Genomic DNA, 139221 nt, shown 5'->3' on the forward strand with positions numbered 1-139221 from the left:
AGCTTGAGGCATTAGATAAAGAGGTGAAATCAACTTATGGATCCATAATTCGGCCCAAAAAAAAAAAAACCAAAAAGAAAGAGCTAAATGTCTACACAAGAACAAAGTATATATTGCCCAGAAGTAAAGAATCTGCACTAAAAGCTGGTGAGTTTTCAGTTCAATCAAGTGCCCAGTTTTTCTCCAACCATCTCAGCCATGCATTCAGTACTGTACTAACTACTAGCCATAATAAAGACAAAGATTAGATTAGCCTTTTGAAATGCAAAATGTTCCCATCTATCAGCAAACCATGACTTTCATTGCCAACTGCAAATAAAAAGCCAGAACAGGCAAAGATCACTTTACAAAAAAAAACAACAAAAAACTGAAGCCCATACTTCTCAAAGTTCTAGGGAGACTTAACACAATATTGCCCCGAAATTCTGATATACTAATCAACCGCACTCAGAGGGGAGCTTATGAGGTGTCAGTAAAAAAAAAAAAAAATGTTGTGGCATCAGAGAGAAGACATCATCAGCAGGCAAGATGAAATTATCTCAGAGTCATCACGCACCACAAATTTTTAGGCGCCCTTGACCTTCACCTAACACATCACTTGGCTACACCCCCTAGTGCTACCTCTAACCATAAGGGCTGGGACACACTGGGCGATTTGGGGAGATTTAGTCGCCTGGCGACTAATCGCCGCGACTTTTCTCCCCGAATGCCTCCCCTCGCTCTGCGCCTGGCTAAAATGAAAAATCGCCTGCGCTAATCACACGCGGCGATTCGTTTTCCGAAGTCGCCCGAAGTTGCCTCGCGAGGAAACTTCGGGCGACTTCGGAAAACGAATCGCCGCGTGTGATTAGCGCAGGCGATTTTTCATTTTAGACAGGCGCAGAGCGAGGGGAGGCATTTGGGGAAGATTGGTCATGGAAAGTCGCGGCGATTAGTCGCCAGGCGACTAAATCTCCCCAAATCGCCCAGTGTGTCCCAGCCCTAACAACAGTTTAGGGTAAGGACACACGGGGAGATTCATGGAGATTTTGTCACCTGGCTACTAATCTCCTTGTCTTTTGAGCAACTATCTCCCTGAACTGCCTCAGCGTTTTTCCCCATAGGCTACAATGAAAAGTAGCCTGCGCTAATGCACACAGGGCGATGCGTTTTCAATAGTTGCCTGAAATTGCCTCACTGAGGCAACTTTGGGCAACTTTTGAAAACACATCACTGTGTGTGCATTAGCGCAGGCGACTTTTCATTGTAGCCTATGGGGAAAAACGCTGAGGCAGTTCAGGGAGATAGTTGCTCAAAAGACAAGGAGATTAGTAGCCAGGCGACAAAATCTCCCTGAATCTCCTCGTGTGTCCTTACCCTTAGGGAAAGAAAATAACAAATTAACCACAACATAAAATGCCAGGAGTGCCCTGAATATAAATTTTGCACAAAGCGGGATGTCAATACTTATAATAAAGTCAATTAGTACACAACAATCTACAACATTTTCAGTAGTGCAGCTGAGTGTGGTATATTTCAAAACAGGGTTTGAAACATAACCCGGGGTTGCGAGGGCACTTTGGGCAATAGTACCGTGTATCTCGTCTGATACCCCTTTTGCGGCACACCTTGCAGGCTTTTTGGGCTCTTGGTTTTCCAGGAGTTGGTGGAAGCGTGTCTATAAAATGCTTCCCCACCAATCGGGCCACGTTGTCACTGGCACGCATCTCAGGCACTGCCTCCTCTAGACCACCAAACAACAGGGCAGGGATTATCTGCAACTGGTACTTATAATAAGACAATTTGGGGCCTGGTACTGCTGCCTTATAGACAACATACGAATTTCGAAGGGCCATTTGAATAAGGTATATGCCAACTTTCTTGTACCAGGCCTTTGTTTTTCGGGTGGCATCGTAATAATGTTGGAGTTGATCTGTTCTGTCAACACCACCCATGTACTTACTGTACTCCTTGCTACAGAGAGGCTTAGATTTTGGGGGCCTACCAGCTCTCTGTTCTTCAATTACTGACGTGTCGTGGATGGTCGTCAGCATGAAAACATTTTTTCTATCCAAAAATTTGATGGCAAGGAGCTCATCATTTCTTAGGGAATACATTTCTCCACGGCTCAGTTTTTTGTCGAGGAGTTCCCTGGGCAATCCTTTACGGTTACGATTTATGGTGCCACAGGCTGGGGTATCTAAACAATGAAGGGTCTTGAATAGGAGGATGCTGGTGTAAAAGTTATCCACGTATAAGTGGTAACCTCGGCCTAATAGTGGAGTGATGAGCTCCCACACAATTTTGCCACTGACAGTCAGGTCAAGGGGACAACCAGGGGGGTCTAATTGTGAGTCCTTTCCTTCGTAAATCAAAAAGCGGTTGGTGTACCCCGAGCTGCTTTCGCAAAGTTTATAAAATTTAATCCATAGCGGGCACGCTTGCTTGGGATGTACTGACGGAAGTGTAGGCGCCCTTTGAAGAGGAGAAGGGACTCGTCAATACAAATGTTTTGGGAGGGGGTGTATACTGTTGCGAAGCGCTCAGACAGGCTGTCTATTAGGGGCCTCAATTTATGCAGCCTGTCATGGGAAGGATCATTAGGGGGTACAGCCCTAGAATTATCATTGAAATGCAGAAACCGGAGCAGTAGCTGATACCGGTTTCTAGGCATTGTGGCAGAAAAGATTGGAATGGCTAGCCCAGTAGTGGTATCCCAGTAGGACTCCAGGGAATTTACTTTTATAAGCCCCATAGCTAGAGTAAGTCCCACAAACCTCTTCATTTCAGCAATATCAGTGGGATGCCACGCCTGAGCTCGAGCATATCTGGGGAGGGGATTTTGGGCAAGATATTGCTCGGCATACACATTTGTGTACTGGACCATATCCTGTAGGATGGCCTCAGTCAAAAATAAATGGAAAAAATGTATTGGCTCAAAATTACTGGTGTCCACCTTAACGCCAGAGACTGCAGTAAATGGGGGAATTTCGGGGGTAAAATTACCAGGAGGCCCCCACGCAGGCTCTCCTCCAGTTGCAGCATCAGCCCTACCACCCTCTTCCTGATCCTCAACCTCAACCTCCTCTTCTACATCCTGCTCCAACTCCATGGGCTCCTCAAGAGCAGTAACCGTGCTACTACTACCTGGTGACTCATTAGTAGAAGAGTCACTTTCTGATTCAGGGGGCACATATTCAGAATCAGAGTCACTAAACTCCTCTGAGCTGGAGGCCATGCATAGGGCAGCAGCCTCTTCAACAGTAAAAAACCTTTTTGCCATGTTGCCAACAAAAATGATCCCCTAATCCAAAGAACAATCAGGAACAGGGACAAACAGAAAATCAAGTAAGTGTTTTCACTGCCAGAAAAAGTTAGCTGGATCACAATATGCAACAGGCAAGGCAGAGACTTGAGAAAAAAAAACTGAGGCTAAGATAAACAAAACTGCTCAAGAAAAAAAAGAACTGGATATAAGATAAACAAAACTGATTATAAGATAAACAAATCAAAGGAAAAAAAAAAAAAAAAAAAACAACTATAAGTCCAACCCCCTGAACTCTGAAACTCCCTGAAACTTTCTAGAACAAAAAACCTATGAATGAACACTAATCACACAGTAAATCAAGAAAACACAAAACTGATCAGCTATACAAAACTAAAAATGACAGTAAAGCAAAAACAAGGTTGAATCAATAAACCGCAATGTAGAAATGAGCAATGCAATAAGAGAACTGAAAATCGAAAAAGTAAATGCAAAGCACCAACACAAACCAGCTAGAACAATAATCCAACAGTAAAACACCACTGAAATGCAATAATACCACTGAAAATCAATAAAGAACAATAAGCAAAAGCAACACAAAACTGAAAATGCAAATTACCAGCAAAACAAGCTGGAACAATAAATCAACAGCAAAGCAACACTGAAATGCAATAAAACCACTGAAAATCAATAAAGAACAATAAGCAAAAGCAACACAAAACTGAAAATGCAAATTACCAGCAAAACAAGCTAGAGCAATAAATCAAAAGCAACGCAACACTGAAATGCAATAAAAATCAATGAAAATCAATAAAGAACAGTATTTGGCAGCAACACAAAAGACAAAAAAAGCAATAAAAATCACTAAAAATGAAATAAGCCAATAAAAGAAAAGACAAAAATAAAACAAGCAATAAAATATAATAAACAGAAATACAAATATGGGGGTGGTGGGGGTGGTGTGGGGGGGGGTGTGTGGGGTGTGGGGGGGTGTGGGGGGGTGGGGGGGGGTTTTGTGTGTGGGGGGGTAAGGTTTGAGTGTGTCTCAAAGTAAGTGAAGGTAAGTGGGGAAAAAAGTAAAAACTAAAATAAGAAAGACAAATTAGATTAGTGTGCAAGTGTAAGTGTGTAAGTGAGTGTGAAAATGCGTAACCTGGGGCAGGCACAGAAGATCTCACAGGCAAGGATCACAGGAGGACCGCAGCTGGCAGCAGGAGGGCTCCAAATGACATCCACAACCAAGCAGAGAAGAGGAGGAGGCACTGGGGGAGATCTTATATACCCCAGCAGCTGGTGACATAGGTGGGGGTCACATGTTAGAAGAATCCAGCCCCCATTGTTCATTGCCTAAGGGGATTGGCTGAGGTCAAACCAGGAAGGGAAGAGGAGCAGAAGAGGCAGTGTCCACCGACCCCCATCTCCAGCTGATGTTTCTGCTATTTGGGGTCGCAGAGGGGGTCATCGGGCACCTGACAGGTACATTTGCCCCCACTGCTCTTTGCCTAGGGGTGGCTGCTGATCTACAGCTTTGTGCAGCCAGCAGCAGCCACCGCAGAACATGAGGCGCCTACTGATGACCCCCACGGCCTTGCTGACGTTACCTGTGGTTTTGGGGTCGCCGTGGGGGTCATCAGGCACCTGCCTAAATAATCAGACCCCACTGCTCGTTGCCTAGAGGTGGTGGCTGCTGATCTGCGGCTTTCCGCAGCCAGCAGCAGCCACCATTGACCACGTGGCGCCCACCGATGACCCCCACGGCCTTGCTAGCATTACTTATAGATTTGGGGTCGCCGTGGGGGTCATCAGGCGCCTGCCTAAATAATCAGACCCCACTGCTCGTTGCCTAGGGTCGGTGGCTGCTGATCTGCGGCGTTCCGCAGCCAGCAGCAGCCACCGCAAGTGATGTGGAGCCGACCGATGACCCCCACAGCTTTGGCGATGTTCCTCCTGTTTTGGGGTCGCCGTGGGGGTCATCGGGCACCTAGCAGGACGATCCGGCCCCACTGCTCGTTGCCTAGGGGTGTCGGCTGCTGTTCTGTGGCGTTCCGGCCACAGCAGCAGCCCCTGTATGGCCGGAAGCGCTCCCGCCGGAGAAAACGTACAATGTACGTTGTCGGCGGTTAGAGCCCTGACCCGCCAGCACGTACGGCGTACGTGCTTGGCAGGTAAAGGGTTAAAGGGCATGTAAAGTCAAAAAAAATAAAATCCCATTTTTACTTTCTTTAATGAAAAAGCAACCTATCTCCAATATACTTTAATTAAAAAATGTGTACCGTTTTTATAATAAACCTGACTGTATGCAGTGAAATTCTCCCTTCATTTACTGCTGTGGATAGGAATTGTCAGATGGTCCCTAACTGCTGAGCAGGGAAACAATCATACTTATGAACAGCAGGGGGAGCCCCGCCTTACTTCCCAGCCATGCAGAACTCAAGCAGCTTTGTTTATGACGACCCCTAAGCAGCCCAGACCACACTGAGCATGTGCACAGTCTTAGTCTTGCAAAGATGTTTAACAAAGTTACAAGATGGTGAACCCCAGTAACCAACTTTGAAAGCATAAATTATATGTTTGCATGCATAAATTATTTGCTTGCGGGGCAGTAAGTTCATGTTTATACTTAGTATACAAATTACAGCATTTCTAGACTTATTCTATTTTAGACTTTACATGCCCTTTAAGCTGAAGCTTGTAAAGCATGGGCTGCACTGACATTCCTGGAAACAAGTGTTCTGTAACTAAGAAACAAGCTTTTTTTGTCCATTTTTCCTCTAGTGCTTGCGTCAGAGGATTTAATAAATGAGGCCTAGAGACAGTGTAGCTGTGCAATTGTTTTTCCCATGCAAATGGAAAATACCATTGTAGCTACAGTCACGTCATTCATTCCTCTTCCATAGTGGGGGATTTAAAACATTGGAGATTTCTCTGGAGATTTGCCAGTGATATGCCATGTAAAACCACCAAAAACATCCCATTCAGGGCACAGTGGGACTGAGAGTACTGGTAGGTAGCCTCTCTCCTTTTCACACCAGTGATGGGAATGTACATTGTGTCATTTAAGAGCCTCATTTATAAGTGCTCTGGACAGAATAAATCGGGAACGCCCCACTGCTGAACTTCAGGTACAGGTATGGGATCCGTTATAAATACCTAATCTATAAGTGCTCTGGAAAGAGTACCTTAATAAAATTGAGAATGCCCCACCACTGAACCTCAGGTATTCTGGAAAAAATAACAACCTTCCTATATTTTTATGGTTTTTCCCTATAAATGACATTGACATCAAGCAACATTTTTACCGACCAGGCCGGTAAAATACTGGCCAGGTGGAAACCCTTGGTACAGGTATGGGATCCATTATCCAGAAACCTGTTATCTAGAAAGCTCTGAATTACAGAAAGTCTGTCTCCCACAGATTCCATTATAGTCAAATAATACAAATTTTTCAAGATTATTGCCTTTTTCTCTGTTTTAATAAAACAATTCCTTGATCAAGACTAAGCTATAATTGATCCTTATTGGCAGCAAACCCAGTTTATTGGGGTTATTTAATGTTTGCATGATTTTCTAGTAGACTTATATGTATGAATATTTAAATTATGGAGACATCCATTATCCGGAAAACCCCAGGTCTTGAGCATTCTGGATATTAGTGTCCTCACTTATGAACTGGGATACTAATGTTGGCATAGGAGGAGGCCATCCCAAAAACCACTATCCCTTTATCCATATTCATTTAAGAGAATACCAGGAACATGGCTTCTGGGTTTAGAGCACTGTCTGGCAATGGCCAATGTAGATAGAATAGCAGTTTCTTTAGCATGTAAGCAGTGCAGTTCCTTACACTGTAAGCGGAGTCATTGTGCTATTGCCCAAGGTTCCCAGTACTGCTAAACCCTTTCCAGCAGTACATTCCAATTAATGGAAACTGACATTTTTGAGGGCTGTTTTGCTAAATGCATGAACCACCAGTTGTGATCATTCATTCCGCACATCTCTCTATATATTCTTAATAAAAAGTATTAACATGGAAGCTGAACCAATGAAGGCATGATACACCTAGATATGATGAGCACCCGATAAACTGTGCATTAAGAACACCTGTCATTCATTCATTTTATGTGTGTGTGTATATATGTGTGTATATATATATATATATATATATATATATATACTGTGCTAAGCAACCGCACTCTGTACACCGGACTTCTTGTTATTGTTTGCGGGTGCAGGGTCAATTGTTTTCATATGCAGAAGTAGTATACAGACCCGCACACCAATATTTCTTTCCAAAATGTTTATTTAGTGCATTAATCCGACGTTTCGGCCCACATTAGGGCCTTTTTCAAGGATAAAAAAAGGCCCTAATGTGGGCCGAAACGTCGGATTAATGCACTAAATAAACATTTTGGAAAGAAATATTGGTGTGCGGGTCTGTATACTACTTCTGTATATATATATATATATATATATATATATATATATATACACATATATATACACATATATATATATATAAATATATATATATCTATATATAAATAATTCCTATACTGTATCTATCTTTACTTGGATCGTTGACTTACAGATACAAAGAGAGACATGTGCAGAGACTACGGGGTATATTTATCAAAGAGTGAAGTTGATAGTGAAGTTCCGCCACTAGAGTGAAATTCCGCCACTCTCCATTCATTTCTATGGGATTTTTATAGGCGTATTTATCAAAGGGTGAACTTTCACATTCACCAATTGATAAATACGCCTTTCAAAATCCCATAGAAATGAATTGAGAGCTGCGGTATTTTGCTCTAGTGGCGGAACTTCACTCTTTGATAAATTTACCCCTATATCTGAGAAGACACAGTGAAGAATCCCCTTGCTGTTCTATAGCCCTGGAAAAATATCATCTGTATTGGGGTAACAATATTTTTACATTTTATGCAGAACAGTATGTGAACTGTTTTCCTAGAACTTTTAAATTGTAACAGCAGATCCCCTATGTAAACAAGCTGTTATTAGTCATTTCTAGCACCAGCCATGTCAGTCTTTGACTTTAGGATCATTTGAGAGAAACAAATTCATATGAAGTTTAAATATTTACTACTTTTACCCCAGGGACCCCTGTGGCTCCTTCAGCACAACATACAGACTGTCTTTCTTGAAACAGCCCCCACTGTCTTGATTAAAGCCCTTGGATACATGAAACAGTGAGCAGCATGCTTACTAACAAATAATGGGAGCCCGGAGCTCTTATAAAGAAACCCAATGCTCTGTTGGAGACCAGCAACAAAGGAATATATAAATATTTAATTTAATATAAATATTTACATTCTCTTAGATACCAGCCGACAGAAGATAGACACAGCACTGAGGAACCAGTAGCTCAGTTATATAACTATTGGCAGTTGGGCTGAACCGACACTTAAATATTTAATACTAAAATGCTAATCACTAGAGATGCCCTAAAGATATGGCTGATCTGTCATGCACTGGAAGGTGTTGGATTCAGGAAAAGAGGTTATAGAAGCAGGTTGCTTTGACACTATAACATAGAAAGAAGTGTTTCACTGGGCAAGGGGTTCACTCATGCTCTTCTGAGACACTTGATTGTGGTGATACCAGATTGTGACTAACTCCAGGGAGCAGAGAGAAGCGAAATCACTAAAGAGAGAGAGAGTCAAAATGGGGTAATCAAAGTTATAATCAAGACCAAGCAAAGGGACAGGGCAAGCAACCGATATTAGAGAACTACACAAACAGAAATAGGTCAAAACCAGGTAGAACAGCACCAAACAGCTATGCAGAAAATGCTTTATACACAGTGGGGCCGATTCATTAACTTCGAGTGAAGGATTCGAAGGTAAAAAGCTTCGAATTTCGAAGTTTTTTTGGGCTACTTCGACCATCGAATGGGCTACTTCGACCTTCGACTACGACTATCGAAGGATTCAAAGTAAAAATCGTTCGACTATTCGACCATTCGATAGTCGAAGTACTGTCTCTTTAAAAAAAAATTCGACCCCCTAGTTCGGCAGCTAAAAGCTACCAAAGTCAATGTTAGCTTATGGGGAAGGTCCCCATAGGCTTTCCTAAGTTTTTTTGATCGAAGGATATTCCTTCGATCGTTGGATTAAAATCCTTCGATTCGAAGGATTTAATCGTTCGATCGAAGGAATAATTTGCGCTAAATCCTTCGACTTCGATATTCGAAGTCGAAGGATTTCAATTCCTAGTCGAATATCGAGGGTTAATTAACCCTCGATATTCGACCCTTGATGAATCGGCCCCAGTATGTGTATGTATATATATATATATATATATATATATATATATATATATATATATATATATATATATATATATATATACACATAATATACCAAAGTTTGGAGCACACCAGGGGTTTTCATATTTAAAAACAGGCCTGTTTAAAAATATGATGAATAAAATGTTGGTTTTTTGAAAAACCCTGGTGTGCTCCAAACTTTGGTATGTTGTTAGGGCGTATGGTGATTGAGCGTATTATGGAAGCACCCGAGTCCTTAACAGTAAGGGGCCGATTCACTAAGGGTCGAATATCGAGGGTTAATTAACCCTCGATATTCGACTAGGAACTAAAATCCTTCGACTTCGAATATTGAAGTCGAAGGATTTAGTGCAGATAGTACGATCGAAGGATTATTCCTTCGATCGAACGATTAAATCCTTTATTTAAATCCAACGATCGAAGGAATATCCTTCGATCAAAAAAAGTTAGGCAAGCCTATGGGGACCTTCCCCATAGGCTAACATTGACTTCGGTAGCTTTTAGATGCCGAACTAGGGGGTCAAAGTTTTTTTTAAAGAGACAGTACTTCGACTATCGAATGGTCGAATAGTCGAACGATTTTTAGTTAGAATCCTTCGATTCGAAGTCGTAATCGAAGGTCGAAGTAGCCCATTCGATGGTCGAAGTAGCCCCAAAAAAACTTCGTAATTCAAAGTTTTTTTACTTCGAATCCTTCACTCAAAGTTAGTGAATCGGCCCCCAAATGGTATGTGGGAGGCCTATGGACTATAATATATATATATACAGTATAGAGAAATAGACAAATACAAGAGGTCCTCTGCACTCAACCCATCATCAACATATTAAGGATAACTTTCCCTTGATTGTTATATATATATATATATATATATATACATATATATATATATATATATATACACTTTTAAAGGACATTTAGTGCAAAAACTTCATTGAGTGTGCACCATTAATTGCTTGTGCAACAAAGATCTCTGAAGCTGACCACTGAAAGGCTGCCTCTTCAGATATATTCATTTTTATGTGTTCTTATAATCCCACTTGGTGTTGGGTAAATACTAAAAAGAGCTGAAATAGAATTAGGCACAGGCATCAAACCTAAATCTCCCTTGTATTACCAAATGGCCCATTCTATTCCTTGGGCCCATTTTCACCTTACTCAAAAACACCAAAATCTCTCATTTCTGCCCCCCACCAGCAATCTGGTTGGTAGGGTTCAAATTATCCTAGCAACCATAAATTGATTTGAATAAGGTCTATAAATAGGAGAGGGTAGAAAGATGGGCAAGAAAAAGTAGCAACTATTAAGTCCTCAGTTCTGGTGCATGGCATCAATTCCGCTACATACCATTCTGCTTCAGACATAAAAATACACTTCATGGTTTGGTTCTCCTTTAAATACCTGTCTAGCTAACCATGAAGGAAGTATTCTCTTGCAAAATATTTTATAGGCGGCCCTGTATCCTCCAGGAAAGGGATTAAAAGCTTATGTATAACCAAATATTTAACACCATAGTTGTACTATTACAAATATTAAATGGCACCAGCACGATCTGCCTAATAAGTTAGAGCAATTTAAACCACTTGTGCACATGAACAATGCAGTGTCTGGCCAGTTAGGACATACTACAAGATGCCTTCAGAACATGTTATAAACATCCGTTACCCACATAACAACTAAAGAACTAAAGCCTAACTAAAGAAGTAGCTAGAAATGTTGTACATTATGTTTTGTGCTTCTGTACCAGCCCAAGGCAACCACAGCCCTTTAGCCGTAAAGATCTGTGTCTCCAAAGATGCCCCAGTAGCTCCCATCTTCTTTTCTGCTGATTCACTGCACATGCTCTGTGCTGCTGTCACTTACTGAGCTTAGGGACCCACTCACAATATACAGTACACATAGAATAGAAATGTCACAATATAAGGCTGATTAGTAATTAATACAGATAATTACTACATGGCAGCACAGAAACCAGTGCAATTAACATCAGAATTTAATAATCAGCCCTGTAGCATCAGCTTATATTACAGGGGAAGCTCATTTTCTGCTGGATAATTAGTGACGAGCCCTAAGCTTAGCTTCTCAACAGCTGCTCAGAGCCCACTGAGCATGTGAGTGTCACAGACACTTTCCAAGATGGTGACCCCCTGTGACAAGTTTGAAGTCCTGGATCATTGCTGCTATTGACAAGCTGAAACTATAGGCTGGGGCAATAAGTGTAATATATAAAATATGGCATTTTTAGCCACATTCATTTTTAGGGTTTAGTTCTCCTTTAAGAATGACCCCCTGTCGATGCAAACCAGCTTGGTGACAATGGTTGTATTTTTAGTATTGTATTTTTGTACACCAGGGATGGCCATCCTGTCCCCTCGCACATAACTAGGGTTACCATCTAGCCAGTATTTTACCGGCCTGGCCAGTAAAAATGATGGCTGATCCCAATGTTATTAATGGGGAAAAAAGATAAATATATAGAAAGGCCGGTATTTTTCTCCGGAAAAGGTTGGCAACCCTTCGCATAACTTCTGCCCTGAACTGAAGAATATTTTGACCTTACAGAGTGATTTGCTAATAATATAGACGTGTGCAGAGACACAATGGCTTTATTAAATCTAATAATAGATGACTACAGAAGTGCATGAAGAGCATGCTAAAAAAGAAATACAAACAATAAAGAGGTTTCAGAGCCAAAGGGGATCAGATCAGAGATTGGACAGCTTTCCGTAACCCTGTGTTCAGGCAAATGTCTCCATTGTTTCTAAAGGTCCCCAGATCTGATAGAAGGTATTGAGATAAAGCTCGGCCTATGGCCTGTTTAAAATAAGTGCAACTGGGTCACAAGGCATTTCATTTCATAATTCATCATCCTTTAAAACTAACGTATGGAAACAATGGCTAAGCATTATCTTGTACAAATAAAGGAAGGAAAGTTCAGCAGAAAGGAGTCACCTCTTGATCAATGGCAAGGAGTGGGGCATAGGCAGGAAAGCTCATTATAATGACCGGGAGCTGGCTGACTTTTCCCTGCCTGATACGTAGGGGATTATTTATCAAGGTCCAAATTTATCTCAATATCGGCTGCTACAAACTCTTGCTTATTTATTATTACTTTTTCCCGAAAATTTGCTTTGCGGGAAAAGCTCAGATTTTCATGATTTTTTCGTGAATTTCACCCGAAGGCTCCGAAAACATAGTGAAATTGCCCGAAACCCCAGACACAACCAAAAATCAATGGGACTAATCTTATTGACTTTTATGCAAAGTCGACAGGTTTGAGATGCCATGTTTTTAAATTCGGGCTTTTTAGCCCTCGGGGTTTAATAAATTCCTATAAATTCGTGATTTTTTTTTAAAGTCTGATTTTATAAAAAAAAATCACGGATTTCGGGTATTCGGAGCTTAGTAAATAACCCCCCGTGTGTCAGCAATGCATTATTTCAGTCTGATCACAACCCATTACCTCCTTTTTATTTGCTTGTGGTTTGCCTTCATCCATTCACAAACAGGACCACCATCAAAAATTGCAGGGCCCCACACAACAAAATTTTCTGGGCCCCTGGTTCCCACCCACTCCAGTCCAGCCCCCTAGCCCCACCTCAGATCCCACCCACCCCACACCACAGTAAAAAGGCCACACAGACAGCAATAAAAACGGTAATCCTCCTTCCCAAACAAGTTATAAACTGTCATTTGTGGTCAGGACCCCATTTTAAGAAAAAAAAAAAAATTGGCGGTCAGGGTTCCACCATAAAAGTTTTTAAAAAAACATTTGTGGTCAGGGCCCCCCTACAAGATAAAAAAATAATTGGTAGCCAGGGCCCCCCCATATAAGTTAATAAAAACATTGGCGGCAGGGCCCACCATAAAAGTGGTCAGGGCCCCCCTACAATTTAAAAAAAATAATTGGTGACCATGGGCTTATACAGTATTAAAATAATACAAACACATTGGTGTTCAGTGTAACTTACCTTAGGCCCTTTCGTGGTTTCAGGACTTCAACTTTAGGGCTTTTCGCGGTTTTGACTCCGTTCGCGGATTTGGGCTTTGGGTCTTCGGCGATTCGGGGCTTTTTGTGGCTTTGGGTCTTCAGCTCTACGGGACTTCAGATCTTCATGACTTCAGGACTTATTATGGAAATAAACCTTCAGGAAAAACCCAGGTCCAGGCCCGGACTGGCAATCTGTGGGTTCTGGCAAATGCCAGAGGGGCTGCTATAAGGTGCCATACAAAGTCAATATTTAGTGGGCTGGTGTGGGGCTGTTTGGGCCTCTGTGTACCTGAAATGCCAGGGCCTATTTTAATTCTCAGTCCGGACTTGCCCAGGTCCCAAGCATTCTGGATAACAGGTTCCATATCTGTATATGTAGGACGTTCTAAACCATGTTGGATATTTGAGGTATAACTTTTTAACCCCTTTGGTTAGACTCTCAGTTCTCAATGATTATGCCCCATATCCCAAAAATGCAGAATGGGTCCCTACAATTCTTCAGAGCAGAGCTTTTCTACCGGAAGCCCAGGGACTGGATGGGGCCTTCCAGGGAATTATCATGGCGCCATGATTTTGAAACTTTTCCTTCTGTGAAAAATGATCGCTCGGACCTTCATTAACAATGAACTTGACGTGGTGTTGGGATGACTGGCAATGAGGAATTGTCAATGGAATCCAGGACAGAATGTGAAACATCAGCTCTGAGGTTGTCATCATCATCATTGGTGACATTGGTGACCAGTACAACACATGCACCCTGCTATGGTGAATTCCTGAATGACAGGACTTGGGAGACGTGAAGAGCTCCATCTGCAAAACTGAAAGTCTATATGTGGCACCCATGAATATAAAGTTCCATTATTAATAAATAATATATAGACACGTTGGGAATCTGATTTACTTATTTGATACATTATAAAGATGTACAGTGTTTTATAAGGGAGGTTCACAGGGAGATACACATTTATGTTGGGGGGGGGATGTGCAAGACATTTGATATAGGCCAAGCCAAATATTTACTTTCTTCGATGTTAAGCTGACCCCGGCTGCAACTTATTGGCCCAAGTGTATGGGAGCTCAAGCCTGCCTGCACAACTGACATCTGTTATCTATTAGGCAGGTGAAAACTTCTGTCAGATGAGCATCACATTGTCATGTTGACATGGTTGATGTGGCCCTCAGGCTGCTGATTGGATCTGCCTGATTCGACTCTGTGTAAAGGTGGCCAAAATCGTCAGAGAACCACTTATTTGGTGACCTACCCAAACAAACAAATCTCCATGTGTGGCCTGCCCCTGTCACTTCTACAAATGGTTTGTGCTACCCTAAGCCCTAGGGCTGCCTTCAGTTATCATGGGGCCCAATACTAAGTTAGCCACTTCCCAATTACAGTATGTTAAATTCCATCTAGGTACCCTCTCGCTGACTACAGTACTCACTTTGCATAGTTCTGAAAAAATATTCTTTCCTGCAGGTGTGGTCTGAAATTAAATTTGATTCCATGTTTTCTAAAAGCTACTGCATTTTGTTATCTGCCATTTGAGGCCCAGAGAAGCTCCTTGTTCTGTCCTTAGGGCAGAGACACACAGTCAGATTCAGGGAGATTAATCACCCGGCGACAAGTCTCCTTTTCGTCAGGGCAACTTATCTCACCGAACTGCCTTCCTGCAGGCTAGAATGTAAATCGCCGGCGGGATGGCAATCAGATCGCTTCGTTTTCCTACGTCGCCCGAAGTTTCGGGAAGGCAGTTTGGGGAGATTAGTCACCCCGAAAAGAGTTTGGTGCCGGCAACAAATCTCCCCAAATCTGATCGTGTGTCTCTGCCCTAGAGCAATAGCACATGGGGAGAGATTTGTCAGCCACTGTAAAAATGCAATACAACAAATCTCCTGAAAATGCCATCCCCTTCACTAATCTTAAAATCACAGAAAGTCAATGACTTCCGTAAACTTGCACTTGATGCTGCTTAGTCCTTCCTGCCTTCTGAATCAGGTGCTGCTGTGCCTATTGACGCAGGTGCAACTGCCACCTCTGAACCAGGCAGTAGCTCCATGGTTCCCTCAGCACCCTGTGTCAAAAGCAGCAGCACACTTGCACCCAAACAATTAAGCGCAGACATCACTTGCACGCTATACACTATAAAAACAGTGCCCAGTTTAAGATGAAGTGTAACAGTGTCCATTTTTGCGGATTGAAATCGAGGAAGACACAGTGCATTTGCACCATGAGAATCGCCCGGTGTTGCACCGGCAATATCACTAGGATTCTGTGAAAAAAGGCTGCATTGTGGGAAGAAAACATGGAGATTGCACTCAAAATTGCACTTTCTACACTGCGTTAAGGTAAGTGTCTGCATCCTAATATATTTCATCCAGACTTCATCATTATTAAACTATCTTTGTATAAGAACCAAAAATGACAAACACAAAACAACACAAATGTACAGACACAACTAAATTCACAAACTCTATACCGCTCCCACACAAGATACTGGCTGCTTACATGACACGTGAACTTGTGATCAGTAGCCACAACTCCCAGACAAACTCACATGGCACAGCACAACCTCACAATCACACACCCACATTCACACACTCACAATCACACACTCACATTTACACACCCACAGGCCTGCCAACATTATACCATCACAACACACAAGCCCTAACAAAAAAATCACCTTTCACACACACACAATGACCAGAAAACTGACATTTTTACTGCAGGCATTTATCATAGTGACACATTTAGAACACACAGTGATATATAGAACACAATGCATTAGTGATATGCAGGGATCAGATAACCACAAAATCATTTTCTCTGGCACTTTCAGATGGAAATGACACACACATTCAGAAAGAAGTATTTGTGTATAAGCACAGGTGCAACAATAAGCACAGCCAGTCCAGGTCCCAGGTTTATAGGCGAATAGTACAGGTATAGGACCTGTTATCCAGAATTCTTGGGACCTGGGGATTTTACAAATAATTGGTATTTCTGTAATTTGGATCTCCATACCTTAAGTCTACTAAAAATAATGTAAATAATTAATAAACCCAATAAGATTGTTTTTCCACCAATATTGATTCATGGAGCTTAGTTACCACCTTATACAAGGCACTTTTTTATCATTACAGATAAAAAGGAAATCATTTTTAAATGAATTATTCTGGATAACTGATCCCATGCCTGTATAGGGTGCCTATTGTGGGATCAAATTCATATACAGGTATGGGACCTGCTATCCAGAATACTCAGGACCTGGGGTTTTCTGGATAAGGGATCTTTCTGTACTTTGGATCTTCATACCTTTAAACTACTAGAAAATCATGTAAACATTAAATACACCCAATAGACTGGTTTGGCTTCCAGTAAGAATTAATTATATCTTAGTTTGTATCAAGTACAAGTGTGCAAAACAGTTTATCTTGTGTAAAGCTTTGCAGATTGGAAGGAATGGGCCTTCTCAGGGTCAGGGCACAAAGGCAGATTCGTCGCCCGGTGACAAATCTCCTCTTCTTCGGGCAACTAATCTCACTGAACTGCCTCCCCTGCCTTCAAGCCAGCTAAAATGTAAATCACCGGCATGATGGCACTTGGAGCGATTCATTTTCCGAAGTCGACCGAAGTTGCCTGATGAGGAAGCTTTGGGCGGCTACGGAAAACGAATCGCACCGAGTGACATCCCGCCATAGAAATTAGCCGCAAATTCACGCCCGACGATTAAATTCACCGATCACTATTACTAACGCCATAATCCCTCCCAGAATATTAGGCTGCTCAACTCACTAGGGGGCAAATTCACTAACCTCCGAAAATTTGCCAGCGCTGACTTTGCGCACACTTCGCCAGGGCGAAAATTCGCCTGGACAATGCTAATTCACTAAGATCCGAAGTTGCGCACAGGGTACCGAATGCTGGCGAAATTCCACCAGTGAAATTCCGCCAGCTACCATTAGTAAATCGGCGAAGTGCCGAAATGACGTCACGCTGGCGAATTTTCACCATCGTTAGCCACTTCGCGCTTTAGTGAATTTGCCCCTAAGCCTCTTGTATGACTGGCCTCCATCTATTGTTCTGTTTCAGAACTGAAGAAAGCAGAGCCGGGCCATGCTGGGCAGGCGCCCTAGGCAGGCCTGGCAGTCGCAGTGCCTATTTAGTGTGCGCATGCGCAAATTTGCGATTGCGTGCGCAGAAGCGCACAAAGCGCGACAGAGGAGGTACCTGCCTGGCGCCCTCCCAGCTTTGCGCCCTAGGCACGTGCCTACTCTGCCTACCCCTGGAAGAAAGCAAAACGGGGCTATGGCTCATTTTCTCTTCCCCATCTACCCATGCACCAATGATCAGTTTCATCAGGAGCACATTAATGTGCCAGTATGATTATTCGGAAAACAAAGTCCTGTATCTGAAGGTAATCATGTCAGGATCTCATCTCTCCTAATTACCCTGAGCTGCACATTATAACCAGAGCAGAGTGGAAGAGAAAGGTGCACGATGTGGTCTTGCCAATCAGTCAATTTCAGGTCCCTATCTTACCAGCTTAAAGGGGTTGTTCACCTTCCAACACTTTATTAAATTCTGTTGATTTCAGATTGTTCACCAGAAATAAAACTTTTTTAAACTATTTTCTATTTGCAACCGTTTTTCTAATAATGAATCCAAAAGTTTAATTTTTCACATTCTGAAGCAGCTCTGTGAGGGAAGGGGTCGCTGACCCTGTAAACTGTTCTAAACTGATACATGGGGGGGCACATTCGTTAAGGGTCGAATCAGTGTCGGACTGGCCCACCAGGATACCAGGAAATCTCCCGGTGGGCCCAGGTATCAGAGGGCCCTCCGGCTTCTACACATTGGGCCTATTTCATGGCCATTCCCTATTTCTATGAGAACAAAAAGGCTAAATAGATGGAACAGTAGATTAAAGTATGTAAAGAAAAGAGACTAGGAGAATAGAGGTTGAGTGAGGAGAGGAAAAAAAATAGTACTGAGAGTGGCCCCTGGTGTCCCAGTCCGACACTGGGTCGAATTTCGAATTCATGTGAGTTTTTTGGAATTCCCATAAACTCCCATGAACTCGAAATTCGACCAGTCGAAACTTCGAAAACTGAATTTGTAAACTCGGGTGAATAGGATCGACCCAAAAACTCGAATTCTATTTGAATTTTAAAATCTCGAATTCTCTGAATAAAACTCGAATGTCAGGAAGGCTGCAAACAACTCCAAATTGATCCCTGGACATCTCCCATTGACTTAAACAGCAATTTGGCAGGTTTTAGGTGGCGAATAGTCAATTTTGAGTTCTTCAAGGGCCAGTGTATGATAGATCTTGAAAATTGAATTCGAATTTTTTGAAAAACTTGAATAATTCCCTAGTCCAATTTAACAGTTTTGGCCATAAAAAAACCTCAAGAATTCAAATGAAAATTTTCAATTCAATCCTTGATAAATCTGCCCCTGACATTTCTTATCTTTGTCCCTGCTGAGCAGATTCCCTGAGTTTCATTACAGGCAGCTGTTAGAATTGATACAATAGTTCAACAATTGACTCCAAATAGGTTCTAGGAGGTCCCCCATAGGCTAAAACAGCAATTTGGCAGGTTTTAGATGGCGAATGGTCGAAGTCGAATTTTTAAAGAGACAGTACATGATAAATTTCGATATTCGAATTTTCAAAATTTGGACTATTCCCTAGTCGAAGTACACACAAAAAACAGCTCGGAATTCAAATTTTTTTCATTCGAAAATTCACCTCGACCTTACATAGTAAGTAAGTAAGTAAGGTTGAAAAAAAGACACATGTCCATCGAGTTCAACTTTTTTTTTTTTAATTAACTACCTATCTGCCAGTTGATCCAGAGGAAGGCAAAAAAAAACCCATCTGAAGACTCTCCAATTTGCCTTAGAGGGGGAAAAATTCCTCCCTGACTCCAAAATGGCAATCGGACTAGTCCCTGGATCACCTTGTACTATGAGCTATCTCCCATAACCCTGTATTCCCTCACTTGCTAAACACCATCCAACCCCTTCTTAAAGCTATCTAATGTATCAGTCTGTACCACTGATTCAGGGAGACAATTCCACATCTTGATAAATCTGCCCCAAGTTCTGGCGAATATCAACGGCATTCTCTTGTTTATCACACACAAGCAGAAATAGAAATCGTAGAACATTCCCCCTGCAATCTGATCTCATATAAACAAGGTCAGTAACATTGCCTCCAGAGATGCTATGGTCTAACAATATCAGGATTCCCCTAAATAAAATCTCTGAAAATATCCCTAAAGCCGGCAGGCAAACACCTGAAATGTACAGCTTTACCCTAAGCAGGTGTGTAATATAGTTTACATTTGAAAACAATAATATTGTTTGTACAATATCATGTACTGTCTCTTTAAAAATTCGACCATTCGCCATCTAAAACCTGCCGTTTTGCTGTTTTAGCCTATAGGGAACCTTCTAGAACCTATTTGGAGTCAATTGGTGGACTTTGAAAAATCAAAGTATTTTTTTGAATAACTTCGAATCGAATTCAAATGAATGTGCTGTTACTTTGATTCGTATTTGATTGAAAACGGACCTATTTGGGTACAAAAAACCTTCGATCTAATTTCAGTTGGTCTTTTTGAATTCGAATTTCGAAGTTTTTCAAATTTGAAATTCAACCCTGGATAAATCTGCCCCACAGTGATCTGACCCCCGGCATCCGGCAGAGAACATCGGCTGTCAGATGCCCCTGTCTACCTCTCTCTGAGCTCACTTCCACTAACACTTCTGCAAAAGGGGGCGGTCTGTGATGTAAAAGGGGGCGGAACAACGTATGTGACGCAAAAGGGAGTGCAGCAACATTTCACGCGATGGGCACAAGACTGAAAATTGAAATTTATTTTAATACGAATTTTCATTTCGAGCTTTGATAAATCTGCCCCATAGTGATTGCATTTAGGGATGCGTGAATAAATTCGGCAGACCCTCCTACCAGCTGTCTATCACTAAAAATAAAATAGAGCAGACCCTTTCTCAGCTCTGAATATTGATTGCTGTAAAGGTTTAACAGTTTGAAATGGGTCCACTTATCAAATATAAAAACCAGTCCCTAACCTACAACAGAGCTTGTGTTGCAACTGTATTTGTAAATGTCAGCTTTGGGCTAGCGGTTATTTGTGTCAAAACCTTTATATAATCATAAGCCAGTCTTGGGAACAGGTGGCAGATATATAAGATTTTTATGAACAGCTGGCAGATATAGTTTGGTAGAGCCACACTCGTGCTCCTAGTAAAGTGTGTTGCCTTTATCTAGCATTGTGTTCTGCACCTGTTCAACAAAAATCCCTGATGGAAGGGAACTATTTTGAGGCTACAACTGTGCAACCTTTCCATAAACTGCCCTGAAATCTCACACTTATCCTTGTTTGTTTCCATTATAATGTATTGAAAAAGTGAAAAACAGTTTTGTTTTTTAACCACTTAATTTTCTTCCTGATTCTTGTCTCAGTTGGCAACAAGCGGCCATTCTACAAAAACAGGTTTGTGTATGAGCTCTGTCCCAAGGATGTTACAACTGGAGTTCACAGCTGCAACCACAACTAAAGCCCTACGACAAAGGGTTAAACATGCTGTGGGCTCAAGCTCGTAACAGCATTACAAAGATAAAACAATCATCAATAAAGCCATCTAGCAATGATTTGAGTAAAAGGAAGTAAAAATGACCCTCTCTCCATAGGATGGACCTTTGCTAATTGAAATGGTGTTGTGCAACTAAACCTCACTTCCTCGCTAAATAACAGAATTGGATAAAAAAAACAGCAACAGGCTTTATTCTCTTAAAGAGCAAAACAGGCTTTTTCCATGAGGTTTATCACATAGATGTCAGGTAACATTACAGCATTTCAGAGGTAGCACTTTGTGATATTCTTGTGGAGATAGTGTACCACATAGATGGCTCCTCAGGATCTCTGTACCGTGACCTGTATCCCCACACGTTGGATCAGGGAAATCACTAAACCTAAATCCCTATTAGTCTGTGATCCCAATGCTACAGGCCAGTCTTGAGGGGAGAGCTACCCCCTTGCTATCCCTCCTAGTTGGAGCTTTTTTTCTTTCCAAAATGTTGGGAGGTATGTTATGCTAATAAGCAAACGTAGATACATGGGCCTATGCCCAGCAACTAGGGAACAAGGAAGTGTAGGCATTTAAAGCCATAGAAGAGCTGTTAGTTGGTAGTCCACATGGTACTAAAACACAGCCAATCACAGCCCTTATTTGGCACACAGCTACAAAAGGCTTGGGACTATTGCATTATGGGGTGAATTCCAGGTTTATCCATATGCACTATACTAGGTACTGGCACAGTGTGAAGCAGTCCATGACCCAGCTGGCAGGCAGGTGGTTTTTTTGGTGGGGTGTGGGCTCAAGGCAGATTTTCAGTGATGGGGTTTTGCTAGTTATTGTGAATAATAGAGGTAGTCCCTTGACTGGACACCTGTCTCATGGCTTTAGTTAACACTTACATCAGTGTCAGACTCCTCCAGTCATTTCCAGATTTTAATGACACACAGGAAACCCATGACTGGCTGAGTATCTGCATTTTACAGTACACAAAGTCATAATAAAGAAATCAGTGAAAATGGGAGAAAGCTTTGTATAGGGTAGCTGCGGTTTGATATTTTTGAAGGCTGAGCCAGAGTTACGAACAATGATCACCGGAGCAGTGGGCCACCAGTTGTAGTGCTCAGCAGCGGGCCACCAAAAGATCAATTAGCTTGACATGAAGATCTTTTTTGAACTGAGCTGAGATCATATCACATGGTGTCACATGAAGAGTGTCTGCTGAGAACTGATTCAACTGAGCAACAAGGTTTTTAGCTGATGGCATTTTCCTTCATTAATCAACAACAGAATGAGTCACAATCGGGGATAGGGGAGTGTGCCTATCAAGAAAGCCAGCATTCAGTCTCTGCTTATAAAGATAGATAATAGAGTGACTAGGAAAAGGTGGAAAAAGGGCACTCTAGCCTTTAATTTCTCCCCAGGGACTGAGATAGGCTCAAGGAAGGGAGAATCAGTGCTTTGTTTAAAGACTTTAGTAGTCAGGGACTCCACTCCCCAGTCCAGACATTGGAGTTCACCTTCCACAGGAAAGCTGTCCTGTGGAAAAGCTATTTAAAGTTAATTGGAATGGGAGATGTGTCTCTCAACAGGGCACAGCAGGTTGGAGATATGGCAGTGCAAAGAACTCCCAGAGGAGCTGGGGGGGGCTGACTGTGTCTGCCTGAAGCAGAAAGTGATCGGGACCGTGAGTTGGTCAAGCTTGTGAGTCTGGCAACGTGAGTGAAGGAAGCCAGAAAGCTGAAATCTTACAGGAAAGAGTCCTGTGATTACAGGGGTGAGCCAAATTATTTGTTTGTTGTGCTGGTTGTCCACAAGGGGCCCAGTCTAATCAGAAAATGCTTCAAAGTGTGAAGTTAGTGCCCAGTGGGCAAGGCTTTTATTTTTTGTTTACAATGATCACCCCTGTGCATAATTGACTGTGTTTGTTTAAAAGTGGGAACATAAACCAATGTTTCTTTGAAGAGCAGTGTGTCACTAATTTCTCCTCTTTGTCATATGCTGCCTGCCCACCATTGACTAATCCCCCCAAAAGTTACATGTGCAAGCGGCCAGTTTGCCACAATAGATATAGATAGATAGATGATAGATAGAGAGAGAGAGATAGATAGATGATAGATAGAGAGAGATAGATGATAGATTGATGATAGATAGATATATAAATAGATAGACAGATGGAAGTTTTTTGCTGCCCTAGGCTGAATCGGGAGATTAAATCTCCTCCACATTGTTTCTTTCTTATCCAGTTTCTTACCATGATTCATTGCTTGAGTCCTAAAGTAGTGATAGAAATTTCAGGACCATGATAAAATGACACAGATGTGCCAGATCCTTCTATAACTCTTCCAAGTGTGTCAATATTTTATTTTCTACATCTAGATAACCCAAAAAGTCTTCTCCCATAAAGTTGTAGCACTACATTTTGGATTTGGTTAAGATCACTATAGGGTAGGCAGGGCAGCTGGGACTTGCTCAGGGAAGCTGGGTCTCTGTAGCACCCCCGAATAAGGACAGAATCAGTAGATGAATGGATGCCAATAGAGTAGCCAGGGTGCACTTATATATATTCCTTACAAACCTACAAGATCTCAGGATAATAGAAAGAGCAAGGTCATAACCAAAACGGTTATTATATACAGCATTATGGTATGGCATATGCCTTGGCAGTAGGCTTGGGCGAATTTGACCTGTTTCGTCAAAATTTCGCTGCGGCGAAATGTAGCAGACGCCCATTAAAGTCTATGGGCGTCATTTCCATGGTGAAACAAGGCAAAAAAAATTCACCCATCCCTACTTGGCAGTAGTGCTACATTTGAGTGGATCCCGATATAAAAATAAACTACAGGTATGGGATCCATTATGCAGAAACCTCTTATCCAGAAATTTCTGAATTACGGAAAGTTTATCGCCTATAGACTCCATTATAATACAATAATCCAAATTTTAAAAAATGTATTTCCTTTTTCTCTGTAATAATAAAACAGTACCTTGTACTTGATCCAAAACTAAGATATAATTAATCTTTACTGGAGGCGAAACCATCGTCTTGGGTTTATTTATTCTAGTAAACTTAAGGTATGAAGATCTAAATTATAGCAAGATCCGTTATCTGGAAATCCCCAGGTCCTGAGCATTCTGGATAACAGCTCCCATACCTGTATCAGAATGATTAAAGGTGGCCATACACGGGCCGATAAAAGCTGCCGACAGACCGAGTCGGCAGCTTATTGGCCCGTGTATGGGGGCCCCCGACGGGCTTCCCCGATCGAGATCTGGCCGAAAGTCGGCCAGATCTCGATCGGATGGGGTTAAAAATCCCGTCGGATCGCGGCCGCATCTGTTCGTTGATGCGGTCCCGCGGTCCGTTTGCGAATGTGAAGGATCCGATCATTGGGCCCTAGGGCCCACGATCGGATCAGCCCGATATTGCCCACCTTGAGGTGGGCATATCGGAGGGAGATCCGCTCGTTTGGCGACATCGCCAAACTAGCGGATCTATCCGTGTATGGCCACCTTAAGAGAGACAATAATATTCCAAGACATTTTGCAAACACACAGATATATATAACAGATAACCAATCTGAAGGAATATTCTTATTTCTGAGTGTTGCTTATGCCTGCTCTTTGGGCAGGCTCTCTTAAACTCTTGCATTAGTTATTAGTTGTTTATTCAAAAATAACTATCTACATTACTGCAAAAATTCAGTCTAAGGTAGAATTGCCTTTTAAAAGGTCACTGGAAATACATTACCAAAGAGAAGTCTCAATCAGAGGCAGCACGTGAGGAGCTTTAGCAATAAGATAAGCAGGCTAGCAATTTCCTGGAATAGACACCAAAGTACAATGTCACAATTGCAGTGTGCAGCCCAGATTGGAACAGTTTTATCTCAAATGACTTCCATAATAAAAAGGGAGATTGTGTTCCGACAATAGCAAAGTGTTTTCCAACCCTGTCTGTACTTAAGAGAATGGATCTGAAGGAATTTCACTGAAATAAAAGAAAACAGCTGAATTGCATTCTACACTATCAGAGAGGGACGAATTCATCATTTTACTCCTTTGTGTTTCCATGGTGATAATTCCTTAGTTACACAGGGTAATCGGTTACATGGAACAGGTCAGATACTGAAGCAACTGCAGAGCTGGTGACATAGACAAATCAACTCCCAGCCACTATTATATTCTAGAATCAGTGGCGTTACTAGTACTAATACTGGATCCCACAGCAAATTATTTTTCAGGCTCCCAAAATGTCTAGAGGTTGACCAGTTTTAACAATATTTATTGAAATTGTATATGAATTATGTGCTCATGTGGCCCCTATACCTCCTGGGCCCCCATGCAGCCACAGGGTCTGCTTCCTCTGTAGTTACATCCCTGTCTAGAACTGAATAAAATCAACAGTTTTTAGTTTTAAACTGTAGTGGAGGGAGGGTTAGCTATGTTAGTTCTAGAACAAGGCCAGTAGTAATAACCATAAAATGATGGCCTAAATATAATAGTGTGAAATAATGTGTCAATATTCCTTGCGAAGCTGCAAAAGATAAGAATCACTGCTGGAGGTGCTAGATAGTAGAAGGTCTGCAAGTTAGCCTTTTACTGGTGGATTGAGAATTTAAAACCATTTAACTGATGGACACCTGCCTAAAATACACCTTGGAAGGTATGCCTGGTCAACCCAGTCACAAACTACCAGTACAGGACCAAGAAGTATTATCTCAAGGATATAGTACCTGAGCTGGTGCCCTATCTGCCCACTCTTCGTCCTTCTCTCTTCCTACCTACTGATCACACTCCCTTCTGCTGCACTAAAAGCATGTGTCTCACCTTCTTGCCACAGTTATGGCCCTGTAACCTGTTTCAGGAATAGCGATATTGGCTATTTTTTTTACAAACGGAGTCCCAAACCCAGAACTAGCTCCAAGATATTGCTCTTAACGTGAGAAGACCAAGGAGAGAGTTCTGGACAGGCAAGGGAACTGAACTTTATAACTGGAACAGAGAACAAGGAGTGTGGTCAAGGGACGGGCCGGTTCGATACCAATCAGGAGAACCAGTACAGATTCAAGAGACGAAAGGGTAGTTGAGGTCACAGGCCGAGTCAAACACACCAATATCACAGTCAAAGCAGGATCCGAAAGAGTAATCAGTACACGGGCAAAAGTGCGTTTGAACCAGTGTCTTTTGAGAAGTGGCTGGATAGCCACGAAACACATCAAGCTAATGGTTCTTTGATGCTCAGATAATCCAGTGCTCCATGCTTCATTGGATGGTGTTGGACTATATGCATTCCGGGCAGCTTTCCATGTGATGCACATGAAGGAGGAGGTATACCGGTGTGCTCCCAGGTAATTATCTCTTGCAATTCTTGGGCAAAGGTAAGGACAGACTGTGGACTAGACAAGGATGGGTTCAGGCAGGGCCAGGAACTGATCAGAACATTTAGAAATGATTAAGTGTTTGGAACACGAAACGCGTCAGGCTGTTTTGACACAATACACTTTTTCACTTTTGGAACATCTGCCTGGTGGAAGTTTTTGCCCTTGAGTGCCTGCTTCTATTCGAGATTTCGGTTTATCCGCCCCTTGTGCTGAGGGCCCAGGGCGGTGCACCTGGGCCACTTCCTTGATGTGGTGAGTAACCATTGTACTACTAAGAGACCCTACTATATAGAAGATTTTGTTATTTAGAAATAACACCCAGGAACTATGAAAATAGACCATATGTTGGGCAAGGAAAATTGGACGAGGCCCTTTAAATACTGTATTTGAAATTTGCGGCAAGCGAGATGATGTCAAATGCAACGCTTGCACCAAAACCCGGAAGATTGTACTGCAATGAGCCAGGCCCCCCTTGCGAGCGCCGAAGCCTGCGTCCATCTTCGAAATCCCGAACAGCCGAAATGCCGAACAGCGAAGGACCCAAAGCCACGAAAATAGCTGAAGCCAAACTCCCGAAGCGGCAAAAAGACACGAAGTCACAAAAACAGCCGGAATTGAAGTCCTGAAGCGGTGAAAAGATCCAAAGTCACGAAAGGAGGCGAAGTTGAAGTCCTGAAGCCACGAGTTCAATTCTAATAAACACCAATTTGTGTTTTTTTTTAATCCCCTGGCCACCAATGTATTATTTTAATATTCTATAGGCCCCTGCCACCAATGTTTTTATAAAAAATAATTTTTGGGGGCCGCTATTTTTTTAACTTTATTATTTTATTTTATTAACATGTATTTATATAGCGCCAACATATTGCGTAGCACTGTAAAGTAACTGTGATTATACAACTACATCACATGAATTACATACATAGAATATATGGAGTAACAAACATCACAATCAATACAGGTACAAAGAGGTGAGGAAGGCCCTATGCATAGGCATACAGTCTAAAGGGAAGGGAGTAATACACAAGGTGTGGGAGTGGGCAAGATCGAAGTAAGTGGGTGAGAAATGTGGTGTTGTATGTGGTGTTGCGTTTGGTAGTTAAGCAGAGTGAGGGTAGGCTTCTCGAAAGAAATGCGTTTTCAGAGATTTTTTGAAAGCAGAAAGGTTGGGAGAAAGTCGGACAGATCGTGGGAGAGAGTTCCAGAGGAGGGATGCAGCCCTTCCAAAGTCTTGAATGCGAGCATGTGAGGAGGTAATGAGAGAAGAGTTGAGTAGCAGGTCAGTAGAGGAGCGTAGTAAGCGAGTGGGTGAGTATATAGAGATGAGTTCAGAGATGTAGGGTGGAGCAGAGTTGTGAAGTGCTTTGAAAGTCAGTGTCATTAATTTGAATTTGATTCTGAAAGGTAACGGAAGCCAGTGCAGGGATTGACAGAATGGCGAGGCAGAGGATGAGCGGTTGCTGAGGTGTATGAGCCTCGCAGCAGTGTTCATTATGGACTGGAGAGGTGACAGTCTCTGGAGGGGGAGGCCGATTAAAAGAGAGTTACAGTAGTCTAGACGCGATATGATGAGAGAGTGAATAAGAATTTTGGCAGCGTCTTGGGTGATAAATGATCGTATTTTGGATATGTTCCTTAGGTGGAAGTGACATGATTTAATAAGTGACTGGATATGAGGAGTGAATGACAGGGCAGAATCTAGGATAACCCCAAGGCACCGGGCCTGGGGAGAGGGGGTGATAGTGGAATTGTTAACTATGATGGATACTTCGGGGATGCTACTGGTGTTTCTTGGAGGAAAGAGAACCATTTCAGTTTTAGAGAGGTTTAATTTAAGGTAGCGTTGCGACATCCAGGTAGAGATAGCGGACAGGCAGGAGGAGACGCGAGTTAGGAGTTCTGGGTTGAGATCAGGAGATGAGAGATAGATCTGAGTATCGTCAGCATAGAGGTGGTAGTGGAAACCATACGAATTTATTAATTTGCCATGGGAGGAAGTATAGAGGGAGAATAGTAATGGTCCCAGGACAGAGCCTTGAGGAACTCCAACAGAAAGAGGTAGGGGAGAAGATGATACTCCATTGTAGGAGACACTGAAGGAACGATTGGTGATGTAAGAAGAGAACCAGGACAGGGCTGTGTCACGAAGGCCAAGCGACTGGAGGGACTGGAGGAGGAGAGGGTGATCTACAGTGTCAAATGCGGCTGAGAGGTCAAGCAGTACTAGTAGTGAGAAATGATTGTTGGCTTTAGAGGTTAAAAGGTCATTAGTTAGTCGAGTCAGGGCAGTTTCTGTGGAGTGTTGTGGCTTAAAACCAGATTGTAGGGGGTCCAGCAGGTTATTGTCAGAGAGGAATGAGGTAAGTCGGTTGTAGACTAGGCGCTCAAGTAGTTTAGAGATGAAAGGTAGCAGAGAGATAGGTCGGAGGTTGTCAAGATTGGAGGGATCAAGAGAGGGTTTTTTCAGAATGGGGGTGACAAGAGCATGTTTTAGTTGAGAAGGAAACAGTCCAGTTGAGAGCGAAAGATTAAATAGGTGAGTTAAGGCTTTGATTAGACAAGGATTGGTATTGCGGAGAAGTTTCGAGGGAATTGGATCAAGCGGGCAGGTGGTAAGGTGAGAAGAGGCCAGAAGCTTTGAGACTTCCTCATCAGTGACAGGGATGAAGGAGCACAGGAGAGACTGGGCAGTGTGGAGGGAGGGTGGTGGAAGTCTAGGGGGGTTGAGTAGTGTAATGTCCCTTCTGATAGTGTCAATTTTGTTTTTGAAGTGCTCGGCAATATCTTGAGCAGAGACAGATGTGCATGGAGGGGGTGGAGAAGGGGAAAGGAGAGTGTTAAAGGTGGAGAAAAGCTGTGCTGGTTTTTTAGAAAGGGAGTTAATGAGTGAAGTAAAGTATGTTTGTTTGGCTTGGAAGAGGCTGGTGTTAAAGGAGCGCAGGGCGGATTTGTAGCTCCAAAAGTCTGATTCTGAACGGGATTTGCGCCAGCGACGCTCAAGTGCACGTGAGTGTCTTTGGAGCGCTTTTGTATGAGCAGTATGCCAAGGTTGAAGTGGTTTGGGTCGAGAACGTTTAGTTTTTATAGGAGCAAGCTCATTTAGGGCAGTGGTGAGAGTACTATAGTAGACAGAGGTAGCCACATTAGGACATGAGATGGCTGAGATATTAGAGTGAAGAGAGTCAAAGGAAGAAGAGAGATGTGACACGTCTACAGCTTGCAAGTCACGGTAAGTACGTGTTTGGGGAATAGCAGGGGGTGAGGAGGGAGTTAGTGATAGTTGAAATGTGAGCATATTGTGATCAGAGAGGGGAAATGGGGAGTTAGTAAAATTGGAGGTTGAACAGAGTCTGGTAAATATGAGATCCAGAGCATTACCATTGGAGTGAGAGGGGGAGTCTGAGCACAAAGATAAGCCTAGGGAGGAGGTTAGTGAAAGAAGTTTAGAGACAGAAGAGTTGTTGATGTTGTTAACGGGTATATTAAAGTCACCTAATATGATGGATGGGATGTTAGATGAAAGAAAGTAAGGAAGCCAGGCTGCAAAGTTGTCCAGAAATTGTGCAGTTGGTCCTGGTGGTCGATATATAACAGCAATGCAGAGTGAAACAGGAGAAAAGAGCCTAATGCAGTGAGCCTCAAATGAGGAGAATGATAAAGAGGGAACAGGTGGAAGAACTTTAAAAGTACAGCGGGGAGAGAGAAGCAAACCCACCCCACCTCCAGGTCTGTTACCAGGTCTAGGAGTATGAGTAAGGTGTAGGCCCCATAGGACAGGGCAGCAGGTGAGGCGGTGTCAGTAGGAGAGAGCCAGGTTTCAGTAAGCGCAAGTAGGTTAAAGGAATTTGCAATGAAATGGTCGTGTATAGCGGTGAGTTTGTTGCAAACAGATCTGGCATTCCAGAGAGCACATGAAAGATTAACTGGGTTTTTGGGTATAGGAGTAAGTGTTCTGTACTGATTGAATTTGTAAGGGGGCCAATGTTGTTTTAAAAAATATTCTTTGCATCCAGATACCATACTCCAAACTTTGATGTAGAGTGGGGCTGCACCTTGTGAAACCTTATGACACTGTGATATTTTATTGTATTTAGTCAATCATATCCACAACCTTGCATACTTCAGTTTCTCAACTGTATAATTTTTTTTTTTGTTTTTCCTATGTGTTTTTTTTTTCTGTTTTCTTATGTTTCCTATTTTGTCCTACTTATTATTTGTGTAAAATTCATAAAACTACTTAAATGAAGAGTTATAAAAAAAAAATATTCTTTGGGGCCCCTATTTTTTTTAACTTGTAAGGGGGGCCCTGGCACCAATGGCCCCGAAAATTATTTTTGTACGGGGCCCCATGATTTCTAATGGCGGCCCTGTCCAGAATGCATGAGACCTGGGGTTTTCCGGATAATGGATCTTTCCGTAATTTGGATCTTCATACCTTAAGTCTAGTAGAAAGTTATGTAAAAATTAAATAAACCCAATAGGCTGCCTTTGCTTCCAATAAAGATTAACTATACTTTAGTTTGTTTCAAGTACAAGGTATTGCTTTATTATTACAGAGAGCAAGGAAATCAATTTTAAAATTTTGGATTATGCGAATTAAATGGAGTCTATGGGAGAGGAACTTTCTGGAATTTGGAGCTATCTTGACAAAGAGTTTCCGAATAACAGATCTAGTGGTGTAACTAGATGTTACTGGGCCCCACAGCAAATTATTTTTCAGGCCCCCAAAATGTCTAGAGATTGACATATTTTACCAACATTTATTGAAATTGTATACGAATTAGGGCCTCATGGGGCCCCTATACCACCTGGGCCCCCCTGCAGCCGCAGGGTCTGCTTCCTCTGTAGTTACGCCCCTGAACAGATCCCATACCTTCCAGTATTGGCTCATTTCAGACCATTTCCGGTTATGCACAATTTGCCTGCCCAATTCCCAAATGATCCTTATATGTTGGGGTCTGTGATTCTGGAAAAAATGGGATTGTATAATAAGCAGTGCATAGTTTTGTAGCTATAGGCACAGGATCTATTATTTATAATCCTTGGAATCTGGGGTTTTCCAGATAAAAGTCGTCAACAATATGAAGCACCATAAGTCAAGGCTGCTTGGAAATAAATAGATTTCTTTTCTCATCAAGCGCAAGGTGCTGTCACTGTTTTACAGAGAGAAGGAAATCTGTCAAAAAGTAAAAATTCTTTGTTTGAACTGAAACTATGGGGAATTGACTGATATTTCTGTTTTCTTACAGTTTATTTGATAAGAGAAATTACAGACATATTTCTGGTGATAGCTAACAGGCTTGGGAAATACAGTAGAACCCCCAGCAGACTCAGTGCAAACATGTATTTTCAGTGACAAGTTTATTGGTACGAAGTTAAGGTAAATGCCATGCAGTGGTCCTATGAACCTCCAGTCCTATTTTTAATTGGCTGGCACATTCTTGCATGGTTGCATTGCTTGGAAATAGTTTCACCTGAAGCAACAGTGAATTCAGCTCATGGGGTAAATTTATCAAAGAGTGAAGTTCCGCCACTCGAGTGAAATTCCGCAGCTCACAATTAATTTCTATGGGATTTTGAAAGGCATATTTACCAATGGGTGAAAGTGAAAGTTCACCATTTGATAAATATGCCTTTAAAAATCCCATAGAAATGAATGGAAAGTGGCGGAATTTCACTCTAGTGGTGAACTATAAACTTCACTATTTGATAAATATACCCCCATATTTGCTTCAAAAGTGGAGAACGGCTCTTTGCAGCCCCAGGTGCAAGTTGTACCCTCTGCCAGGGCAAAATTATATAGATCAATAAAAGCAGCAGGTATTAGCTCGAAATTTGAATTATTTTAATTCAAATTTTCACTTTGACCTTTGATAAATCTGCCCCATTATGTTATTGTGGGAGCAGTCGCAGTTAAATAAAAAAAGTACATGATGGAAGTGTGACTGATCTGGCCAAATCTGCCTAAAAAAATTAATTCATCAATACACATTCAGGGTGAGAGAATGTGCACTGATGTTTGAATCTGGGTCACACTAGCTTTATACTTGTGTTTTTCTATAGGACATTCTTTGGTATTGTTGCACAATGAGAAAGGATCATTCTCCTTGGATACTGCAGTTTCAGTTGTTTGCATAAAAAAAAAGAAAAGAAAGTCTTCAGCTGCCATTAAGGATTAACAATAAGGATTTTATGCAAAAGTTTATTTGAAGATTCATTTACCAAATGTCTTATTTTTCATTTGTTTTTAGTTCAAGCCCCCCTTCGCTGTCAAAACATTTGCAGAGTCCCTTTAACACAAAACAATGATACAAATATATAGGACCTGTTATCCAGTATGCTCGGGATCTGAGGTTTTCCAGATAAGGGATCTGTCCGTAAGTTGGATCTTCATACCTTAAGTCTACTAGAAAATCATGTAAACATTTAATAAACCCAATAAGCTGGTATTGCTTCCAATAAGTATAAATTACATCTTAAGGTGGCCATACACGGGTCGATAAAAGCTGCCGACAGACCGAGTCGGCAGCTTATTGGCCCGTGTATGGGGCCCCCCGACGGGCTTCCCCGATCGAGATCTGGCCGAAAGTCGGACAGATCTCGATCGGATGGGTTGGATTGCAACCGCATCTGTTCATTGATGCGGTCCTGCGATCCGACCCTCATTCCTATTCGTTAGGATCCAATCGTTGGGCCCTGGGGCCCACAATCGGATCAGCCCGATATTGCCCACCTCAAGGTGGGCATATCGGCGCGAGATCCGCTCGTTTGGCGACATCGCCAAACGAGCAGATCACTCCGTGTATGGCCACCTTTAGTTTGGATCAAGTACAAGGTACTGTTTATTAAATATTTATTAAATATTTGGATTATTCGATTATAATGGAGTCTATGGGAGACAACCCTTGTGTAATTCGGCGCTTTCTGGATAACGGATTTTCGGATAATGGATCCCATACCTGTAATAAAATGAAAATAGTCCTCCTGACATAGTTGCGGTAGTGTGTAAGTCAACTAATAAACAACAACCTGAATGATCTTCAAGATGTCCCTTCCCACCCATTGCTTTCATACACTGCCCTCCTCCCCATGGAGAGGGCAGCCCCAATGTCTGAGACCCCTGAAATTAATGCATGGGGTAAGACCGTCTGTTTGCAGTAACCCTCTGTAGGAGGTTGGCATGTGAATTCCTAGCAAGAAAGTGAGCCACACGCTGAAAGCCCTGATTTAATCATTGTCACCATCTAGTGGTGCTTTTGTATCTCAGTCCCAAATTCCTTAGTCCGGTCTTTTTCTCCACTAGTCAACTCGCTGTTCCCTCCCATTGAAGACACTTAGGGGCATATTTATCAAGGGTCAAATTTCGAATTGAAAAAACTTCGAATTTTGAATTCAAAAAGACCAACCAAAATTAAGTCAAAGTTTTTTTTTTTTGGTTGAATAGGTCAGTTTTTCAATCGAATAGGTCTGTATTCGGCCGAATTTGAATCGTACAAATCGAAGGAATAGCGCATTCGATCTAAGTCCACCAATTGACTCCAAATAGGTTCTAGGAGGTCCCCATTGGCTAAAACAGCAAACCGGCAGGTTTTAGATAGCGAATGGTCAAAGTTAGTGATGGGCGAATTCGCTGGGGAAACTTATTTTGATGTCGACGAAGGTTCCTACGCCAGCGTCCATTTAGATGCCGGCTACAATAAACGGATGCACATTGACTGTAATGGGCGCTGGCGCCAACTTTGACGCTGGCGAATTGACAGTCGTGCCGCGTCGGATCAACGCTGCAACTTCACCCAAAATTTCTATCTCTTACCTTATTTCCGTCGCATGCTTTTTGTTGCAGCGCGTCGGATCACGCTGAAAACATCCGTGAAGTCCTACCCTTATACACCAGCTCTGAGCAGGGAATATATGAGTCTATAACTTACAGCTGGGATTCCAAATAGGCCAAACGTTCTAATGAATCTGTTTAATACCATATGGAAAAAAGCAGGTGACTATATTATTCCCATCAACTGTTGGCTCTTGGATGCCATTTACTTATACTGTGACGTTAGCTGTGGCCCAAATTACCCTAGCAACCATGCACTGGTTTGATTAAGGGTGGTGTCAGACGGGGAGATTAGTTATCTCTGGCGGGATGGCATAAAAAATCGAAGTCGCACCAAGTTGCCTCACGAGAAATTCGCATGCCATCCCAGCGGCGATTGTATTCTTGCCGATGGGAAGGCATTTTGAGGATATTAGCCGCCTGCAGAAGATTTGTCACTGGGCAACCAATCCCCCACGTCTGCCACCACCCTAAGAGACTGGAATATAAAATGGGATGAGGAAAGAGGAGTATTACAATGCAGCAACAACAATATATTTGTAGCCTTACAGAGCATGTTTTTTAGATGGGTGAGTCCCATTTGAAAGCTGGAAAGCATAAGAAGAAGGTAAATAATTACAAAACTATAAATATTAACATAGTAAGTTAGGTAGAAAAAAAACACACCTTCAAGTTCAACCTTTTTTAGTCTGTATATAACCTGCCTAACTGCCAGTTGATCCAGAGGAAGGCAAAAAAAAAAAAAAAAACACATTTGAAGTCACTCCAATTTGCCTCAGAGGAGGGAAAAAAAATTCCTTCCTGACTCCAAAATGGCAATGGGACCAGTCCCTGAATCAACTTGTACTATGAGCTATCTACCATATCCCTGTATTCCCTCACTTGCTAAACACCATCCAACCCCTTCTTAAATCTATCTAATGTATCAGCCTGTACCACTGATTCAGGGAGACAATTCCACATCTTCACAGCTCTCACTGTAACAAACCCCTTCCCAATATTTAGGCGGAACCTCTTTTCTTCTAATCGGAATGGGTGACCTTGTGTCAGCTGGAAAGACCTACTGGTAAATAAAGCATTAGAGAGATTATTATATGATCCCCTTATATATTTAAACATAGTTATCATATCTCCCCTTAAGCGCCTCTTCTCCAGCGTGAACATCCCCAATTTGGCCAGTCTTTCCTCATAGCTAAGATTTTCAATACCTTTTACCAACTTAATTGCCCTTCTCTGTACCCTCTCTAATACAATAATGTCCTGTTTGAGTGATGGAGACCAAAACTGTACGGCATATTCTAGATGGGGCCTTACAAGTGCTCTGTACAGTGGAACAATGACCCCCTCCTCCCGTGACTCTCTGCCCCATTTAATACAGCTCAAGACCTTATTTGCCCTTGATGCTGCTGACTGGCATTGCTTGCTACAGACAAGTTTATCATCTACAAGGACTCCAAGGTCCTTTTTCATAATGGATTTGCCTAGTGCAGTCCCATTAAGGGTATAAGTGGATATTCTTACATCCCAGGTGCATGACTTTACATTTATCAACATTGAATCTCATCTATAAAAAAAAAAAAAAAGTAAGGCCAATGGAAAAGTTGCTAAGAATGATTCATTCTATAAGATACTAAAAGTTAATTTAAAGGTGAACTAATACATGCACAAAAACGAATCGCTGGCTCTAATCTCTAATTGGACCAAATATCTATAATCTGTAAGCTTGCTAAATAGGTTGTTAAATGCTTATATACTTCAAATAAATCGAGCATAACGCTCATAGACGAAAAAACATTAACAAACACAGCTAGCGACCACTAGGTAATTCTCACCGAGTGGAACAGGATGGCCTGGGTGTCCAAACCCCAGGCCCTTCACTTGAAAAATCGTTCTATTGCAAAAAGGTAAATTCAGCGTTGCTTGTCACTCACCACGTTTGTCATATGGCCCGGGTGCCGTGCCCCGAACCGGTAGTTTAGGCGAAACCAATCTTCAGAAATAAATCACACGCACTCCTGCAGCCGTGACAAGTTGAGGTAAAATTTGTAGCTTTATTCCATCAAGTTAAAAGTAGCGTCCTAACGCGTTTCGTATCAAAGGATACGTAATCATAGGCACAGTGCCTATGATTACGTATCCTTTGATACGAAACGCGTTAGGACCTATGATTACGTATCCTTTGATACGAAACGCGTTAGGACGCTACTTTTAACTTGATGGAATAAAGCTACAAATTTTACCTCAACTTGTCACGGCTGCAGGAGGGCGTGTGATTTATTTCTAAAGGTGAACCCTTTAAAAGAGCAGAGGAATAACATTTATTATTGTTTTCAGAGCTTTTTAATATAGGAAAATAAATGCTGGTGCTTTTTACATTGGCCTGAGAAGAAACTGTTCAATTATTTTTCTGTATCACTTGTAGAAAGCAGAAAACAAAACAATACCTCCCCCCCCCCCGCATTTGGTTTCGACTACAAACTCATTATCACGCAGACACAAAGCTTTGCTTGTGACCAAACTTGTATGGTCACAAGTTTTGTTAATAAGTATAAACAAGAACCACAAACTTGTGATTCTATTTCTGACTCCCTCCGAGGTTCTATTGGGCTTTAGTCCGCACAGGGGATTATACAGGTTACCCGCCGTGCGTAACGAGATTGTGACGAAACGTTCCGAAAAGAGCCGAAGAGCGCCACCGGAAAGAACCGAAGTCTGTTGCCGGAAAGAACCGAAGAGAGGGACTTTTACAAAACACTGAAGCACGGCGGGCACAGTTAGTAGGAATGATTGCTTGTTTGCACTTTAGTCAAGGCTCCCATTATTATTACTCTGACGCGAAATCACGTGCAGACGCCCGCTTGCAGAACCCTCCGCTGCTGTAGAGGTCGCTGTGGCTCCGCTGCTTTCCTTACCCCGCAAGGCGCTCAGCTCGCCGACCCGTGTCCTCTTCTATTTCCCAGCTGCTCCCTATTGTGGAGGGTGTGACGTGCGAGGAATGTCAGCTGACAGAGTCACGTGATGGGGTCTGTGTGCTAGAGGATGGCGGAGGTTTGATGAACACACTGGTCGAATAGGAATAGCAGAGCTTCTCATCGTTACCAAGGGACCGAGCGGGTTCACGGGAGGTACAAGAGCGACACTGTGTATGTGTTACAGACTAGTCATCCGATATTTCATTGGCCTTCGAGCTGTCCTTCATTTAGATATAGGGAATCATTGCCTTTGCCTGGGGACTGTATGACACATTCTGTATGAGGCTAATGCCTGCCCTAGCCCTCCCCCTCATATCCCTTGGCCCCCTTCATAGCCCTAGTCCTCGCCTCCATAGCCCTGGGCCCCATCCATAGCCCTGGCCCCCTCCTTAGCCCTGGCCCCCTCCATAGCATAGTAAATATAATAAGACACTTTTTTAGTAGTGTGTGCCACTGGGCAATCCTAAATAGAAAATAGCCATTTTAAGTACTAAGATTCACGATTCACACAAACAAACCATACATGTTGGGTCACATGAGCCAATTAACAGACAGAGTTGTGTCTTTTGCTTCCACACTTCTTCCTGTTACAGTTAGAGCTGCAGTATTTCTGGTCAGGTGACCTCTGAGGCAGCACACAGACCAAAATGATAATGGGGGCTCAAGGGAAAAACTGTAAAAGGGCAATATTTATTTAAATATATATTCCAATTTTGGAAGATTCTTTAATATAATGTAAACAGTCTTTTGCTTAAAGGGATTCTGCCATGATTTTTATGGAGTAGTTTTTAGTTTAAATTACACTGTTTACACTGCAAATAATTCACTCTACAATATAAAATTTCATTCCTGAACCAGCAAGTGTATTTTTTTAGTTGTAATATTGGTGTGTAGGTGCATCTCAGGTCATTTTGCCTGGTCATGTGCTTTCAGAAAGATCCAGCACTAGGATGGAACTGCTTTCTGGTAGGCTGTTGTTTCTCCTACTCAATGTAACTGAATGTGTCACAGTGGGACCTGGATTTTACTATTGAGTGCTGTTCTTAGATCTACCAGGCAGCTGTTATCTTGTGTCAGGGAGCTGCTATCTGGTTACCTTCCCATTGTTTGGCTGATGGGCTGCTGGGGGGAAAGGAAGGAGGGCCAACTTGCAGAAAAGAGTGAAGTTTATCAGAGCAAAAGTCACATGACTGGGGGAACCCGGGCAACTGACAATATGTCTAGCCCCATGTCAGATTTCATAATGAAATATAAAAAAAACTTCGCTCTTTTTCAGTGCAGAAGTCAGCTGGAGTAACACTATTAACTGATGTATATAGGGACACTGTCATGGAAAACATGTTTTTCCATGACAGTGTCCCTATACGTTTTCATTTTATGGGTATAGTTTTCCTTTAGTTGCTGCCATTGGCTGCATTTTCTAAATTGTATTTTTTGTGTTGTATCTACACTCGAGCTTTGTTCCATGGCTAAGACTGCTTTTTTTTTTTGTCACATCTGGGGTGCCCGACGGGTGGCTTTTCAGCTGTTGTTGAACTATCTGCTCCATCGTTCCCCAGTTGCAGTAAATTGGGAGGAGTATCTTGTTGGAAATACCCCATAAGTATGTAGTTGGGGCTTCTGGGGTTTGCTTTTCACTTCCAGCAAAACCTTCTGTCTCTTAATGGAACCATGAATGAAATATCATGCTTCAAGGGGAACTATCGCGCAAACGAAAATTTGATATAAGCTTCATCATACTGAATTATGAAATGTTCTAAATACAATCAATTAAATATTCTGCATCATTTCGGAAATAATCAAGTTTACATTCACTATCCCTTTCTTAGCATCTGTTTCTCTTCATTCTGTCTTTATTCGGGAGTTGGGTGTCCGATAATCATTGACAGTTAGATCCAATATATCTTATAGCAGATGAATTAGAGCTCACACAAATAACTGATTCCAGTATAAACAAAATAACTGCCTTTTGCACAAATTCTGCATGTAGAGAGACATGATGTCTGGTGATTTTAATCGAGTGAGCTCTAATACATCTTCTGGGCAAAAGGAGCCCCCTATAAGATATATTGGATCATTCATCTGACACCCAACTGCTGCATGAAGACAGAATGAAGAGAAACAGATGCTGAGAGAGGGATAGTGAAGATAAACTTGATTATTTCAGAAACGCTACAGAATTTGTGATTGATTGTATTTAGAAAGTTTCTTATTTCTGTATGCTGAAGCTTATATTACATTTTCATTTTGGTGATCGTTTCACTTTTAATACAGGAAGCCTCATACATACTTCAAAGCATTGTGCAAGATAACAGAACATATTCTGAGAGACTATAATTATTGGCTGTGATTATTACAAATTAATTCATTAAAATCAGGCATATAGATTTTGTTGAATGGAAAGTAGGAAGCGTTAGTCCACCTGTCTTTTTTTTATTTTTTTTACTGTGTCCTGTGGTATGTTAGCATTTGTGACTTTATCGGTTAGTCACTCAGGGTTGGACAGGTGCTATCACAAATTAGGGACGGCATTAAAGGCACCAATATCCGTTCAAACCTATTTACAAATATGCCGTACTTGTAAATAAAGATGGTTTGAATTCATGAATGACGAGGAAAGTGGCAGCTGTGGAACATGCACTAGTATACCTCCAAACAATTTTGATAGCTCAGCCTGCAGTCCCAGATTGTTACTGAAATGTCCCGACTTTCTCTTTGATCTCCTGCACGGAACAGCCAGAAAAAGATACAAGGTTTCTAAAATTTAATTGGCTAATGGCAGACAGCCCAGGTATGTGGCAGGTGCACTTAGATACTTTTGTAACAAATGAAGATAAACAAAGCGACAATTGCATTTATTTAAGATAAGCAGGTCTCTTGGGGAAACTGTGACTTGCATCTTAAAGGGAAATTCACCTTCATTAGCAAAACTGTAATAACACAGAAAAAACACATAAATGTGTTCAAACTTTCATAACCTCACAAATTTTGTAAAATGAATATGGTAATTAGAGGGTGTGACTACTAAATGGGCGTGGCCAAAGAAATGACTCGCCGCAAATCTTTTTCTGCCTTTTTCTATTTTCGAAATGTTAGGAGGTATGTGCATCTCTCAAAATAGCACTTGAAGTACAGCTATGGGACATGTTATCCAGAATGCTTGGGACCTATGCTTTTCTAGATAATGGATCTTTCCAGAATTTGAGTCTTTATACCTTAAGTCTACAAGAAAATCATGTAAACATTAAATAAACCTAAAAAGCTGATTTTGCTTCCAATAAAAATTCATTGTATCTTGGGTTGGATCAAGTACAAGTTACTATTTTATTATTACAGAGAAAAAGGAAATTGTTTAAAAAAGTTTGGAATTTCATTATAATGGAGTCTATGGTGGAGTCCTGCATCCAGTCGGGTACCAGCGAGTTACCTGCAGGTGCGGGTCACAGGTTGCGGGTCTCATCTAAATTTCTTATGTTATATTGTCTATTTTACTCATTTTAAAATTTTACAAAACTTGTTTCTGTCCCACCCACTTTTGGTGTCACATCCGGTTCGCAGCAACATCACTTCCTCTTTGGTGGTGGGAGGGTTGCGGGTCCAGGTCGGGTAGCGAATCAAAGTGGGTAAATATGCGTATTGCGGTATAGGTCACGGGGTCGGGTCTGGGTCTTAGAAATTGGTTCAGGACTCTAGTCTATGAGAGAAGACCCTTCCGTAATTCAGAGCTTTCTGGATAACATGTTTCTGGATAATGGATCCCATACCTGTACTTTGAAAGTACTTGCTCTGTGCCTGCCTTTTAATCTGAGATTTCCCCACCGCAATGAAGTAAACTTATTTGATTCCCAACTCCTGATCTGATAAGGGGAAGTAGACATTTGGTTTCAGGAACTAAGCTTACTTTGTCATACCGTGAATGCAAGTCACAACTTCCTGTGGGCACTGTTAGTCTATGGTAAAACATAGCTAAAACTAGACAAGAATAAATGTCTTTATGTATTTGTGTGTGTGAGTATATATGTACATTATGGGGCAGGTTTATCAAGTGTCGAAGTGAATTCGAGGGAAGTAAAAAAGTTCGAAATTCAAAGTAATTTTTTGGATACTTAGACCATTGAATAGGATACTATGACTTTGATTCGAAGTAAAATAGTTTGAATATTCGACCATTCGATAATCGAAGTACTGTCTCTTTAAAAAAAACTTCGACTTCAATACTTCGCCATATTAAACCTGCTGGAGTGCTATGTTAGCCTATGGGGACCATTTAGAGCATCTTCAAGTTTTTTGAAGTCGAAGAAAAATCGTTTGATCGATGGATGAAATACTTCGAATAGTTTTTAAAGCTTCGACTTCGATATTCTAAATCGAAGTATTCCAATTCGATGGTTGAATTTCGAAGCTTTTTCTACATAGAAATTCGACCCTTGATAAATTTGCCCCCCGTGTGTGTGTACAGTGATTAAAGTACCCCCTCTTGTAAAATATATAGTGAATAAAGTACCCCCTCTTGTAAAATATAAGGATATTATAAGTTACCGAGGAGTTTCATGACCATATAAAAGCACGAGGCCGAAGGCCGAGTGTTTTTATACAGGTCATGGAACTCCGAGGTAACTTCTAATATCCTTATATTTTGCAACTGGGGGTACTTTATTTATTATAATACACAAGTTTTAGGGAGTCGTGACAGAAATGACATCAGAACTCACTGTTTATAACTGATGACATCAGAACTCACCGTTTATATGGATATAATTTACAAGATATTCATGGCTTTTGTGTATTTTTATATATATATATATATATATATATATATATATATATATATATATATATATATATATATATATATATATATATATATATATATATATATATATATATATATATATTCCTTGAAACAAAGGTCTCCAGGAAGACCAAAATGTTGGAATAATAAATAAACGTTATCTCTTTTTCACCATATTTTAAAGTTCTGTGAGTTCCTTGCAGAAGCTCATAATAAGGGTGGGATCAGACGTGACCAAGATACACACAAAATATACAATTGGGTTGGCATCTCTGATATCACAGTAGGAGATATAAATTTTGTCTATATTTCTCATAATTGCAGTTTGCCTGTAGTCCTTCAGAATAAAATAAAACAAAAAAACCTTTCTACTAATGGGCTACTTGGTTAAAACGCTAACTAGGTATGGATATTAAGGGGGTTATTTATTGAAGTCCAAATGCCAAAAACCCCAAAAAATTGAGATTTATTATACCCAAAGATGGAAAAATTCAGAATCCGAATAGCAGGCATCTCAGACCTACCGAGGTTGTATATAAGTCAATGGGAGAGAGGTCCCTATTCTACATTTTTTTGTGGTCTTCCTAACTTTTTGGGGAAAAATCCAATAAAATCTGTCTTTTTGGGAAAAAACCCCAAAAAAATCAAACTATTTGGGGATTCTAGTTTGGCCTGACTTTTTTTGATTAAAATAATCAGAAAAATTTGTCCCTAACTGTCTTTTCAGGCTCTCTCCTATCCATCTTCCTGTCTGAGGCTCAAAGCAATACCACTGCTAGGGCAAGTGCCCCCTAGCAACCAGATCCAAAACTGTCAATCTGCAAAACAGAAGACTAAATCAGGTTCCGTCTACTGAATGAATGACCTTGAAATAACCTTATCTGGATGCATGATTTGCTCTTGGCCTCCCTCATGTCCTTTTATTCTTTTTAATTAGCTAATGCAGGGTTCCAATGTGGAAAGTTTGATGCAGACTTCTTTTCAGATCTGACCATTTATCAGCTGACTGGTTTTGTAGCTCACATAGCACAGACATCCTCTCCCATAGACTCAATTTTATACAAATAATCCAAATTTTTAAAAACGATTTCCTTTTTCTCTGTAATAATAAAACAGTAGCTTGTACTTGATCCCAACTAAGATATAATTAATCCTTATTGGAAGCAAAACCAGCCTGTTGGGTTTATTTAAATGAATTTCTAGTAGACTTAAGGCATAAAGAGCCAAATTACAGAAAGATCCGTTATCCGGAAAACTCCAGGTCCGGAGCATTCTGGATAACAGGTCCCATACCTGTACAGGTGCAACCAATAGAAATGCAGATTTTCAATGGTAATAAGCTACAGATGTTTGTTTGCATTACTTAAATCCATGAAAACACAATACTGTATTTTAAGGGCAGATTTATCAAAGGTCAAATTTTGAACTGATGTGAATTTTATTTTACTCTAATAAATTTGAATGTATTCACAACTCAAATGGGAGGTTACTTCTGAAAAAAATTTGTCTAAAATATGATCGAATTTGAACGACCTTAAATTCATATTCAAATCGAATTTTCCTCCGAAAAACTTGAATATCAGGAAGGCTATTAACATCTTCAACGGACCTCTGCCTTTGACTTGTAAATGAATTCGGCAGGTTTTAGGTGGTAATGTATCGAATTAGAACTGTTTCCATGGTTGACGTGTGATAAATCTCACATTTGTATTTACATTTGAGTTGGTGGTTTTCAATTCGAATTTGTGAGTTTTGACACCAAAAAAAAATTAGAAAACTTGAATTTAACATTGAAAACTTAATAAATCTGCACCTTACTGCCAACCTTTATGGCTTTGCAGTTATAAATCATGGAAGAAGAGGGATCGTTTGGATTCAAATCCCCAAGTTTTTTTTTTGTTTTTTTTTTTTAATGTGGCAGAGTAATTGCAGGTATCTACAAAGACCATAAATTAGCACTCGCTATTCATGAATCACACATTTTGCATGAGTTCAGTGGTGGGGATTACATGGCTTTTGGTGTGTATCCTTAACCGCATTAAAGGGGTTGTTCCCCTTTAAGTGAACGTTTAGTATGTTATAGAATGGCCAATTCTAAGCAACTTTTCAGTTGGTCTTTATTATTTAGTTTTTATAGTTTTTTAGTTATTTGCCTTCTTCTGACTCTTTCCAGCTTTCAAATGGGGGTCACTGACCCCCATCTAAAAACAGACGCTCTCTAAAGCTACAATTTTTTTTGTTATTGGTACGTTTTATTACTCATCTTTCTATTTAGGCCTCTCCTATTCATATTCCAGTCTCTTATTCAAATCAGTGCATGGTTGCTAGGGTCATTTGGACCCTAGCAACCAGACTGCTGAAATTACAAACTGGAGAGCTGCTGAATAAAAAGCTAAATAACTCAACAAATAATAAAAAATGAAAACCAATAGCAAATTGTATCTGAATATCTCTCTCATCATCATACTAAAAGTTAACCCAAAGGTGAACAACCTCTTTAACATCTGATTTACTTGTCACAGGTCACCTGCATCATAGATTATACTGGAAGACCCAAACAGGCAATTTGTAGTTTCTGGTGGAAACTGCCAGAGCCAATTGTGAATCTGTGTCTGGACCTGCCTGGCTTGTATTGCACTCACACTTCATCTGAGCAGGTTGATCATGTGCATTAGTGAGTGATACACTTTGTTAGGAGCTTTTGTGGGTGCAGATACCTTTGTGAATAGTGTTAAAGGAGAAGTAAAGCTTAACTAAAGAAGTAGCTAGAAATGTGGTACATTTTGTTTTGTACTTCTGTACCAGCCCAAGGCAACCACAGTCCTTTAGCAGTAAAGATCTGTGTCTCCAAAGATGCCCCAGTAGCTCTCCATCTTCTTTCCTGCTGATTCACTGCACATGCTCTGTGCTGCTGTCACTTACTGAGCTTAGGGACCCACTCACAATATACAGTACACATAGAATAGAAATGTCACAATATAAGGCTGATTAGTAATTAATACACATAATTACTACATGACAGCACAGAAACCAGTGCAATTAGCATCAGAATTTAATAATCAGCCCTGTAGCATCAGCTTATATTACAGACCAACCTCATTTTCTGCTGGATAATTAGTGACGAGCCCTAAGCTTAGCTTCTCAACAGCCAATCAGAGCCCACTGAGCATGTGAGTGTCACAGACACTTTCCAAGATGGTGACCCCCTGTGACAAGTTTGAAGTCCTGGATCATTGCTGCTATTGACAAGCTGAAACTTTAGGCTGGCACAGTATATAAAATATGCAATTTTTAACCATAACATTTTTAGGGTTTATTTCTCTTTTTGAAGTACTGTTGTATGTTCATGTTTGTAACACTGTCTTATATTGGAACAGTGTTCTGTATTGGTTGGGAACCTTTAGTCTGAAACATGGATCGCAGTCACTGATTATTGATCATAACATCTGCCTTGTTTTTTACCCCCCTGAAGAAATCTGTATCCTTTTAATTGCGAGAAGCTTCACCTCCCAGCAGAATTTGAGGCTGAACACTAGGAACGCTGATGCAGAATCAGAGAGGAATACCGTTCTTTCCTACATGCCTACACTGCCTTCAACAAACTATTGGCTGCATGTCAGCAAAACACTTACATAATACATTTCTGTCTCCTATTTATATGGTGACTGAGGGGGTTGCAAAAGTATTGCTTTCAGTGCTATCTCTCGTCTGTGTGCTGGTTGGCTCCTGCTTGGAATACAGTTTTAAAGGCAAAGTTCACCTTTAAGTTAAAGGGATACTGTCATGAGGAAAACATTTTTTTTCAAAATGAATCAGTTAATAGTGCTGCTCCAGCAGAATTCTGCACTGAAATCCATTTCTCAAAAGAGCAAACTGATTTTTTTTATATTCAATTTTGAAATATGACATGGGGCTAGGCATTTTGTCAATTTTCCAGCTGCCCCAAGTTATTTGACTTGTGCTCTGATAAACTTCAATCACTCTTTACTGCTGTACTGCAATTTGGAGTGATATCACCCCTTCCTTTCCCCCCCAGCAGCCAAACAAAAGAACAATGGGAAGGTAACCAGATAACAGCTCCCTAACACAAGATAACAGCTGCCTGGTAGATCTAAGAACAACACTCAATAGTAAAATCCAGGTCCCACTGAGACACATTCAGTTACATTGAAAAGGAAAAACAAGAGCCTGCCAGAAAGCATTTCTCTCCTAAAGTGCAGGCATAAGTCACATGACCAGGGGCAGCTGGGAAATTGACAAAATGTCTAGCCCCATGTCAGATTTGAAAATTGAATATAAAAAAATCTGTTTGCTCTTTTGAGAAATGGATTTCGGTGCAGAATTCTGCTGGAGTAGCACTATTAACTGATGCGTTTGGAAAAAAAAATGTTTTCCGATGACAGGATCCCTTTAATTTTTAGTATGTTCTAGAATGGCCAATTTTAAGTAACTTTTCAGTTGGTCTTCATTACTTCTATTTTATCGTTTTTTATTATTTGTCTTTGACTGTTTCAAGCTTTCAAATGGGAGTCACTGACCCCATCTAAAAACAAATGCTCTGTAAGGCAAATGTATAATTATTGCTACTTTTTATTACTTGTATTTCTATTCAGACCTCTCCTATTCATATTCCAGTCTCTTATTCATATTGATGCATGGTTGCTAGGGGAATTTGGACCCTAGCAACTAGATTGCTGAAATTGCTAACTGGAGAGCTGCTGAATAAAAAGCTAATTAACTGAAAAACCACAAATAATAAAACATTAAAACCAATTGTCTCAGAATATCACTCTCTACATCATACTAACAGTTAGTTTAAAGGTGAACAACCACCTTTAAAGTTGCTACAAATATAAAGCAGTGCCATCTACATTCTTCTGTTGCCTAGGGGTTGCCTGACATAGCTACCATACCATTGTTTTCATAAAAAACACCAGAATTTTTTTTAATAATGTTACATTGTGGGGCAGATTTATTAATGTGGTTGTTCACCTTTGAGAAAACTTTTAGTATGATGTAGAGAGTGATATTCTGAGACAATTTGTAATTGGTTTTAATTTTTTATTATTTGTGGTTTTTGAGTTATTTAGCTTTTTATTCAGCAGCTCTTCAATTTGCATTTTAAGCAATCTGGTTGCTAGGGTCCAAATTACCCTAGCAACCATGCATTGATTTGAATAAGAGACTGGAATATGAATAGGAGAGAGTCTGAATAGAACGAGTCATAAAAATTACCAATAACAATGCATTTGTAGCCTTACAGAGCCTTTGTTTTATAGAAGGGGTCAGCGACGCCCATTTGAAAGCTGCAAAGAGTCATAAGTAAAAGGCAAATAACCATAAAAATTGAATGATGAAAACCAATTAAAAAGTTGCTTAGAATGGGCCATTTTATAACATACCAAAAGTTACCCTAAAGGTAAACCACCCCTTTAAGGGTTGAATTTTTTTTTTTTTTGGTGAAAACTCTCAATTTGAATTGTGAATTATCTAAACTCGATTTGAATTTCGAGATTTATCAAACCTATACCCTGGGAATAATTGGGAAAGTGACCAGTTTGAAGATGGTATTAGCCTTCCTAACGTTTGTTTTTTTTTCAGAGAAAAAACTCGATTCGAGTTTAGTTGAATTCGATTTGCATTTTTGGGTTGGTAATATTAGTTTGAGTTTTAGATGTTCTTTTTTTATTAATAAATACCCTCTCAATCAAATTTCGAGTATATTTGAATTTATTAGACTCAATAAACTGTAGGAGAGTGAAATGATCTCTGCTGCATTGTTATAATCTTTTTCTTCTGCTTAAAGGACCAGTAGAGACATTTAACTTTACAACGTCTTTATTAAGTAATTACTGAGCGATTCTCCTCTTGCGCTCCTCTTCAGAAACGGTGACAGGGCGATGATCCATCGTGCTGCGCTCGATTTCTCCTACCTGGCTATCTGCTATAGAAGGCACGAAGGAGAAATCGAGCGCCGCACAATGGATAGTCGCCCTATCGCCGTTTCTGAAGAGGAGCGCAAGTGGAGAATCGGTCAGTTGTTTCTTAATAAAGATTTTGTGAATTTAAAGTAAAATGTGTCTTGGTGTTTTTTTTCCCGTTATGTAGAAACAAATTTTGAATTTTTTTATTTTATGTTACTGGTCTTTTAAACCTTGCTTAGTGATTCCCCCTTTTCCCCCTATTCGTGCCAGGCATTATCGTTATGCAACCAATGACAATTCTGCATAAATCACTTTCATCAATGACATCAAAACTGACAGGAATATGTTTTTTTCTTTTTACATTTGTTCCTTGCAGTTCTATTTTTGTAAAGATCACTGAAGATCCTCGGCCATGACGGAGTTCTGGTTAATCTCTGCTCCAGGAGAAAAAACATGCCAACAGACCTGGGAAAAGCTGATGGCTGCCACCACCAAGAATAACAACCTGTCTACAAATGCCAAGTTTAACATACCAGATCTGAAGGTAAGGGACTTCTATTCGCCATACCCAAAAGTCAACAAGTGGAAAGGGCTATTGGGGTGAATGTTATGATACTATATGGATCTTAGTATTTCTCTATCTAGATATATTTTGTCCTGACCTCAATAGCTACCTAATTTAAAGGAGAACTAAAGCTTAAGTAAAGAAGTAGCTAGAAATGTTGTACATTATGTTTTGTGCTTCTGTACCAGCCCAAGGCAATCGCAGCCCTTTAGCAGTAAAGATCTGTGTCTCCAAAGATGCCCCAGTAGCTCCCCATCTTCTTTTCTGCTGATTCACTGCACATGCTCTGTGCTGCTGTCACTTACTGAGCTTAGGGACCCACTCACAATATACAGTACACATAGAATAGAAATGTCACAATATAAGGCTGATTAGTAATTAATACAGATAATTACTACATGGCAACACAGAAACCAGTGCAAATAGCATCAGAATTTAATAATCAGCCCTGTAGCATCATCTTAAATTACAGACCAACCATTTTCTGCTTCATAATTTGTGACGACCCCTAAACTTAGCTTCTCAACAGGTGCTCAGAGCCCACTGAGCATGTGTTGCAGACACTTTCCAAAATGGTGACCCCTGTGATCATTGCTGCTATTGACAAGTTGAAAGTTTAGGGTGGTGCAAGAAGTTCAGTATATAAAATATGGCATTTTTGGGCATATAAATATTTTGGGTTTAGTTCTCCTTGAAGCACCTTTGGCTTTAAGGAGTTTAATTTGTATGATATATGGAATGCCTGATTGAGGTTGCTTAGTTGAGGATTTCTTGCAAAAAAAGTGGTCAAAAATTAAATGGTCAGAAAATAATCTGTATTATTATAGAGTCGGGGAGGCACATTTATCAAAGATAGAATATTATAAATTTATGGGAGTTTTTTAAAACTCCCCTAAAACTGCCCAAAACCCTCTGAAAAAAGCTTGAATGTCAGGAAGGCTGCAAACCACTCCAAATTAATCCCTGGACCTCTCCCATTACTCAAAAAATTTGAATTCTTAAAGGAGAAGGAAAGTCGTCTTGCACTTTGGAGTGCCAAATGTTAGGCACCCCCATGTGATTGTATTGACTTACCTGAAACCCCGGGCCGCTACTCCTAAAAACTGCACCGACCCGGGGTTAGTGAGCACCACGGATCGATCCTCTTCCGACTTCTTCTTTCTTCAAATTTCCCGGGGCAGACGCATGCGCAGTAGAACAAAATAGCCGACTTTTTAGTTGAAGTTCGGCTTTTTGCTCTACTGCGCCTGCGCAGCCGTGCAAATAAAACGGAAGTCGGAAGAGGATCGATCTGTGGTGCTCGCTGGTATAACCCCGGGGCGGTGCAGTTTTCTGCTGATAGGAGCACCGGCCCAGGGTTTCAGGTAAGTCAATACAATCACTTGGGGGTGCCTAACATTTGGCACCCCAAGTGCAAGAAGACTGTCCTTCTCTTTTAAAGGGCCAGAGTATGACATCTCAAAAACCAAATTCAAATATTTTTTTTAAAAACTCTCCTTTTGCGAAATATTCTGCAACAGCAAATGCTACACGTGCCATGAGCCCCAAGGGATATATTAAATTTTTTAAATTACTGTTCAACTGTATTGTGTCAGTGGCAATGCAGTATCTGTAAATTAGCTTTGCCTTCCACAGTGGTTGGACTTGCTTAACAGCTCAGAAATATCCTTTAGCCAATAATAATCTGTATTCCATTCTCATCCCTCAGGTGGGCACTCTGGATGTGCTGGTCGGCCTCTCTGATGAACTGGCTAAACTGGACGCGTTTGTTGAAGGGTGAATATTCTTATAAGTTTTTTCTTTAGTATTGCATTTTTTTTAACCTTTTTTATCTATTCCATTAATCTCCGTTGGAACAGTCTGTGTTTCAGCAGTATCCATCTGTAAAATAATTGATGGTCTTTACGGTCCCAGAAATCTGTAGCAGAATGCAGCAGGCCCAAAATGCCTTTATGTGGCTCCCTGCTAGAGAGCTCTGTTACAGACATATCCTAGTGACTTATATTTCAAGTACATATCAAGGGAGGCACACTTGCAGGTTTTAAAATGTTCTTCATGATTTTTGATGTATTTTTTATTTCTAAATTACACTGTTTACACTGCAAATAATTCACGCCACAATATAAAATTTCATTCCTGAACCCACAAGTGTATTTTTTTTTAGTTGTAATTTTGGTGTGTAGGTGCATCTCAGGTCATTTTGCCTGGTCATGTGCTTTCAGAAAGAGCCAGCACTTTAGGATGGAACTGCTTTCTGGCAGGCTGTTGTTTTTCCTACTCAATGTAACTGAATGTGTCGCAGTGGGACCTGGATTTTACTATTGAGTGTTGTTCTACCAGGCAGCTGTGATCTTGTGTTAGGGAGCTGTTATCTGGTTATCTTCCCATTGTTCTGTTATTAGGCTGCTGAGGGGGGTGCTATCACTCCAACTTGCATTAAAGAGTGACTGAAGTTTATCAGAGCACAAGTCACATGACTGGGGGCAGCTGGGAAACTGACAATGTGTCTAACCCCATGTCAAATTTCAAAATTAAATATAAAAAAAATCTGTGTTTTTAGTGCAGAATTCTGCTGGGGCAGCACTATTAAATGATTCATTTAAAAAAAAAAAAAACATTTTTTTTTCCCATGACAGCATCCCTTGTACTTAACAAATTGGCTAATATGCTGTAGGTTTTGTACAGCTTTTGCAACCTAGCAAAATTAATTATTTGCCTTCTTCTTCTGACTCTTTCCAGATTTCAAATGGGGTTCACTGACCCCATCTAAAAACAAATGCTCTGTAAGGCTACAAATTTATTGTTATTGCTACTTTTTATTACTCATCTTTCTATTCGGGCCTCTCCTATTCATATTCCAAGCCTGTTATTCAAATCGGTGCATGGTTGCTAGGGTAATTTGGACCATAGCAATCAAATGGATGACATTGCAAGCCAGAGAACTGCTGAAAAAAAGCTAAATAACCACAAATAATAAAAATGAAAAACAATTGCTAATTGTTTCAGAATATCACTCTCTACATGATAGTTACTTTAAAGGTGAACAACCCCTTTAACTGACTATGTTTTGGTATGTGATTATCTAATGGCACATACTGTACTATTAGAAACATATTTTTTTTTTATGAAAAAGCTTTATGGGTTGTTTCATGTGCTGTATATTTATAGAGACCTGCAGTGTTGAGGGGTATAGTTTCTCTTATTATTAGGATAAGCTTTGTCATTTGGATTAGCTGAAGTGATGTCTATGATGTAGGTAGGGTGCAGAGCAGGCAAACATTGGAAACTTGATCTTTTCAAACAAGGTGCTGACTGTTTTTCCAGCAGGGGATTTTTTAAGCGTGACAGACCGATGGCATGAGAGATATGCTGGGACGAATGGCAGCCCAGAAAGAGAAGAGAATAAGATCTGTATGTTTGGATTTTTTTGTGCCAAATACTCAGTTATACAAGCTGTACAAATGAGTTAAACGGTAATCTCTAAAAAAAGCAAAGCAATACAAACATGGTGACACAAAATCCAATTTTTTGGGTTTTTAGAGTTTCATCTAAACCCTCTTTTGTTTCTCCTTTGTGGAACATTTTGTGCAAAATGTATTTATATTGATACAGAGTAGAGCTGCACCTAAACTATCATTTTTGTATTTGGCAGAATATTGAGCCAAATCCGAGCCCTAATTTGTTTTTTTCTGATTTGCATTATCTGTGTACATAAAAAAAGTTGTTCTGTTGCTTGAATCGATTTACTATTATGAGCTGAACCGGTTAAGTGAGGTGCAAAAATTAATGGGATTGGGCTGAATCCTGCATTTGGTGCATCTTTAGTGCAGATTGTAAATCAGGGATCCCCAACCTTTTTTTATTTATGAGCCGCATTCAATGTAAAAAAAAAAAGTTGGACAGTAACACAAGCATGAAAAACATTCCTTGAGGTTCTAATTATTGGTTGTTATTGACTATTGGTAACCCCTATATGGGCTGGCACACTACAGGAGACTCTGTTTGGCAGTATACCTGGTTTTTATGCAGCCAAAACTTGTCTCCAATCCAGAAATTTAAAAAAATAAGCACCTGATTTGAGGCTTCTGAGAGCAACATCCAAGGGGTTGGTGCAATACCACATATATTTTCAGCGTTACGGCGGGGATTCCTATTTTAATGCGAGTCCTATGGTAAAAAAACTGTTTCATTAATTAACATGCCATTGCCTGTTTACGCTCACCATTCAAAATGAGTGGCCCAGGTGCTTGTAGCCCCAGACCTCTCGCTAAAACACCGGAGCAGTTCCAACTCCCAAGGCATATGTAATGGAAATATTCATAAGAGATCTTACCCGGACTTCACTGTGACCCAGGTGCTTCCGCCCTGAGTCCGTCGATAAGGGGAACGAAAATGCTTCAGTATCCGCACTCCAATCAAGCAATCTCGGGTGCACGGCCAATTCTCAATCATATAATCATACGCTCTGATGAAGTGCAGTGACACGAACGCGTCAGACCTCATGGAGCATGGTTAACAGTTTGTCAATATGTTTAATAAATAAAATAATTTTTTTTTTACCCATGAATTGAGGAGTATGCGATTCCTTGAAGTGGATCCTGAGAGTGCGCTGTCTGAAAATTTGGTGTATCCAAGGGGTTGGTGAGCAACATGTTGCTCATGAATCACTGGTTGGGGAATCACTGCTATAAATGAATGGATCTTTTATTTAGCTAAATATGTGGAGGGGGTTGGGTCAGGGATCTTGGCTGAACCAAGGAGTGGTTTAATACTAATGATTCAATTCCTTCCAGAATGGAGCCGTTTGTTAAAGCAACAGTAACACCAAAACATGAAAGTGTTTTAAAGTAATGAAAATATAATGTACTGTTGCTCTGCACTGGTAAAACTGATGTGTTTGCTTCAGAAACACTACTATAGTTCATATAAACAAGCTGCTGTGTAGCATTGGCAGAAATTGAAAAAAGACTATATGGCACAGGTTAAATAGTGGATAACCGATAACACCATTGTGTTCTACAGATCTTATCTGCTGTGTAACCTGAGCCTTTTCTACTTTGAATGGCTGCCCCCATTGCTACTATAGTAGTGTTTCTGAAGCAAACACACCAGTTTTACCAGTGCAGGGCAACACTGCATTATATTTGTATTACTTTAATACGCCTTCATTGTTTGATGTTACTGCTCCTTTAAAAACCTGAAAGTAGTCCAAGGAACATGGTAAATATGTCATTCTTAGAGAGTCCTATCCAACAGACTTTGGCAGCTCTGGGATCTAGATAAGAGGTCTATGGTTTTTTTTATCTAGAACCTGGATATCCAGAATGCTCTGAATTATGGCAAGTCTATCTCCCCCAGAGCCCATATCGTAAGCATTCTGAATAATGCATCCCAAAGTCGTACCATCTATTCTCATCAGTATGATTGACAATGGCATGCAAGCTCAATTTATGGACTATGCAGCCCCAGTGAGAATGTTAGGAGCCAGTGGGGCTCATTTATAAACACTGGGCAAACTTGCACATGGGCAGTAACCCATGGCAACCAATCAGATGATTGCTTTCACTGTTAAACCTGCAGCTGGCTGAAAAAAAGCTAATCACTGATTGGTTGCTATGGGTTACTGCCTAGCAAATTTAAGCCCCAGTGTGCCTTGAGGTTTGCCCTTAGTTAGCTTGGGTTATTGCTAAGTTACTATTATGAGAGCCTTGATACTTATAACATGCAACACTGTCCCTTCTCTTCACTGTCCTTGTCCACTACCACAGGAATAACAGAAATATGTAATTGACCTTTATTGTCCTGCAAGAATTTATTGAATAATCCACCCATCCGATGAAAGTGTTCTATTTCATTCTAGAACAGTGAAGAAGGTAGCCCAGTATATGGCTGACGTTTTGGAGGACAGCCGAGATAAAGTTCAAGAAAACCTTTTGGCCAATGGAGGTAAATATGGATGAATAATTGTTTTAAACCTAGAAAGTGATACATCATTGAACAGAAAACCTACTGGTGCATATATAATTATACAGAGCCGGGTATATGAGATATCAGATATATCTATGCTGGTGTTAAACCTGGAGTCAGACCTGACTGCCCAGCGATTCCAAACTAGATACCAACTGATTATTTATTTAACTCTCTTTTGTTTGATGAGTACAAGGAACAACTTATCTTAAAGGGAAACAACACACTATTTGTGAGGCTAAGAAGGTGGCTTTATTTCTAAACCACTGACTTTTTACTAAATGTTTTTATATTATTTGTGCACGCTTTAAAGGAACAGTTCAGTATCAAAATAAATACTGGGTAAAAAGGCTGTGCAAAATAAAAACATGTATCTAATATAGTTAGTTAGCTAAAAATGTAATGTATAAAGGCTAGAGTGACTGGATGTGTAACATAATAGCCAGAACACTACTTCCTGCTTTTCAGCTCTCTAACACTTAGTTAGTCAGCGAAATTAAGGGGGGCCACATGGGACGTAACTGTTCAGTGAGTTTGCAATTGATCCTCAGCATTTAGTTCAGATTCAAAAGCAACAGTTATGGCCCATGTGCCCCCCTTCAAGTCTCTGATTGGTTACTGCCTGGTAACCAATCAGTGGAAGCCAAAAGAACTGCAAAGCAGGAAGTAGTGTTTTAGCTATTATGTTACACATCCAGCCTTTATACATCACATTTTTGTATAATTAAGTGTATAAGAAACATTTTCTTATTTTGCACAGTCTATCTATTTACCCAGTTTTTATTTTTACACTGAATTGTTCCTTTAGGGTAACAGCAGACGCAAAGATTGGGGGAGATTTAGTCGCCCGGCGATAAATCGACTCTTCTTCGGGGAGACTAATCTCCCCAAACTACCGCCCACCGTCTAGAATCTAAATCGCCAGTGGGATGGCACTTGGAGTGCTGTACGAGGAAACTTCAGGAGACTTCGGAAATGAAGGGCACCAATTGCCATCCTGCCGGTGATTTACATTCTAGCCGACGGGAGGCAGTTTGGGGAGATTAGTCGCCCCGACAAAGAAGAGTTTTGTCGCTGGGCCACTAATCTCCCCGAATCTGAGCATGTGTCTCTGCCCTAAAAGGGGTTGTTCACCTTCCAACACTTTTTCACTTGAGTTGTTTTCATACTATACACCAGAAATAAAGACATTTTCCAATTACTTTCCATTTTATCCAGTTGTTTATTCCATTTTATCCATCTGTTTATCCAGTTTTTATTTTTATACTGAGTGATTCCTTTAACTGAATTCCCTCTGAATTTCTTTTTAAACCATTGACTTTTTGCACATTTTCTTTTTATATTTGCATTTTTCAACTGAATTCCCCCTCTGTCCAAGTAGCAATACATGCACGTTTCCTTACACAACTTTGCATTCTCTTTCAGTGGATTTGGTAACATACATAACCAGGTTCCAGTGGGATATGGCAAAGTACCCAATTAAACAGTCACTAAAGAATATTTCTGAAATAATCGCGAAGGTAAGATTAAGATGGCATGGACATTGGACTGTACTATATTACTGCTTCTGATTGTTAGTAGTTAAGGTTTGAACATTTACCATTATTTTTATAGTACAGGTATGGGATATATTATCCGGAATCTCGTTACCAGAAAGTTCCAAATTACCGAAAGGCAGTCTCCCATAGACGCCATTAAAATCAAATAATCCAAATTTTTAAAAATTATCTTTTTCTCTGTAACAATAAAACAGTACCTTGCACGTGATTCAAACTAAAATATAATTAATCCTTATTGAAAACAAACCAGCCTATTGGGTTTATTTAATGTTTACATGATTTTCTAGTAGATTTAAAGGGCATGTAAAGTCTAAAATAGAATAAGGCTTGAAATGCTGTATTTTGTATACTAAATATAAACATGAACTTACTGCACCACAAGCCTAATCAAACAAATAATTTATGCTTTCAAAGTTGGCTACAGGGGGTCACCATCTTGTAACTTTGTTATACATCTTTGCAAGACTAAGACTGTGCACATGCTCAGTGTGGTCTGGACTGCTTAGGGATCGTCATAAACAAAGCTGCTTGAGTTCTGCATGGCTGGGAAGTAAGGCGGGGGCTCCCCCTGCTGTTCATAAGTATGATTGTTTCCCTGCTCAGCAGTTAGGGACCATCTGACAATTCCTACCACAGCAGTAAATGAAGGGAGAATTTCACTGCATACAGTCAGGTTTCTTATAAAAACAGTACACATTTTTTAATTAAAGTATATTGGAGATATACTATTTGCTGATTAACTAACTGGCGCAGGCGTAACTTTGCTAGCGAAAGAGACAGACACAAGCGCTCATTCGCACTCTATCGCCAGGCGAATTTTTGCTCTGGCAAATGGATGTTACTCCGCAAATTCACTAAGATGCGGATTTTACTGAACGTTATCTCTTTCGCCAGACTTGCCTTCGCCAGCTCAGACCAGCCGAAGTGCATTGGAGTGCATAGAACTTCCTCAATTTTCTGTTACTTACATCATATTTTTTAGGGGAAAAGTCCCAAAAAAACGCTGGCGTCTTTTCCCTGGTCGCAACTTCGCATTTTAGTAAATTAGAGTTGTCTGGGCGAATTTTCGCCTGGTGAAGTGTAGCGATGGGTGCAAAGCCGTTGCTGGCGAATTTTCGCAGGTTAGTAAATTTACCCCTTGATGTGGGGATCCCTCCTTCCCATACCATTCCACTGGTGAGAGTTACTGAGAACTTTATATTGCTGCACATGAAGCAAATTGCATTCAGTGTTTAGTGTAGCCAACCTTATTAGAACAAATGTCCCTCTCACAGTGTTTACACTGAGCTTCTGTACACTGTATATTAACGTTTTTTTGGCTATAAAGATATTACCCGTTTTATGCTGCTGAAATCTGCCTGTTGGCACAGCAGTTCCGCGAGCAGCTGTAGGGTTAATTAAATATGTGGATGACTTCTACTTTTAAGGTTGGCTAACAAGCTTTTCAAATGTTCTGTTTGACAGGGTGTAACACAGATTGACAATGATCTCAAAGCAAGAGCCTCTGCATACAATAATCTGAAAGGAAATCTACAGAATCTGGAGAGAAAAAATGCGTAAGCAGAGGCGGGTTGAGGGGTGGCTGAGGATGGGGGGTTAGTTATTCTTTAAGTTAACTTGTAGTATGTTATAAATATTCTTAGTCACTTTGCATTGTATGTAGTATGTTATAGACATTCTTAGTCACTTTGCATTGTATGTAGTATGTTATAGTCATTCTTAGTGACTTAGCAATTGGTTTCATAGTTTATATTTTTTTAATTATTTTCTGCCTCTTTCCATGATTTAAATGGGGTCACTGACCCCAGCAGTCCAAAGAGTATTGCTCTTTGAGGCTACATTTTTATTGTTACTGTTACTTTTTATTACTTATCATCCTAATCAGTTGTTTGCCTATTCATATTCCAGTCTTGCATTCAATCCACTGCCTGGTTGCTAGTGTAAATAAGACCCTAGCAACCAGATATACCAAGCTGGAAGGGGCTGCTGAACATAAAACTAAATTTAAGAAAAATGATCAAAAACTAAGACCAATTGCAGATTTCTCCAAATATTGGTATCTACTGTCAATGATTATCTGACACCCGACTCCTGTATGAAGAGAGAATGAAGAAAAACAGATGCTGAGAGAGGGATAGTGAACATAAACTTGATGATTTCATTTAAAAAATGCAGAATATTTAATTGATTGTATTTAGAAAGTTTCTTACTTCAGTACGATGAAGCTTCTATTAAACTGTCATTTTCGCCATAGTTCTCCTTTAAGTTCTATATGATTCAGTGAATCTGATATTGACTTTGGACACAGATCAGAATCAGTGCCAAAGTATCAGTGCCGTGATTGTTATTTTTCATTGATGACTGAACATGTTATAGAATACTAGTCTTTATAACCCACCATTTCTTTGTTTCCATGTAGAGGAAGTTTAATTACAAGAAGCCTGGCTGAAATTGTGAAGAAAGATGACTTTGTGCTGGATTCAGAATATCTGATTACACTTTTGGTAGTAGTTCCAAAGTAAGTAATAACATACAAGCTATTTCCTTTTCAAGTAGCTAACCCCCGAATCCTTCGCGAAAGATTCGGGCAAATACCGAATCCGAATTTGAATATACAAATTAGGGGTGGGGAGGGGAAAACATTTTTTACTTCCTTGTTTTGTGACAAAGTCACATGATTTACCTCCCTGCCCCTATTTGTCATATGCAAATTCGGAATCAGTTCGGCCTATCAGAAGGATTCGGCCGAATCCTGGATTTGGTGCATCCCTTATATTTATGCTCTCTTGACTCCTATAATTTCCAAGGTTCCCATTCCAAAGCACTTTATAACTTTACTACTGGTAAAATAAGAATCTTCAACGTGTGCACTTGCTTCTTTACAGAAATAACTATAATGACTGGATGAAGCAATATGAAACCCTCTCTGAGATGGTTGTTCCTCGATCCAGCAAGTAAGTGGGATCTGTTCTTTCATATCCTCAATGCTGATTTTGCTTTTAAAAGTTAACTAGTAATACAGGTATGGAATCAGTTATCCGGAAACCCGTTATCAAGAAAGTTCTGAATTAAAGGACCAGTAACATCAATTTAAAAAAAAAAAAAAATTCGTTGGTATAGAACGCAAAAAAATCACAAAGACAAATTAAACTTTTGAATCACTAAGTCTTTATTAAGAAATAACTTACCAAAACTCCACTTGTGCTCCTCTTCAGAAAAGGCGACACAGCGAAGATCCATCATGTGGCGATCGATTTCTCATCCCTGGCTATCGCCTATAAGGAAGGCAGGGAGGAAAAATCGAGCGCCGCAAGATGGATAGTCTTTTCTGAAGAGGAGCGCAAGCGGAGTTTCGGCAAGTTATTTCTAAATAAAGACTAAGCGATTTAAAAGTTTAATTTGTCTTTCTGGTTATTTTTAGTTCTATACTAACAAATTTGTACTAAAAATGTATGTTACACGTCCTTTAAGGAATTAACATCTCCCATAGACTCCATTTAAATTTTTTTTACATTTTTTTAAAATGATTTCCTTTTTCTCTGTAATAATAAAACAGTACCTTGTACTTGATCCAAACTAAGATATAATTAATACTTATTGGAGGAAACCCCAGCCTGTTGGATTTATTTAATGTTTGCATGATTTTCTAGTTAACTTAAGGTATTAAGATTCAAATTACGGAAAGATCCATTAACCGGGAAACCCCAGGTCCCAAGCATTCTGGATAACAGGTCCCACACCTGTACTAATTCACTCAGTGTGAAGGGTAAAATCACGCAGTTATGCTCAAGTGTGTCTAGGCATGGCATAAGGAACTTGCTGGTCTCTGGCTAGTGCAGAACTGCAACTTACTTTTAAGCTTGTGTTGGAAGTTTATCATAGTAGAAGATGAATTTTGCTTTTTGCTATATATCAGATATTCTCTGACTTGCTTTGTTATGGTGGATGTTGCTATGGATCGTATCTTACCCACGGCTTACAGGTTTAGAGGAATTATACCTATGAACATGCTACAGATGTGACTCATTTTAACACAGTCAAGATTACATTCGGGTTGCTGTCCTTGAATATTAAGGGAAATGCCAAACAAGTCTATTAAAAGCTTTTTCCCCCAGGTAACTCTGTGGGCATTGGGAAATTGCAGGAATGGCAGGAGCTGTTTGTCAGGCAGTTAGCACTCTCTCAATCACTGGTGTATATTTATCAACGAGTGAAGTTAGAGATCACCACCGCCAACCAGAGTGAAAATCTGCCACTCTCCATATTTACCAAAGGATGAAATTTCACGTTAAAGTGGACCTGTCACCCAGACACAAAAATCCGTATACTAAAAGTCCTTTTCAAATTAAACATGAAATCCAATTTCTATTTTTTATTAAAGCATTCATAGCTGTTGTAAGCTCATTTAAAAATCTCAGCTGTCAATCAAATATTGTCTGCCCCTCCTCTATGCCAGTGGCATAGAGGCGGGGCAGACAATTACTTTCACTTTCCATTAGGCACTTCCTAGATGTCACTGCTGTCCACACATTCCCCAGTTCTCTTTACCGTTTAATTGTGTAGCCAGGGCATGGGGATGGACATTGGGTCCCCCATTCTGGTGCACAAACAAGATTCTGAGATGATACAAGACTTGTCTTAATAACAGTGTCCACAAAATGGCTCCTGCCTGCTTGTTATAATTATGAATCCCCAGACTGAAGGAAACAAGATTCAAATAATTTATATAGTGTAATTTAAGTTTATTTTGCTTGACTAATGTGATAAAATAGGATTTGGAATTTTTTTTTTGGGTGACGGGTCCCCTTTAACCCATTGATAAATATTCTCTTTAAAATCCCATAGAAATTAATGCAGAGTGGCGGAATTTCACTCTTTGATAAATATACCCCACTGATTGCTCTGTTTCAGTGTGTTAATTGCCTGACAAGCCAGTGTGTCTGTGCTTGCAGTGAAATACCAATAAATAACAAGGTGCTTTTGATAGTTTTGTCCCCCTATCCACAGAGCTTCTAATCAGGGAAAATTGGCAACTGTGTATTTTTTTTTCTAATGTAAATTAAATGACGATTCATTTTTATTAGTAATGTCGTTTTTTTGTTTTTTTTGTTTTTTTTTATTTATAAGGAAACGTCTACACTAGCTTTCTTAAAGTTTCTTAATTAACATATTAAACAAGGTAGCCCCAGCACTCTCAATATATAACCCCCTGAAAAAAATATTCTTGCACAACTGAACTGTAACTTTCTTAAAAAAAGACACTTTTAGTTACAAAGTTTGTACAAAGCATAAACAAAAAATGTTTTATTATTAAGCCTCAACGTTTCGATCCCCCACAGGGATCTTCGTCAGGAGCAAAAACAAACAAACATCCATATATATATATATATATATATATATATATATATATATATATATATATATATATATATATATATATATATATATATATATATATATATATATATATATATATATATATATATATATATATATATATAGAGATAGATAGATAGATATATCTATAGCTATCTATATCTATAGATATCTATAGATATCTATAGATATCTATATCTATAGATATCTATATCTATAGATATCTATTGGTTGCTGGTGTCCGCACTCTTTTCTTATTAGAGCAGGGGTGCACGATCAATATTGTAGATAGTGGTGTGAAGGATCAGCACTCTCCCTAAATACAGCAGGGGGGGGGTGGGTCATCAGGATGTTTTATCTACAAATTCCCCAAAAAAATATATATATAAATTATATTTTCTTTTGTGTTAGTGTTCTTTCAGAAGACCAGGACAGTTACCTCTGTAGTGTCACTCTGTTCAGGAAAGCTGTGGATGACTTCAGACACAAAGCAAGAGAAAATAAGTAGGAACTCTGTTTATTTGGCATATTGACATCACTCATTGCCTTGGGTTTTGGGTTAATTCAGCCTTTTAACATCACACTACAGGTTTGTTGTCCGTGATTTCCAGTATAACGAAGAGGAAATGAAAGCGGACAAAGAAGAAATGAACAGACTCTCAACAGACAAGAAGAAGCAGTTTGTAAGATGGATTTTTTCATTGTTAAAAACAGAATTTTGGGCGCACATGAGTGACTATACAATGCTGTATCTATACTCCTAGGCTGCACTTGGTTGATAAATTGAAGTGTATTATACATTGTTTTGTGCACGCAGAGTGATTCGCATAGTACACTGTTGTAATAAAGCAGTTTATTTAACCAGGCTGCTGCCCTGGAAATGCCTTTCTATATGCCTAAATGACTATTGCTGTGCTCATGAGGCAAACAGCTGCGGTCAAGATTTCGCTATTTGTCATCTCTACCCATAAACATATGTTGGAATGGCACTGCATAATTAAGATAAAATTATGACAGGTGAGCCTGGGGGATAGTTTTTGGCACAACACTGTGTATTTCAAAGGCCTATTCTCAGCAACCCAAGTGCTGCATAACATCTGTCATGTATGACATACTCTTTGCAAATCATATGGAGATACACAGTTCCCAAAACACCAATGTGTGTGCCTATAATTCCTCTTCTTTAATATATAGACAAAAACATTAATCCATAAAATGCTGGTTAAGAATACATGAGATGTGAATGCATTTTTTTATTGTAATGTACAGATGTATATTAACGATATATTACATTTTTTATATTACCCAATGCATTATTTCTGTTCCCAACAGGGACCTCTGGTACGATGGCTTAAAGTTAATTTCAGTGAAGCTTTTATTGCCTGGATTCACGTGAAAGCACTAAGAGTTTTTGTTGAGTCTGTGTTAAGGTAAGGGGGAACTCCCTGTAACCAAATGAGCTTTCCCAAATATTTATGCTTGGGAACAATTCGCTTTTAAAAAGTACTTGGGTAATCTTAGTAATTATGTCCAATTTGCATTTGAGATGTTAGTTGGGTGCATAAAACTATAATACTGGTATGGGATTCATTATCTGGAAACCTGTTATCCAGAATGCTCAGGATTTTGGAATACCCATCTCCCATAAACTCCATTTTATCCAAATAATCTAAATTTGTAAAAATGATTTCCTTTTTCTCTGTAAAAATAAAACAGTAGGTTGTACTTGATCCCAACTAAGATATAATTCATCCTTATTGGAAGCAAAACCAGCCTATTGGGTTTATTTGATGTTTACGTGATTTTCTAGTAGACTTAAGGTGTGAAGATCCACATTGCGGAAAGATCCGTTATCCGGAAACCTTCCTGTCCCGAGCATTCTGGATAACAGGTCCCATACCTGTAGTATAATTTTTCATGACTTGATTGAAGTGTCTCTTCTAAACATACACTGGTGTTTCAAATAGTTCGAAATATAGAAAATGAAAATTATGTTAAAGGAGAAGGAAAGTCATTTTAATGGAGAACTAAACCATAAAAATGAATTTGGGTAAAAATGCCATATTTTATATACTGAACTTATTGCACCAGCCTAAAGTTTGAGCTTGTCAATAGCAGCAATGATCCAGGACTTCAAACTTGTCACAGGGGGTCACCATCTTGGAAAGTGTCTGTGACACTCACATGCTCAGTGGGCTCTGAGCAGCTGTTGAGAAGTTAAGCTTAGGGCTCGTCACTAATTATCCAGCAGAAAATGAGCTTCCCCTGTAATATAAGCTGATGCTACAGGGCTGAGTAATAAATTCTGATGCTAATTGCACTGGTTTCTGTGCTGCCATGTTCTAATTAACTGTATTAATGACTAATCAGCCTTATATTGTGATAAAATATATATATATATATATATATATATATATATATATTCAGTATATTGTGAGTGGGTCCCTAATCTCAGTAAGTGACAGCAGCACAATACATGAATCAGCAGAAAAGAAGATGGGGAGCTACTGGGGCATCTTTGGAGACACAGATCTTTACTGCTAAAAGGCTGTGGTTGCCTTGGGCTGGTACAGAAGCACAAAACATAATGTACAATGTTTCTAGGTACTTCTTTATTTAAGCTTAAGTTCTCCTTTAACTTGGGGGTGCTAAAAGTTAGGCACCCCCAAGTACTTCTATCAGCAGAAAACTGCACTGACTCGGGGGTTCTGCCAGTGAGCAACATAGAGTGATTGTCTTCTACATTCTTGAAATTTCCCATGGCAGACGCATGTGCAGTAGAATGAAATAGCCGACTTCTTAGTTTAAGTTCAGCTTTTCACTCCATTGTGCATACACAGTCGCGATAAGAAGCTGGAAGAGGATTGCTCCGTGTTGCTCGCTGGAAGAACCCCGGGTATGTAGATACAATCACTTGGGACTGCCTAAATTTTGGCACCCACCAAGCAAAAAAGACTTTCCTTCTCCTTTAAATGAACGGTATCATCAAAAAACAAAAGTGTTTTAAAGTAATAAAAATAAAATGCGGTGTTGCCCTGCACTGATAAAACTGGTGTGTTTGCTACAGAAACACTACTATTGTTTATATAAACAAGCTATTTTCATTACTTTAAAACACTTACATCTTTTTGTGTTACTGTTCCTTGAAAAGGTTAGATCTGATGCCAGTGGAGAATGCAGGCCTGTGTCCTAAAACTATTTGCAGGGAATCTTAATTTTAAAAAGTCTTTGCGGCATTTTTCTTGCAATTACAAATGAAGAAAAATCCGAAAACGACTTAAACCTCAAAGCAAAGAAAGATTTTACAGTTGGAGAAGGACCTGTCCCATACTTCAACATGACCTTGTCCACTTTTAGTTTTGTATTACAGTTTTTCATGGTTTTTACACTTAATAAAATAGCACATTTTTGAGGTTTAGAGTAATTGGTATAATTCACATTTTTTAGAGCTAAAAAAAAAAATTGATTCGGGGTATGGAAAAAAAAATTAAACCATTCGTAATTCAGCTCCTAAATCTTTACAGTTGATTTGATTTTCAGTTTGTTTTGTTTCTGGGGTCAGCGACCGTACCAATCAGATCGTGTGTTCAGTTCCAGGCTGTAAAATGGGCAGGACCAAAAAAAAATCAAATAAAGGGGATGTATGCCTTCAGACAAAAGTTCAACTATGAACTGTCCATGTGGCTTAAGACACTTTTTCCAATTTCTAATTTTTTTTTATAAATAAAGAATAACCTCTGCTTTACCACTTCAAAATTATTTTACTTTCCCCCTGAGTGATGGTGGTGGGGTGATGATGATGATGATGGTAGTTGATCAGCCAATCATATGAAATATATGCAAATGAATTGAAACAGAAGAAGCATGCCTAGTAGGCTTCTACGTAGGGTTGCCACCTTTTAAAATAATCTTTACCGGCAGGTGGAGGGGGCGGGGTTAAAAGGGCGGGGCTGTGACGATAAAGGGGGCGGGATCGTGACACGCTTTTGGCTGGCCGGGTCGTGACGTCAAAGGGGGAGGAGCCAAACACGCGAATTTGGGAAGAATCCCAGGAAAAAAGTACGTTTGGAGCAGGCTGGGGGCAGGTCACAGGCTTTTTTTAGGTGTATTACAAATTTACTGGCAGCTACATTGCCGGTAAATTTGTAATACCGGCCCCGGCCTTAGCTGGTGTTTTACCGGCTAGGCCGGTAAAATACCGGCCGGGTGGCAACACTACTTCTACGTCACACACAATGGGGAGGCTTAGAAGCCGATCCAGGGAAATGTGAAAATTTCATGTGCAGCCGACCACAGTTTTATCTGTGGTTTTCTTTCAAATTTGTTTTTCAAAAAAATCAATTAGGAATAAAAAAATTTTTTATAGTGACATGGGCTGGGTGTTTGCCCTAAGGTGAATGTAGGTTTTAAAATGTACAAATGAAATAATGGACCGAATAAAGCTGTCTAGATTAGGTCCATCTAAAAAGATATACACACAAATGATGTATACAATGGTATAATAGTTGTATTTAAGCAGGGAATAAATCTAACATATGTGTTTGGTTCTAGGTACGGCTTGCCAGTTAACTTCCAAGCCATGCTGCTCCAGCCCAGCAAGAAGACCATGAAGAAACTGAGGGAGGTTCTGTATGATCTGTACAAGCATCTGGACAGCAGTGCTGCCTCCATTATAGATGTGAGTACAGCATTGCACTAATGTTAAAGGAACAGTTCAGTGTAAAAACAAAAACTTGGTAAATTAGGCTATGCAAAATAAAAAATGTTTCCAGCATAGTAAGCCAAAAATGTGATCCAATAAGGCTGGAGTGACTGGATGTCTAACAGAACACTTCTCCCTGCTTCATTAAAGGGGAACTTCGGCTTCCAAACCAAAATTTGATAAAGAGGCCCACATAACACAGAAACCCCTAATCACAGTTAATGGTTTCTTCAAAAAGTCTGAATAATCGCCATTTTCTATGCTAAAATCCAGCTGTTTAACAGTTCTTCTCTTTCTGCATCATTTGAAATCCTGGCAGGGAAGGAGGGACTAAACACTCATTGGAACAACTTCTCCACAGCTTACAGACAGCATGCAGGAACTACATAACCCACAATGCATTGCACTGTGAGGTTCCATTCCTTATTGAAATAACTATCGCTATGGACAGATGGCTGCTGACAAAGTAACAGTAGTCAACCAGCTCAGCAAAGTAGTCAGACATATCAGCAGGGGGCTAGGCTTAGGGAACTGTTCCAAACCTATTAAAAATCACAATTTTTTTAATTGAATTATATTGCAAATGAAAATGTTTACTTTTCAAAAAGTTATGTTTGTGTGGAGTTCCCCTTTAAGCTCGCTAACTTTGAGTTAATCAGTGACTTGAAGGGCCACATGGGACATAACTGTTCAGTGAGTTTGTAATTGATCCTCCGCATTCTGCTCAGATTTAAAAGCAACAGTTATGACCCATGTGCCCCCAACTCTAGTCATCGATTGGTTACTGCCTGGGACCAATCAGTGGAAACCGAGAGCTGAAAAGCAGGAAGTAGTGTTCTGGCTATTATGTTACACATCCAGTCACTCCAGCCTTTATACATTACATTTGTGGCTAACTAACTATATTGAATACATTTTTTATTTTGCACAGCCTATTTATTTACCCAGTTTTTATTGTAGGGATGCACCGAATCCAGGATTCGGTTTGGGATTCGGCCTTTTTCAGCAGGAATCGGGTTTGCCCGAATCCTTCTGCTCGGCCGAACCGAATCCGAATCCTAATTTGCATATGCAAATTAGGGACGGAGGGAAATCGCAAGACTTCTTGTCACAAAACAAGGAAGTAAAAAAATGTTTTCCACTTCCCACCCTTAATTTGCATATGCAAATTAGGATTTGGATTCGGTTCGGTATTCGGCCGAATCTTTCGTGAATGATTCGGTGGTTCAGCCGAATCCAAAAAAGTGCATTCGGTGCATCCCTATTTTATTCTAATACTGAACAACTCTTTTAAGCTCAATGATCTGACCAGGCTGCCCAACTATGTATTAAATATGCTTATCTTTATGTTTCCAGGCCCCAATGGACATCCCTGGGTTAAACCTCAGCCAGCAAGAATACTACCCATATGTGTACTACAAGATTGATTGCAATTTGCTGGAATTTAAGTAAAACAAACCCATATTATCCTGTTGTCCGAGCCGAAATGAATTTGAAGTACAGAGAGACAGTTTACCAGCTAACCCTGTGCTTGCGTCTCATTCCTCTTAGCCAGGTGATATCCAACGTAGTTCCTTTTCTTTTAAAGAATGTTCTATAGATATTGTTGCTTTTAATCGATGAGATATTTAAATGTCCACTGAACAAATAAGAGCCTATTTATAAAGAGATTTATTTAACTCCTGCAGTGCAAAAGCAGTCAGTGTGGCATGCCGGAATCCCTGCCCCAAAGGTTCTCCATGATCCCATTCCTCGTTTGTATGGTGTTATATATTCATTTTGTAGCATCGCTGCCCATATAGATCTTGTTTACAAGGGCGATGGTGTAATCGTTTTATACCATTCCATTCACTGTATTTAGTCCATGAAGGTGGCATTGTGATGTTAATGTCATGTAATTCTATTTAATGTACGTGCTTTCTGAATGTTTGATGAAGACCTCGGAGCCCTGTCTGTACTCACAGGAGGAATAAAATATACCTGTGCAAATATTCCGGATGGCATTTAACTTGGTATGAAATATTAGACACAAGTGCAGTTTTTTCAAATATGTTTTGATTGGGTGAAACTGGAAAAATGTCACCCCAATTTCAAATTGGGTGATATTGGGAAAAAAAAATCAGATAATTGAGTAAGATGTCATTGTGGATAGTCTGACCCTTTTTCAAAGGGCAGGACTCTCAGAATTCCTAGTCTGTCACACTCATGCACGAGTCAATAAACTGCAGATGCTGTTAGGAGTAAGGAAGCTCCAAATTCAGGATTCACACAGGATTCAGCAGGATTCGGATTCAGATGAATCCTTGTGACTGGCCGAACTGAATCCAAATACTAATTTGCATATGCAAACTATAGGGATGCACCGAATCCAGTATTCGGCCAGGATTCGGCCTTTTTCAGCAGGATTCGGATTCGGCCGAATCCTTCTGGCCGACGAACCGAATCCTAATTTGTACATGCAAAATAGGGGTGGGTAGGGAAATCACGTGACTTTTTGTCACAAAACAAGGAAGTAAAAAATGGTTTCCCCTTCCCACCCCTAATTTGCATATGCAAATTAGGATTCGGCTCGGTATTCGGCCAAATCTTTCGAGGGGGGTTCGGCCGAATCCAAAATAGTGGATTCAGTGCATCCCTAGCAAATTAGAAGCAGGAAGAGAAAACACATGACTTTTCATCACAAAACAAGATAAGCAAAAACATTTTTCCACTTTTTCTTTTCCTGACACTAGGGGTCAGATTTGGTTCAAATGGATCAGAATCTTTCACGATAGATTTGGGGATTCGACCGAATCCAAAATAGTGGATTTGTTCCATCCCTAGTTAGGAGTCGAGAGCCAATATCAAATGAGTATCCACAGTCCAAATGTAAGGCGCGCACTTCCTGCTTCCGGTCCTTCTGACTTGCAAAGACGCCGAGCGTCATGACATAACGGATTGGCGCCAAATTTGAATATGTGGCGCCAAATTGCATTTAAAATCCCAGTCCTCCATTTTGATGGTGCCCAAGCTGGTTCCAGTTTATCTGTTCCTGCCGAAGAGTTTGATCCTGATCTGAATTCCTGGTTTTCGACTCCTGCCTGACTTTGACTCTAATTTTTGCCGCCTGCCTTGAACCCTTTGCCTGATTCTTGACTACGTCTCCTCTAAATCCTTACCGGTACCTCGTTTACAGACTTATTGTTGTTATGCACTTTCCTTGTGTTTTCCGCAGCAGAAAGCCCGGGGCCCCTAAAGGACGTCCGTGAACACTAGAATCCGCAGGGATTCCCTGTGCATTGTGAGTGTACCTATCACCGTTCAAGGTTCCCGATAACGAGAACGTGACACCCAGTTCTTCAGCAAGACTGGCTAAAATAATCACACTGGTATCAGCCCACAGCCAATATGACTTGTTCCTAGAAGATTCTGGCCTGAGGGCTCTGGATGCACAAGGAGAAAGGAATGTTTCATTGGGCTCCCAGTAGTAATCAGTCCCACACACACTCTTCTTCATGTCCCTTAACGCGGTTGTACCTCTGAATTTACTTTTAGTATGTTGTAGAGCAGTGAACCCCAACCAGCCGCTAGCGAACTACATTTTTCTCACCAATCCTTTGGGTGTTCAAGCAGGTGCTTTTTTTTGAATTCCTTGTTTGGATGCAAGTTTTCATTGCATAAAAACCAGATGTACTGCCAAACAGTCTTCCACAAATGGCCAGTCACATCACTTATTTGGCACACCCAGGAACATGCTTGTGTTACTCCCCAACTCTTTTTACATCTGAATGTGGTAAACAAAGTTTGGGGACAATTTGCAATTGGTTTCACTTTCTGATCACTTCTGGTTTTTTAGTTACTGTATTTAGCTTTTTATTCAGCAGCTCTCCTGTTTGCAGTTGTTGCTAGGGTCCAAATTACACTGCAACCATGCACTGATTTGAATAAGAGGCTAGAATATAAATAGGAGAGGCCTGAACAAAAAGATGAGTAATAAAAAGCAGCAATAACAATACATTTGTAGCCTTACAGAGCATTTTTTTTTTCTTATACGGCGTCGGGAGCACAGGAGGAGATGCACTGAATTATTGTCAATGGGGCTGTACTCACACAGAGGCAAGTAAGCGCCAAACACAGGTTGGGATACAGCATGTTGCATTTTACCTGCGTTCAGCGCTTACTTGTGTCTGTGCGAGTACAGCCCCATTGGCAATAATTCAGTGCATCTCCTCCTGTGCTCCCCTGCGGCTGAACGGAAGAAAGCGAAACGCAGAGGAGCGCACAAACAAACACCCGTTTGTAATATCCCTGAAGCTGCAGTAAAAAAGCAGCCACAGTTTTTTTGCAAAGGGACCAAAATAAATCTGCATTATACTTTCTGCATGTAAGATGTCTCATAAATGACACAGTTAGCAAATCCTCTGTGTTTTGTGTGAAAGTAGCCCAATAAACATGGTTTAATGTTAAACAACCCAAACATTAGCCCTGATTTCCAGTAATGTGGATGAACTGAACTTTTTCTATAATTTGTAGAAGAGAGCACTATGACTATTACAGTATTTTCAAAATAGTCGGGGCTAATTACTTAGTGCTTAACCATGCAGCTTGTAGGAGCATCACTTAGTAGCTCTTAAAGGACATGGAAAGTTAAATTAAAGCAGTAGCTAGAAATGTTGTACATAATGTTTGGGGCTTCTGTACCAGCCCAAAGCAACCACAGCCCTTTAGCAGTAAAGATCTGTGTCTCCAAAGATGCCCCAGTAGCTTCCCATCTTCTTTTCTGCTGATTCACTGCACATGCTCTGTGCTGCTGTCACTTACTGAGCTTAGGGACCCACTCACAATATACAGTACACATAGACTATAAGGGGCATATTTATCAAGGGTCGAAGTTCCAATTGAAAAAAATTTGAATTCAAAAAGACCAACCGAAATTAAGTCAAAATTTTTTTCTTCTTGGTCGAATAGGTCCATTTTCAAATTGTACGAATCGAAGGAATAGCGCATTCGATCAAATTTGATTCAACGTTTTTTCCCAAGTCCACCAATTGACTCCAAATAGGTTCTGGGTATTTCCCCCATAGGCTAAAACAGCAATTTGGCAGGTTTTAGATGGCGAATGGACGAAGTCGAATTTTTAAAGAGACAGTACATGATAAATTTCGATATTTGAATTTTCAAATTCGAATCGAATTTGTACTATTCCCTAGTCAAAGTACACAAAAATAGTTCGAAATTCGAATTTTTTTTTTTAATTCGAAAATTCACCTCGACCTTTGATAAAAGTCACAGTATAAGGCTGATTATTATTACATGGCAGCACAGAAACCAGTGCAATTAGCATCAGAATTTAATAATCAGCAAACCTGTAGCATCAGCTTATATTACAGGGGAAGCTCATTTTCTGCTGGATAATTAGTGACGAGCCCTAAGCTTAGCTTCTCAACAGCCAATCAGAGCCCACTGAGCATGTGAGTGTCACAGACACTTTCCAAGATGGTGACCCCCTGTGACAAGTCTGAAGTCCTGGATCATTGCTGCTATTGACAAGCTGAAACTTTAGGCTGGTGCAATAAGTTCAGTATATAAAATATGGCATTTTTAGACATTCATTTTTAGGGTTTAGTTCTCCTTTAAGTCAGCCCATGTATGGGACAAATTTCAGTTGTAGAGCATTTTTAGACAAAAATCCACCCTGTGTGCTCAGACAGGTGAATTACAACATTTGCCAATGCTTATAATATGGCACTGAATCGGCTGTTTCTCCGCCAGTAGAAAATTGCCGGTAAAGAAACTTTTGAAGTAACATAAGAAAAAAAAAACCCCCAAAAAAATCACCCTCCGCCTATGCATAGGGTTCTTTTAGGACATTGCTATTCTCCAGGGGCGTCAGGTTCAGTTTAATTAGAATGTTCCCAGATTGGTTATGTTTTCTAGTGAACAATAAGGTACTTCTCGTACAAGCTGCTGGGAATAGATGAGCAATGTGTGGGCTGGAGAATGGAGTATGAATGGAGTATAACAGTGCACTTTGTACTGCTGGATTCCTCTTGTCAATGCATGGCCCCTCTCCAGTCAGGGTGCAGAGCTGTGGGCTGCAAAACAATTAATGGAAATTATACTAACGATGAGGAAATTAAACTGTGGTGTATATGGGCATACTGTTGGAACAGAAGTTGTCAGTGCTCGGCATTATGGGTTCACTTTTTTTTCTTTAATGGCTGTCAGACTTTTTCTCAAATAGACATTCTATTCTCAGTTACCTTTATGAGAGGAACTGTCAACCCCAGACATTCATCAGTTTATAACAGTTTCTGTTTAAGGGCTCACTGCTAATTAGTGCTGGGCTCCTTCCTGTTGCTAAATATATGCAGATTTTGTACAAGTATTTAGTTTAAAGGAGAATTAAAAATGAATGTGGCTAAAAATGCCATATTTTATATACTGAACTTATTGCACCAGCCTAAAGTTTCAGCTTGTCAATAGAAGCAATGATCCAGGACTTCAAACTTGTCACAGGGGGTCACCATCTTGGAAAGTGTCTGTGACACTCACATGCTCAGTGGGCTCTGAGCAGCTGTTGAGAAGCTAAGCTTAGGGCTCGTCACTAATTATCCAGCAGAAAATGAGCTTCCCCTGTAATATAAGCTGATGCTACAGGTTTGCTGATTATTAAATTCTGATGCTAATTGCACTGGTTTCTGTGCTGCCATGTAGTAATTATTCATGTTTATATTTAGTATACAAAATATAGCATTTCTAGCCTTATTCTATTTTAGACTTTACATGCCCTTTAGTTTTTTTAATTATTTGCCTTCTTCCTCTGGCCTTTTCCAGTTTTCAAATGGGGTCTTTTTCTGAACAGCCAGAAAAAGAAACAACGTTTCTCACTTTATTGGCTTTTGGCAGAGAGCCCAGAACAGCCACAGCAGAAGATAAGCAAATAAGTAATTGTAACAATATAAGATAACAGGTCCCTTGGGAAAAGTTAGAATCACAGCTTAAAGGGCAATTCACCTTCATTAGTAAAACTGTAATAACTGGAAAAAAAACACAGAAATATGTTCAAATTTTCATTACCTGCCAAATTCTGAAAAATGAACATGGTAATTAGGGGCTGTGGCCACAAAAACGGCTGTGGTCAAAATATTTTCGCTGCACGCGGCAACTTTTTTGTCCCTCTTTTTATTTTCAAAATGTTGGGAGGTATGAGCTTATAATTGGTACCACCTAGGGAGAGGTGAGTCCTGCTTTGGACAGCAGGTAGCAGTGTACAGGGCCCAATATTTTGCTAGTGGGGATTTTATTGGACACACTTTTTCATTAAAGAAAGTAAAAATAGGATTTTATTTTTTTGCCTTTACATGCCCTTTAAAAAATAATGAAGACCAATTGAAAAGTTACTCAGAACTGACTATTCTATAACATACAAAAAGTTAACTTTAACTTTAAACCTCTCTTTGCTTTTTAGATAGGGTCGATGACCCTCTTTTAAAAGATTCAGAAGAAGGCAAATAATTTAAAAACTATAGAATATAAATAAATAATGATGACCAATTGCTTAGAATTGGCCATCCCATAACATACTTCAAGTTAATTTAAATGCAAACCACATTATACGCACAGCTGGAAGGCTAGGGGTAGGCCTGGATGGATAGGGGTAAGAGAAGAGGCTCATCTTCACACACTGGGAACCTAACTGAGCTTTACTGAAATCCTGTCCATTAAGGCTCCTCCTACACCAGACAATCAAAATATTGCGTTATCTGCACATCCCACACTAATCTCCTCTATCTGCCATCAATACAATATCACTGTGCGACATAACATTTATTTACATGATTTTTAGTAGACTTAAAGGGGATGTAAAGGCAAAAATATAAAATCCCATTTTTACTTTCTTTAATGAAAAATATCTCCAATAAAAAAAAAATATCGCCAGTATACTTTAATTAAAAAATGTGTACCGTTTTTATAAGAAACCTGACTGTATGCAGTGAAATTCTCCCTTTTTTTACTGCTGTGGATAGGAATTGTCAGATGGTCCCTAACTGCTGAGCAGGGAAACAATCATACTTATGAACAGCAGGGGGAGCCCCCGCCTTACTTCCCAGAACTCGAGCAGCATTGTTGGATTGCCTGTAGAGATTTTTATCCAGAGACTCAGTGCAGTCTTTATATTCTGATTATTAATCAGTCTTGCTTTATTGGCTTCTATGGCAAATATTATTTGACTTGTGCTGTTTTGATAATTTATGACCAACCCTAAGCTTAACCGCCCAACTGAAGCCCAGACCACACTGAGCAAATGCGAGTCTTGATATTGCAGAAATGTCTTACAAAGTTACAAGATGGTGACCCGCTGTAGCCAACTTTGAAAGCATAAATCATTTGTCTTATTAGGCTGCTGGTGCCGTAAGTTCATGTTTATATTTAGTATACAAAATACAGCATTTCTAACATTCTATTTTAGACTTTAGTTACCCTTTAAGGCATGAAGATCAAAAATTACAGAAAGATCCGTTATTCAGAAAACCCCAGGTCCAGATCATTCTGGATAACAGGTTCCCTACCTGTAATTACATTTCCTTCCTGTCACACTTGCACATGTATCTGAATCTGTACATTCAGGGTTTGTGTCCTAACATAATCATGTTCAGTATGTCTCAGTATGGAGAAAGGAAGTAATTTGTCAGCTCCATAAATCAACCAATCATTACAGAGCTATTGTCTATTTCATCTCATTCTTCATAGTTATCTAGTGTCAGCTTTCATTTACACCTTCCAGTCAGTCTCACGATACATTATCTCCTCTGGCATATTTGCAGATTAGGATTTTAGCAGACGTCTTTCTCGCGTTGATATAGTCAATTCCAGTCAACATCAATAAGGTGTAGATTTAATCCTGTTGGTTTTATTTGCCTTCCATTTTCTCCTAGCTACTAAAGTATAATAGAAAGTATAATAGAAAGAGAAAAATCATAGCCGATGTCTTTTATTACTTCCAGTCAACATCAATAAGGTGTAGATTTAATCCTGTTGGGTTTATGTAGGGTTTATTTGTCCTTTATTTCCTCCTAGCTAAGTTTAATACAAAGAGAAAATTACCAGCTCATGGTTTGCCTTTAAAAATGATTATTACAAACTTTGGCCAAAATAAGTAAGCTCACGTGCCACGTCAATGTCCTTTTTGTAAGTGAGTCCTACTCGATCCATTAGCATTCTAAGTATGTAGTGCACTTACAATCAAGTCCCCCAGCAAACAGTGAGTAGTAAGACCAACAGTGCACTTACCCTTAAGGCCTGAACCTCACGGTGCGGCTTCTACCGATCCAATGCGATGAGAAGTGGATGCGATGAGATGGATGCGCCGAATATAATGTAAGTAATAGGAATGTTGGACCTACAAGCTGCGTGCATCCGACACGATGCGACTGTTGGATGCAAGCGCTGCGCGTTGCATCTTCATCCGACAGCCGTGTCGTGTCGGATGCACGCAGCTTGTAGGTCCAACATTCCTATTACTTACATTATATTCGGCACATCCGCTTCCTCTCATCATGTCAGATCAGAACAGGCCGCACCGTGGAGTAGAGTCCTGCATCGGGTCGGGTGCCCGTGGGTTACCCACAAAAACCTGCGGGTCGGGCCGCGGGTCTTCTCAATATTTACTCCTTTTTTCTGATCACGCCTACTTCCGATGATGTCACTTCCGGTTTACAATGACAGCACTTCCTGATTCTTGATGATCCTGGTAGCGATAAGGTACTTGCGGGTCGAGTATCGGGTAAGAATGTGGGTACGGGTTGGGTACAGGTTCGAAAAAATGGACCCGAGCAGGACTCTACTGTGGAGTTCAGCCCTAAGGAAGGAACTCCACGATGCGTTTTGTCCCGACGCGTTGCCATGCAATGAGACGCATGCGACGTGTTGGATGTTGTGAAGGAGAATCGCATGTAAGAACTACATTTATCTAACTGTCGGATGAAACCGCAGCACATTTAACATATACCTGTAAATCATTCCCTGTTTTATAGGCTGAATGTGGCAGCAATAGGCAATATTTGGCTACAATTTGTACACAAAACAAAAGTTTTACTAAAGTTTAACAGTTCAATTTGGATATTCTCTCTTGGTTACTGCAGCATTTTTCTCTATTCTTCCATAGAAGACCTTCTGTTGTTCTTCATTGCTACGGCAAGTGATTGCACTTGCAATTCGAGGCACAAGACAATTTGGCCTTTCGTTAGTCACCTCTTATTGCTTCAAACACTCACACTTCAAAGTGGTGATTATAAGAACTGTTTAATAGTTGACATATTTCTAATTAGCAATCCACTGCATAAGACTGAACGGTGTGACTGAGATTCCCTAATATTAACATTAACATCGTTTACTACATAATAAGGTTATAATAATAACCTTAACATTTTTTTTACTAACTGATCCTTTTGGTATCTCGGTTGGGCTAAACATGGGACCAAAAATCTCACCAGGGTAAGTGTTAGGGCTCTTACACACGGGTGTTTTTTACTGCGCTCCCCTGCGTTCCGCTTTCTTCCATTCAGCCGCAGGGGAGCGCAGGAGTAAACGCACTCAATTATTGTCAAGGGGGCTGTACTCGCACAGACGCATGTAAGCGCCAAACGGAGGTGGGACGCAGCATGTTGCATTCCACCTGCGTTCGGCGCTTACAACTACATGCGTCTGTGTGAGTACAGCCCCCTTGACAATAATTGAATGCGGTTACTCCTGCACTCCCCTGCAGCTGAACGGAAGAAAGTGGAACGCAGGGGAGCGCAGGAAAAACGCCCGTGTGTAAGAGCCCTTAGGGTGTTATCAGTCCTATCACAGACAATACAGTGATGGTTACATATCCACAAGGATACAGGTATGGGACATTTTATCCAGAATACTTAGGACTTGCGGTTTTCCGGATAACAAATCTTTCCATAATTTGGATCTGCATTCCTTGAAAGGGTTGTTCAGCTTTAAATTAACTAGTATGATGTAGAGAGTGATATTCTGAGACAATTTGCAATTGGTTTTTATTATTTGTGGTTTTGTAGTTATTTAGCTTTTTATTCAGCAACTCTCCAGCCTGAAGTTTCAGCAATCCAGTTGCTAGGGTCCAAATTACCCCAGCAACCATGCACTGATATGAATGAGAGACTGGAATATAAATAAGAGAGGGCCTAAATAGCAAGATGAGTAATAAAAAGTAGGAATAACTTTACATTTGTAGCCTAACAGAGCATTTGTTTTTAGGGAGGGTCAGTGATCCCCATTTGCAAGCCGGCAAGAGTCATACATGGAATGCAAGTAATTTAAAAATGATAAAAAAGAAAAACTGAAGACCAATTGAAAAGCATAAGCTATTCTATAACATACTAAAAGTTAACTTAAAGGTGAACAACCCCTTTAAGTCTACTAGAAAATCATGTAAACATTAAATAAACCCAATAGGCTGGGTTTGCTTCCGACAGTCGTGTTGCGTCCAGGCCCGGATTTGCGGCAAGCCGCATAGGCCCAGGCCTAGGGCGGCAAAAAATAGGGGCGGCATGCCGTCCAGCCGCATTATGGGGACGTTCGCGTCCCCGTTCAACTACACCAGCTGCGCCGGCGTATTTTCGCCGGCGCGTTGGGAAGGCGGGCGCTAGGGTCGCGCGGGCGCCTGGTCGGACTGCGCGGCCTAGGGGCGGCCGGAAAAGAAATCCGGCGCTGGTTGCGCAGGATGACAGCATCCGACATTTGTATTTCTTACCTTGTTTTCCGTAGGATCCAACTTGACACCTGCGTTTTGGTTCTGGCACAAACGCAGAGAAATCATCCGTGTAGTTGTACCCTATATCAGGAATGTACAACCTTCTGGGGTAATGTAAAAATAGCAGCAAAATGTGCACCATATCCAGTAAACCATAGCAACCAATCAGTTGGGCTCAATATTTCAAGAAGAAGGAGGAGGAGATCACTCAAACGCAGCTTAACTGCTCGTGATTAATATTTATTGGACTGTTAGACACAACATGTTTCGGGTCTTTGATGCCCTTTCTCAAGTGTCAAAGGCCCGAAACATGTTGTGTCTAACAGTCCAATAAATATTAATCACGAGCAGTTAAGCTGCGTTTGAGTGATCTCCTCCTCCTTCTTCTTGAAATATTGATTACCTTGGATGTTGGTACATCTGTTCATGAGGATTGAAGCATTCGTTCTTATATCGCTATCAGACTCCATTATCTCCAATCAGTTGGGCTGTCTGCTGATTAGTGGTCAAAGAATTCATTTCTTACCAAAATAGATTTGCATAACAAAAATAATTGACGGTGCAGGCAGAAATTGCTTTCTTAATGAGACAAGCTTGTTGTTATTGTAGGTGAAGATATGGTTTCAACTGAAATCCCGGTAATTAATTTGCTAAATTCTCATATTCGTTTGGATGTAGCCGTTGTCTAATTCTCGGATCAGCTGAGCTAATTAAAGGATTAATTACTCACATTTAAATGTATCATCAATATTCCACTCCTATTAACTACAGTAAAAGCGGTCTAAAGCTGATGATGAGAATGAGGAAAAGGACAGGGAGCTGTTTATCTGCAGAAACACTGATGAGATGCTTCCAAGGCTGAATAAGAAAAGTTGAAATAGACAGGACATTCTTCTGCGTTAAAGAGGCCTTAATTTTTTCTTTTTTTATAGCTTTTGAATTATTTGCAGTGGTGTAATTACCGGGGGGAGCAGGGGGTGCGATTGGGCCAGGGCCCGCACCCCCTGAGGGCCACCTGGCAGCTCGCGTTCCGCTGACTTCGACTGAGTTCTGGGCGTACGGAGGGGGCCCAGCTGGAAGTCCCGCACCAGGGCCTGCCCCCCTCTAGTTACGTTACTGATTATTTGCCTTCTTCTCCTGAATTTTTCCAGCTTTCAAATGGGGGGGGTCACTGACCCCATCTAAAAAACATATGCTCTGTAAGGCTACAACTTTGAAATAGTGCCGTCCAACTGGTTCACTTCCCGAAGGCAGGCTCTTCAGAGAAACACGGCTCCCTTTACTGCTCCATACAGTGATTGCACATCTCCCCAGCAGCCAGCAGCCAGCAGCTGCAGGCAGAAGGAATCTTCTCTGTGCCAGGATAGCCATGTTGCGCTGATCTGGAAACGATGCATTTACTATTAGAAAGAGCCTTAAAATAATGCAGGGGGTTCTGGGTTACCCGTGTGCATGGAAAGTATGCTGCTGGTCTGCTATCTTACAGTGGGGACAAGAATAATGAAACCGCTGTGGCCCTCTAAAGAGCTGGAGAAGGAGATTGACACACTGTCAGTGAAGAGCCAGGGAGGAGAAATCGAGCCCAGCAGGATGGATGGTCGCCCTTTCGCCTTTTCTGTAGAGGACAGGAAGTGGAGTTTCTGTAAGTTATTTCTTAATAAAGGCTTTGCTATTTTACATTTTAATTTGTCTTGATGTTTTTCCATGTTTTTTCATTGTATTCTAATGAATTTTTAATGAAATCGTTTGCACATGGATAGGAAACTGGCTACAGGATCGGGTACAGAGGGTGGTTGTTAATGGTACATTCTCTACGTGGAGTAAGGTTTTTAGTGGGGTCCCTCAGGGCTCGGTATTGGGTCCACTTTTATTTAAAGTGTTCATTGTAAGGGTATTGTAAGTAATGTATCAGTGTTTGCAGATGACACAAAACTATCCAGCCCAAATAATTCCATCCAGGATGTGGTATCCTTGCAAAAATGATTCAATGTTGATAAATGTAAAGTCATAGACCTGGAATGTAAAAATACCCAAGCTACTATTACCCATAATGGGACTGCACTAGGCAAATCCATTATGGAAAAGGACCTTGGAGTCCTTGTAGATAATAAACTTGGCTGTAGCAAGCAATGCCAGTCAGCAGCATCAAGGGCAAATAATGTCTTGAGCTGTATAGAGCACTGGTAAGGCCCCATCTAGAATATGCCGTACAGTTTTGGTCTCCCTCACTCAAACAGGACATTATTGTATTAGAGAGGGTACAGAGAAGGGCAACTAAGCTGGTGAAAGGTATTGAAAATCTTAGCTATGAGGAAAGACTGGTCAAGTTGAGGTCACTCACATTGGAGAAGAGGCGCTTAAGGGGAGATATGATAACTATGTATAAATATATAAGGGGATCATATAATAACTTTATTTACCAGTAGGTCTTTCCAGCTGAAATAAGGTCACCCATTCCGATAAGCAGGCCCGGATTTATGGAAAGGCCATTTTAGGGGGGTGGCATGTTGCCCAACCACACCCACATTGGTTCAAAAACACTAGGGATGCGCTGGAGATACAATCATTTTTTAATTTCCCTTGCGCCAATCCCCATTGCTCCTGTCCAGATGATGAAAATTTGCACGAATAAAGGGGAGGAGACAGGGGCGACGAACGGCAGTAGGCCTAGGGGCGCCCACTATGTAAATCCTGCCCTGCCGATTAGAAGAAAAGAGGTTCCAGCTAAATATTAGCTAGTATTGCCTCACTTGCTAAGGCACGTGCTTATTTTTGAATTCCTGATTTGGAGGCAAGTTTTAGTTGCATAAAAAGTGTACTGCCAAACAGACTCACTTGTAGGCTGCCCATCCACAAAGGGAATATCAAATAGCCAATCACAGCCCTTATTTGGCACACCCAGAAACATTTTTACGGAGCTGGCACGTGTGGGAAGTAGGAGCTGATAGATAACCCACTAGGAAGATAAGAGAAGGTGGACCTGACACACAGAGTATTAATCTCCCACAATGACTAAGTACATTAGATTTGATTTATAGAGTTCTCACAGTGGGGCTCTAAGTGCTTTACATTTCTAAGTGTTAGTCACAAATCAATATGAAAACACAGTGTTCTTGAAATAGCTGAATACACAAATGGGTTTCAGGCAAAGCACCTTTTTACACCTGCATTCTACACCTGTATTCAACACCTAAATACACCTGTATTCAACAGAACCCCACTTATAAATAAAGTAATACTGGTTCTTTAATCACAAACAAAACAGCTTGTCTCAGGTCTAGTTTGTATGCCGGTGGCATCTGTCCTTTACACCACCCCTTTATGAAAATGCCAATTTTATTATAGAGAGGGCATTTGCACCCTTTGCAGTTGGTCAAAACTACAAAGGGGATAATGTTGCTAAAAATACAAAGGGCATACATTGTAACACAGTACCATAATAATTTAGTTCAACCTTTTGTCCAAATAAAACCTAACTGCTAGTTGAGTAGGAGGAAGGTGAAAAACCCTACCCGACACCTCTCCAATTGGCTGCAGATTGGATTGAATAATGAGGTGAAACTACCTTTCTTCTAATCGGAATGGGTGACCTTGTGTCTGCTGAAAGGGCCTGCTGGTAAATAAAGCATTAGAGAGATTATTATATGATCCCTTTCTTAAAGTTGTCTAATGTATCAGCCTGTACCACTGATTCAGGGAGAGAATTCCACATCTTTACAGCTCTCACTGTAAAAAAACCCTTTATGTAGATGAAACCTCCCTCGGAATGGGTGCCCATGTGTCAGCTGGAAAGACCTACTGGTAAATAAAGCATTAGAGAGATTATTATATGATCCCCTTAGATATTTATACATAGTCATCATATCACCCCTAAAGCGCCTCTTCTCCAGCATGAACAACCCCAACTTGGCCAGTCTTTCCTCATAACTGAATCTTTCTATATGCTTTATCAGCTTAATAGCTCTTCTCCATTTCAATAATGTCCCATTTGAGTGCTGGAGACCAAAACTTTATGGCATATTCTAAATGGGGCCTTACCAGTGCTCTGTTAATTGGAAAAATGTCCCCCTCCTCCCCTGAATCCAGTCCGACCCTGTCCCTGGTGACGTGACTTTACATTTATCAACATTGAATTTCATTTGCCACTTAGCTGCCCAGTTTGTCAAGTTCCTGTTGCAAGTGCCACATCCTGGATGGAATTAATTGGGCTGCATAGCTTTGTGTCATCTGTAAACACTGATACAATAATTACAATACCCTCTCCTAAGTCATTAATGAACAAGTTAAATAAAAGTGGGACCCCACTAAGAATCCTACTCCAAGTATAGAATGTACCATTAACACCCACCCTTTGTTTTTATTACATTAAGTTATAACAAAGGGATCAAATGGCCTTCTCACAAGAGCTAATGTTCAAAAGGCAGTATACAGTCATATGAAAAGGTTTGAGAACCCCTCTTAATTCTTTGGAGTTTTGTTTATCATTGGCTGAGCTTTTAAAGTAGCAACTTCCTTTTAATATATAACATGCCTTATGGAAACAGTAGTATTTCAGCAGTGACATAAAATTTATTGGATTAACAGAAAATATGCAACATGCATCATAACAAAATTAGATGCATACTGTAAATGTGGGCACCCTGACAGAGATATTACATCAATACTTAGTTAAACCTCCTTTTGCAAATGTAACAGCCTCTAGACACCTCCTATATAGCCTTTGATGAGTGTCTGGATTCTGGATGGGGGTATTTTTGACCATTCGTCCATACAAAATCTCTCCAGTTCAGTTTAATTTTATGGCTGCCGAGCATGGACAGTTTGCTTCAAATCATCCCATAGATTTTCCATTATATTCAAGTCGGGGGACTGTGACGGCCATTCCAGAATATTGTACTTCTCTCTGCATAAATGTCTTTGTAGATTTCCCAGTGTGTTTAGGGTCATTGTCTTGTTGGAATATCCAATCCCTGCGTAACTTCAACTTTGTGACTGATGCTTGAATATTATCCTGAAGAATTTGTTGATATTGGGTTGAATTCATCCGACCCTCGACTGTAACAAGGGCCCCAGTCCCTGAACTAGCCACACAGCCCCACAGCATGATGGAACCTCCACCAAATTTGACAGTAGGTAGCAGGTGTTTTTCTTTGAATGCAGTGTTCTTCTTCCGCCATGCAAAGAGCTTTTTATTATGACCAAATAACTAAATTTTTGTCTCATCAGTCCAAAGCACTTTGTTCCAAAATGACTGTGGCTTATCTAAATGAGCTTTTGCATACAACAAGTGACACTGTATGTGGCGTGAGTGCGCTCCCCTACGTTGCGCTTTCTTCATTCAGCCGCAGGGGAGCACAGAAGTAGACACACTCAATTATTATCAAGGGGGCTGTACTCACACAGACACATGTAAGCGCCAAACGCAGGGTGAGACACAGCATGTTGCATTTTACCTGCGTTCGTTGCATACATGCGTTGATGCGAGTACAGCCCCCTTGACAATAATTGAGGGCGACTACTCCTGTGCTCCCCTGCGGCTGAACGGAAGAAAGCGCAACTCAGGGGAGCGCAGGTGAAACCGCCTGTGTGTAAGAGCCCTTGAGCAGTTACATGTATTCAAATTAGCAAAATTACATGGGTACCCAAACTTTTGCAAAGCCAGTTCTTCACATTTGATTTAATTCATACAACTGAATACTAAAAATCTTTGTTCAGAAAACACTCCAGTACTCAGATGTTCCTGGGAAATGAAAAACATTTCACTGTTATCGTTTTTGTTGAGAGTAGAGTAAATTATTATGCAGGCTGAGAGGGGTTCCCAAACTTTTTCATATGAATGTGTATATATATTTCCTTTGGTGCACAATAAAACAGAATGCTATAGATTTTATCAATGCTGAAGAGGCACAAGAGCTTTCATAGCCGCTCTCTCCCTCTCTATCTCACTAATCCTCTTATGAAACTTAAAGTCCTAATGACTAATCAGTTGGGTATCAACGGCTGAGCACTTAATTGGCTCTCAGCTGAAGACAGTAATGTATGTTCCTTCAGAAGATGACAAGACAGATTTGATAAGAGATTTACAAATTGCTTCTTCGGGCGACTAATCTCCATGAAAAGCCTTCCCGCCGGCTAGAATATAAATTGCTGGTGGGATGACACTCGGATCTCTTTGGCTTTACAAAGTCGTGAGGCAACTTTGGGCGATAATTGGAAAAAAAGCGTTCCAAGTGCCATCCTGCTGTCGATTTTCATTTTAGCCACCAGTCGGGCAGATTAGTCGCCCGAAGAGGAAACTATTTGTCGCTGGGCGACTAATCTCCCGAAATAGCAGCGTGTGTCAGGTAAAGATATGAGTAAATGGTCACATTTTTCTGTTACTTTCTATGGACAGCTGTAGACATTTTTCTGGCACTATTAGAAAACAAAACAAACATGTTATAATACACAGGTTTTGATCATGTGACAGAAATGACATCACTAAGTACCAATTGTCACCTGTGACATCATCAAGCACCATTTATAAGAATATCATTTATAGATGTTAATTGTATCACAATTAATCGCTCTCCCATTATATGAATGCCATTACATAATAAAACTACTAATAAGGATGTTTTGTGCATTTTTTACTCCCCTATTTATGTTGCTTTATAAGAGGTGCCGTCAGACTTGGAGTGAGAATTGATTCATTTTAATACATGAAAACGAAATCTAACGTAAATGTACAGTTGAGGGTTATACTGTATGTGTATATATTTATTGAGTGAATGAATCACTATTCTGTACCCTAGGAGACAAACGGAGGAACACATTGCCTACCTATAGTTTTCAGTGTTACGTATGTTTATTTTCCAGTTACATTATTACAAGATCTGAAACAAATGACTCACTTCCCAGCCGAAGCCTTCTCCTATCATGTCATTTATACATTAACTATGACACCGTATTTTGAAATGTCACAGGGATATAATACTCAGCAACATATTTAGTGTGAATGAAATAATGAGGACAGAGTGTTTAACTAGATATCACCTGCATCATTTGGCGGAAGTGAGCATGTAGAATATACACTGCCTTGCAAAAGTATTCACCCCCCTTGGCTTTTTTACCTATTTTGTTACATTCCAACCTGTAGTTTAAATGTTTCTTAATCTTATTTTCCTAAATGTAAAGAAATCACAATCCCGTCTATTACCATATTGTACTAGGTGAGTATCATCACTGTGTATGTCAATTCAACCCGTGTTCCTCTGAACCTCTGGCATATTAATATTCTGAATGTGTGGTGTAAGAGGTGTAGTTCAACTGCATTGTGACAGGCCAGCTGAGAAGGTTATCATGTAACCATGCTGTAATTTATAGTAGCTAGAAACCTAGTTAGGGGCTAAGAAAGGGTTCATGGAAGCTAAGCATGGGTGAAGAAATGCAGGAGCACGTGAATACCAGTTGTTACTAATTATAATTAGATACTAATTAATGATTAGATTTATTGTATATAGACCTGTCAGGCTGTGCTCTGCACTTTCCTGCACCATGGGCTCTGTGTCCGCTGACTTTTCCTACTGGATTTCCTTCTCTGTTATGCTCCTTGCCGTTTATTGTTGCTTGGATAAAATATGCTAATAAAGAAAGGATTGAATAAAGTCTTATTTCTGTACAGGCTTCTCGACAAAAAGGAATATCCTGGGAGATATATATATATATATATATATATATATATATATATATATATATATATATATATATATATATATATATACAGCTGCAGGTGTGGATTTGATATCTGTGCAGTTTTAAAGGGATGTGATGGCAACTCAACTTTGCTTCTGCTCTGATTCCCCAGAATTATTTTGTTGTCTAAACTAGAGGTGCCTAGTCTGAGAAGTTGATCTCCTTGAGGCGCTCCATGCAGTGAATAAAGTGAAGTGTAGGGGCCCACTGGGCTGTAACCTTACGGACCCCCTCCCAATGTGCGCATAGACATTCCCCAGCACAACACGTCACCCCCTGCCTGATATGTGTCTCTTTTACCATCATCCTCCATTGATGTGGCTGAATGAGAGAAAGCAAGGTAGAGTTTCCAGAGTCCAGGGGAGCAGACTTGGGTTGCGGGGCCAATGAGGTATGGGGCTGACCAGGTTTTTTCCCGGGTGTCTTGCCAGCTCAGTCCAATCCTGCATAAAATCCAATTAGGGTGCTGTATAGTAATCACACAGCTGCTGTCCCTTTATAGAAGACATATTGGTGTGGGGTACAAGGACCTATTTACCTTTGCATACGGCTGTTACTCTGCTGCACCCCTGCAGACTGAGGAGGTGACCCCTAGTATTCACCCCTTTATAGCACTGAAAAGGAAGCCCTCCTTCTGGACAGATTGCAGGGTGCATTTACAAATATGTGCAACATTGCGATGCATATCCGCATGTTTATCACAAGGCAGAATTATTTCCCAGAATGCCAGCGTTATTGTTGCATTTAAGGTTGCCACTTTTGCTGAGGGTTAAAATGGGGCCAAAAGGGCTAGCTGATGATGTGGGGGGCAGGTGTTTTGATTTTAATGCTCCTAATATTGCATCCATGTTAGTGCTTTGCACTTGAGTGTTTAAATGAGCCCTGCAGATGGTAAATGTGCCTTCGGCTACTCTGCCTATAATGGAACATAATAATATGGGCGCTCCCTGATATCTTTACATCATTGTAAAAAATATGACGATTGCAGTAGCCCTGGTTCCTGCAGCAGCAGCCGCCGCATCCTCCCTATGTGCATTGGCATTAATGAATGTGCAGAAAAGCCCCTCTCAGCAGCAGCATCACAGCACACGGAGCTTCAGAGCCGCCCCCTCCCTCACGTTAGGCACTGTAACTCCAGCACAAAGAGCTGCATCATTTCCATGCATGGAGCACAGGATCCCACATCTCCCACAGACGTCAGCAGTGTATGCTGAGCCCTAGCCCACCTCTCACCCACACACAGATGGGAGTAAGGGGGCAGGATCCCTGGGACAAGTCTGGGAATGGGGATGAGCTGGGGATATTTAGGGCTGTAATGGGTTTGGAATTATCATTGCTAGGGAAGCTGCAGGCAGGTGAGCAGTAATACAGCAGCAGCTTCTGCTTCTCAATCCAAGCATCGCTGAGGCGGGGAGGACCTTCAACTGGGGCTGGTGGTACCTTCCCTAGCTGCTTATAAACATGTGCCCAGGAGTCTATTGAGATCTGTACTCCCTACAGTGCACCCAGCCTCTTCTTTGTAGGGGGTCTGGTCTTCATTCTGATCCCTCCCTCATTTCATATTAATTTGACTCTCGGAGTGCCTTGATCCACACAGCTGCTGTATCAGCGAGGAGACTATGGGCTGTGGGGGGAGCAGGGCTGATGCCATTGAGCCCCGGTACTATGAAAGCTGGACTAGAGAGACAGAGTCAACTTGGCTGACAAGTACGGACACAGAGAACCCCCAGGCTGGCTTGGGACACCCTGGTCAGGAGGACCATGGCACTACAGAACCTGGAATGCGAGACAAGAGAGGCTCTATCCATCATGGTGAGACAAGTCATAATAGCAGCCTATCCTCATCCAATCATCCATACTTATCCCACAAACCCATGTCTTCTTAACTGTTCTGTTTGGTCCAAAAAGTCTTGGGTGCTGTGGGAAACCAACTTCATTTGACAACATTGCTTCCTCATCCATCTCCTCTTCATCATCATCATCAGCAGCAGCAGCAGACACCTGCCAACTGTACCTTTCCACTTACTGCCTTTCTATAGACAACAACTGGGAATAAGCCAGAGGTGGAACCCATACATGCCAACTGGTTTAACCAGCATGAAAAACGAATTTGTTAATCTGTGAATGATTAGGATGTGTTACTATGTTCACTGATGTTCAACCTGGGGACCTCCAGCTGTTGTTGAAGAACAACTTACAGCCTCTATGCCATGGATGCTATAAATTGTCCTTCAACAACAGCTTTCCGTTATAAATCTCAACGACTTGTTGCAACTCCCATCATGCCCATTTAACGACAAGGCACAGCTGACAGAGAGGGTCTTATAGAAATGCTGGAAGTTGTAGTTAAACAAGTCGTGAGGACTTCATGGTGGACATCCCTTCTCTGGATAATGTATGCTTATTATGTGCCTTGGTGATAATTGGTAGGTGTAAGCTTTATCAGAAAGGTCTATATAAATACACCTGTAAACCTTCAAAGTAATGCTGCCCCTGTTTACGGTATAAATCTCCAGGGCTAGGGCTTGAGCATGTTCAGTTTGCTCCTCTCCCTCTCAACCCCCCCCCAGAGCTATGAGTGAGCAAAGAGGAAGTGATGTCACACCAAGCTAATATGGTAGCTGCTATCCTAAACAAACAGAGAGAGTTTCTAGAGCTGTTTACTCAGGTATGGTAAAGCATACCACTGAATACCACTGTGTACCTTGATTATGCTACACAAGAGTAAGGAATGGCTGCAGTTAAAAAATTTACACTTCAATTTTGGCAAAAAGTTCTGTTAAATCTTTTTTCGACTGGTGAGACCACTATAGGGAAACCCTGCTTAAAGGAGAAGGAAAGCTATCGAACAGTTTCTGTTTATGTGCTGAATACCACTGTGTACCTTGATTATGCTACACAAGAGTAAGGAATGGCTGCAGTTAAAAAATTTACACTTCAATTTTGGCAAAAAGTTCTGTTAAATCTTTTTTCGACTGGTGAGACCACTATAGGGAAACCCTGCTTAAAGGAGAAGGAAAGCTATCGAACAGTTTCTTGTCAATAGATTAGCCACTATGGTGCAAGCTATAACACTATGTTTATTCTGCAGAATGCTTTACCATACCTGAGTAAACAGCTCTAGAAACTCTCTCTGTTTGTTTAGGATAGCAGCTACCATATTAGCTTGGTGTGACATCACTTCCTCTTTGCTCACTCATAGCTCTGGGGGGGGGTTGAGAGGGAGAGGAGCAAACTGAACATGCTCAAGCCCTAGCCCTGGAGATTTATACCGTAAACAGGGGCAGCATTACTTTGAAGGTTTACAGGTGTATTTATATAGACCTTTCTGATAAAGCTTACTTAGTCTTAGCCTTTACTTCTCCTTTAATGTTTGGTATCATTCATAACCTATTGGACAGAACTCATGCTGTTTAGACTGGGTCTCCACAATCCCCTTTAACCCTTTAACTGCCAGAAATGTAGACTTGAAAGGGCCCGTTTACAATAAGAATAATTGGGCAAAAATAGCCTTGTAACGCTATTCTTTTCGGGTATTTGCTCCTCAACATTCTCCTTGCACCTGCACATATTTGCATCAAGTGCTATTGTGTCTGCCCCGTCTGCTGATTAATAAAGCTCAAGTGGCGCCTGTTGATGAAGGAGAATCCTGGAGTTAGCCCCACCATAAATGTGGCATTAATTCCAGTGTGAGCTGCATCAATAGGAGCAGCTTACTTGAATGGACCTAAAGAATCTGGGAAGATGTAATTTTAATGTTCCGCTTCTGATAATAATCCCTGCTCTAATTGTGTCTGATTCATGAACACATCAGCTGCAAGTATGCTGGAATTGTGGGGAGAACGCTGCATTATGGGTAAAGACATGACAAATGACACCCAAATGCGCAGAATTAGTTCTAATCTACTTTTTATTCTCCTTTAATAAAGGTTCAGCTTTATTGATTGAGGGCATGTTCACACTATAGCATAAAGTCTGATTGCAGTTGGTCTGTTGGTAGGGCACATACAGTATCAACCCAGCACACCTTGTATGTGTGTAATGCCAGTAAAAGGAGCTCTTGTTTGTATTATTTGGAATGTGTTGGGTTTATTTTTCTTTATATATACAGCATGGGGCTTATTGTGTACATAGAACCCCCCCTTCTGAATGCATATTATATATGCATTTATATTTATACATATGATTGGATTTTGCAGTGCTGTTTGCCTCAGCTTGAGAACTGCCTATAGACTCCAAAAGAACAGCACCAACTAGTGGTAATAAATATATTGCTCCGTTATATTAAGTTAAACTGTGTGAAAGTGTTTGCTCTGGTGTCCCAACCTGTGACAGAATTTGAAGTGTAACTTCAAAAGGCCCCCATATACGGGCCAATAAAAGCTGCCGACAGATCGAGACGGCAGCTTATTGGCTCGTGTGTGGGCGACCCCGATCGAGATCTAGCCGAAAGCCAGTCAAATCTGGATTGGGCAGGTTAAAAAATCCTGTCAGATCACAGGCTCATCTGTGCATTTATGCTGTCCCGTGATCCAACCTCCGATATCGGATGCATTATGATCCGATCATTGGGCCTTAGGGCCCATGTTTGGATCAGCCCGATATTGCCCACTTCAATGTGGTAGTGATAATACTCTATAATAAAGATAGCTACAGTCCTAGCATAACAGAACTACATTATGTGAATGAAGGGCGATCACTATTATAATTAAGCAAGATGCTTTCCACACCTAGCGACCCTCTAGACAGTGTTTCTCAAGAATGTTTTGTCTTCTTCTCTTCAGATTTCTCCAAGGCTTACTCATGATTGTTATTAATGAATCTACACATCTAGTTGCTGGTCGTCCTCTTCTCTGACCATAATTGTCTTTTCCAGTAAACCAGGCCATCTCATAAAATGGGCAAAATAAAATAGTATTTGTCTTTAGTTATTTCTTCAAGAGGAAAGTATGGCTTCATTTGGTCAAGGATCCTAGAAAACCTGAATCCAGGGGCCCTGCTGATATAATGAGAGGGCCGGTCCCTAGACAACACAAACTAAAAGGTTCATGTTGATTAATATCTACAAAAAAGCACAGTTACTAGAAAGTAGAGATCAGATGAATCTGCTGAATCTGCTAGAAAACATAATCCAAAGAACATGCTGATTTAGCGATAGGGCTGGCCCCAAGAAAAGGAACATTCTAGGGCCATGCTGATGAATATTTAAAGGAGAAGGAAAGGCTAAAATTAAGTAAGTTTTATCAGAAAGGTCTACATAAATACACCAGTAAACCCTCAAAGTAATGCTACTCTGAGCCCTCTGTCATAAGAAACACAGCATTTGTTTCTTTCTATTGTGTACTCATGGGCTTCTGTATCAGACTTCCTGTTTTCAGCTGAAACCTCCAGGGCTAGGGCTTGAGCATGCTCAGTTTGCTCCTCTCTCCCTCCTCCCCTCCCTGCTGTAAACTAAGTAGAAACCCTTGGCCCTTGTCTATGGTACTGAATAATATGGCCAGTAACTAGAAATCAGAGGGACCTGCAGATAAGTATTTATTGGGAGGCCCACAGAAAAGAGAAATTAGAGGGTTATGCTGATGAACATTTAATGAGGGCGGTTTCTAGAAAGCAGGAGTCCAAACCCCGGCTGAAAAAGATTTAATGAAATTGCTAGCTCCTAGAAAACAGAAATCCAAGTACCATGCTGAGGAATGTGTAATGAGAAGGCCAGTTACTAGAATGCAGAGATGGAAGGGTCCTACTGATGAATAATTAATGAGAGGGCTGGCCCCAAAACACAGAAATCCAAGGGCCATGCTGATAAATATATACAAGGGCCAGTTCCTAGAAAGCAGAAACCAGAGGGCTTTGCTGGTGAATATTTAATGAGAGGGGCTGTCAAATGAACTCAATGAGTTCTGCTAATGAAAGAGTTGTTGGAGCAACTGGAACTGAAACAGCTCTGCTAACTTATCTTAAAAGAGTGAGACTGTGCCATTAGAGTGCAGATGGCCCGACTAGTAAACATTTAATAGAGAGAGAGGTAGGGACACTGTTAATAAAAACGGAATATCAATACTTTATCTTAAATGATATATGATACTGTGCACCATTTTTCATATTTCAGGATTTATTGATCTTAAACTCTTTGAACTGAAGGCTGTAAAGTGACGTGTTGTAGGCAGAGACTGGGAAATGGCTCTTTTCACTCTTTGAAAGTGAATTGCAGATAATGATGAACAACCAAACTCACCGAGTGTTAGATATAGGCATGCAATTCACATATTACCAATACACATTGAGTTCAGTCTTCAGATATCCCACCAAGAGCGAGTGTTCTAGGTACCTGTAGGAAATGCATAGAATTCCTTTCCTCATTACATGAGTTTTCCCCCTGTGCTTGTGCTGTATTGTTGGTGTGATTTACTTTCATCTTCTGGATAATTGGTGGAATATATCTGCATGTCTCGTTTCATGCCACCGTCAGTCTCATTAGTCATGGCATTAATGATTTATGGAGCTGAAAATTAGGAGCTGAGCTGGTGCATGCTCATAGCCATGTTTATTCAAATCCTGTCAAACTTTTCAGAGTGTCTCCTCTATAGAAACAAGGTCATCCCTGAACTCCTGGGACATGCTGGGAGGAGAGAATCATTATAGAGGGACACCAGTCCAGTAATGCTGGGGTACTTTGTTATGAATATACATAAGTGTAATTTAGGAACACAAAGGCAAAGTGCAACAAATAATGCCTTCCCAGCTTCCTTGGGTGACCTCTAAATACTGTCAGCTTCTTCGAAATTTACTTGGCTGATCCTCATATAAATGCCTTGCCATTCTTATAGCAGAATGGTTGAATGGTGTTTTTATTTTAATTCTCTGTGTTAGGTAAGATTGAAAAACACTCTCAGAGGGTCTCAGGGACTTGCAAAGGAGCTTATACATCATTATAAACCAATACAGCTGTACTGAATGTCTGCCGTAGCGCTGCAAATGTACAGCTGAACACCAATGAGTTGAATTGGATGCTCTGAGTATGAGTGATGCTTCATGTGAATGGACAGATTGTGTGGGATAAAAGAGTCTTACCTCTGGCCAAACTGTATGTATCTGTGCCATTAATGTAATCAGCAGTTAAGGCAATATTGAAATTATACGTTATTATGAACATAGAAGAATTTCAAACATCTTAGACTGATTCATTTAGAGGCATGGACCTTCACTCAATGAGACCCTGGACCTCATTCTGGAATTGCAGCCTTGTGCATCATAATCATGATTTATGACCATTCGAACATTTAGGAGGCTGAGAGAAAGCAATCAATGTATGTCAATCAATGTACTAATGTATTGGTTAAGTCCTCATGTTGGCAGAAGCTGACCAAATGTCTTTGTGAAATGAAATCACCTTCATAAAATAAGTAATGGTAAATAATATATGGCACAAGTAAAAAGTGTGAAAATAACACCTTTATTGGAACTCTGTATTGGGTCCCTTTTGGTCCCTGTCTTGTTTTACAGATGCCAAATCAAGCAAGACTCCTCTATTTATACACCCATAGCTGCCCCACCCCATTTCTGACATCATAAAGTGGGAAGGGCAGAGCGAACACCTATAAATAGAAGCTGCTGGAGGTGGAACCTGAGGGCAGGGCTGCCATCAGAAATCACAGGGCCCCATACAACAACATTTTCTGGGCCCCCTGGTCCCCACCCACCTCAGCTCCCAAGCCCCACCCCAGATCAGTGCCAGCCCACACCACAGTAAAAAGGACACACAGACATCAGCGTTAAAAATGGTAAACCCCCCAAACACAAGTTATAAAAAGCCATTGGTGATCAGGGCCCCCCTACAAGTTAAAAAAAATCGTTGGCACAGGGACCCCCTTAAAGGTTTTTTAAAAAAATATTGGTGGCTATGGCCCTTCTTACAAGTTAAAAAGAAACACTGGTGGTCAGGGGCCCCATAAAATATTTTAAAAAAACATTGGTGGCCAGAGCCAATATAGTATTAACATAATACACTGGTGGCCAGGGGATTAATAAAAAAAAACACATTGTTGTTCAGTGGAACCTACCGTAGGCTCCTTTTTTGGCTTTGGGTCTTTTCAAAGCTTCAGGTCTTCAGCTTCGGCTCCTTTCATGGCTTCGGGTCTTTTCGTGGCTTCAGGACTTCAACTTCTGGTCTTTTCATGGTTTCGGGTCTTTTCGCGACTTCTGTTCTGTTCGCGACTTTGGGTCTTTGGGACTTCGGCCCTTTGGTGGTTCGGGACTTCGGCCGTTCAGCCATGACTTAAGTGCTGTCAAGACCGGCAAATTTGAAAAGTTCAGCACAGCCAGGCCCTCCTTTAGGACTGGGACCAGCACAACAGTAACCCTGTACCCGCTGATGGCAACCTGAAGGAGGTGCTCAACCTGTACCCGTCCAACCTGTGGGTCCCAGGGATTTTGAGCCCTCCCGCACATCACTAGTTCCTTGCACTGACTCACAGTAGGATGTGGTTATCCTTGCCTTCATACAGGAACCCCTGGAATGAACTGCAGTTCCCTGTCAGGTCCATCAAGCTGTTGATTGCCCAGCCACAAGATTGGTTAAAGGCATCATATTTCCTCCAATTTTTTTTTACAAAATGAAAGCTCAGAACTAGCCCTTATTAAATGAGTCATGTCTTAGTAATACAGTATACTGTTCTCTCCATTCCCTTATTTACTTTCCAACATGAGCCTGTTCTTAAAATTACTGCTAATTTAGAAACCGTAAACAAATTATTTGTGATAAATGCACTTTACAGGCTGCTTAGCTGAGTAGCAGCATAGGGATTTATGTTGCCTGTGTGCTCCAGGCCTTGCACCAACCTCTAATAATAGAGAGATATTACAATGATGGGTGAGGTCAGCAGCAGAATGGGAGAAAATACCATTTATATGAAATTGTGTTCCCCTGAGATTAATGCAGACAGATATAAAGTTGCTCAAGGGCACAGGATAGGTCACAGGAGCACAATACATAGATTGGCTGATGGTTTATTTTCTGCATGATTTCACAATAAAGATGGTTTTAGGGTTACAGAAAACCATGTGCCCAATCCCTGACTTCTGATCAGCCTGTTTGTTTGTAAAGGAAATTGTATTTTCGCTGTAGGGCAGTAGGAATGGATGGTTGGCCTTCATGCATTTAGTGTACTTTCCATGGCTTCTGGGCTGTAATACATCGCTAACCCGAAAACCTTCCATGCTGTGCTACACATTTTTATTGTTCTCCATGCTGTGCTACACATTTAGAATCAGTTTGTTGAACAATAAGTCTGTGCAAGAGTCAAGGGAACAGTTGACTTTTATATTAGGAAAACCCAGCATCCACACACACACCCCTCCCTACTTTCATATACATTATATATACCCATATCTATACTAACTATAGAGCTTAGTATCACAATAGCCTTTGATTTTATGTCTGTCCAAGAAATTATCCAAGCCATTCTTATAGTCATTAACTGAATCAGCATCACAACATCACCCGGCAGTGCATTCCACAACCTCATAACCTGTATTTATCAATATTGAACCTCGTTTTCCAGTTTGCTGCCCAGTTTCCCAAAGTTTCTGCAAAGTGGCAGCATCCTGCATGGAACCAATAGTTCTGCACAATTTAGTATCATCAGCAAAAATAGAAACAGTACTTTCAATGCCCACCTCCAGGTCATTAATAAACAAGTTGAAAAGCAAGGGACCTAGTACAGAGTCCTGCGGTACTCCACTAACAACACTGGTCCAATTAGAAAATGTTCCATTTACCACCACTCTTTGTAGTCTATCTTTTAGCCAGTTCTCTATCCAGGAACAAATACTATGTTCCAGGCCAACATTCCTTAATTTAACCAGGACCTTCTGTGTGGCACTGACGTCAGACTAACTGGCCTATAGTTTTGAGGCTGAGAACGAGATCCTTTTTTGAATAGCGGCACCACATTAGCAATTCACCAGTCTCTCGGCACTATTCCAGACCTCAATGAATCCTGAAAAATTAAGTAAAGAGGTTTGGCAATCACAGAGCAAAGCTCGCTAAGTACCCTGGGAAGAATACCATCACATTGGGGCTCACTTGGCTTCCCAGGATTTTTGGGAAAACCCCAAAATCCATCAGGCTAAGGCTATGGGTGCTGTCCTCTACTTGGAGGCAAATGATTGGGGCGTTTAATAGAAGCAACTTATTTATCTGTTCCTAACAGTGTACTAATGTGGGATAAATAGGATAAATCAGTAATCAGTGGGACCTAGGCTTTTTGCAGATAAGATTTTATTTCTCCCAGTGTCAGACTGTGGGTCAGGGGCTGACTGGATTGCTGCTACAGGGGGCCCCGACACCCCAAACAAAAGAGAGGGGATTGATCAATACACATTCTTTAGTCCCCTGTTTTGTAACTAATTTAGTATCAATGCAAATGCAATGGTTTTTAGCTACAAACTTATGATCATAAAATTGGCAAGCCCCTGCACATTCCCTGGCCCCCCTGCCCCAGTCCGACTCTGATTACACCATACATATACATATATATATACATATATAACACATTTAAACTAAAAAAAAGAGAATTGTATTGCCATGGGTTATAAGCTAAGAGTGGTAACATCAATGGTTAGACATTGCACGAGTTATTTGTAAATTCAATGGCAAACTGGAGATTCCTTTAAAGTCAACGAATAAATAAATCCTTAAAACTACATACAGAAAATAGAGATACAGGTATGGGATGCATTATTCGGAAACCCATTATCCAGAAAGTTCCGTATTTTTGGAAAGACTATCTCCCATCGACTCAATTTTAACCAAATAGTCCAAATTTTTAAAAATGCTTTCCTTTTTTCTGTAATAATAAAACAGTAGCTTGTACTTGATCCCAACTAAGATATAATTAATCCTTATTGGAAGCAAAACCAGCCTGTTGGGTTTATTTAATGTTTACATGATTTTCTAGTAGACTTAAGGTGGCCATAAACGCACAGATAATATCGCACAAAACACATTCTCGTATGATATTCAGTGCGTGTATGGTGGGAAAAGAGCCGACCGATATCGGAAGAAGACTTGGACATCGTTCGGCTCGTAGATCGGGCTGGACAAAAAATTTTGATCAGGTGCCTTTGAAGGGACCCAAACATCGGCCATTGTTAGTGCTGAATCGTCAGATACAGGTAGAATTCTATTGTTTCTATTTGTATAGCTCACAATTCAGCTCTACGCGTGTGTAGTGAAACGAACGATCTTTCTTGGAAAGATCTTTTCCAAGAAAGATCATAATTATTACGTCTATGGCCATCTTTAAGGTGTGAAATCTGTTATTTGGAAAACTCCAGGTCCCAGGCATTCAGGATAACATGCCCCATAAAATATTTTAGCTGTGGCCTTTTCCACGTAATTATTATAATACAGAAATGAAACTATACATATACATACAGGGGCACATTTACTTAGTTCGAGTGAAGGAATAGAAGAAAAAATACTTCGAATTTCGAACGTTTTTTTGGCTACTTCGACCATCGAATTGGCTACTTCGACCATCGAATTGGCTACTTCGACCTTCGACTATGACTTCGAATCGAACTAAAAATCGTTCGACTATTCGACCATTCGATAGTCGAAGTAATGTCTAAATAGAAAAACTTCGACCAAGTACTTCGCCACCTAAAACCTACCGGACATCAATTTTAGCCTATGGGGAAGGTCGCCCTAGTCTTCCTAACAATTTTCTGTTCGAAGGAAAATCGTTCGATCGATCTAACGATTTTTTCTTCGATCGTAGGAAATGCAGTAAATCCTTCGGCTTCGATATTCGAAGTCGATGGATTTTACTTCGACGGTCAAATATCGAGGGTTAATTAACCCTCGATATTCGACCCTAAGTAAATGTGCCCCACAGTATTTCTCCCTGTTAAGAGAAACGTAAGGATTTATTTTCCTATTCTATATCTTATGTTTCCCAGGCAGCTGCTGAGATTCCATCCATATTTTTTCCTCCTGGTGTTGGAGAATTGCTGGAAAACAAAGGGGAAGAATTCCTGACTGTTCTTTTCTAATGACTGATCCGTGACTGCTTTTTATTCCAGTCAGGTGGAGCAGGCAGGAGACCTTGGGAATTTCTTCCTGACGTGGCTTACTGTAATTCAAGTAGCAGGATTTGCAGAGCTTTTCTTTTGTGTTTTATTTCAGACACATTCTCTGGCAGGCGCAAGGAGGCATTACTGGAGCCACAGGCCTCATCTGAAAAGAACCCCGCTTTGGTGACATTGCTAGGGGGATAGTAGTTTGTAATAATGTAATAGCTTAAGCGTGTGATTTTATTTCAGTTCTCTTTCCTCACGGCTTAAGTGAGATTTAACTGTGACTTGACTCCAACCAGCCGCCTAAATTAATATTACACACAGGTTGGCACGTGCCGCTGCTACAGCTTTGATATTAACTCTTTTTATTAACCTTGCTAAAGATTCTGGTTAATGCATTCAGAAAATTACTTTATCCTGAAAAATAGAGGGATACTGAATTTCCTAGGGCAGTGTAAATTGAGGTCATGAAGACTGTGAGTGCTGGGGTGAGGTTAATTAGGGGTGTATAAAACTACTTTGGTTTGTTACCCACTTTGGCAAAGTCAGTGAAGCAAACTGAATTAAAGGTAAAACCTGCACTTCAATTTAACTCATCCCTTCCCATCTCCATAATCACTGTAACCCTATTTACACAGATGCATTAATTACTGTCAAGGATAATAATTCTTCAGACACTTTTGAGTTCACATAGTGATTATGATTATAATTTTTCCCTCAAGATCACAAATATAATCAGATAACAAAGATAACCAGAGAGTTTCACAGACTGACTTCATAATCTGTCAAAGACATACTGCACTCTATAGTTTAGGTTTAAGATGCACAATAATATATACAGGAGATATGCAGCTCATTGGTGCTACCTGTGTCCCAAACTCACTTCACTATCTATTTCAGGGGTCCCCAACCTTTTTAAACCGTGAGCCACATCCAAATGTAAAAAGAGTTGGGGAGCAACGCAAGCCTAAAAAAGTCCCTTGGAGTGCCAAATAAGGGCTGTGATTGGCTATTTGGTAGCCCCTATGTGGAGTGGCAGCCTACAAGAGGCTCTACTTGGCTCTATACTTCGTTTTTATGTAATTAAAACTGTCTTTCAAGCCTGGAATTCAAAAATAATCACCTGCTTTAAGGACCCTGAGAGCAACATCCAAGGGGTTGGAGAGCAACTTGTTGTTCACAAGGTACTGGTTGGGGGTCATGACCTAGTTAGCACATGTGATGTAACCAACAATAGCAAATACGTTGTAATCACAATAGCAATCATGCTTGTGAATTTCAATCTGTAGAACCAGTTGAACAAAAGGCATTGAAATATTCACATATAAAGTCTATGCTGATGATAACTGATGATAAACCAATGTCCATTGAAGTTTCCATCCACTGTCAAATAGGTCCCAGGATCTTTATACACTAAACTGATGTTATCAGACTTTACCAGAAGATCGCAGTCTCCTGGCTTTAAAAGTTAGATTTACAGTTCTACTCAACTCCCCAATTACTTGTTAGCAGTCCTGAGTTATTAAGGGACATCTGTGTCTAACATACAGCAAACCATGCAAATGTGATTTATGAATCCTGTCGAGAAAGGCTGTGACCCCAATATGGAAAGAAATGTAATGTAAATTGAGATGGATATGTTACCAGATGAATACTTGTTTACATGAGTGCAGCCCAGCATTACCGGGAACTGTTCATTTGTAAGAAAAGTATTATTATTATTATTATTATGCACTTGCCATTTTAAAAGTAAAGATTTTAATATATTGTTTGAGAGAGGCGTTTGAAACCCCAGGGACACACAGGATTACTCCGCCCATGCCCACCCTCACGCCCAAGCCCCACCCCATATCCCGCCCACTCCACATCACAGTTAAAAGACCACACAGACATCAGCGCCTAAAAAAGTAACCCCACACACACGTTATAAAAAGCTATTGATGGTCAGGGCCCCCTTATAAGTTAAAAAAAATCGTGGCCCCAAAAAAATGTAAAATAATTTTTTTTAAATTTAAAAAAAAAAAAAAAACTTTGGTGGCAGGGGCCCCCTTACAAGTTAAAAAAAAATTGGGGCCCTAAAAAAAATTTAAAAACATTTTTTTTAAAAAAAAAAACATTGGTGGCAAGGGACCCTTACAAGTTGAAAAAAATTGGGGCCCCAAAAAAAGAAAAAAGAAATTTAATTTAAAAAAAAATTGGGGACCCAAAAAAAATTTCAACATTTTTTATTTAATTTTTTTTTTAAAAAAATAAAAAACATTGGTTGCAGGGGCCCCCTTACAAGTTAAAAAAAATTGGGGCCCCCCCCCCAATTTTTTTTTAAAAAAGTAAAAAAAAAAATTGGGGCCCCCTGATGGCGGCCCTGCCTAAGCGTATATATAGTATCTCTCTACAGTATTTCTTTACTTACTTACATTCCTGCTTGGGAAAAAGCTTAGGATAATCATTAAAATAATTTCTACTGCTTTCATTCACTAAACGTACTGGAATGATGCAAAAAACTAGATTTATTTCAAGTGTACAGTTCTGTCTCATCCTCCATATTCTGGTAACATCTTTTCTACCCTGTATTAATCAGGGAGGCTGGAAGTTATACTGTAGTTCCGCAGTGGCTGTTGAACCACAGAAGGAGGAATTCAGCAGTTTATTATTTATGGCGTGTGGTTTTGAAGAACTGAAAAAGATAGTGTTTTCTGGACGTTGTTTAAACTGCTGTTTCAGTTCCCCTTTAATGGAAAATTAAAGGTCATTGACAATATTATTTCTCATTGTGGTTTTGGCCAGGATTAAACTAAAGCCATTAAGTGAGCTGAATCAATACAGTGGACCATCACTCCCAGCAACCTTTATCAGAGTGGCATTTGGAACACTTATCCCAGAGATAACGGTCAGGGACTTTCCAGCAAACAGCTGGGCCTGAAATAAATCAACAAATGTGTTTCGTGACAAAGGGCTTGTGAATCATTTGTTCTGATATAAATCCTGGTTTATATTTCATCTTTTGCACAGGTTAGTACCAGTTAACAATGAATTCAGTGCAGAACCTCAGAACCTCACCAAGGCATGGAGTCATTTGTTTGGGTGCAGAGAAAAAATCTTGCAGCTTCCATGAGTTGTGCGGGGAAAACATTACATTAATTGTGGGTTCTGGTTTTCTTCCTCTGTTAATGGAACCTGGATGTGAGATGAGTCTTAAAGGTGCTGAGAGAGAGAAACCTGGGCCTGTGCTTTTCAAAGCTTATGGAAATCAGCCAGTAGGGTTATATGGGTGAGATGTGGCTGATGCTGATGTGGATTGGGGAAAAGGGAATGTTCTGATGAGATGAAGAGAAGTGACAGTCAGAGATGAAAGGAGGGGAAAGGAATGATGTTCATCTATGATTTCTGTATTATTATTATTATTTTCTATTTGTATAGCACCAACATATTTTGCAGCAGAGATTGTTCATCATCAGCAGGCCCTGCCTTGCAATCTGTGGGTTCTGGCAAATGCCAGAGGGGCTGCTGTAATGTCCCATAGTGGGCTTGTGAAGGACCATTTGGGCCTCTGAATACTTGGAATGCCAGGGCCTATTTTGACTCTCAGTCCAGACCTGATCATCAGTTGTATCAGTCCATGTCCCAGTGGAGCTTACAGTCTAAAGCACCATCACACTAGGGTCAGTTTTATCAGGAACCAATTAACTCGCCTGTTTGATTTCAGAGTGTGGAAGGAAACCAGAGTAGTACCTGCTGGAAACCCACACTAAGGGGCAGATTTATTAAGGGTCAAATTTTGAAATTCATGTGAGTTATTTAAAACTCCCATAAACTCGAAATTTGACCAATCGAAACTTATTATTGAAATCCAATTTTCTCAGCTCGGACGAATTTACTCGACCCGAAAACTCGAATCAAATTTGATTCAAATTAGAAAAAACTCAAATTGAATTAAAAAAAATTTGATTTGAATGTCAGGAAGGCTGCAGACATCACCAAATTGATCCCTGGACCTCTCCCATTGACTTATTCAGCAATTTGGAAGGTTTTAGGTGGCGAATAGTTGAATTTGAGTTCTCAAAGGCCCAGAGTATGATAAATCTCAAAATTTGATTTAAAACTCGAATCGAGTTTGGATAATTCGTAATTCGAATTTGAGAGTTTTGAGCAAAAAAAAAAATTTGAAAATTAGAATTCCAATGATTTTTTGTAACTGAATGGCAACTATGTAACTGTTTAACAAGATCAATGTGGAGTGACCAAATATAATTTGGATAACAAATAAAAATAAAGTTGTTTTTTTTTAAAAAAAAAAAAGTGACTCTGTTGACCAAATTATTAGAAACATTCGAAATTATTAGAAACATACCATTGATAGGGTGGGTGGATTGCCAGCCTATGTTGTCAGTGACATAACTACTATGGGGGCAGGGCCCATCAGTAATGTGCAATAGTGGGGTCTCCTACACTAGTCCAGTACATTCAGAGCTAAGAAGTCAGTATTCAGTGGATTTAATAAAGACACTTAATGATTCCATATGTAGAATCTCATTTTCCTGATTGGGATCTGATATTCCTAAAGGGGTCAGCTGCGGGTGCTGGGAATTATTGGCTATATCCTGAAATAACAGCACTTATATGGCAACTCCTGATACAATGAATTTCTGTTGTACGTAAGTCTGATTGCTGGATCACAGCGCTGCCATGTAGATGTAACGCCGACTTGGCAAACCCCCCTGGTGCCAAGGTCGTAGCTGCTTACCAACTCGAGTCCTGAGTCCCCTTTGCAAGGTGAAAGGGTACTGGAAATGCTTCTCTGCCAGTGCCTCCTCCTAATGGGATCTGAGAATGCACCTGCGGTGGCCCCATTAGGACAACAAATCAATCAAACACTTTATTATATAACAAATATAACTTTTATGCAAATTTAAAGGGGAAGTAAAACTTTACATTTTCATTAATAAAAATGCCCACTACCCTAGGAACCTGTAGCAGTCCAGTCCTGGTAATTCCCTGCCAGTAAAAGTCCTGCACTGCTCCATTTTGGCAGCCCAAGAGTCTCAATCCCTTGTCCCCAAAAGAGTACCAGTCCTAGGTAGCGCTACCTGCCCAAATACCTTTCCCACTGGAAAGTGCTTACTCACAAGTGGCAGGCACACAAACAGCCTATTTCTCCAAACAGGAGATCGCTGGATCCTCATCCTTTCCTACCACTTCCCTCAGGTAACACTCAATCCAAAGGAGTCACACAGATGGGTAGTCTTACAGAGAGCTGACAGGCACCCACAGCGATGAAATCTTTATAGGCTCCAGACTCTCCCAGTCAAGCACATCACTTGCTTGATCCATTTGCTGAACTGTAGCAACCAGTACTGTCTATAGCACGAGACTTTAAAGTCCAGTGTCTGGCATCAATCTTCTGGAACATCAGGGTCTAGTTATCCCTAAGCCCACACAGGGCATAGCAGCCATATGGTGTGTCTCCATAGCCTGAGGTTTGCCACTGCAGCACTCTAGCCGATGATCACTCCATCCTGCATCCAAATCAAGATCCAGCATCCAAATCAAGAGCACATGGCATCTCCTTTTATATTGGTGCAAAGCGACACCTTGTGGCTTCCTTTGAGATCAGCCATGCTGCACCAATCCAAGAGCTCTGCCCCTGGAAACTCTAGGAAACCCCACTCTTAGCCATGAGGCTCCGACCGAAAGGGGAAAATAACCCTTCGGGTCCCTACATTGATATCACATTGTCTCAGACATCCTTACAAGTCAGGCTCCACGATCTGCTCGTGTTTATCCACAGGACGCTTAAGGTGGCCATACATGGGCGATAAAAGTTGCTGACAGGCAGAGTCGACATGTGTGTGGGTCCGTTCTATCGATATCTGGTCAAAAGTCGTCAAGATTTAATCGGGCAGGGCTAAAAATCCCGTCGGATCACATCTGTTCGTTGATGCAGTGCCGCAATCCGACCACCTGTATTCCTACATCAGGATTCAATCATTTGGGCTCTAGGGCCCATGATTGGATTAGCCCGATATCGCCCACCTTAAGGTGGGAATATTGGGGAGAGATTTGCTTGTTTGGTGAAATCGGCAAACAAGCGGAACTCTATGTGTATGATCACCTTTAGAACTCTCCTTCTCTAATATCAACAACAACTTTCATGTTCTTCATGGATTGATTTGTACTGATCTCCTCTGCATACATTTATACATTTATATGCTTAGAGCTCAATGGAAATGTCATTTGGGAACAAAACAGGCAGTTTGTTTGTTCTTCCAATAGGTCCAAGGTTTCAGCAGATTCTTTGGGCCTTGATTACTGGGGCCATGGCTGCAGCTTCATACAATAACAAATCTGTGGCCAATGACAAAGGGTCAATGGATTCTATTTAATCCTTATAGAGTATTTATAGCCTTATAAGACAGGCCCAGACTGACCTTCTAACCTCTTCTTTGTTAAGCTTCAGTTCTCCTTTAAAGGAAAAGTTAAACTAAAGAAGTAGGCTAGAAATGTTCAGTATATAAAACCATTTTTAGCCCTATTAATTTTTAGGGTTTAGTTCTCCTTTAAAACCAGAAGTGACAACGTCATTACAGAATGGGTTGCCATATTTTTCGGAAAACTATACTTTTTATTTTTAACCATCTTCAAACTGCAGAAGGGAAATTTTCTATATATGTAAATAAAACAAAACTGATTGTGTACAGTATTTTCAGCAGTGCCTGGAAGCATCTGAAGAATAGTTCTGATTGGCCACTGATTATTAGAGAGAGTGACTGTATTAAGATTGCAATCACTGAAAAGCACATAGGAGTATTATAACCGAGCCAGAGAAAGCAGACTCAGTGATTGCTGGGGGGATGCAGGAATATGAAGGACGCAAGGGGGGTTCCTGACTGATTCGCAATTTAGAAGATTTTCCAGTGGGGAGGGAGCAGAATCAATAACCAGAGGAATGACACAAGCCTGAGACTGTTGTCCATCAATGGCCAGAAAGCATATTCTCATTCCCATTATACTATAAATGGGGGACTGTTAGGAAACTCAGGTTTAAATAATAAGAAACTTCCACACAAGACGCGAGTCTTCCCAATAATCAACAAAAAAGTTTAAAAATACAAAAACTTTTGTTAGGACATGAAGGACATGTTTTTGTATTTTTACATTTTGTGTTGATTATTGGGGAGACACATCTTTTCATTTGGTTTCATATACGTGCAGCCTTAGACTGGGGTGAACTGCGAGTTTCTTTCCCTTACTATTGTTGATTTTTTTCACTGGACTATAGTATATGTGGGTAGTGACTATGTTTGAATTGCCACTCTGCTCCATTTTTTGCCTTAAGAAATTACTACACTCAACATAACTCAATAACAAGCCCAGGGGATCAAGTTCAGAACCTGTATCAGGTCCTTGGGGGTCCTCAACTATTTCCCTAATACTGTTTTTATGGCACAGCAACCAATCAGACGAGTGTTGTCAGACACGTAAACCCTACCTGCCTGATACAGCCTGTTCTTTTCATTGAACTTGTACATGTACAGGTATCCGGCAACCCATTTGACTCCATTTTATTGAAATAATCCAAATTTTAAAAATGATTTTCTTTTTCTCTGTAATAATAAAACAGTAGCTTGTACTTGATCCAAACTAAGATATAATTGATCCTTATTAGGGATGTAGCGAACAGTTCGCCTGCGAACTTGTTCGCGCGAACTTCGACCGTTCGCGTCCGCCTAATGTTCGCGAACGTTTGGGAACGTTCGCAATTTGAGTTCGCGACCATTCGACCGCTAAAATCGAACGATTTCCATTCGTTCGAACGATTAAAATCCCTCGACCGTTCGATTCGAATGAAAATCCTTCGATCGAACGATGAAAATCCTTCAAACGTTCGAATCGAACGAAAAATCCTTCGAACGTTCGAATCGAACGATTTTGCGGGTGTTCGAAGCTTGCGAACGGTTCGCGAACCGTTCGCATTTTTTGCCGGTGTTCGCGAACACCAAAACGGCGGTTCGCTACATCCCTAATCCTTATTGAAGCCAAAACCAGACTATTCGGTTTATTTCATGTTTAAATGATTTTCTGGTAGACTTAAGGTATGAAGATCCAAATTACAGAAAGAACAGTTATCCAGAAAGCCCCAGATCCCGAACATTCTGGACCTTGTCGGCTCTATATAAATAAATGATGATGATGATGATAACAGGCCCCATACCTGTACTCACTTTGCAGCAGGGAAACAAAAACTTTATAAGCTGGCAGTCAGTGTGTAGACTGATAGCCATGCACCCCACTTATTCAGAGCTGGGCCAACAAAGTATTTCAAACCCTTGGGAAAATGTCTGCATGTCAGCCCACCTTGATCCACAGCCTATGGCTGTGCTGACCAAAATGTTGACATTTCAGTCCCTCCCATAGTAACATAATTCTTACTTGCTATAAGGGAACCCCAGCCCTTTCTCTATCTATTGTATGTGCTGAGCCAACTACTTCAAGTAGAGAATTCCCACCCATTCTGTGATTTGGATATTTCCAAGAAGAGCCTGCACAATTCATCATTTAAGGTTCTTACAGGACGTTTTATTGTCAAATAAAGTGAATATATACAGAAAACTACATTTAATTATAAAGGAATTTGTCAGTTAAACAAAGCAATCTAAACAACTAAATCTGTGAGCTGGAGAAAGGGAGAGTTCGGTGCCGATACATATGCCGTGCAATTACTTCTTCTTTTGCAGAGCAGATGGCACAGTCTTTTGATTTCGGTTGATTTTTTTAAATGGCAGCTTTGTTGCAAAACACTTGTAAAAAGAGACATAACCAGACGAACATTCAGGATAAATAACAAGTGTTGTATGAATGGGATTTAGTCAAATAAGCAAATTCTCTTCTGAAAATGTATTTTAATATCACGGGCTGTATTAGCATCCATGTAATGGCAGTTCTACCCTCCTGCTCCTGGACAGGCAAGGAACCAGGACCAGAGAAAATTAGTTAATGAAAATAATTTTATTGATACAAAGTTATAAAATGTATATTTGCATCTCCATCTGCCCTACGCGTTTCGTACCCACTTAGGGCACGACTAGCCCTAACTGGGTACGAAACACGTAGGGCGGATGGAGATGCAAATATACATTTTTTAACTTTGTATAAATAAAAATATTTATTTAACTAATTTTCTCTGGTCCTGTGGATCCATTTGCATGCCGGTCGGCCCGGCTTCTTCTTCACATTCCTTGCCGTACCGCTCCCTAAAGCTGGGGGCTGGTGCACCCGGACCACACTCTCTATTTGGTGAGTCATTTACAATTTATTCTGGAGCACTGTGTCTCCCTATTATTGAAAAGGCAATATCTGTTCCCCATCTCATTTTACCTGCTGCGCGAACCACAGGGGTCCCTGAAAATGTAGGCCCCAAAATTTGTGATAGTGGACCTGCCTTCACATATTAAACGAGAACTACCCCCCTACCAAAAGCCCCCCTAAACTTCCTGGCATTGCCCCCCTCTCCTTTTCCTTGCTGTGATGTGTATTAATAAGAAGAAGACCCTTTAAAAAAATCTGACCCTTAAATGAAGAGAAGCGCAGTGGAGCTCCCAGATCAGCATCCTGTGGGCTCTTCCTGCCCTGAACAACCTGAAGAAGGGCCCGAGGCCCGAAGAACACAGTGCGTGCGCCCCAGTCCGACCCTGACTCCCGGTCTCCATCTTCCATCACTTCGTATTGTCTTCAGGTCTCAATGGCGATTTGCAGATGTTGAAGCCAATTCCCGACTTGGCCCTACTGCAGATGCTCCCGCAGGATTCATGATGGCGAAGACACCCAAAGACAATACGAAGCGGCAGAAGATGGTGATCGGGAGCTCCACTGCGCTTCTCTGCATTAAAGGGTCAGATTTTTTAAAGGTTTTTTTTCTACTATTGCACATCACGGGGAGGAAGAGGGGAGGCAATGCCAGGAAGCTTAGGGGGGCTTTTGGTAGGGGGGTGTTTAGTTCTCCTTTAAGAAACTCTGGATTTTCTTCTCCCTCTCCCGCTCAAAAGCACTCTCTGCACTAGCTGAGCCAAATTTCCAGGGTAAAACACAAAAATTCAGTAACTAGGAGTTAGAGCTCTTACACACAGATGTTTTTAAAAAGCATATTAAGCAGGATAAATTAATATATGAATATATTGCATTTATACCCCTTTTTTAACACAACTAAGTGTGTTTTTGTCAGTTCCAAATGCAACTCTCTGTTCTACTGGCCTCTGAACGTGCGTCAAGCGCAAGAATATGCAGCATGATGCGCCAAACGCGATGAAACACAAATGGAGTAAAACGCAACACAGAACGCTCACAGCCAGGCAGAATAAAATGGAATCAATTAGCAAATGCATTTAGGTGTGCTCAAACATGTGTCGAATGCATTGAAAAATACCTGTGCGTAAGAGCCCTTAGGCGAATGCTGCTTTGTTTTTACAAATAACTTTAAAAGCGCTGAAAATTTGTAATAAATGTATTTTGGAAAGTTGCTTGGAATTATGTTTTCTTTTATAATTTTTATTGTGAGGTTGACTTGCTCTTTAAAGTAAAGGGCACAATAGCAAGTAAATGCAGAGCAGTGGCGTAACTATTGAAGAAGAAGATCCCCAAAATTACTCCACTGAGCCAGACAGTAGTTTCATAAACCAATTGATTTATATTCGTGCTCCCCAAGAACCTGAACCCCCTGAAAGCTAAAGGTTTAGGGATGTAGATGCTCTTCACTGAACTCGCGTTAAACAGGGGAATATTGCCCTTTAAACATAAATATTTCCTACCTTACATTCCCTAATTTGAGCAATTTTTAACTTGGCATTCTGCAGTAGAGCTCATTAAAATGCCAGCCTTTTACAATGTTAAGTCATCTGTTGAAATTATAATTGTATGCAAATCTCCCCCCCCGCCCAATGATTGGAAGCTTTTATTTTAGAACAATGGAATGGATCGGGCTCACAGAACATAGTCACAGAGAATGTCTCTATACTGACAGTGCAACCCGCATGATTTTTGCTCCCAAATTTGAACTTGTAGCCAATTGGTCAAAAAAAAATTGATGATTGGTTGCTACTGTCAACTGCGATGCTGCTATTTAGTAAATGAGCTCTGGTGACTTGTAGCTGTCAGCCCCTAGAGATGTTTAGGATTTATAGCTGGACCTTAATAAGCCCCCAAAACTCACCTGAAATAGTGCTAAAATTAGTGGTTCCTCTTTGGTTACGACTGCAAGAAAAATCAAGTTCACTTTAGCAAACATGGGAGCAGCTGCATTAATGCCAAAAAATGAGCTATAGACTTATATAGTTAGGACAGTCCTATTGTATTCGCTAGTGGGGACTTAATAGGCTGGCTCACCTTTCAGTTAACTTTTATTATGTTATAGTATAGTCATTTCTAAGAAACTTTTCACTTGGTCTTCATTGTTTCTTTTTTTTTTAAATTTTGTGTAGTGATGGGCGAGTTTGAAAAAATGGACACCGGCGTAAAAAAACGGTGCCGGCGTCAAAAACGGGCGCCGGCGTCAAAAAAAGAAGACGCCGTTTCGCGTATTTTTCGCCATTTCGCAAAAAAAAATACACGAAACAGCGTTTTTTGACGCCGGCCCCGTTTTTTACGCCGGCGTCCATTTTTTTTTGCAGGTGTTTCGCGAATTTATTCGCTGGCAGCGAATCGTGCAAATTCGCCTCGAATTCGCGCCTGGCGAATAAATTCGCCCATCACTAATTATTTGCCTTCTTCTTTTGACTCTTTCCAGCTTTCAAATCTTTAGGGTCAGGGCACATACTCAGATTCGGGGAAATTAGTCGCCCGGCGACAAATCTCCTCTTCTTCAGGGCGATTAATCTCTGAGAACTGCCTCCTGCCGGCTAGAATGTAAACCGCTAGTGGGATGGCACTCGGAGAGCTTCGTTTTCCGAAGTCAGCCGAAGTTGCCTTACGAGGAATCTTCGGAAAACAAAGCGATCAGCAATTTGCATTCTAGCACATGCTCAGATTCGGGGAGATTAGTCGCCCGGCAACAAATCTCCTCTTCTTCGGGGCGACTAATCTCCCCGAACTGCCTCCCGCTGGCTAGAATGTAAATTGCAGGCAGGATGGCACTCGGAACGCTTCATTGCCTCACGAGGAAACTTCGGAAAATGAAGCGATTAGGGTACCATCCCGCCGGCGATAAATTCTAGCCAGTGGGAGGCAGTTCGGGGAGATTAGTCACCCTGAAGAAGAGCAGATCTCCCTGAATCTGAGCGTGTGCCCTGACCCTTAGGCTACACATTTATTGTTATTGCTACTTTTTATCATATTCATATATTCATATTCCAATCTTGTATTCAATTCAGTGCAAGGTTGCTAGGGTAATTTGGGCCCTACCAACCAGATTGCTGACACTGAAAACGGAGAGCTGCTGAATAAAAAGCTAAAATTCAAAAACCGCACATCATAAAAAATTAAAACCAAGTGCAAAATGTCTTTATCTCTACATCATACTAAAAGTTATCTCAAAGGTGAACAACTCCTTTAGGACGTTTCTTTGGTCCTGAGCCCCACAGTCACTTGATTATGCACAGCCATTTATGCACAGAACATTATATATATATTGCATGAGAGTTAAGCTGCAGGCATCTTGAATAAACAAAAAGAAATGGTGTACTCATGGGACTTAATAAATGGTGAAAAAAAAAATAATTTAGTTGACATATCAGTCCCTTAGGGGAACCTGCCATGTTTGTCTTGAGGAGAGTGCCCCCGAGGGACCAAAATGTGTCAACTAACTGAACCTTTTTATTTTTTCCTACCATTTATCGAATCCCGGTGAGTTGCAGAGTTGCTGCTCATAAATTACGCCATAAAGCTGAGTTTTATCTCCCAAGATGCAGTTCTTTCCCAGGCTAAAAAAGGCTCAGAAGAAATATTGACAATGTCTAATTTCTGTCTGTAATTTTATCTGATGCGGCTTAATTGGCCGGCTGTGCGTAGCTACTGATAGCATTGCATGTCTGGGAGGCCGAGTTCAGCATCTCTCCGCTCAATGAATATGCAACATTAGCTCCAATTTGCAATTAGCTTTTCCCTGGTGACTTTGAGTTAAAGGGCATGTAAAGGCAAAAAATAAAATCCAATTTTTATTTTATTTAATGAAAAAGAAACCTATCTCCAATATACTTTAATTAAAAAATGTGTACCGATTTGATAAGAAACCTGACTGTATGTAGTGAAATTCTCCCTTCATTTTACTGCTGTTGATAGGAATTGTCAGATGGTCCCTAACTGCTGAGCAGGGAAACAATCATACTTATGAACAGCAGGGGGAGCCCCCGCCTTACTTCCCAGCCATGCAGAACTCAAGCAGCTTTGTTTATGACGATCCCTAAGCAGCCCAGACCACACTGAGCATGTGCACAGTCTTAGTCTTGCAAAGATGTTTAACAAAGTTACAAGATGGTGACCCCCTGTAGCCAACTTTGAAAGCATAAATCATTTTTGATTAGGCTTGTGGTGCAGTAAGTTCATGTTTATATTTAGTATACAAAATACAGCATTTCTAGCCTTATTCTATTTTAGACTTTACATGCCCTTTAAATAGATGTTTGGTTTGCAGTGAAAAGAAATATTCCACAGTCTGCGCACTGTACCTGCCCCTCGTTCCTTTGCTTTCCCCTTGTTTCATGCGACATCTTTCAGAAGATATGGGGGTTTTTTTTGTCCAAATACTGCAGTTTTAAGTTTTAAAAATTAATTGTATTCAGAATTGTGAAAGAATAAAATAATTGGTTGGAAAAAAAAGGGAATAGTAAGAGAGAGCATATTCACCTAAAACTAAAAAGTAATAAAAAAAAATATAGAAGTATCAGATTTATAATATTAATGCAAATGCATATCACTATTACATTGACAATTTACGTTTTTTTTCAGGTGAAAGAGTCTACTGTACTTCTCTTTATTTGCACTACTAAAATCTTTAGCAAATAGTCACAGATGTCTGAAAAGAAAAGGGTGTTTTGGGGGTTGAAAAGCAATTTAAGGCATTTCCCATTTGAGTCCCCAATATGAGAGGCCAGGACCAGACTGGCAATCTGTAGGTTTTGGCTAATTCCAGAGATAGGGTTAGATGGTTTATCATAGAGAACAAAGGATAAAGGGATAAAGCCTCTTGCCTGATTTTTATATTTAAAGGAACAATGCAGATTTGTGTATTTTCTGGTTAAAGTTCACAAAAATATGTTGGTAGGGATTATTCTGCAGAGGGAGCATGATTTTATTCACATTTCTGTGTTTCTTCATATTGCTGGGAGCAGCCATGTTTTTTCTTTCGAGGTTACACCATCCTCAGCCTGTAATAAATTCCAGTGATTATAGGGGCAGTATAGATCTAGACACCATGTTCCAACCCAGCAGGTTTTTGCCAGTTACCTGCTGGTAAATTTGCCGAACACCCCTTTTACAGAAGAGGCTGCATCTACTCTGCCCATTTCCCCACCCTGTGACATCATCACCCCACCCTGTGACATCATCACCCCACCCTGTGACATCATCACCCCACCCTGAGGAGAGGTGGCAACCCTAAACATGAGTAAAATGAATACAATTTAGTCTGAAATTATATTCAGTCTTTTCCTTTTAAATTTAAAATGTGATTTTGTCAGTTATTTTTTATTCTAAAGCATTGATTTCCTTTTACACTTACTATATTATCAGTAGTTAGAGTCAGAGTTCAGAGATAAGCTCTACATAAACAACCCCCCCTCCACCCTTACAGATAAGGAGACGTCCATTATGCACTGGGAATCTAATTATCTACCTGACAAGAACCAAACATGGAGCAGATTCAATTTCCCTGTTCCAGCTCAAGCAATAACAAAGAAAAATATTTTTCGGTGATTAAAACAATAGGCAAAAAGTATGTTTGGCACATTTTCTATTCACCTCACTCATGATGAATAAGGGGGTATTGCTCCTTTAAATTGACTATTTTAACCTTATCTAGCAGACAAGGACATATTGCTTTGCGCCATAACAAAAGATAAATAAAGTGAATAGTTCTCTTAAAGCATCATGAGTCAATGTAAAGTCTGTTTAAAGTGAAGCTTTTAGTAAGAGGATGATATTCTAAGATAACTTGCAGTTGGTCTTCATTTTCCTTTTCCTTTTGTTTTGTTACTTTTAAAATATTGTTTAGCAGCTCTCCGGGTTGGAAGATAAGTAATAAAAAGTAACACTAACAATACAATTTTAGCTTTATAGGTTTACACATATTTGACTGCCGGAGTCAGTGAACCCCACTTAAAAGCTGGAAAGGCAGACAAAGAAGAAGGTAAATAATATAAAAATATAAAACAAAAAGTGAATTCTGGCCAAAAAAGTTGCTATGAACAGGACATACTATAACACACTAAAAATTAAATTAAAGGCAAACTACCTCTTTAAAGGATTAAAGGTGAACTAACCCCATTTTATCTCCATGTGGTCCCAACCTCTCTCCCTAAAACAGCCTCTGACCCCATATACTTGTATTGTATGCCTGAGGAAGGTTGTGAATTAGTGCCAGAGAGCAGAAGTGAAGTCACCAAACCTGCTGCACCCCTCGGCCATAAGAGGAGGCAGAAGGCTGTTTTGTGGAGTGAGGTCACAGTGGTTTGGGGGGGGGAGCTGTGCAGGGGCCATATGGTGGGTTTAGTTCTCCTTTAATATGATTTAAAGGGCATGTAAAGTCTAAAATAGAATAAGGCTAGAAATGCTGTATTTTGTATCCTAAATATAAACATGAACTTACTGCACCACAAGCCTAATCAAATAAATAATTTATGCTTTCAAAGTTGGCTACAGGGGGTCACCATCTTGTAACTTTGTTAAACATCTTTGCAAGACTAAGACTGTGCACATGCTCAGTGTGGTCTGGGCTGCTTAGGGATCATCATAAACAAAGCTGCTTGAGTTCTGCATGGCTGGGAAGTAAGGCGGGGGCTCCCCCTGCTGTACATAAGTATGATTGTTTCCCTGCTCAGCAGTTAGGGACCGTCTGACAATTCCTATCCACAGCAGTAAATGTTGTGTTCCAGCAGCCCTGTTGTATGATCATTCGTATATCTAGAAAGGAGGCACTCAATTCATAAGCATTTCACTTTAAATTGTCTTAGATCCTCAGCACTTTCACTTTCTATGATTATTTGTTTCTTTACTGGCCTTTAATAGCCCTATTTGTGTCTGAAGCCTTTCTTTTAAATAAAAAGCATTGAATCACTGCACTCTTATGAAATGATCATCCCTTTTCATTTCAATTTCCAAGAACATAAAATAGATCATAGTCCTCCTCGGCTATCAGAGATGCCTGACATGTAGATGGGAATGTCAATGAGTCTCCTGAGAGCCAGTTCAGCGCTCTGCTAAGTACTATGCCAGAAATCCATTCAGTTCTATCAGTCGGTACATGGTCAATTTCTTCTGCTCTGTTAGTTTTATTGTATCCGCTTGTTATGAGGACGCTTGAAATTAAGGCCTTATTAGAGGATTAGTATTAGTCTGGTGCCTTCTGCTGATTCTGCTTAGTTGCTGAGAGAGCAAAAATATTTCATTCCTTTAAAAGGCCGCTATACCTTAACAGATAGAGGTCACCATTGCACCAGGCCATAATGGAACTCTCCATAGCAGGTCATAATTTAAAGGCCTTGTAAAGGCAAAAAAATAAAATCCAATTTTTACTTTCTTTAATGAAAAAGAAACCTATCTCCAATATACTTTAATTAAAAAATGTGTACTGTTTTTATAAGAAACCTGACTGTATGTAGTGAAATTCTCCCTTCATTTACTGCTGTGGATAGGAATTGTCAGATGGTCCCTAACTGCTGAGCAGGGAAACAATCATACTTATGAACAGCAGGGGGAGCCCCCGCCTTACTTCCCAGCCATGCAGAACTCAAGCAGCTTTGTTTATGACGATCCCTAAGCAGATATTTAATAAAGTTACAAGATGGTGACGACCTGTAGCCAACTTTGAAAGCATAAAGTAAGTTCATGTTTATATTTAGTATACAAAATACAGCATTTCTAGCCTTATTATATGTTAAACTTTACATGCCCTTTAAGCATTAAAGAGTGCATCCTTAAAAATAAATGATAAAGACAGCTGCAATATTATTTCTAAGAGTCCTAGTATGTTTGTTCTTATGGCATTTATTTGCTTCCAACACATCATTTGTTCACTGCAACTTGCTTATTGCTTATCAAAAAGCCCTGCCTTTCTTTGCTGCCTCAGAAAAACAGATGATGTTAGGGTTAATTGGAAGTAGCTAAGTACAGTATCTGCTCCCCTACACATAAAGCTGATGCCTCCCCAAGGAGTCAAAAGTAAACACAACAAACTTGAGGCATCATGTCTAATATCCCACTGACCATATTAGCCCCTGCTTGCTGATACACAGACATTGATTACTCACCACAATATTCCCCTATAGACACTACTCTGTCACTACTCATTCTTCCGTTCCAAAAAGCCCTGATTCTTCTCTGTTATGGCTGGCTGCTCTCACTGATTAGTGCCGTCACTACGGAGCTGCAAATGGAACCTTAGTAATTATAGGTCAACATATATTCCAGTTCATGGATTTTATCTTCAAAGTCTTTCAATAAGACACTTTTAATGATCATTAAAGGTTACTTATGTACTGTTCCAGAGGTTGAAGACCTTTCTTGACCCAAACATTCAATAGCTCTTCAATTACTGTTTATCTTTCTCAGAAGGAACATTCACGTGTGCATCCCAGTTGTTTCAACCTCTGGGCTGGGATATAAAAGAAAAATTAACCATATTTTAGAATAACTAAGAAGCATAGGAGGTCGAGCTGCTGCCCAATTTCTTTGGGGGGAAGTGGACACCAGGGCTTTGATGGAATATGGGTCTATAAGAGTTGGCAGCAGTCCCACCACAAATAAGGCATTTGGGGGGTGGATATTTAAAATTGGTTTTCCTATGTGGCCATAGCAAAGCCATGGGCTCCCAATGTTCACTTTATAAAGACAATTTGACTTTTATTTATAAATAACTTGCAGGCTGCATTGTTGGCATTGAGGACTCTTGTTCCCATGTTGGGCCATCCCAGTGGTCAACATCAACTGCAAGGTGTGTATAGAGTATTTTATGAGCACTGGGCATTTTCATTATCGGGTGCCCTTCTGCACATGTAGGTGAGATTCCCCCAATATCAATCCTTTGGTAAGGTCCCAACCCCATTTACCCTCTAGGTGGAGGAGTTGTGATTTAATAGGAGGGAAAATAATTTGTAAGAGACTGAATGTATTTGTGTTGGTTTCCAACTGAAATAGTTTTATCTCCATAGGTATTTTGGAAGATGGAAAATCAACGCAAACGTGTGTAAACATGACATCTTCTGGCAAAGATGGACTAAAGAAAACCAATTCAGGGACTCAGTGTGGAAAACCAACAGTTTATGCTGCAGGAACCAAGGGCCAGAAACAAAAGAGTTCATGCCGGTCTCTGGAGGTAAGATTCAGGCACATTTCTTGAACAGTCTTCATGTTCATTGGCATTTTTTGGCGACTTTTAATTAAAGGTCCACATGGTCATGGTGCAGTGGGTGCTTCTTTAATTGCAATTTGCATCATTTTCACACCTGCTTTTGGGTTCTATCCTGCCCAACATAAAAGGTTTAATAACTCATCAGGGGAAAAAATTTGTGATCTGAAATAAAATCTAAACTATTAGAGATAGATGGAGTTCCTTTAGTTCCATTGCATAGTAACACAAGGAACTGAATAATATATCAAAGAAAATGGCTATTGCGACACAGGTTTAAGTGAATTTGCTTATTCTTTATTTAGCTGAGTTTGACCTAATTGTTTACAGAGACAATCAGTATTTTTTACTACGGTGCAGTCCATAAGAATCCCTTGGAGAGCCCCACTTGGCCCCAAGACCTCATGTTGCAGATCCCTGATAGCAGTAGATATGGGGCTAATATGAACTACAGTATGTATACGTGTAGAGTGGGAAGCTATTGAAGAATGACTACCCAATAATAATTGATTTTCATATTGCATTTTCTCCCCACAGCCAAAAAGGGAAAGCAAAAGAATGTCCAAGAAAGAAGTCACCATCAGTGTATCCAAAAGCATTAGACCCATGGACAGCGATGGACGCATCACAGAAAACTGTGTTAATTAGCTCTGAATGTGAAACTTGGAGCGCCGGCCTACAAAGAAGATGAGCACTTCAATGAAGCACCCAGCGTCACATGGAAGTTGGTCTCTTGAGTTTATGAAATGGGACACGATCTTCTGTGGAACATGGAGTTATAGAAGACAACCTAACTTGTACTTGAATGTCTTGGAAGTGTCTTATTACCAGTGAGTAGTTGGAGAAGACATGGACATATGTAAAAGAATCTTGATGGACACATTGGACTAACAATGTGCTGAACAATGTAACATTGAATCCTGTAGGATTGAGTTCTAGGCTGAGGTTGAAGATATATTTTCATGGAAGATTAAACGGTACAAGTTTAATGATAGCAACTATTTATACAAAAGTGAAATGTTTCACCTTCTCCCCTTTTCAGGTATTTTGCAGTTTTAAGGAGTTCTGTGTATTCTGATAGAACTCCCTCATCTAGTGGCTTTATCTGTCTCCGTGGCTTGGACTCTGCATGCAATAAGTGCATCTCTTTCCAGCTAAACGCTAAACCCAAACAATCAGCAAGCAGGTAGCAAATGTCAGCAACTGATCTTTTTCTATTTACCTCTCGGCCTGCGCAAACATAATTATACTTCTGTAGCTCCTCTGTCGTTGCATCAGGGGCTTTCATTGCATGTAGCAGTTCCATGGCTTCCCGGATTCAGTTTATTTGAACTGCCGAGGCAGAACATGTCTCAACAAGTTGCCTTAGGAATCATTATGGCTTGAAAGTTAAATGAGATCAGTGGTGTCGTCATGTCCCTTGTTATCAGTTTATAGCTTATGGCACTCCAACTTTTGGGAACCACAACTTCTTATCATCTGTGAAGCTGGTGGTGTAGCTACTCAACATTAATGTTGTCACTGGTTGGCTGCCCCTGGTAAGGGACAATTTATTAAATAAGCCACATTATATTTTATTAGAATGGGTACCTGCTAGTGATGTGATTGATTTAGACTACAATTATAAGATCACATTATTTTATTCTATTACTGTGCAATTGCTGGACACCCACTTTGGCTAATAATGATCTCCCAAAGCTGTCAGGGTAGCTGTGTTAGCCTGTATGTTTAAGCCTAATAACTGGAATAATTATAGGGACTAAACCATGAAAACATTGTGTGCTGATGGTTCATGGAGAAGGCAGCGATGCCCCGAATGTTATTTGTAATCTATGTCTAGTCATTGGGAGCCAAGCTTCCTACTAAACCAGGCTTTGCCGTCCCCTGTTGGCACTGTGGGGGTCAATCTTCTTTTATGAAGGGCTAAATAATGACATATGTATAGAAGGATATATGTTTTCCATTGCATTACCCAGGGTTATAAAAAACAATTTTTTTGTTCTCTGCTTAATTTACACTGGAGGCTGTAATATCCTTCTTGCTGTTTCCTCGCTTCACAGCATCATTTAGTTAGAGGAGTTTCATCATTGTCGTTTTTGGCTAAGGGGCTTTGTTATGCAGGCTAGTCTATTTATATTACAAGGCTTTAAACAATGATAAATTAAATGAGCGAAAACTTGCCCATCCATATTCAAAATGATGTTAATTTACTTTTGTTGCACCACATATACGGCTATACAGTAAAGTAATCCGTCAGATTTGGGTTTAGCACAGGGGAATTGTGGTACAGTACTGGTACTGTATAGATTTATGGTATCTCATTGTGCAGGGTATAAGTTGTCCCTACAATGAAGAGGCCTTGTCACCAGTGCTATCATGGACTGCTAGGTAATGTTCCCCTCCATGCATCTCGTAATTATAACACAACAGGAGATCTATAGTAGGTGATAAAAAGCTAGTGGTCAGTCTGCTAGAGGGACAAAGGCTGAAGTTGGCCCAACATAACAGGATATGTGTGTTGTGATGGGTCAAGATCCATGGTCCTTTCCCAGCAGAATTCTCTTCCCTTCACTAGATACTAGTAGGCTTCCAACTGGCTCAAGAGTGGTCAAAACAACAACCAAAACAGTCAGCCAATCCAGTAATTGTTTCAGTTATGCCATTGTTAAATGTGAATAATTGCCTAACATTTTGCATTCATAAGGTAACAGTGTGATTTTGTAATCACATTAACCTTGGAATAAAAAGATTGAATAAATGTTTTTTCTCTTTCATGATAATTCCAGTTGGCTCGTAATTCTCACTGCTGTAGTTTTGCTAAAGGTCAGAGGAGTGTAATCAATGCTTTGGCATCTCAAAATTATCATTTTCCCTTTCCGACCCTCAAGGCAATGCAACATGAAATACGGTGTGTGCTATTACTGAAAATAAGATATTGTATAAAGAAATGTTGGTGTAAATTACACAATACAAGCCTTTTCTAGAGCAAGAGAAATGCTCACACAGAAACTATTTTGAATGTTTACAAGGATTTAAAATAGGATTTTGATGAATCATCGGGTTTTTGCAATGCCTGTTAAATTAGAATTATGGCTGATTATTGCTCATTATGGTTATTTGTGTATAGATTTAATGTAGTCTAGTTGGGTGGGGAGAGCAGGCAGAAGAGCTCAACCTGAACCTGCCCGCAACCCGCAAAAGGTGCATTGAGGTCAACCTGAACCCTCAGTTTTATCACTAACTAAATTTCCAGGACCTCTATATGGTTATGGAACTTGTTGTCAGGGCTGTTAGACCTGCTGATTCCATTCTACAGGCTCCCGGCACGGCTGCAAGAAGATAAAGGTTCATGCGGGGGGTAGAGGTTGGGGCTCGAGTAGGAAGGGGCAGAGGGGGTTTTGTGGCTACTTGTTGTCTTCTAATATTCTTATATTTTACAACGGGGGTGCATGTCTTCTTTTATGTATTAAAGAATTATATTGAAAGAAAGGGAAAATGAACACATTGAAATATCATTTAGCTATATACTATATATACAGTATATTATATCTACATCAATATAATTTACAGGTTGATTGTTTCCTTACAATTTAGGATTAGGATTTCTGTATTATTGATTAGCCATAGTTTGTAAACAAGAGGGGATTGCAAGACTTTCCTTCCTGAGATATAATAACAGGGTAGCCTGGTGAAAGAAATATCTCTAAGCAGAATGAAGAGGTTTAAACGGAGAACTGAACATTTTTAGAATATTTACTCAGTGTTTATACCACTGTGTGTGAGTCAGGATGAAGGGTGAAAGCTATTTTTATTGGTGTAAGCAGATTCAATGTAATACATGAGTAGGCCTGTAATTGCAAACAACTTAGATTTAAAAATGAATGAAGATTAGGCACAAGTTCAAAAGTGTTCTAGACTTGTCTTGGCAATAAACAGCTATAAAGCCCATCTGGTAGCTTCAGCCAAAAGAAAACGACCAATTAAAGAAGAACTTCATCGCAGAATGAACTGTATATAATATTTGCCTCAATATTGTGAGACCATTTGATGTTGTTACATCTTTCCAGGGCTAGTGTTCATAAACCTTCATGTGAGGGCAGTGAGCTGGAGTAGACATCATTAAAGGGCATGTAAAGGCAAAAAAATAAAATCCCATTTTTACTTTCTTTAATGAAAAATAAACCTATCTCCAATATACTTAATTAATTACAAAATGTGTACCGTTTTTATAAGAAACCTGACTGTATGCAGTGAAATTCTCCCTTCATTTACTGCTGTGGATAGGAATTGTCAGACGGTTCCTAACTGCTGAGCAGGGAAACAATCATACTTATGAACAGCAGGGGGAGCCCCCGCCTTACTTCCCAGCCATGCAGAATTTAAGCAGCTTTGTTTATGATGATCCCTAAGCAGCCCAGACCACACTGAGCATGTGCACAGTCTTAGTCTTGCAAAGATGTTTAACAAAGTTGCAAGATGGTGACCCCCTGTAGCCAACTTTAAAAGCATAAATGATTTGTTTGATTAGGCTTGTGGTGCAGTAAGTTCATGTTTATATTTAGTATACAAAATACAGCATTTCTAGCCTTATTCTATTTTAGACTTTACATGCCCTTTAAATGCTTCTAATTGGATCGACATTTTATCATTCTGGAGAAAATGAATGTGATCAATGTTGATCATTTTCGACCAGAAAATTGAAAAAAAAAAACAAAAAACAGTATCCTAGCCCAGTGTTTCTTTTGGCAGATTTGTTATAAAAAAATCCTGAAGTCTTGGAACTGGATACGTATTAAGAATTCAATTGAATTAGTTGATCAGTTGGATAAGTCCAACAGAGTTTGACAGTCTTAGCAATACTTCAAACCCTCAGTTTCAATCAGTTAAAAAATCTTTAATGTGACATGCATACAGAACAATCTATCCATCTTCTTTAATGCTGTATCACCCTTCATATAACAATGGAGCACACTAATATTCCTAAGTCTGCCTTGCTCCATCTTTGGATAGGTTCTTTATTCTTTCCTTGAAGGTCCAGTCACTAAGAGCCTGGCCTCGGCAGCTCTTCTCTCTTGGCACAGTAATCCCCAGTTAAATAAAGCCAAGCCACCTTCTCTCAGTCGCTTGCAATGGTTCTATAATGGCCCTTCTGAAAAAGACTTCCACCTGGTGCAACAGTAGCGTCCATGATCCCGATCCTTATGAACACAGCATCGGAGGAAAAACACCCATGGCCCCCAAACATTTGCCCTTCTGCTTTATTTCCAGGGCACATGATATTTTCAGTCTTAAAATCACCTGGTGGCAGGTACTTGCCATTTATTTCAATGGCAGGCAGCCCAGGCGGTAGAAAGCTTTTTGAGCAACTACTTTGTATGCCACAAATCATATGCCAAGGGCACACAAGGAAACACTCATGTACATTTTCTGGCTGAGATCAACTGTGTGTGTGTCGGCATTGGGCAGAACTGACATTAACTTAAAGGAAACAATCCCCTTTGGGTGTTCACTTGAACATTATCATGTTTTGTTTTAGAAGCTTTTAGGTTACAGGGTGTTTATAAGCCTTGGAATTATAAGGAATATAGCACAAAGTGGTTTGCTCCAATAAAAGCCTTTGAAAATGGTTTCTGATGGCGTTTACATGGATATATATAGCTAGAACTATTTCCCTCTCAGACCATCCTCGTGTATGGCTGGATGACAGCAACAACATGATCATGGGATTATTTAAAAGACATTTTCCCTCTGTTGGAAGTCCCAGTTCTGTGTGTGTAATTACCTGGAGCGCTTACTCTGGAACTGTATACTTTACATGCTATACTGTTATAGAAAATGCCAAGTAAATAGTGCAAGTCTATTCCGATCTGATTAGGCAGAAACGACCCTGATGTTTTACACTGCAAAAAATATAGATGATAGACAGAGATAGAGATAGGTGATAGATAGGTGGATAGATAGATAGATAGATAGATAGATAGATAGATAGATAGATAGATAGATAGATAGATAGATAGAGATAGATAGATAGATAGATAGATAGATAGATAGATAGATAGATAGATAGATAGATAGATAGATAGATAGATAGATAGATAGATAGATAGATAGATACAGGTTGATAGATAGACAGACAGATGATAGATAGATAGATAGATAGATAGATAGATAGATAGATAGATAGATTGATTGATTGATTGATTGATTGATAGATAGATAGATAGATAGATAGATAGATAGATAGATAGATTGATTGATTGATTGATAGATAGATAGATAGATAGATAGATAGATAGATAGATAGATAGATAGATATAGATAGATAGATAGATAGATAGATAGATAGATAGATAGATAGATAGATAGAGATAGAGATACAGATAGATAGATAGATAGATAGATAGATAGATAGATAGATAGATAGATAGATAGATTATAGATAGATAGATAGATAGATAGATAGATAGATTGATAAATAGAGAGAGAGAGATGATAGATAGATAGAGCGATAGATAGATAGATAGATAGATAGATAGATAGATAGATAGATAGATAGATAGATAGATAGATAGATAGATAGATAGATAGATACAGGTAGATAGATAAATAGATAGAGGTAGATAGATATAGATAGATATAGGTAGATGTAGATAGATAGTAGTGAAGTGCTGGCCGGCCTGATACCCGCAGTACCCGCAGGTCGGACGGGTTCGGGCCAACCTCGCACCCCCCTTTCCGGGTTGGGTTGAGTTCTTCTGACTGCTCTCCCAGCCCTCAACCTTGCAAATGCTTCCGACTTTCTGGTTGAACTTTTATAGACGCGCACCTGCTCTCCCCACCCCTTTTGTGATGTCATCAGCGGGGCAGCGCGGGTCTATAAAAGGAACCCAGAAGTCGGGCTCGGGTGGAGGGAGGGAGTTCAGTTGGTGGGTGGGTGCGGGTCGGGAAAAACCCGACCTGCACATCACTAATAGAGTTCTGCATGGCTGGGAAGTAAGGCGGGGGCTCCCCCTGCTGTTCATAAGTATGATTGTTTCCCTGCTCAGCAGTTAGGGACCGTCTGAAAATTCCTATCCACAGCAGTAAATTAAGGGAGAATTTCACTGCATACAGTCAGGTTTCTTATAAAAACGGTACACATTTTTTAATTAAAGTATATTGGAGATAGGTTTCTTTTTCATTAAAGAAAGTAAAAATGGGATTTTATTTTTTTGCCTTTACATGCCCTTTAATTAAAATTTGTTTCTCCTTTAAAAGGGCAAAATGTAAAGGCAAAAACATAGTATAGTATTTTGTATTAGTATACAAAATACAGCATTTCTAGCCTTATTCTATTTTAGACTTTACATGCCCTTTAAACACCTCTTGGCTGTCCAACCCACCCTCTGGCTGGTTAACCCTCTGGTGTTTCTTAAAGGGATCACTCTTAATCTTAAATGGATGGCACAGAACCTAAAGACAGGGGATACAGTGGTATTGTATGTTGCACCACTATTGTAAAACAAATAGAGTGACTATAGTAAGTGCCATTAGAACAAAGAAAGCTTAGGCAACAAATAGGTGCAGAACAGGACTATGTAATGCCTGAACATTGTTTAGCCTATAATAACATTTTCTTTCCTCAATTACATTTATAAGGCATTGATGATACAAAGTCAAACTAAGAATAAAGTGTATTTATGAGCAGCAAGACACTGCTTAGCAGCACAGTTGAAGGGTTTGTACTGATGGGAAAGGGGTGTTCCACTGAAGGGATTGGATTTTGGCAGATTGGGAGCAATGTTTGGTGAATCCAATATTGGTTTCTATGTAAGTTTAATAGACCTGACAACTTTTGAATCCAATCTATTTTTTACAGGCGCTTCCTTGTATTATAAATGCTATGGTTACAACCGTTTAAGAAAATGTGTTGAGTTGTAGCCATGAAGCCACAATGTTTCCATGGGATTCTGGACAAAACTTCCATATTCATCATTACTATGTCACCATGGTGGTTGCTATGCAAAACTGATACATTATTTACTGCCCAAATTGCACTGCTTGTATATTAGTATAATTTTGAACTGAGGGAGGAGGCCAACATAATCACATGCAAACTCCATGCAGATGGTGCACTTGTTGGATCAAACTTAAAGGGATTCTGCCATGATTTTTTTTGTGTAGTTATCTGGTTACCTTCCCATTATTCTGCTAATGGGCTGCTGTGGGGAGGGGTGATTTCACTCTAATTTGCAGTACAGCAGTAAAGAGTGATTGAAGTTTATCAGAGCACAAGTCACATGACTGGGGCACCTGGGAAACTGACAATATGTCTAGCCCCATGCAGGGTCGGACTGGCCCGGGGGCCTCCCTCCAGACTGCACTACCTCGGACCGAGCGACTGCGCACCACCCCTCCCTGCCGCGCCGCTGAGTGTGTGCGCTTGTACGCAAGCGCGCACTATGTTTTTCCGGCAGACGCGGCAGGAAGAAACCTGCAAACCGCATATCTGGCCCTGCGGGTCCCACCGGCCCAGTCCGACCCTGTGTCAAATTTCAACACTGAATATAAAAAAATTGATTTTAGTGCAGAAGTCTGCTGGAGCAGCACTATTAACTGATGCATTTTGAAAGACACGTGTTTTCCCATGACAGTATCCCTTTAAGAGTCACATAATGTACCAGCTCATCCCATATGCCTGGCTGAACAGAAATGGAGAACAAACTCTGTACATATGAAAGCCATAGCCTAAGAGGTAATGAAAACACAATTTGTTACATAGAGACTGAGCAAAGTAATTGCACAAACCAAGAAATGCAGCCTCAATCCCTTTGTAATGGCAGAACTAATTAGCAGGTTTGTACTGTTTGCTAAGATCTCTGCATCCTACTATCAATCCTAGGCAGTGTGATAAAACATCAAAGGTCATTTTCATCTCGGCGCCTGATAATATTCCAGATGAATGAATGAACCCACTAAGAGATGACAGAAATGAATTATTACAGCAGATAGAATGTCACTTTTGAATTCAAGATAACATCAGAAACACAATCCAAGTTGATATTCATAAACCAAGGTTATGATCTGGTCAAAGTTCTCTTTAGCTGGGCAACTACTTACAAACACTTAATCATAGGCTTTTGACCTACTACACCCATTCTGATCCAGTCTTTCTAACTGCCGCTGCTATTTTGCAGGCGCCCCACTTAGGGCAGAGACACACGCTCAGATTCGGTGAGATTAGTCGCCCAGCGATAAATCGTCTCTTCTTTGGGGCGACTAAACTCCCCGAACTGCCTCCCGCCGGCTAAAATGTGAATCGCAGACGGGATGGCAATTGATGCGCTTCATTTTCTGAAGTTGCCCGAAGTTGCCAAACCAGGAAACTTTATGTGTCTTCGGATAATTAAGATCCGAATGCCATCCCACCAGCGATTTACATTCTAGCCAGCAGGAGGCAGTTCGGGGAGATTAGTCGCCCTGAAGAAGAGTCGATTTATTGTCGGACGACTAAATCTCCCCGAATCTGAGCGTGTGTCTCTGCCCTAAGTGGGGTGCCTGCAAAATAGCAGCGGCAGAAAAGACGACTGGATCAGAATGGGTGTAGTAGGTCAAAAGCCTATGATTAAGTGTTTGTAACACGAAACGCATAAGGCGGAGGACACAATAACTCTTTTCTACTTGATTTCTACAACTTATTGGAAGATTGCCTTTATTTCAGTGCCTGCCACAGATTTATTCATAGTAGGTCAAAAGCGACAGTTTCTTTCTATTGATGGCCTTGTGTGACACATTGTGTGCTGGGATGTGTCCTATTCCTGCAAGCTTTACTGACATAGAGAACAGAAAAAAGGAATATATATTTATAATCAGCAATTCTGGACTGACAGTATTAATCCACAAATGCAGAAATTGCCCTGTTTGCCTTATCAGATGACCTCCCTAATTCAGTATTTGGTCAGGTTCCTCCTTAGCTCATGATAAGACCAATTAAAACTTCTTGTTGTTTTTATTGATTTTAATTTTAAAGATAGCCGTGCATTCACCCGCATAAAATAATTCACCCTTGCTGGAAAATTGCCAGCGGCGCGTGAGAAAGATGTATACCTTAAATTGAATTTAATGAAAAGTATCTCAAATCGCACTCAATGGATTGAATCTTATTTCATTAAATATTTATAAATTATGAGCTTCTTAATTAATTCAACCAATTTCATATAAACCATCATTTTATTAAATCATTTTTTAAAAAAAACCCCAAAAAACGTAATTTATATAACACATTAAATAATTCATTAAATCAACACGGATAATCCGTTAAATTAATAGGCCAAAAGCGACAGTTTCTTCCTATTGATGGCCTTTTTGACACATTATTTGTATGCTGGGATGTGTCCTATTCCTGCAAGGTTTACTGACATAGAGGACAGAAAAAGGAATATATATATATAAAATCAGCATTTCTTGACTGGCAGTACTAATCCACAAATCCAGAAATTGCCCTGTTTGCCTTATCAGGTGACCTCTCTTCCTTGTAATTGGTCAGGTTCCCCCTTAGCTCAAGACAAGACTAATTAAAACGTCTTGTTGTTTTTATTGATTTCCAAGGTATTTAATAATAATTATTTACCCTACCCCTAAATTCCACCTTGGTTGGCCCTGGTTGGACATGGGTCCCATTCCATTGCACTCTATTGCCCTAGAGGACCAGATGCACAATTTGGGAAGTATTGGTACAACCATCTTAGAGAGTTTCATGGAAATGGGGAAAGAGAGGAAATATAATGAATGTGTGAAGACACTGTCAACAAACAGCTTATCTAAATCACCCTCCTATTCATGCTTTTAATTCTGATATTTATTATGTTATGGTTACATAAGAAATAGTTTGTTAAATATAGAAGTATAAATGTTCTCAAAAATCAATACAGGTATGGGACCTGTTATTCGGAACAGTTTTAAGGATAATGGATCTTTCCATAATTTAGATCTTCATACCTGAAGTCTACTAGAAAATCATGTAAATAATAAATAAACCCAATAGGCTGGTTTTGCTTCCAATAAAGAATAATTCTATCTGAATTAGGATACTGTGATATGATTACAGAGAAAAAATAAATACGTTTTAAACATTTGGACTATTTGGATAAAATGGAGTCAATTGGCCATCTTACAGTGGGTACCTAGAGCCACTGATTCTAAGCACATGACATATAAAATATATTTGGGGCCGACTGCAAGCTGCCCGTAATGTTTGCTTACTACTAAAGAGGAGGTCAAAATGGCCAAACATACATGGCCAAAAATATGGAGACATCTACCTCATCTCATTACTTAACCAAGGATATTAATGTGAAGTTGACTGTCCCTTTGCTTTTATAACAGGTTCTGGAAAGGTATTCACTAGATGTTGGGCCATTGTTAGTGGATTTTTTTCTATTCAGCCACATTATTGAGGTTGGGTGCTGATGTTGGCCAGGCTTGAAATCAGTGTTCCAGTTCATCCCACAGTCCTCAGATTGATTGAGGTTGGAGGTTGGAGGTCAGAGCTCTGGGCAGGTGAGTGAAGTTTCTTCCACTCCCATCTCAGCAAACCCATTCTGTATGGACCTCGCTTTATGCCTCCAGTGATTATTCTGCTTATCCCTTACCAAAGCTATTTCCCTGGCATTGTGACTTTATGATAAAGTGGCAGTTGTGTCAGTCAAAATGACAGTTGAAGTGTCTCCATAATTTTGGAGATATAATGATAACTTGTTTTTCCTCTCAATATTAAAAGAAAAATCAGCCTTCTATACAGTAACATTTCTTCCACTCTGGGCAATGCAATCTCATGTGTATAAACATACATAGAGATTCCACTTTCCTTGGGAAAAAGAGCACTTAGTATGCACAGACTGTTAGGAGACACAAGAGCTTTCAGAGCACATGGAGAATATTCTAGATGTTTGTCTCCACCACTCTGAACTGCGTGTGAGATTCAGGTTACAGCATTGTGCCCTGCGGTACTGTATATTGTGAATAGATTTGCTTGTCTGGCAGCTCATCCTAGTTACCAGGCTGGCATAGCAACCGCTCTATCTCCCCAGCGAGAAGCTTTGCAAAGATATTTGTCTTTTCTCCCAACAAACATGATTAAGACAGTGCTGGACATTGATCGTGGCTTTAGCTCAGCATCAGGGAAACATCAAGATGGAATAAACCTGCAGAAGAAAAGAAAAATGATCTGAAAAGCAACAAAATCCTTTGTGGCAATTCTGCGGATATACAAAAGAGAATCAGAGAAAAGCAATGGTTCGTTTACAGTCTGTCCCCTATGCAACTCAGTCTCATTTTTGTTATTTTCTATGGGGTCGGTCACACAAGTGATATGAACGGCAAAACTCGCTGGGCTGAAAATTTGCCATAAAGCATCTGATTGCTGCTGTTCACCAATTAATGTGCAGAGGGGCAAATTCACTAAAGGGCGAAGTGACTAAAGCTGGTGAAAATTCACCAGCACTAAGGGGCCGATTCACTAAGCTCGAGTGAAGGATTCGAATGAAAAAAATTCGAATTTCGAAGTATTTTTTGGGTACTTCGACCATGGAATTGGTTAAATTCGTTCGAATTCGAACGAAATCAAACGAATCGAACGAAAAATCGTTTGACTATTCGACCATTCGATAGTCGAAGTACTTTCCCTTTAAAAAAAACTTTGACCCCCTACTTCGGCAGATAAAACCTACCGAAGTCAATGTTAGCCTATTCGAAGTCGAAGGATTTCAATTCGAGGGTCGAATTTCGAAGTATTTTTAACTTCGAAATTCGACCCTTAGTGAATCTGCCCCTAAGTCATTTCGGTACTTTGCCGATTTACTAACGGGCACTGGCGTAAATGTGCTAGCGAAGGAGATAGACTATAGCGCTACTTCGCACTCTAACGCCAGGCAAATTTTCGCTCTGGCGAATGGGCGTAACTACACAAATTCACTAAGATGCGGATTTTACTGAACATTACCTCTTGCGCCAGACTTGCCTTCACCACCTCAGACCAGGTGAAGTGCAATAGAGTAGATAGGGCTTCCTCCAAAAAAAAAAGTTGAAAATTTTTCTAAGTCCCAAGAAACGCTGGCAACTTCAGTTTTTCAGGGTGATAGGCTGCAAAAAAAAGTAATTTTTTTTTTAGGGTACCCGGCTTCCCCCCTACATTTCCTACCATATGGAACATAAACTGTACACTGGGCTCATGTGTAGGGCAATATAACAACTCTATTCTATTTCATTAAGTTTCCCTGGGCTTGTGTAATGTAATGTATTTGCTGCAACATATACATCCATTTAAATTTAACTTCCCGCCGTATGCAAATAAGGCAACACTAGCGCAACTTCGCTTTGCTTGCTGAATTAACGCTAGTGAAAATTCGCCGGCGTTCGGCACCCTGGACGCAACTTCGCATTTTAGTGAATTAGTGTTGTCCTGGCGAATTTTCGTCTGGCGAAGTGTTGCGATGTGAGTGAAGCCGTCGCTGGCGAATTTTCGGAGGTTAGTGAATTTGCCACAGAGTGTGACCACATAATGATGCTATTTCTATAATAACACTTGATATTTTAATTATGGTTTCATAATGAAAGAGATACAGTTGTGCGGTCTAATATAGGAGGATATTTAGCAAATAATTCCTGTGTTGTAATTAAACATCAGGAGGGCAGACATGGTGCTCTTTATGTGATTGGTGCTACATAGGGGCAGTTGCAGGGAGACTTTAGAGCTACAACCACCTCTCGACCAGGTAGTAGCTCCAGGGTTCAATTCGTGCCCAGCATTAATAGGAGCAGCACACTAACACCTAAAAAAATCTTCACTCACATCTGGAACACTGGATGGATGTCCATGTAAGGGTTCGTACAGACAAACGGTCTGCTAGAGTTCAGTTTTAAAGGAAAACTAAAGCTTAATTAAGAAAGTAGGACATGTTGTACAGATATGGGACCTGTTATCTAGAATGCTCGGGACCTGGGGTTTTCCAGATAATGGATCTTTCCATAATTAGAATCTTCATACCTTACATCTACTAGAAAATCATGTAAACATTAAATAAACCCAGTAGACAGAGAGAAAAAACTCTCCATTGATGGGAGAGAACCATGGAGCTTGCAATTTGGGCTTATTTACGTCTGTGCAGTGAGCAAAGTGTCAGCAGCGCAACTTTCCAATATACTGTACATTCAATAATTACATAATGTCAGTGGTCTCAAGCTATTTGTTAATGGAATTGTTAAAGGGCATGTAAAGGCAAAAAAAATAAAATCCCATTTTTACTTTCTTTAATGAAAAAGAAACCTATCTCCAATATACTTTAATAAAAAATGTGTACCATTTTTATAAGAAACCTGACTGTATGCAGTGAAATTCTCCCTTCATTTACTGCTGTGGATAGGAATTGTCAGATGGTCCCTAACTGCTGAGCAGGGAAACAATCATACTTATGAACAGCAGGGGGAGCCCCCGCCTTACTTCCCAGCCATGCAGAACTCAAGCAGCTTTGTTTATGACGATCCCTAAGCAGCCCAGACCACACTGAGCATGTGCACAGTCTTAGTCTTGCAAAGATGTTTAACAAAGTTACAAGATGGTGACCCCCTGTAGCCAACTTTGAAAGCATAAATGATTTGTTTGATTAGGCTTGTGGTGCAGTATATTTAGTATACAAAATACAGCATTTCTAGCCTTATTCTATTTTAGACTTTACATGCCCTTTAATTTATTTTCAATCAGATGAAAATTGAGCGTAGGACTGGCCACACCAGGGATGACTGTGACATAGTTGACCAGCTTAAATATATTGCAATATATGGACAAACAATCCTTGTTTCGAGTGTAAGGCATTTTAGTATCTTAAGGCACAACATGTCTCAATGTCTTAAATAAATTGATAATGAGTTGAGAGCAGAGGACTCTTGTATTTGTCTATATGAGCCAGGCTTCATGCAAGTTTACCCCAGCGACAGACAAGTATTGCTATGAATTGGGGGTTCTGACCATGACATATTGGGTTTGAGTTGACTATACAATATTTCGCTTCCTTCTTTCTCATTAGCCTTCCCTTCTCCTCTCTTATTTCCAACATGTGTTTAAAGACGAAAAATGACTTTTTAACACAAAATCAATGACTGAAAGGTCTCGTGATCCTTCCCCAGCTCACTCTAAACCCTACAAGCACCACTTATAAACATCTCTCAGTTAATGACGGGATCCATTTGTGAGAGTATTGCTATAAAGCCCTTCACAAAGACACTCGCACAGGCACCTATTAACATAATGCAGTCTCAATGCAGTCTGTACTGGAAGATCCGTCGCACAGAGAGAACCCTCAATGTAATTGGTAGAATGGAGGGTGAGATTTAGTATTATCCTTACTCAATGGCTCTTCTCTCTGAAACACTAGTGTCATTGGCACTAGAGACAACAGAGCACAAGCACATTAGTCCTTCTATGGCCCTGGCTCTGTTGTAGGTTCTGAAATGGTTATAATGCGTGTCAGCTATTAAAGGGGAAATATAACCCAAGTATGGTTTGAATTCACTTTATTTTCCCCATAAGCTCCAAATTACGGAACGGACGTCTCCCATAGACTTCATTTTATGCAAATATTTCAAATTTTCAATAAATGATTTCCTTTTTTTCTGTAATAATGGTTTTACAGTAAACTTACGTTATGAAGATACAAATTACGGAAAGATCCATTATACGAAAAGCCCTAGGTCCCAAATATTCTGGATAACAGGTCCCGTACCTGTGTATAGGTAAAGCTGAGAAATACAATGCAGGTTGATTGAAAAAGGAATTGACTATTGTGCCACTAGGTGGAGCTGCAGGGCAAATATAGATTGACATTTCCAGCATTTGGGCTGGATAATGTTACAGAAAATATAATTATAGGGAAGCGGCTTGTGCATTTATTCCACTACAGTTAGATTTGTTCCTGGTTGTTCAGGCTATTTGGATGTGAACCTCAATTTTCAAGATAGTGAACCAGACAGAAATACCACCAGAGGGACAGGTGCCTGATGAAATAAAGCTGAATGCCCCCAAAACAGATGGGCACTTTTGCAATTTACATTCATTTTCTATTTTTATCAGTGTTTTAGATATTAGCAGTTTTAGACTTCCAATACCAGGCTTTTGGCTCAACAGCACTCTTTGAAGGTCAGTGTGTCAGGGACCCAAAGGGGTATCTTTATGAACGAGTGGAGTTAGAGATCGCCACAGTCCTCTAGAGTGAAATTCAACCGCTCTCCATTCATTTCTATGGGATTTTGAAAGGCGTATTTATCAAAGGATGAACTTTCACTTTCCCCCATTGATAAATACTCTTTTAAAAATCCCATAGAAATGAATGGAGAGTAAGGAATTTCACTCTAGAGGACTGTGGCGATCTCTAACTTCACTCTTTCATAAATATACCCCAAAGCAGGGTCGGACTGGGCCGGCGGGATACCGGGAAAAAACCCGGTTGGCCCTGACTCTTTTGGGCCACGCCAGCCCAGATCCGCTCTATGAACTCCCTCTCTCTGCGTTCCTTCCATGAACCCTGTCACGCTGACTGACAGAAGAGCCACACTCATGCGTGCGCACGCGCTCCGGGGAAGGGGAGTGCAGAGAGAACTTTGCAGCCAGGGGCCCAGGGGATGATATGGGGCCCCAGTGTGCTGGCCCGGATCCGCTCCCTGAACTCCTCTCTGCACCTGGTCGTGCAGACGTACAGAAAAGCTACACATGTGCGGGCGCTCTGGGGAAGGGGGGATGCAGAGAGAACTTTGCGGCTGGGGGGCCAGGGGGATGGTATGGGGGGCTCCTGAGGCTGCAGGCCCGGTGGGCCCTGGGCCTGCCAGTCCGACACTGCCCCAAAGAGTTTATGGGGTATACAGTATCAAAGAGTGAAGTTAATAGTGAAGTTCCGCCACTAGAGTGAAACTCCGCCACTCTCCATTCATTTCTATGGGATTTTTATAGGCGTATTTATCAAAGGGTGAACTTTCACTTTCACCCATTGATAAATACGCCTTTCAAAATCCCATAGAAATGAATTGAGAGCTGCGGAATTTCACTCTAGTGGCGGAACTTCACTCTTTGATAAATTTACCCCTATGCACTTTGTTGATAGGCTTTATGGGAAGGCACCTCAACGTCAGTGATGTAAGGGGTCATTTACAAACAAGAAAACAATGTGCAAAAGAGGCAAAACCAGTCATTTCATTGCACATTGAATTTCCATTTTAAACAATGTCCTAAATGGCATCAGATGACAAATTGCAATAATGGGGGGGGGGGTAGAGGGATATGGTGCTGAGAAGAAGACAATATCTCCCCTTAGCATCTTCAGGAATTAGCAGAACACTTGTTGATTAGGGATTAATCTGTCGTTTACAGTTGGATTACAAGAATGTTGTTTATACAACACAGGCAGCGAGCAGGGCCACACTCCTTCTTACCTGTTTAACCTCAGGTGAATTCCCAGCTCACACCCTACTTTATAGCAGCCTGTGATAATTGTATATCATCCCTTATAATTACCTTTTTCATTAACCAGCCCGCCCCCAGGAAAACAATTAATTTGAATTTATGGGTTGAAAGTGGCTGACCAGGTGCTGACTGTACTTCCCCTTTATATCAAACTATTGACTGGTAGGGACGACAGCCGACCCCGTACTATTAGGGAGATAAGGATCCGCTCATTATTTCAGATCTTATTTCATGTTCTCTGAAGAGTGTGTCGTTAACCTGCTAATGAGATGAGGTCAGGCTGCAAATACAGAGTCCAGATCAATCTGGAAGGGCCGAATTCACAGCTTTTATTGCCCTTTTCTATGGCAGATAATCCATACCTCCCAACTGTCCTGTTTTTTACAGGACAGTCCCGATTTTGACAGCTCAATCTGCATTCCCAGATTGTTACTGAAATGTCCCGACTTTCTCTTTGATCTCCTGCACTGACACCATAAAATGATACAAAGTTTCTAAATGAATTGGCTTCTGGCAGAGACTCCAGAATATGTGGCAGGTGCACTTAGATACTTTTGTAATAATTTAAGTTAAACAAAGAGACAATTGTAACTATTTAAGATAAGCAGGTCTCTTGGGGAAATTGGGACTTGTGGCTTAAAGGGCAATTCACCTTCAGTAATAACACATAAAAACCACCTGCCAAATTTTGTAAAATGAACATGAAAATGAAAAAGTCTCCCTTTTTCTCCCTCTCCTTATTTCTAAAATGTTGGGAAGTATGGATAATCATCATAATGTCTATGGGGCGAAGTATAAAATTCCATTCAGCTATTGATCAAGTGCCCACAGGCACAAAACGCGTAAGGCTATGTATTTATCTATTTTGTGGCCTAAATAAAGTTCTTTTACAAGCCCACAGGCGCTGAATTCTAATACCCTATCACCAAACACCAATGGAAATCATTCTGTTCTTTCATTTAGTTTCATTGTTCAGTTCCTAATAAAATCAGTTTGTTACTGGCAGTTGCGCCTGTGCAATTTAGCAGCAATGATCATAAAGCAGCTCTTGAATTCATTTGATTGGATTGTCCCTAAAAATAATTTTGCTATAGGCCAAATAACTTCCATGTTCACCTCTGCTGATCAGCTTAGTGACATTAAAGGGAACCCCACCCAAATACTTTTTGACAGTTTAACAGAGGTCCATTTTACTCCTGGTCTGTCAACCTGCTGGCTTCTGCTAAACTGATTCAGGAGTCAGAACCAAAGTGCAGAGAATGTAAACAGGCAGACGACATACACTGCTGTCAGTAGCAAATACATTTACATAACTTCATACCCTTTTTAAATGATTTACATTGGAAAGATTCTTAGGATGACATTTTCATTCATTATGTGAAAAGCTGTTTTTGGTCGGACCGGCTATTTAAAGGGGTTGTTTGCCTTTAAATTGACTTTTAGTATGATGCAGAGAGTGATATTCTGAGACAATTTGTAATTGGTTTTCATTTTTTATTATTATTATTGTGGTTATTTAGCTCTTTCTTCAGTTGCTCTCCACTTGCTGGCTCTCTGATTGCTAGGGTCCAAATTACCCTAGCAACCATGTGTTGATTTGAATATGAGACAGAAATATTAACAGCAGCAGGTCTGACCAGAAAGATGAGTAATAGAAAGTAACACTAACAATAAATGTTCTAGTCTTACAGAGAATTTGTTTTTTAGATAGGGTCAGTGACCCTCCCCCGATTTAAAAGCTGGAAAGAGCCAGAAGAAAAAGGCAAACAATTAATCAAAAATTAATAAAGAAGACTAATTGAAAAGTTGCTAAGAATTGCCTGTTCTATAACTAAAAGTTTGCTTTGATGAAAATACAGTATATCATACACTGAAAATTTTTCTGCTTATTGTAGGGATGCACCGAATCCACCATTTTGGATTCGGCCGAACCCCCGAATCCTTTGTGAAAGATTCTGCCGAATACCGAACCGAATCCTAATTTGCGTATGCCTGGGAAGGGGAAAACATTTTTTACTTCCTTGTTTTGTGACAAAAAGTTGATTTCCCTCCCTGCCCCTAATTTCCATATGCAAATTAGGATTCGGTTCAACCAGAAGGATTAGGCCGAATCCAAATCCTGCTGAAAAAGGCCGAATCCTGGCCGAATCCCGAAACAAATCCTGGATTCGGTGCATCCCAAGCTTAGTCACAGCTAGAAGGTGTCAGTATAAAGCAGTACAGGGCAGAACATGTACTTATACATAAATACATACATAATACTCAGGTCAGTCTGTCGGTGCCTGGAATCCATGGATTATGTCAGAGACAGGCGAAAGGGCAAGTATACATTCTGAGATGTGTGACACCTACTCTGTAATTGTCCCTTTAACCAGTATTCATGCCTGAACTGGATACCAAGGGGCACTGTGTTGGATAATGATGGGTTGCATTTCACTGGTTTCTTTATAATCTATCCCAAAGGACAACTTCAGTTTTGGGACAGAAGATATTTTTCAGACTGGATTTCTACTTACCTTTAGCTCATGGTATGGGAGTCTGGAGTGGGATACACGGTCCAGGGTATCAGACCAAATATTGACTTTTCCATGAAAACAACTACATACCTCCCAATGGTCCTGTTTTCGGCAGGACACTCAAAATCCCTGGGCCCCAGAACAGACAAGGCTTCTGAAGAAATGGGTAGATATCTGGGAAATTCAAACTGGGGGTATATCTTTTTACTGTATTTTTGTTTTGGGGGGTGTTAAAGGAGAAGGAAAGGTATTTTTATTTGGGGTTGCCAAAAGTTAGGCACCCCCAAGTGATCACATTTACTTACCTGAAACCCTGGGGCTGGTGTGGGTATTAGGAGAAAACTGTACCTGCCCAGGATTGTTCCAGAGAGAACCACGGAGTGATCATCTTCTGGTGCTTAGTGATGAACTTATGTCATTTGACTCACTGAAACTTGTGTATTATAATAAATAAATAATGTACCCCCTATTGTAAAATATAAGAATATTAGAAGTCACTTTGGCGTTCCATGACCTGTAGAAACGCACTTATCTTTTGGTGTTGTGCATTTATATGGTCATGGAATTCCTTGGTGGTTATATTATTCCTTTTATACAGTAACTCTTTATAATACACAAAAGCCATGAATATCTTGTAAATTATATCCTTATAAACGGTGAGTAGTGATGTCATCAGTTATAAACTGTGAGTAGTGATGTAATTTCTGTCACATGACTCACTAAAATTTGTGTATTATAATAAATAAAGTACCCCCAGTTGTAAAATATGAGGATATTATAAGTTACCTCGGAGTTCCATGACCTGTATAAAAACATTCGGCCTTCAGCCTCGTACTTTTATATGGTCATGAAACTCCTCAGTAACTTATAATATCCTTATATTTTACAAGAGGGGGTACTTTATTCACTATATATATAGTCAGAAGCATATAATGTATGCAACACCATTACATCTACTTATTCTAAACAGCACTGCTGAACCTGGGCTTTACAGGTCTTTGATGGGAATTGTATTTTTGTCAACTAGTTTGTAAGACCAACACATGATGTGTCCAAATCAAGCCTAGATCTAATTGCTTGGCGACTCTGAGTGGATCTGGCTGTTTATGGACAGCTCAAGTCCTGGTAAAGAAAGAGAGTTTGCTAATAAACAGAGCTGGAACTAGGGGCACATACCTCTTTTGTTGCCTACCCCTAGTCCAGCCCCTTTTCCCCACTACCACCGGCTCCCTCTCTCACCACTTGCTGGTAGGGTGGACAGTGGGCTGAGTGGCTGGTCAGGTTGCCTGGGGCGCCAGCCGGCTTGACCGGCTTAGGACTGGTGGCAAATGAAGGGCTGCTGTAAGATGTAATAGACAGTCACTGTTTATTGGGCTGATGGGGGGAAGTTTGGGACTCTGTGTACTTGAAATGCCAGGGCCTGGGTAGCAGAGGCTCATGTCCCAAACTATGAAGAGGAGCTGCCCAGCGGCACAAGAGGGTGGAGGTGGATATGGTTAGACAAGCTTGAGCATTAACCAGGGTGACAGGTGTTATATCTCACAGAAGACAGTCTACACCTCTTATTGTGGCCAAGACAATCGTCTCTGCTATTCCCCAGTCTTGCTCACTTATTTCCATGTTCAAAGGGTAAAAACACAGTGTAAACCTGAGCAACTGAACATGCACCAGAGCAGGGGTATGGAGAGGGGGGCAGGACTGGCCAATCACAGAGAAGCTCACACATGATTGACAGAAGTCATTGTCAGGAGTAGAGTTGTGTAACTCTTGTGCACCCCAGGCAGTGGTCAATGTGAAAGGATGGAGTCACCTGGTCCAGTATGCAGATGTAAGGATAAATGTGGCTACTGCTCCAGTGTCTGACCTGGGGGACTTTAGCAGATCACTGTAGTCAGTTGGTGTAGAGAATAGGGGTCCAAAGCACATGTGTACAGGGGTGCTGTTTAGAAGCAGAGTGCTATGAAAAGTCAGGCAAAGGTCAAAGGCATCCAGGCTCAGTGAGTGTCAATCAGTGGAAATACAGGTTACTCACATAAGTGGGGAGAACCCAGTAGTCTTTGACTCGGCAGAACCAGAACTCTGGTGTCAGTGGCCATAGCCCAATAAGATCAAGCAAGGAAGGAGTCAAGACCCACTGAGGTTAAAATGTTGTTCTTGGTATTAATTCATTTGCATAGGTGGACTGTTGCTATGTTCAACAGTAACCATACCTCCCAACTCTCCCATTTTCTCCGGGACAGTCCCAATTTTGACACCTCAGCCCAAGTCCAAGTTTCTCTTTGATCTTCTGCACTGACGCCAGCAAAATATACAAAGTTTCTGAAACGTGATTAAAATAAGAGGCTTTTAGGCAGAGAGCCCAGAACACCGAGCAGCTGCATTATGATACATTTGTAACAATATAAGATCAGCAAAGAAACAAGTGTAACTATTTAGGATAAGCAGGTCTCTCAGGAGACATAAAACATGGCGCTAAACTTTCAGAAATGTGTTCAAACTTTCATGACCTGCCAAATTTTGTAAAATGAACACGGTAATTAGGGGATCATAAAATGGGCATGGTCAAAAAATGTTTGCCTTGCTACCCACGTCTGATGTTTTTCTCCCTCTTTGCATTTTTCAAGGAATGGTAACCTGGGCTGAGACACAAATGTGCATTGCTCCCCTCCTACTCCAGGGTGGAAGAGTCTAATATGTTTAGTAACATACTGAGGTGGCACATTGTATTTATGTTACCTTATACACACATTTTTTGTGTCAAAACTCACATATTTGAATTTAAAAGCACCAACACGAATGTAAATTTGAATGTGAGATTTTGGAAACAGTTGAATTCCACTGTTGTATACTGCAGATTTACTAATCCGACAATTGAATTACTTACCTTATTTCAGTCGCAT

The 139221-nt window shown here is 40.4% G+C and overlaps 2 protein-coding genes across 4 annotated transcripts; both read left to right on the plus strand.

The window, feature by feature from the left end:
- Positions 1–36722: 36722 nt before the first annotated feature.
- Positions 36723–68209, plus strand: atp6v1c1.S (ATPase, H+ transporting, lysosomal 42kDa, V1 subunit C1 S homeolog). Of its 3 annotated transcripts, none has more exons than XM_018223903.2 (13): positions 36723–37504; positions 48426–48593; positions 50323–50390; positions 54475–54560; positions 56007–56101; positions 57605–57696; positions 58560–58658; positions 59026–59094; positions 61928–62020; positions 62106–62199; positions 62849–62946; positions 66068–66194; positions 67575–68209. In XM_018223903.2, exons 2-13 carry the CDS (start codon positions 48462–48464, stop codon positions 67668–67670), a joined length of 1149 nt encoding a protein of 382 aa, XP_018079392.1. In that variant the 5' UTR covers positions 36723–37504; positions 48426–48461; the 3' UTR covers positions 67671–68209. The 3 variants fall into 3 exon arrangements, with proteins under 3 accessions (XP_018079392.1, XP_018079393.1, XP_018079394.1); XM_018223904.2 differs by having other exon boundaries at positions 36723–37486; XM_018223905.2 differs by lacking the exon at positions 36723–37504 and adding an exon at positions 42853–42967.
- An 18524-nt stretch (positions 68210–86733) lies between these two features.
- On the plus strand, positions 86734–117067 carry baalc.S (BAALC, MAP3K1 and KLF4 binding S homeolog). Its single transcript, XM_018223906.2, has 3 exons — positions 86734–87507; positions 116124–116287; positions 116858–117067. Exons 1-3 carry the CDS (start codon positions 87315–87317, stop codon positions 116966–116968), a joined length of 468 nt encoding a protein of 155 aa, XP_018079395.1. The 5' UTR covers positions 86734–87314; the 3' UTR covers positions 116969–117067.
- The last annotated feature ends 22154 nt before the right edge of the window (positions 117068–139221 follow it).

The sequence above is a fragment of the Xenopus laevis genome, chromosome 6S (genome assembly GCF_017654675.1).
Source record: "Xenopus laevis strain J_2021 chromosome 6S, Xenopus_laevis_v10.1, whole genome shotgun sequence".
NCBI lineage: Eukaryota > Metazoa > Chordata > Amphibia > Anura > Pipidae > Xenopus > Xenopus laevis.

What these genes read in the sequence shown, in the direction of transcription:
- atp6v1c1.S (XM_018223903.2), top strand. Translation starts at nt 48,462, where the DNA reads ATGACGGAGTTCTGGTTAATCTCTGCTCCAGGAGAAAAAACATGCCAA. An exon ending in CTGGACGCGTTTGTTGAAGG is followed by an intron (nt 50,391 to 54,474) that starts GTGAATATTCTT and finishes ATTTCATTCTAG; the next exon opens with AACAGTGAAGAAGGTAGCCC. An exon ending in GTTGTTCCTCGATCCAGCAA is followed by an intron (nt 59,095 to 61,927) that starts GTAAGTGGGATC and finishes CTTTTGTGTTAG; the next exon opens with TGTTCTTTCAGAAGACCAGG.
- baalc.S (XM_018223906.2), top strand. Translation starts at nt 87,315, where the DNA reads ATGGGCTGTGGGGGGAGCAGGGCTGATGCCATTGAGCCCCGGTACTAT. An exon ending in GAGAGGCTCTATCCATCATG is followed by an intron (nt 87,508 to 116,123) that starts GTGAGACAAGTC and finishes TTATCTCCATAG; the next exon opens with GTATTTTGGAAGATGGAAAA. An exon ending in GTTCATGCCGGTCTCTGGAG is followed by an intron (nt 116,288 to 116,857) that starts GTAAGATTCAGG and finishes TTCTCCCCACAG; the next exon opens with CCAAAAAGGGAAAGCAAAAG.